At 43.5% G+C, this 144179-nt stretch overlaps 4 protein-coding genes and 1 pseudogene across 11 annotated transcripts; all 5 read right to left on the reverse strand.

Annotated features, from left to right (window-relative positions):
- Nucleotides 1-4479: 4479 nt before the first annotated feature.
- Nucleotides 4480-12442, reverse strand: KGD4 (alpha-ketoglutarate dehydrogenase subunit 4). Of its 4 annotated transcripts, none has more exons than XM_074994257.1 (5): nt 12332-12442; nt 9944-10007; nt 6659-6673; nt 6130-6332; nt 4480-4759 (listed from the first exon to the last, which is right to left on the reverse strand). In XM_074994257.1, exons 1-5 carry the CDS (start codon nt 12368-12370, stop codon nt 4742-4744), a joined length of 339 nt encoding a protein of 112 aa, XP_074850358.1. In that variant the 5' UTR covers nt 12371-12442; the 3' UTR covers nt 4480-4741. The 4 variants fall into 4 exon arrangements, with proteins under 4 accessions (XP_074850358.1, XP_074850355.1, XP_074850359.1 ...); XM_074994254.1 differs by having other exon boundaries at nt 6126-6332; XM_074994258.1 differs by lacking the exon at nt 6659-6673.
- Nucleotides 12443-13238: 796 nt separating this feature from the next.
- On the reverse strand, nt 13239-33261 carry CENPH (centromere protein H). Of its 4 annotated transcripts, none has more exons than XM_074994261.1 (9): nt 32984-33261; nt 32534-32589; nt 31942-31990; nt 29553-29627; nt 26783-26839; nt 26154-26217; nt 24284-24341; nt 22581-22663; nt 13239-14476 (listed from the first exon to the last, which is right to left on the reverse strand). In XM_074994261.1, the coding sequence occupies exons 1-9, from the start codon at nt 33133-33135 to the stop codon at nt 14384-14386; spliced, it is 687 nt and encodes a 228-aa protein (XP_074850362.1). In that variant the 5' UTR covers nt 33136-33261; the 3' UTR covers nt 13239-14383. The 4 variants fall into 4 exon arrangements, with proteins under 4 accessions (XP_074850362.1, XP_074850363.1, XP_074850360.1 ...); XM_074994262.1 differs by having other exon boundaries at nt 24290-24341; nt 32984-33258; XM_074994259.1 differs by having other exon boundaries at nt 22500-22663; nt 32984-33249.
- Nucleotides 33262-33727: 466 nt separating this feature from the next.
- LOC142013934 (small ribosomal subunit protein uS9-like) lies at nt 33728-34257 on the reverse strand (annotated as a pseudogene).
- A 2170-nt stretch (nt 34258-36427) lies between these two features.
- On the reverse strand, nt 36428-43250 carry CCNB1 (cyclin B1). The gene is made up of 9 exons (XM_074994263.1): nt 43150-43250; nt 42672-42830; nt 42477-42590; nt 41101-41283; nt 40340-40498; nt 39664-39900; nt 39138-39278; nt 36992-37102; nt 36428-36663 (listed from the first exon to the last, which is right to left on the reverse strand). Exons 1-9 carry the CDS (start codon nt 43168-43170, stop codon nt 36553-36555), a joined length of 1236 nt encoding a protein of 411 aa, XP_074850364.1. The 5' UTR covers nt 43171-43250; the 3' UTR covers nt 36428-36552.
- A 6686-nt stretch (nt 43251-49936) lies between these two features.
- SLC30A5 (solute carrier family 30 member 5) lies at nt 49937-81971 on the reverse strand. Of its 2 annotated transcripts, XM_074995479.1 has the most exons (16): nt 81728-81971; nt 81412-81534; nt 79675-79741; nt 77946-78031; nt 75267-75354; nt 74386-74473; nt 72067-72143; nt 70683-70853; nt 69875-70163; nt 66097-66305; nt 62598-62755; nt 61677-61806; nt 58121-58352; nt 55215-55441; nt 53486-53614; nt 49937-50682 (listed from the first exon to the last, which is right to left on the reverse strand). In XM_074995479.1, exons 1-16 carry the CDS (start codon nt 81802-81804, stop codon nt 50512-50514), a joined length of 2322 nt encoding a protein of 773 aa, XP_074851580.1. In that variant the 5' UTR covers nt 81805-81971; the 3' UTR covers nt 49937-50511. The 2 variants fall into 2 exon arrangements, with proteins under 2 accessions (XP_074851580.1, XP_074851581.1); XM_074995480.1 differs by lacking the exons at nt 77946-78031; nt 79675-79741.
- Nucleotides 81972-144179: the final 62208 nt, after the last annotated feature.

Raw genomic sequence — 144179 nt, forward strand, 5'->3', positions numbered from 1 at the left:
TGGGGCTGTTCTGGGGTGGGGGATGTCCCCGTACCTGGCAACATTCCACTCATCCCATACATACTGGCTGTGACCTCCTGGGGCTTAGGTGAGGCTCTGCTGGGTGTCCCAGAGGGGAGGGTGACGATGAGGGTCCCTCAGTCTCGGTTGGCCACTCCCTGCACAGGGGGCTCGTGGTGCCAGAGCGGTGCACCTCGTCCTTGCTGTTCACAGGGAGGGGACTGACGGTGCACACCAGCTGCTCTGGGATGGCTGCCTCCCTCAGCCTTCCCCCACCTAGCCCCCCTCTCAACCTGTGGAGCTTCTGGTAGTAGGGACAGTGGACAGGCTGTGCCCCCAACTGGCTGGCAGCATCACAGGCCTTGATGTGGGTCTGGCGGAGTTCTTTCACTTTTATCCCATGCTGCTGCCAGTGCAGTCGGGGTGGCCACAGGTGGCAAGGCCACTGGCCAGCTCATCAACGGCCTCTGTGTTCCTCTGCTGGGTGTCAGTTTGTGGAAGGACCTCCTCCTCCCCACACAGAGCAAGGAGGTCCTTCCGCTCATCCTCAGTCCACAAGGGTCCCCTCCTGGGATGGCCCTTGCTCGGGTGCTGTGAGACCTCAGACTCATCGTCTGGGGCCCCTCGGGGGTCAGGGGGTTCCTGTCATGCTGCCATGGTGGCTGGGGGTGCAGAAGCAGGCTGGTGCCTCAAGCAGGGGCAGTCCAAAGGTGAGCTCATGCTGCCCTGCTTGTGGCACAGTATCAGCTTCCTGCCTGGGGTTGCCGGTGAGCTGGTTCCTTTAAGGTGGCCGACAGGGACCATAGAGCCCTGCCTGGGCTGGCCAGAGCATCTCCATACTCCGGGGGAAAGGGAGGGGAGGGGAGCGGGGCACCTCCTTGGCAGACTCCTTACTTTGAAGTAAGGAGTGCAGAGCATCTAGTTAAACTTCAAAGTAAGCCACTACTCCATTCCTGGGAATGGAGTAGTGACCTCAAAGTTAGCCTCTCTTACTCTGAAGTTAACTTTAAGGTAAGGAAAAGTGCATGTAGATGCTCTGCAGACTACTTCCAAGTAGCAGCTTACTTTGAAGTTATTTTGTAGTGTAAACGCAGCCTAAGAGAACTTGAATATCCATTAAGGCCTGGCTGTAACTGAATGTTTTATTTCCCAAACAGTTTGTGACAGTTAAAGAACATAAGAACCACCACACTGGGTCAGGCCAAAAGCCTGTCTAGCCCAGTATCCCATCTCTTCTGACAATAGCTAATACCAAGTGCTCCAAAGAGAATGAACACAATTTCCTGTCACTTATTACCATCCTCTGCAAAACAGAGACTAGGAACACCAACCGTCCCCATCCTGCCTAACAGCCACTGATGGATCTATCTTCTATAAATGAGTCTAGTTCTTTTTGAACCCTGAATAATCTTTGGCCTTCACAACATCATCTGGCAAGGAGTTCCATGGGTTGACTACAGTGTATGAAGAAGTACTTCCTTTTGTTTGTTTTAAAACTTGTTCCTATTAATTTAATTTAGTGTGTTCTAGGTTCTTGTGCTATGAGAAAGCATGAATAAAACTTTCATATTTACTTTCTCTGCACCCATCATGATTTTATAGACCTCTATCATATGCCCTCTTAGCTGTCTCTTTTACAAGATGAAAAGTCCTAGTTTTATTAATCTCCCCTCATACAGAAGCCATCCCATCCCTCTAATAATTTGTTATCCTTTTCTCAACCTTTTCCAGTTCCAATATATCTTTTCTGAAATGGGGCAACTGAATCTGCATGCAGTATTCATGATGTGGGCATACCATGATTTATGTATCAGCAATATACTTATCTTTTTATCTGTGGTTTTTCTAATGATGCCCAACATTCTGTTCACTTTTTTGACTGTTGCTGTAAATTTAGTGGATGTTTTCAAAGAACTATTCACAGTGACTCCCAGATCTCTTTCTTCAGCAGTAAAAGCTCATTTAAATCCCATCTTTTTACATGCATAGTTGGGATTGTATTTTCAAATGTGCATTACTTTGCATTGGACATTGAATTTCGTCTGCCTTTTTGTTGCTCAGTCACCTAGTTTTGAGAGATCCTTTTGTAGCTCTGTGCAGTGTGCTTGGGACTTAATTATTGTGAGTACTTTTGTATCATCTGCATATTTTACCACCTCTTTACCCCCTTTCCAAGATTATTTATGAATATATTGAATAGGACTGGTCCTAGAACATACCTAATTAAGCAGTAGGACCAACATTGCAGATTTTGTTTTTTGTTTTGCTAGCCAAAAAGAGCTGACACGGCATTACCCATCCTTATGTGCAGATATGGCATATTATTTTAAAGTGGGTGTCACTTGTCAGCAACTATGTGAACAGAATGTTCAAAAAGTGAACAGAATATTGGGCATCATTAGAAAAGCCATAGATAAAAAGACAAGTATATTGCTGATACATAAATCATGGTATGCCCACATCATGAATACTGCATGCAGATATGGCATATTATTTTAAAGTGGGTGTCATGGATTGGAAACTGGTTAAAAGACAGGAAACAAAGGGTTGGAAGAAATGGTAAATTTTCACAATGGAGGGGGGTAACTAGTGGTGTTCCCCAAGGGTCAGTTCTGGGACCAATCTTGTTCATCTTGTTCATCAATGATCTAGAGAAAGGGGTAAGCAGTGAGGTGGCAAAGTTTGCAGATGATACCAAGCTGTTCAGGATAGTCAAAACCAAAGTAGATTGTGAAGAACTTCAAAAAGATCTCAGCAAACTGAGTGATTGGGCAGCAAAATGGCAAATGAAATTTCATGTGGGTAAGTGTAAGGTAATGCACATTGGGAAAAATAACCCCAATTATACATACAATGTGATGGAGGCAAATTTAGATACAACAGATCAGGAAAGGGATCTTGGAATTATAGTGGATAGTTCTCTGAAAACATCCATGCAGTGTGCAGCGGCAGTCAGTAAAGCAAATAGGATGTTAGGAATTATTAAAAAAGGGATAGAAAATAAGACGAAGAATATCATACTTCCCCTATATAAAACTATGCTACGCTCACATCTTGAGTACTGCGTGCAGATGTGGTCTCCTCACATCAAAAAAGATATACTGGCATTAGAAAAAGTTCAGAAAAGGGCAACTAAAATGATTAAGGGTTTGGAAAGGGTCCCATACGAGGAGAGGCTAGAGAGACTGGGACTTTTCAGTCTAGAAAAGAGGAGATTGAGGGGCAATATGATAGAGGTATATAAAATCATGAATGGTGTGGAGAAAGTGAATATTGAAAAGTTATTTACTTGTTCCCATAATATAAGAACTAGAGGACACCAAATGAAAGTAATGGGTAGTAGGTTCAAAACTAATAAAAGAAAATTTTTCTTCACACAGTGCAGTCAACCTGTGGAACTCCTTGCTGATGAAGGCTGTGAAGGCCAGCACTCTAACAGAGTTTAAAATAGAGCTTGATAAATTTTTGGAGGTTAGGTCCATAAATGGCTATTAGCCAAGAGTGAAGTATGGTGCCCCTAGCCTTTAGTCAAAAGCTGGAGACAGATGGCAGGAGACAAATCGCTTGATCATTGTCTTCAGTTTACCTCCTCTGGGGCACCTGGCACTGGCCACTGTCAGCAGACAGGATTCTGGGCTGGATGGACCTTTGGTCTGACCCAGTATGGCCGTTCTGATGTTCTTACTACACTTCAAGACTTTATAATTTAACTTTACTGTGACTCATACTCAGAAACAACCTTGAAAAGATAGTAGGAAAGCTCTTTTCCCTGCATAATGTTGCAACTGTTTTTGTATCTCAGAAAAAATGAAAATCAATATTAATAGGTTAAAAGGTATAAAACAAAAGCTTGATGTCTGTGCTAGTACGCAGTAAAGCACACAAGGGATCATCCTCTACCTTATTAGGCTGGTGATTTTTTTTTTAACTATACTCTATTGTAACCTATTAAAATTGCTCAAGGCACAAGGAGTACTTAACTGATGTAGCACTCGATTTTTAGTTTCCCTTTTGCTTAGATTGCAATTAATTTGTTGAGCAAACATGAAAAGTAAAGGGTATGTGTACGTCTCTTCTTGAGGACAAAACCATCAGCCTCATGATGCCCCTGACCTCAAAAGCTCAGGAAAGCAGGACTCAGCTCTGACGAGTATTTTTTTCTAAAACTGGAGGTTGGTGAGTTTAAGAGCTGTTTCAAATACAATTTAAATTAATAAAGCTGATCCACAAATAAGCTGGTCATCCCTATATTAATGGTGTTCCCCACCCCAGGAAGCATAATGCATTTTCATGGCAAGCAACCGCCATCCAGCCACATGCCAGAATCAAAGCCTGTTTTATTTATCTGGCAGTTGAAAAGTAAGTACCTTATGTTTATTAATCTCATATAATGAAAAGCAGCAATGCTCATCTTAGGGGCCTGAGAGATTTTGCACTAGATCTTGACCTTTGTGGATCAATAATTGCTACTAAAATAGATATTCTTGACAATTTTATTGCTTAAATTACATTTTCATAGTGAAAATTTATAAAGTGGATTTACACAATTATCTTTAACAGAAAAGCTGGCCCAGGAGCATAAAATAGAGGACAAGCGTCTAAAGTATCATCTTGCTCTCTCCTTTATATATGGTCTTTATTAAAGCTATAACAAACTGTTTATAACATTCACAGAGTGAAGAAGTCCTTTAATGTGAACACAATAATTCATTCAATGGTGGTGAATAAGTATCTTCTGTCATTATTCTGGACCTCCACGCTGTAAGTGAAAAGCAGGCAGACAATTACATGTTTTCTACTAAAAGAAAGGGAATCTGACATGCTGGTTTGTACTTTGTTACTGAGCAAGGAAGTACTGTTTTCTAAACATGGTTATTATATACTTAACAATGCTATCTTATATTTATGACTTTTATGAATGGACACAAAATTTCTACTTGTCTTAATTTTGTTTTAAAAACAGTCACAAAATCTGAGAAATGTTTATGTAACTTTTTATGAAGGTCAGTATAAAAATAAACACTACAGCTTTACACTGGTGAAGGAGAACCTGCAGAAAATAAATTATTTTCTTTATCCTAATTCAAAACTATAAAACCCACAGTAAAAAGCAAGTTACCCATTTAAACATTCTTTGTTTTGATAATCTAAAGTGTCCAACAGATGTTTCCCTGCTAAATGTTTATGAATTAATACCTCTCATTGCTGGGAAATATTTAAGCTGAATGTTGGGAAATTTTACACTGTCTTTAGTGCCATTACTTCTACACAGATCTCTCTCTTTCCTCTCTGTAAAAATTCCTCTCTGTCATCAATTTTCATATCCAATGACTACTTTTGGACTCAGTCACCACCTAACCAAGCTACATGGATTCAGTTTTTAGTCTTGCCTCAGACCCATGCCTCTAGTACTCTAATATTTTGATGTTCTTCTCCAGTCTCCCAATTTGTCACCATCTGGTGATGAAATGCTCAAAACTAAACATTATTTCAGATGTTATTTTGTAGTCAATTTTTCTGCCTCTTATGCACTTGTAGAATGCCACAATGTTAGTTTGCAAACACCATGAGGAAGCATTTAAACTCAATTTGTTTTCACTGAAATAAATCACCAGTATTTGTATCCATAACTTTTATTTTTAAACCCCCAACTTATATTTTGGTCATAAACTACCTGTTTAGCCTCTTCAGTATACAAATAAACTAACTGAAAGGATCAGTACTTTGTTCATTATATTTCTAGTAAAATAGTATATTTACTGCAACATGCTACACCTGTAAATACAATAGGCAAGTCTTGAACTTCAAAACAAATTCTAGTCCTGATTTTGTCACTGACTTTCCGTGTGACCTTGGGCTAGTCAGCCCCTCTCTGTGTCAGTATCCCAAACTGCCAAATATTACCAATTTTTGTGTTGAAGAACATTTAGTTTGCATTTACAGCAAACTAAGTTGCAAAGTTCGGTGTAAGTACAAAGTTCACAAGAGTTTAAAAGCAAACACATTTATCATGCTGTCCAGAAACAGTTCTGCAAAGTTTTCAAGATACTGAATAAGTACAGAAAACATATATAGTAACAAATATAACAGACTAACAAATCTCACAATAAATGTAACACACTTACTTACTTGAATGTACTCCATCTCCTCCTCTGACATCAGCTTTCTCCTGTACTTTTGAGGTAGTGTTTTTACTAATTCTATTGTGTCTGGTGTGCCTTGTACTCTACTAATGGACGAAATGTCTTGAAGGGCTGGTGGTCTGTCTCCTACAGACATCTGTGCTGCTGAAGCATGGAGTGGTGGTACTCTTGATTGTAGAGATTCCTGCACTGAAACCCAGATTTCAAAACCATGTAAAGAAGTACAGATAATATTTAAATGCTTTAATGGGACGTGAGTATAGTTATTCAGTGCTGCAGTCAGTAAAATTAGAAGGAACTGGTTGTGCATTTGAATTTTTCACTGTAAAGCTACTTGCATGAATTAAGATCCTTTTCTTCTCATTATATACTTTTATTTTCAATTTTAGGGGCTTAATAATTTGAGAATACTAATACAATCAAATTTTGAGAGTAGGAGGAGGCACAATTGGAAAGGGATAGGTAGTGATGTTGCAATGGTAGCAAAACCAACACATAGTTTTACAAATACTTACACTGGAAAGCTGTACCTGCAGATTAAGAACACACAGTAAGTCTCAGTGTATTTGTATTTATACAATGTCATAAGTGCCTGGGAGTCTTTAAGGGTTTGTCACAGTATATTTCTACTCAAGTAGCTTAAAATACAATTTGTCCACAAAGGGATGGGTCTAAGGGAGGATGAAGGCTACAACTGTGAAATATTACTAAATGGGGTTTGTGTTATACTACTTTTAATGTTTTGTATGTATTTTTAATGAATTAATATACTATCATTTGCAGATAATATCCAATTGAAGGCCACAGGGTAGAAGTCAGTTGCTGTCCATTGACCAAAATGGGTGAGTTTTGAAGGATTTGAGATGCACAGGATCAGGGAAGACATTCCAGGCACAGAAGACAGAGCATGGAATAACTTGTATAAAAGCACAAAAGCAGCCTGAATAAGCACTTGGGTCATGGGCTAGAGAGTAGGAAAGTGGGTGTCAGAAGTGCCTTGAAGCTGCAAGGATGGAAGATTCTGAATGTGATGTAAGTCAGCATAGAATCATAGAGCACTAGGACTGGAAGGGACCTTGAAACCTCATTGAGTCCAGCCTCCTGCCCTCATGGCAGGACCAACTACTGTCTAGACCATCCCTGATAGACATTTATCGAACCTGTTCTTAAATATCTCCAGAGATGAAGATTCCACGACCTCCCTAGGCAATTTATTCCAGTATTTGACCACCCTGACAGTTAGGAACTTTTTCCTAATGTCCAATCCAAACCTCCCTTGCTGTAGTTTAAGCCCATTGCTTCTTGTTCTATCCTCAGAGGCCAAGAAGAACAAGTTTTGTTTTCTCCCTCCTCTTTATGTCACCCTTTTAGATACCTGAAAACCACTTATGTCCTCCCTCAATCTTCTTTTTTCCAAACTAAACAAGCCCAATTCTTTCAGCCTTTCTTCAAAGGACTAGAGAACATGACCTATGATCATTCTTGTTGCTCTTTGCTGGACCCTTTCCAATTTTTCCACATCTTTCTTGAAATGCGGTGCCCAGAACTGGACGCAATACTCCAACTGAGGCCTAACCAGTGCAGAGCAGAGCAGAAGAATAACTTCTTGTGTCCTGCTCACAACACACCTGTTAATGCATCCCAGAATCATGTTTGCTTTTTTTGCAACAGTATCACGCTGTTGACTTGTATTTAGCTTGTGGTCTACTATAACCCCTAGATCCCTTTTGACCATACTCCTTCCTAGGCAGTTGCTTCCCATTCTGTATGTGTGAAACTGATTGTTCCTTCCTCAGTGGTGCACTTGGCATTTGTTTTTATTAAACTTCATCCTGTTTACCTCAGAACATTTCTCCAATTTGTCCAGGTCATTTTGAATTTTGACCCGATCCACCAAAGCAGTTGCAACCCCTCCTAGCTCGGTATCATCCGCAAACTTAATAAGCTTACTTTCTATGCCAATATCTAAATTGTTGATGAAGATATTGAAGAGAACTGGTCCCAGTACAGACCCCTGCGGAACCTCACTCGTTATACCTTTCCAGCAGGATTGAGAACCATTAATAACTACTCTCTGAGTACAGTTATCCAGCCAGTTTTGCACCCACCTTATAGTAGTCCCATCTAAGTTGTATTTGCCTAGTTTACTGATAAAAATATCATGCGAGACCGTACCAAATGCCTTACTAAAACCTAGGTAAATCACATCCACTGCTTCTCCCCTATCCACAAGGCTCGTTATCCCATCCAAGAAAGCTAGGAAGCATACAAGGCGAAGAAGGGATCTGACGATTGGGGTTCTAGAAGCCAATAATGCTTTATCCTAGTGACAATAAATTTATATTTACAAAACATTCATCCCTCTGACCAAATATATGAATTACAGGCATAAATGATTTAGACTTGGCAACACAATACATCCACACTATTATGATATCCCATGGAAATAAAGATTCGTAATTAAATTCCCCAGTTCCATAGGAGCAACATTTCCCATCCTATGATATCCCCCAGTCTCAATTTGTGGACTACAGTGAATGCAATACAGGCGTCAAGGCAGTCAGAGATGAGGAAGCTGCTGATTTTGTTATGGGCACCAAGGCATGCACAGATGTGCACCACCAATAGAACCACATGCTGCCAGCAGTGGGGGGCTGTGGGCACTTTGCTAATCAGCTGGTTGGCACCTCATCTCTCCTGGGCAGCTGCCCAAGTGCTCATCTTATAGAGAACACTGGATATAGGCTCAGAAAGTGGGTGAGAGAGGGGCTGTAGGCCCTGGGAGGAGGCAAGAATTGTGGTGCAGGCTCCTGCAGGGCAGCACTTACTGCGGGGGCCTCCAAGCTGTCAGCCCAGAGAGGCTGAGGCAGGCTCCCCACTTGCTCCAACCCCGCACTAAAGCCCTATGTGGATACAAGTGTCTGCAAGCTGGCAGACATTGACATCTGCTGATCCGCAGAGCTCTGCTCACTGGAGACACTGCTGCCAAAGGAGAGGAGTGTGGTGCCAGCTCTCCCAGGAGCCACAGCCCAGTGCTGGCAGATCCTCTTGGCTGTGCTGCTGTACCTCCCATAATGGCACTGTACAACTGTGGACAGCAGGTGCTGCTGGCAGTGGGATTGGGAGTAGGGAAGATGTGAGGACCTGCCAGCACAGGGCATTGGCTTTTGGGAAGAGTGGCAACATGCTCCTCACCTTTGGCTACAGTGTCTCATGGGAGCAGAGCACTGTGGATCCGGACATTTATCCGGGAATAGACATTTGTATCCATGTGGGGCTCTACACACCCCTGCAGCCTCAGGGGAGCATGTGGGTCCAGGTGCTGCCCCTTTCTGCTGGCACTGTGCCCATGAGAGAGACAGAGAGAGAGAGAGAAAGAGAGACTATACACACAATACATGCTTGCAGGCAGGAGCACCACCTTGAAACTCCTGACCCTCCCCTCCCTTCCCCGCGCATATATGGGGCCACTGGCCACTCTTAGGAATGAGCTTGTAGTGTGCAGCCAGGGAGCTTGCACAGTGCCGACTGTGATCAACTAGGAGACCCCTCAGGATCAATGAGTCAACTGCAATCAACCAGTTGGTGGCCACTGGAATAAAGTAATCTCAGTTTTAAGCATGAAATACGGTCCGTTTTCTAAAATGTAAATCAGGCAGCTGCCTCCAAACTAGGTCAATGCTTAGAAATAACTGAGTTATATAAACCAAAAGGAAACAAATGTGTTATGGTCCTTACAAAAACATTACAGTAAATAAGTCTGATACGGTGTACATTTTATTTCCAAATGAAATACTTACCTTTAGGTTTGAGACTATTTCTTCTGTCTGGGAACTTGATTAAAGGTGCATGCGGCTTAACTACCTAAAACAAGACATAGCAGTAGAAGAAGAAAGGGAAACAAATATAAATTTTGGGAAGTAAAATGTAATAGTTCATGAGATTTTCATGGCAAGAATGCAACACACTAAACAATTATTTCCACATTATTGATTTGTGCTTCCATTATCAGATATTCAAACTTGTCCTAGTCTGTAAAGCAAATGCAATGATTTTTTTTAGTTTTCAGGCAATTATAGCTTATAAAGGAGTAAGTATAACTGAAGTATTCATGAATTGAAAGGTTTTTGTGCTATAATCACGAGACCTTTGGCTCCCTCTCAGGTTAGCTCAAATGGAGAGACACAGTTAACTGGTCCCAGAAGTAAACAGCTGTACATTAGTAGGTGTGGAGTTCAATTTCAATCTACATTAAGATTTTTTTTTAAAGTCTTTCTCTCATTCCCAAGAATTTATGAGTTACAAGTATCAGAGGGGTAGCCATGTTAGTCTGTATTCCCCAAAACAACGAGAAGTCCTGTGGCACCTTACAGACTAACTTATTTTGGAGCATAAGTGGGTTGTTGCTCACAAAAGATTATGCTCCAATATATCTGTTAGGCTATAAAGTGCCACAGGACTTCTCATTATTTTTGCGTTAGAGATAACCATCTCCGGGGAGGGGAAATTTTGAGGCTGGATAATCTCCTTCCCTGAAGGCTACAGCAAAATGCATAATTTATTGGCATCCCTATCACAATAGGAATAATTATATCACAAGAGAAGCAGGAAACTGAGCACTGGAACCAACAGACCAGATGACTGATCAACAAGGGTATGGAAGAAAGGAATGTGATGCCATCAAGACATTGGAGAGCCCTGCATGCTTGGTCCAAGAAGCAAAAAAAAAAAAAAACTAAATGCTGTCAAGGACACAAAGGAAACAAGCCTGGAAACAACAGAAAAAAGATTTTTTTTCAAATCCCTTCCATGTATCTTAATGGTTACTTGTAGTAATAGTAGGTGTGCATATAGTATATGCTAGTCACGCAGCTTGAATGTCACTGGAGCTTGATGCAGAAGCTGAACACAATCAGAGCAGGCAGCTGCCCAGGTGGCTAGACCAGCATGGAAGGACTGAAAGACACTCTTGGTGAAAGAGCAGAGATTTATCCCCTCTCTGGATTCTTCGCCCTCCCACAACCCAGACTCTGTCAAAAGCTATCCTAGGTTGATCAGGTGCTGCCAGCATCTCCATGCACCCCCTCAGCTCAAGCTCCAGGCAGCTCTTGTATGAGCACAACCTGTTCCTGTGCACTTGGGGATGCAAGCAGTACCTGGTGACTGGCACCTTAAGGCAGAGCAGCACTTTCCGTAAGCTGGGCAGGCAGGAGAGATCCAAATGCTACCCAGCTAATTAGCAGAGCACCCAGCTAGGTTTTGTTTCTACTGGTGGTGTACGGTTGCACATGCCTTCCTGCGCAGAGCACAATTTACCCACATGGGGCTGGACAAGTTCAGAGGGAACATTGACAAAGAATGGAGCTGCGGGCTAGGATAGGCCCTGAGGTTCTGGCTTCACTTTACCCCACACCTTCTGATCCTGAAACATCCCATTCGTGGCCCCACAAAGTCACGGGACCTCCTTGTCAGCCTTCTCCTGGCTACAGCCAAGGTGGTCATCTGTCAGACTAGGGAGAAGAGGCTGACTGGGGGGGGGTCTACTTTCATTCTTCCATCTGATCACAACTCCCGGCAGACTTCCTCTGGGCAGCGTCCACTAACTCCCTGGACAACTTGGAGGGGCAGTGGGTGCTGTCCAGGGCTCTCTGTTTGGGCTCTCTGTTTGGTATCCCACCCCCCCCCCCGACTCCCTTATTTTAGCCTTTTGACCCCCACACCCATTCGTGTTTTCTCGTTAGTTGTCCCCCATATTCCCTTGGGGACAGTGTCTTTTTAACCAATCCCCACCCCAAGGGGGACCTTCTAGTTGTGGGTGGGCCCAGGTCTCCAACAGGCTAGGACAGCGCTGCACAGGTCAGGGGTCAGCCAGCTGGGGGGCTGCTACAACCTGCTGGCAGCTCTGGGCATGAGGGAGCCCAGCTGGATGCACCACCTGGCATGTGGGGCTCCCCCTCGGACTCCAAGCGAGCCCCACCGACCATTGCTGGGCAGTCCCGCCCCGCTCGCCTCGTCCCCGCAACCCGGCCGCAGCCGCTCCGACCCGCTGGTCGCTCGGCCCCCCAGGCGCCAGCTGCGGCTGCTCTCGCGTCTCCAGCGTCCGGGTGGAGGCGAGCGGCCCCACTCTCACCCCCACTGCTCCCGCCCCGGAAGTCCTTGCGCGGAGCGCTAGGACACAGCTCCGTTACCTGCACGACCCGGCTGGCGGCCGCCATCTTGCTGCCCATGGTGACCCTGCGAGCAGCTACTGCATCCCGACCGAGCGCGGAGGTCACCGCGGGGGGCGGGGCCACGGCAGGGGGCGGGGCCAGAATCCGTGTCCCTGCCCAGGGCAGAGTCAGGGTCCCTGAGGGAGGCAAGGCCATGGCAAGGGGCGGGGCGAGAACCACCTGGAGGGCGGGGCCGGAGTCACGCTCTGCGGGCGGTTGGACAGAGAGCTTGTTGTGTGGCTCGGCACTGTGACGCTCGGGTAAAGCTCGTCTCCTTTGCCCTCATCGTGCTCCTGGCGCCTGCTGCAGCACCCCTCGGGGCAGGGTTCTGACCCTCCGCAGAGGCAGCAAAGTACGGGGGAATCCCTGACGGTTTTTGTACTATGATTTTTTTTAGGGGAAAAAAAGATACCTAGCAAAATGTTTATTTTGCCTGCAGCAATTTTCCCTTACCTTTTAATTGGCAGAAGTTATGGTTTGATATTTACAGCTCTTCTAATTTATTTGAAATTCCTACAATTCATCACCTATTTCGTACCCAGCTATTTTCTGGAAGAATGACTTCAGCATCTAGAAAATGTACAGCTAGCATTTCAGATTGGGTTTAAGATAAATTATGCAAAAACACTTTCACAATGTGCTAGATTTCTTTAAAAACTAATTTGTGGCAGACAGTACAGGCTTTCCAGCTACCCTGAAATCTTTTTAAAATCTTGTACCTTTCACCAGAAGACATCAGTCCAAGGAAAAAAAAAGACATTTCCTCACTTACCTTCTCTCATATTCAAGGACCAATAGAATAAGCCCTTCAAATGGAATATATTAAATGACTGCTGAAGGAAAATTATCACCAGTTTGGAAAATGGCAAGATTCATGAGATGACAGACAGTGAGCATGACTCATTTTATTGAGGTTCTTAAGAAACAGACTTAAAACTACAGTATATAGTTCAATCTATTTTTGCATTTTGGAGCTTGACGACAACAGAAAGTCACACTTTCATCTTATGAGTTTTGTCCCAAACTTCAGACCATCACTTTGAATTTGTTACCTGCATTATTAAATAAATGCATTTCTCCTATCCAAAATGTTACTTTTTTACTTTAACTTTCAAGGATGGAGTGAAGTCTAGATATGAATCTGTCAAACTGTAAAGAATGAAGTTACAACTAATAGAGTAAGTTTGCTTTTTAGCAACTCAGGTAGTGGCCTATATAAAAATTCTACATGCCTTCTGCACACCCCCATTTTTTCCTGTGTTGGCTGAAGTGATTTAGGACAGAATTTTTATTGAAGCTGGTGTTAAGAGAGCAGCTTTAGCAGATAGCATGGATTAGTTGGCTTTGACAGTCATTTTGAAGTCATACAAAATAAAAATAAGCACTTATTTTTCAAAAAAAAAATGTTTAAATCATACAAAGACTTGTAGACAAACTGCTACATTGGTTATCAATTGTAGCCTTTGAAAATACTGACTGCACAACCTTTGTAGAATTAGTACTTTCACAATATACTGGGACATGTCATTAGAAACATGTATGGGGATAAGAGGAAGGAGGTGCCTCCACATTCTCTTGCACAGACTGACAGCAAGAGTCACACTTCATGGAGGAACAACATAACAGAAACTGCTATTCCAACTCTCAAGCATGAAAATGGGGGAAAAGAACAGAGTTTTGGTTCCAGCCTTCCATGTGCCAGCCAGTAGCAGATCGTGTTCCTTGCTGTGGAGGGCCTGAGATAGGTACAATCCTCTCCCTGACAGCTCCTGGAGTTGAGCAGCTACAAACTACCCCTTAGCCTCAGCCTAGGCCATTAAAATAATTATTTCATTTTGCACCAACAGCTGTGTAATTCCACATCTAAATCACCAGAGCAGAGGAAAAGCACTCGTAGAAAGGTCCAGTTTTCAAAGTCTCTGAAGTTGTCTTGCTATTGTTACCGTTGCGTATGTCAGTCTAGTTGACCTGTGGTTTATTGGTGCATATTATATAAAAACGATAGCTTAAAAAAGTAGTCTTGTGGCTTATTCAGATACAGTTCACATTTTTCTCAAGCTGCAGAACAATTGCTTTTAAAACTGGATCCGCTGCCCAGTTGACTTTACTTCCAATAATGATGCTCTGTAATAAGACAGTTACAATTAAATTTCACAGGAAAACCAGTTTAACCCCTGCCCCCTAAACATGTTAAAGCACTACTTCGTCACTTTAAAAAAAATGGCAACTTCTAAAGTTTAACTCATGACCTGAAAAAAAATCTCAAATTTTAATAACTCAAAATACAGAAAATGGATTATTTTAACACCTGGTGTATGATTTTGGTGCTGAGAACAGAAAGTATTAATTTCAGTGCAAAGGGTTTCTTCTTAAATCCAGAAATATTTCAGTGCTTACAAAAATGGAAGTTAGTTACTTGTAACTTGCATCTAGCTCAGTACAGTGACAGTTGTGATAGTGTCATCTTGTGGTAAAACCTTCTAGCAGCGTGAGCTAGAGCAGAAGGGCATTCAATTTTTTAAGGGAGGGGGTGTAGCATGATCAGCTATTGCAGGGTTTCCCAAACTTTATATAGTTGGGACCTGTTTTTTTCAGTACCTTTTTATGCAGCCCAAAAATATAAATGCATATTTAAAAAAATGCAAAGTGAATACATTGGCACTGTTATTTATTCACAATAATAGTACATAGGGATAATTTGTATATTTTGTAAGGACCAGTATTTTTTTCCAAGGACCGGTACTGGGCCATGGACCACACTTTGGGAAATGCTGAGCTATTGTGTCTCAGGCTTATCCATCTCATTAAAAATTTTGAAATGTTACTGTTTGTGTGTATATTCACATTTATATAATGATAAGTTTTTTACATTCTACATATTTTCTTACATGCAACTGCACTGGAGGATAGGGTCAAAATTCAAAATGGCCTGGACAAATTAGAGAAGTGGTCTGAGGTAAACAGGATGAAGTTTAATAAAGACAAATGCAAAGTTCTTCACTGAGGAAGGAAAAAATCAGTTTCACACATATAGAATGGGAAGCGACTGTCTAGGAAGGAGTATAGCCTAAAGTGATCTAGGGGTTATAGTGGACCACAAGTTAAATATGAGTCAACAGCATGATGCTGTTGGGAAAAAAAAAAAAAAGCAGATGTGATTCTGGGATATATTAACAGGTGTGTTGTGAACAAGACACAAGAAGTCATTCTTCCGCTCTACTCTGCACTGGTTAGGCCTTGGTTGGAGTAGTGTGTCCAGTTCTGGGCACTGCATTTCAAGAAAGATGTGGTGAAATTGGAAAGGGTCCAGCAAAGAGCAACAAGAATGATCAAAGCACTAGAGAACATGACCTATGAAGAAAGGCTGAAAAAACTGGGCTTGTTTAGTTTGGAAAAAAGATGATTGAGTGGGGACATGATAGCGGTTTTTGGGTAACTTGTTCTTCTTGGCCTCTGAGGATAGAACAAGCAGCAATGGGCTTAAACTGCAGCAAGGGAGGTTTGGTTTGGACATTAGGAAAAAGTTCCTAACTGTCACAGTGGCCAAAACACTGGAATAAATTGCCTAGGGAGGGTGTGGAATCTCCATCTCTGGAGATATTTAAGAACAGGTTAGATAAATGTCTATCAGGGATGGTCTAGACAGTACTTGGTCCTGCCATGAGGGCAGGGGGCTGGACTCGATGACCTCTCACAGTTCCTTCCAGTCCTAGCATTTTATGCTTTTATGTGGCGGAAGGGTTTTTCATATGAACATAACCGAAATTTCTAACAGTTTGGATTACATTAGGCAGGTTGGGGAGGCCCTGCTAATTGCAGGGTCAAAAAGTGGGGCCTGACGTAAAACGTCTGCTCACCACTGAGCTAGAGAACATTCATCCCCTACTCCATCCTCCCCTCAATAGCACTGATGTTGTGAGGGCAAGGCTATGTATTGGGCTGAGCTCTCTCCTCACCTCGGGTCCTTTCACCACAAAGCCAGAGAGAGAGAACAAAACAAGGACACTGACAGCAAGGGTAATGTGGGTGGGAACTGTGAACACAAAGAACCCTCCCAAACTGAAGTTAATCATCATTTTTTACTTGTGGCCATTCTCAACTTTTTTTTTTTTTTTTTTTTTTTTTTAAGAAGAGGTGTTCCACTGTACATGTCTATGCACAGCTGGGGAGACCTGAGGTCCCTCTGTTGCGTCATGCATGCTGTGCTTCCCCAACCTCTCTGTTCCCTTCTACCAGATCAGCTGCAGTAGAGAGGGGATAAAAGGTGGGTTGTGGAATGGACATGTGCCACACAGCTCAAAGAGCCAGTCACAGAATCATAACAGTTTCTTCTTCTTGGAGTGACTGCCCACGTCCATTCCACTTTAGGTGACTCTCAGGCACTCACATCTGGAGTTAGTTCAGAGTCTATCTGAACAACAAGGGGAGGACCACTCGTCTATATTTAACAGTTGCTGAACTGCTGAGATTGCATAGTAAGAGGCAAACGTGATGCTAGGTACCTGACCTAAGGTAGATTCCTGAGATGAAGGACATAGTATCAACTCCATCAGCAAACAAAATGGGGCTTAAAGACCTTACAGATGTCACACATGCCACTCACAAACCTCTCCCAAGCGCTTAAGGCAGCTGGGTTGACGGTTATGTAGCAACCCTAAACAGATACATATATTTTAAAAGCAACTTTGCATTACCATGCATTTTTGTATTTCCCTGTATCTTTTGACAGAAACTTTGTACTATTTTGTATCTTTGTATTACTCTTATTTTGTACTACTTTCTACTTTTATATTTGTTATTTTGTATTCATAAGCACTTTGTATCGGACTTCGTATTATAACTAAGACTCCATTTTGAGGGATGCGGTCTGCTGTATTAGCTTGTAAACCTTGTGCTGTTTCTGTGTGAGGATCGGTGTGTGAGAGATGCATCTGGAAATGTGAATATGGATGTTTACTAAGTTAGCCTCTGGAGCCAGCCGGTCTGTACAACGAAGACTTGGTGGCTGAAGAACAAGGGGAACTGGATTCTGCAGAAATAACCCATCTGGAGAGGACGATTAAGTCCTATCTGTAGGCGATGAGTCACACAGAAACCTTGGCCATGGGAAACGATCAAACCCGTCTGCCATTGACTGGTGACTCAGTGCCTGGAGCAGTGGGACAGAACTTGATCTGGATCAATAGAACCTGGCTCCACACCTACATTTAATCCATCTGGCCAGTGGATTAGAGTGAGCAACTTTTGGTAACAACAAGAAGTCCTGTGGGACCTTATAGACTAACAGATATCTTGTAGCATAAGCTTTCGTGAGCAAAGACCCAGGTCTGACGAAGGAGGTCTTTGCTCTTGAAAGCTTATGCTCCAAAATAGATGATAGTCTGTAAGGTGCCACAGGCCTTCTTGTTCTCGAAGATACAGTCTAAACACAGCTACCTCTCTGATACTAACTTTTGGTAAGTATAAGCAACCACAGGACCATCTGCGTGTGTGTGTGTGTGGACTGAGTATATTATATGCATATAATGTGGTTGTGTTATATTCTCAGTAAGTGTAGTATTCTTGCCTAATCCCTCTGAGAAGATCCTGTGTTCTTCTTAAAAGCATAACAGTTGCTATTAAGAATTGCCTTATCACAAGAATGGCAAGGTTTGAAACCCAGAGTACAGCATACCTCCAGTACCCAAACTGAGTGCTGGAACCAAGGGAAAAAAACAAAAACCTAACCAACCTACCCACCCACCCATTACAATTGTACATAGATTCTATTTACAGATTTTGACTAAAGACAGATTTAGAGGCAAGGACAGGGAGCTCCAAGAACTGTCATGAGCAGCAGGAAGGAATTGAGGAGGATCGGTGCAGCCTGGCCCTTTATGATGGTTCAGTGTGAACGAGAAAGTAGTAGGGTAACAATTCTCCAACTGGAGCACAAGAACACCTACAGTAGAATAGACATGTTTAATTGCTTGAGGAACCCTCATTACTTTGAGTGACTGCATGTTTCCATTCATGGGAAAGATTGATAAGCAGGCTAGGCAGAGTCCCAGCTGAATAGAGACTAAGGCACCACTTTGCGAAATCTGGTATCTTCCCTAGAAGCCAAATTCAAGGCATGGTGCTTATTGGAATTGTGAGCTGAAGTTGAAGCTCTAGCTTTGCAAATTTCAGCAATCTGCACCTGCAAAGCACAAGAAAAGGAAAAGGCCATAGCTTTGATGGAACGTTAGCAAATAGCAGTGGGTACAAGAACTCTGGGCAGCATGTAGTGTTCAGCAATAAATTGCTTAATCCATCAAGAAAGTCTGAAGAGAAATTGCATCTCTCTTGTGGTTCTTGGCATAACAGATGAACGAACAATCTAGAAGAATATTTACAAAAACTTTTAGTCCTGTTGAGGTAACACAGCAGGACTTTCCATGTGTATAGGATAGACTCTCCCCTCTTATTAGGTTCCTTCGTTGCATATTTTCATACTTCAGTTCATCAAAATCATTGCAAGTCCTTTGTTTTGTGTGGGATAGTTACCACCAGTACAAAGTGCTCCCATTTGGCAACTGAGAAAGAGCCCAAGGTCCAAAAAGAGATTGGTCATGAAAATAACAGGGCTAAACAGATCCTCAGGCAAAGAGCATCAGTAGCCACTCATTTAAATGGGGTAAATTAAAGTACCCTGAGGCCTCAGATAAGCTGCCACCCCAAAAAGATATTAAAAACTGGGGGTGCTGTAAAAATGCCAAATGGGAGCACTTTGTACTAAGTGCATCATTTAGATAGAGAACTGTAAGCAAATCCAGGTCCAACAATGAAGGGACTAAGGTAGCCAGAGTTAACAATATAAAGCCAAAACTTCCATGTGTACGTGTTCAAGACCCAACAGACTAATAGTCACAATCCACCATCCTTTTTCTGCAAACATTGGCCTCTCAGGTATTTAAGAACACTGCCTGCTTTTATCAGAAGAAATTTTTCCACTTCCACAGTAAGAACCACCTTGAGAGGGATTCCTAAAGTGGGAAAGATGAAAAATTGGGGGAATGTAACTTTTAGATTATTCAGGACAGCCCACTTCAATATTGCCAGTCTCCCTAGCAATTAGGATGTGGAGATTAAGAGGAAGAACCAAAAGGCAGGTCCCAATCACAATGGTCAATCTCCCTCTTGGTAAAAATCAAGTCTGGATTGGAGATGGAGTGAACTAGGGACAGCAGATCCAGCAGGAGATCTGGGAAACTGTCTTTTTGTGAGAATCTGCAATGGTCCTTGGAAGAGAGAGAACTGGAGGATCTGTAAGATGAACACCCACATCTTCTAGTATTGGCTTCCTGATGGGGAACAAGGACCTCATACTTGGGGAAATAAGACTTCTGTCAAACACAAACCCTGTATTCACACTTGGATCAGACATGTGCAGTGGTATTAAGAGTTGAACCTAGACTCCCCATCGTGATAGAACTCCCTGGAACTAATGATTCAGGAACAGACAGTAGACCCAAACAGACAATATGAGGTCCGGTTCTGATTCAAGTCCATCTGTCACGACACTGACAGTCGGGGAGAAACCAATTTGTGTTATAGGGCTATAGCACTCTTGTTTGAATCAGACAGAAGCAGTAGTTCTCATGCACAGCAACCAAAACTGCTAAGAGTCATCACTTTGTCCTTATGCCTCCTTTTGTTTGGTCCCACAATGGTCATCACCAATGACACTGATGACCCCTGATTCTGATGCAGCAAGCAAGTCTGTCTTTTTAATCTGGAACTGAACATCAAAGTTAATTGTTCTGCAGTTGCAGTTCTGCCAGGATTGGAAAGCTATAAGGCATGAGGTATGACAGTGAAAAGGATGGCCAAACCGTCTCTTGACCACTCCTCTGGAACCAGTAGGGTTTGGCCGCTTAACAGAGGGAACCACAGCAAAGTGATCCAGTGCTGACTGTGGACACAGCCTCTTAAAACCCTTCAATTCTTTGCTGCTGAGGTACCACGGGGCCAAAACTGGCCTTTTTCTGGAGGACTACCAATCAATGGACTATTTGGATCTAGGTGGTCTGGTCTCAAGGTATTCCTTCAGAAGGAGCTGAAGGCAAGTCTTCCTATGCTTATGAGGGCTGGGAGTAAAGGTCCAACAGATTAAACCCCCAGAAAATTAATTACCCAGGCATTTCAGACATTGTACATGGCTGGATGCTAGAAAGATGGGTAGGCAGTAAGATTACCTCTAAAATCACAGCTTCTCCTGTTTCTTTATAACCCAGAACTGAAAATGAATCACTAACAGCTCATGCCGGCTATTGAGATGATAAACTCTAGTGCAGGGATCAGCAGTCCCCAGCACGCATGACACTCTTGGCATGCAAGCCGATTTTCATTGGCATGTGAGGGGGGAGCTCAGCCCCACCCCCTCCTACCCATTTAGCAGGAAGGTTGGTCAAAGCCATGCCACCAGTGGACTAACCAAAGACCAGCTAATGCTACCAACCACCACCTAATAAATAAAGATGCAGAGCTCTACCATTTATCAATGAAGCTGTTGTAAGTAGAACTATTAGTGACTTTAAAAAAAAAAGTATCACAGGCACTTGACTTGGACTATATAGAGAAGTGGTGTCCAAAACAAATTCACCCGATCGCCACACTCCTGCCGTGAGATTATTCATCACAGCGGGAGCCGCTACTGTACGATTGCCTCGGAGCAGCTGCCTCCACCATGTGGTGAAGTGTGTGTGCAGAGCAGCCGGATGGGTGCCCCATCTTTGCGGCTCTCCTCATCTGCATTCACCACATCCCACTGCAATGGGGAGCGTATTGGACACCGTTGGTATAGAGGTAAAAAGGTCAAATTTTAGCATGCTGCCTCAGAGAGGTTGATGACCCCAATCTAGAGAGACTGAAGAGGTTCACATCAGTCAGTGGCAATGAAGGAACTGAAGTGAAGAGAATGCTCTACCCCTAAAACATTGCGCCTTCAGTACATAAGTGATGCTGAGCAAATGGACAGATAGCAAAAGAGTGCTCTTGTTCAGTAGTTCTTTACCTTCTTTCATAGGCAGGCTCCCATTTGCAATTTTTTTAGAAGTGCAGATACCTTTAGAAATCTATTGTCTTTATATATAAATTAATTCTCTTCAGTCAGTTTTCAGTCTTTCAGTCCAAGTGGACCCCTCAGACAGTCTTCAGACACCAGGTTAAGAACCATAGCTCCAGCTGATGCTGTTAGTAGGTGTTGCCACAAGGCACCACAGTACTCCAACTGGGCATATGCACAGCTACTCAAAAGAACAAGAAAAAACATGTACTTATCAGGATCACTGTTCCCTATAAGCTGAGTGGCCGCTCAGAAGAGATTCAGGTGCCTCACAGCTGATTAGCAGAGGGCCCACAGCCACCCACAATAGATAGCATACATTTCTATCAGTGGCGCACATCTGCACATGCCTTGGTGAACATAAAATGTACTACACCCATGGATGGAAAAAAATTAGAGGGAAAACTGATCAGGACCTTAAAAACGGAAGTACCTTCTCATACTTAACATTGCTTTAGTAACTCCATGCTTATCAATATACCAACCTATGGTAATCAAAGGACCATTCAAACACACAAACATGGGGGACTCCCTCTGAAATTTTCCCTAAATGCCCCTAATTTTTACAGAAGGAGATGATACAGTCCCCAGTCCCTCTCCTCTTAATATCCAAAACATGCCCCTACTTTTCTTCCACCTTAGGCTTTTAATCTCATGTTCATAGCTAATTAGGATGTAATGGATACTCAACCAGAAGACCCATCATAACATTTAAGTATAAGAAAAGGGATAACAAATGGATAAAAGTCTGGTAAATACCATTTCTACAACTAAATAATAGCTACTAAAAAACAGTTTAAGATAGTTTCAGATTCTCAGTCTTTGAAGTACCAAAATCATGATATTTACATGAAGGCTAGTTTTCAGTCATAAAAACTTATAATTTTTAAAAGAGTAAATTATTCAAAAGACATTTTGAGAGATTCTATAACATATTTTGGTTGAATAAATATCCAACATCAAAATAGTTGGGTGCCTAGGAAAGTTGTGTTTGGTTGAGACACAATAGAAATGAGACTTACAAATTTCTCTGATTTTCAAAGCAACAGATCAAGTTACCTGGAAGATATTTTGAATTAATGTGGTCATCTGTGTTTCTTTCTGCAAGTTTCTACATATTCTCTTTAACATTTCACCTACTTCCATGCCCTCCAGTTCCTCTTTCTGTTTTTTTTTCAGGGTGTGTATCTGTAGCAGTTTGCGTTCTCCAGCTTGCTTTAGTGCTATTCAATTAACAGAAAATAAAAGATTAGAGCTATACCGGAGAAAATTCTAGAAAACATATTGTAGGGAAACAACTCCTTGACTGACAGAATGATGCCCAATCTTAATATATTTTGTTTCGATTCTGTGAAGAGAAAACAACGAGAAGTTGTGTGGCACCTCATAGATTAAAAGATCAATTGACACATAAGCTTTTATGGGTAAAGACCCACAGATGCACTGGAGTGGAAATTCCAGGCTTCTTCTTGTTTTTGCGGACACAGACTAACATAGCTACTCCTCAAATACTTGTCTGTGAAGAGATTGTTCCAAGAAAAGTTTAGGTGCCCTGGATTTCTAAAAAACACACAATATATAGATCTTTACAAATATACATTATGAAGTAATTTGGTTTAATAATGATTTTAAAGAAATCCAAATTCAATCCCTGACCAAATCATGTAGGCATGTTACCACCATGTACTTTCTATCCTCCCCTACTGCTATTCTTTACAAAGAGATCTTTACGGATCAGACTTTTCCTATTCTGCTAAAAGATTAAACAAAAGGTACAGTATGTCAAAATGGTATATGAAGAGGTTTTGTAAGATAGGAGTTAGTTGTTCTAAAGCACATTAAAATGAGGTTTAACAGGAAACAATTATATGATTCTGCACTCTTTTGAATGTCACCAGTCACTTTGTCCTAAACCAGGGGTGGGGAACCTTTTTTCCCCCAGGTTGGGGGCCACTGACCCATAGACAAATCAGTTGAGGACCACACACGAGAAGCAAAAAACAATCCTCCCTGATGTGGTCCCTGATTGTATGGAGGCTAGGGCTATGGAGTCTGGACAGGAGGGAGGGTGAAAGGGCAGGAGAGGGCTGAGGATATGGGGTCTGGGCAGGAGGGAGCAGGGTGAAGATGAGGAGTCTGGGTGGGAGGGAGAGAGTGCAGGAGAGGGGTGTGGGGTCAGGAGCAGGGTGTGGGGTCTGGGAGGGAAGGAGATGGTGCAGGTGGGGAATCAGGATTGGGATGGGGTGCACGAATGTTCAAGGGGTACTGGGTCTGGGCAACAGGGGTGCACCTTACCTTTGCAGTGCCCCCTCCCGCCAGGCACAGTCCTCTGCTGCTCTGATTGGCTGGAATTCCAGCAGAAGTAGGAAGCCTTCAAGCAGGCTACAAAAGCCGCTGCTGCTTCCCCTCCCTTTTCCCGTCTGGGGAACAGCAAGGGAGCTGAGAGACACTTCCTGCCCTCTGGCCAAGCCTGGAGTCTGGATCTGGCCTGCAAGGCTTGGGGTTCTAAACCCTCCACCCCACAGCAGGCCAGATTCTATGGAGGCAAGCCCTCAGCTTTGGGGTCCAGATCAAGGCAAGCCACAGTCCAGAGCCAGATCACGGGCTGGGGGTTCCCCACCCCTATTCTAAACCACAGTACTGTCCTACCTGCATGCAGACATTCAATATATCAGCTCACTTTCCACGTACACATCATACTTAATTTTTAGGATGTTTTACGTCTAAATCAGATTTTTGCAGTTATACAAGCTGTTACATGCAGTTGTCAGCAGACTCTTTGTAAACCTTGTCACAAAAATTTGAATCCGAAAGAAGGTAAGACGATATAAACAGTTACATACACTCACCGAATCTCCTTTTTTTAATCTCATTCAGTTTTTCTTCCAACTCACGTACTTGCTGTATTAAACAAAAAGGATTTAGGACATCTTGATATTAATATGTTGCTTATCTGTAGCACTGTGTTTAATACAGGGGAGGGGAACCAATGAGCAGTGGGGGTGGGGGATCAAAGGGCCACAAGAAGTGAGAAAAAAACCCAACCCTCACTGATGTGACTCCGACTGAGACACCTCATTCCTCTTGCGTTCAAACTCCATGAGGGAAGGGAGGGGAAACGACCAAGGCTTCCCTAGGCCAGATTTTCTCTTGTGGGGGCCCAAAGCTAGTAGATTTTGTGGGGTGGAGGGTCTGGGTAGAAGTGGGCTGCATGAGGGTTGAGGACACTTACCTGCACAGCTCCCCAAGGGCACACCTGACTCAGTGTCCCCAGCTGCTTGATCAATGGGAACAGAAGAAAAGAAGCTTCCAGGCAAGGAGTTCCCTGTGCTCCCATTTCCCCACTTGTGGAGAGGAAGAACAAAAGCATGCAGAGCTGCTTCCTCCTCCTGCCTGGCAGAGCCTACTAGCTGGATCTGATCCCAACTTGCCTGCATCTGGCCTACGAGGCTCAGGGCTACCCACTGTGGCAGGTGAGTGGGAGGGAGGGAACCCCAAAAGCTGAAGTTTTCCCACCCCGATTTAAATCGGTAATAACCCTGTACACAATATAAACTAAACAGAACACAATTAGGTAAAGTGCCGTTCTTCACTGAGCAGATATTCATTGAATATGCAATTGTGTGTCGTAGTGAATTTTTTAAATATAATTTTATTATTGTCAGTGTGAACCAGATTTATGTATTTATTTATTTTGGGGGTTGTGTATCAAGTGCCACATGCATGACCATTTGTTCATTTTCACTGTTTTCAAATTCTGCCTTTCCTTACATCTGTGGACATCACTGAGAACAATACCTTTTCAATACCTTTGTTAAAGGTGATGCACGAACCAGGAAAAAAAAAATCCAGTTTGACTTTAAGATCTCCAGATCACTTCTGCATGTGACTTACTATTACGCAACACACTGATTAAAATAAATAGCACTATACAAAGTCAGCAAGGCACATATTAGATCAACTAATAAGTGGTCAATAGATCTCTATGCAGCGTGTGGTGGCCACACCTGCCACTCCCACTGGCCTCAGTTCCCATTTAATGAGTGCTGGGCATGGGAGTGGCATGCAGAGCTTTCTTGATTGTCCCTCTATCTATGGTCCAGAGGCGCATGCCGGTGAGGAGGTGCTTGTGGCTCCAGCCCCTCAGGGGATTGACGAGGCTCATGGCTTCCAGCCTGAGGCACAAAGACTCTCTGTAGGCTAGATGAAATGAAGCACTAGGCTAAATTCAGCCCACAGGTACCCCACCCCTGCCTTCAAGTCTGAATTTACAACTAGCAATCTGAAAAACATCTTTTTAAATCATAGACTAAATTTAATATAAAACTACAATCAAAATGTAAATATGGATCACACAATGTCTTGAAAAATAAAATATTTCCTAGAGTAGATTTTAATGCATTAGGTTTCAGACTCTTGACAGCAGTTACGTTGCTCTGGCTAATGTCCTTTCCTCTCTTCAGCTATTTATTAAAATTGCTGTAGGTTAATTTCCAGCAGACTGATAGTCTCAAACACAAATGTACAGCATCTATTATCCCCATAATAGGTTCAATACCAACATAAATCTCCAAATTAGGATGTCAGGCTAGACAAAGAGTTTTCTCCTAAAAGAAAAAGATCACCTTTCAGAACTATGTTTTAAAAAAATATTTTGGTAACCCATAAAAGTCTGAAAACAAATTAATAATTAGCAATACCAAAGATACTTGCCTGCTGAGATTCAAGGATTGCAGAACTAAGCATTAGTATGTGTTTTAAAGTTTCCAAAATCAACCTAATGAGAGAATAAATACCAAACCATAAATTAACACTGCGAACATTTTAACCATAACGATTTGGATTAGGGAAGACTGTTGCTGTAGCATAATTAAAAGCATATGTGCTTTTAATACTTGAAAAAGTAGACATTTATGCTAAATGCAGTTCAAGATATCAAATATTTTCTTCGCACCCATATGGGATCAGCAGAATTTAATGATCAACACTTCTAGCTCTGTGTAAAAGGCACCGTAATGGTTAGCAAGTGCCGTAACACTGGCAACAAAATGCAAAACATCATCTGGGTTAAGAAGTGATCTAGAACTTTTGCATTCAGGTTTAGTGGTGAAGGCATCACGGAGGTAGAGCATTTTTATTTCCTCAAATAGAAGATTATCCAAGCCAATTGTTCAGAATGCATCCTGAAGAACCATTTTTAGCTACCGAGCATAACTGTACAATGATGTAGCCATAAACAGAATGGGGAAAGCATATTAAAAGTAAATGAGGTAATTTGGCAGTTTCCCTGCTCTAGAGTGTCAAGTTTACCCCTTAGCTCCCCACCAAAAAAAGCACCTTACTTTGAATCGCCGTCATTATATCGCAGTTTGGTTCTGAGGGCATCCATAAGCTGAATCCTACATGTGATGGGGAAAGAGTAAAACTAAAGATAAATCTGAAAGACAAGCTGAATTCTAAGTATCCGTTTTTTCTCTCATATTTGGTGCATGTATATTTTACATGATGACGACACCTAAAATGTGTAGTATCCGAGAATCCTCCTACAAACAGTCATAAAGAACATAATATTCTCCCTCCACATTCTGAGTGTGTTGAAGTGGGAATGGTCTCCAACCACGCTTTAATTCTTTAATTTATTTGAGTAATTCTCCTTAATCTAAGGCTCTCAAGGGGAGGGGTGGAAAGGTGTGCAAGGATGTGGACCTCCATGGGGGAAATCAAATGCCAATGTAGGAGAGCCACTGCACAAAAGTTGCATTTTAAAAATATATGATAATTTGTCCCAGATCCATCACTCTGTTCCAGTAAAGCAATGCACAGTTGTTAATTATTAATATATATAATTGTTATTATACAAGACAAAGATTTTGGGGGCAGGATCTCACAAACAAGCAGAGTGAACAATTAGATGGTTTGTGTGATGACGAAGTCATGCTAGAGCAGGCGTGTCCAACCTGCGGCACGCGGGCCACATGCAGCCCTGGACAGCTAGTAATGCGGCCCCACAAGATCATAAACTTTTAACATTATTACGTGATTTATATACATTAACTATATTATATATTTTGTACGCGGCCCAAGACTATCTTCACTCATTGCGGCCCAGGCAAGCCAAAAGGTTGGACACCCATGCTCTAGAGCATCCCTTATCAGGCATGACATCATAGGTCACCTCTTCCTCACTTCCCTGCCCCAAGCGATAAATAAGAGTGCCCACACATCCCATTTTTAAGGGTCTCATTTCTTAAAGACAGCCATAATCACAGGTAGAAGCTCACTCAGATACACTTAGAGACATTCATCCTTCATATTAAGCCCAATAGTTTGTCTCATTCTTTCTGGAGACTCTCCTGCTCTGTGTCTGAATATCTGTGGATAAGGAATTCTTTGTGGGTTATCCCCTCCCAGTACTTCCTTAAGCAGGAATTCCCACAATTCCTCTTTGGAATTGGCCTGTATTAATTAGCTTCGCACTTTCTCCTTATCCAGGAGTCTCCCCAGTCTCCTCCTTGGAGCTGGGTTCTGTTAGAAAGATCTTCTATCTAGACAATCTAAGCACAAGCCTTCATCTCTCTCTGGGAGCTGTGCTGTAGACTAGTTAGTTGAGGGGCACTGGGAAACACTACAGTATTTAAGATTTAAAGAAAGCAGTCATTCATTTTGTGCTCAAGGAGTTTCTGAAGCCATTGAGGTCTCACTGGAAATTTGGTACATTAGACAGCGGACGGAGACCTCTCTGGCAAAGGTGAGGCCTGGTTTGCGCTAGAAAATTAGGTTGACTGAACTACACTCATCAGGAGTTTGAAAAATTCACACTCCAAGTGCTGTAGTTAAGTTGACAAATCCTCAGCACTGGGTCAATGGAAGAGTTCTTCCACTGACATAGCTATGACCTCTTAAAGGAGGTGGTTTACCTACAATGATGGAAGAAACCTTCCACTTGATATAGCTAGTATTTACACTGACCTGCTACAACAGCAAACCTATACCACTATCATGCTGTGTGTATAGACAAGCCCTTAAATTAAGGCAATATTTTTGCAAGTGTTACCATTTTCGTAAATCCTCCCAAAAAGTTTTTTACCCTCTAATTTTAGTCAAATCTGTTTTTTCTCACAAATAAATAAAGACGGTCATTTAAACCCATCTTTTCAGGATCAGACCCCAAGTCTGGTGAATTATTTGTTTTCTCCTTTTTATTTCCTCAAACAACAAGCAACTGAATCAGCAGATTGTATACACTAACAAATGTATTATAAAAAGCATAACAAGCTTTTATGAAAGCTAAAAACCCACTGATTAACATGCATTTTACAAAAAATATTAATACTATATGAGGAATTATAGATACTTAATAACAATAATGTACTTTAAAGCTTGTGACTAAACACAGCTTTTCTCCCCGATATGAAGGAAGGGAACTATCTACCTGTCTCCCGTGAAATTAAGCCAGATATGACCAAAAACGTGTGAAATCCTATTTACATACAAATCAGCATGGGAATAGGAAGTCCACAAGAAAGGAAAAATAGCATGAGATCATCTGAGGCTGGAAAGAAAACAGTTTGGGCATATATAAGGAGAGGATACAGCATCTATTTGCCGGACAGACAAGGGGCCTGGTTTCTTGCAGGCAAGGGAACTGAAGTCTCTGGGAAATTACTATAAGTTAAAAATTTGCTTAGGCAAATATCTTTCACCTAGGAAGACAAGAGAAACCAGTGCCTCATACTTCTGTGGAATGCCCTGATAAAGTCTGTCATGGCTAGAAAGATTGGTACAAAAATTTCTCCTGAAGCAAGGTTGGTGGAGACCAGAGTGTGGCAGTTGTTTTCTAGGCAAACTGGTGGGGTCAGAACGCTGAACTAATACTGTATACTTGTTTGCTGGCTGTTGGCATCCAGGCAGTGAACCACAGCAGCTGAGCATTTAAGGCATCCCAGGATTACAGGACAGATAGATTGTGGATTTCACCCCTAAATGTGGTACCACCATACTGACATTTCTAATGTCATTTTCACCTATAATTCATGGGTTCAACATTAGTAAATCTTATGTAGTACGGCTAGTACTTAAACAACATTTCAGAAAAAAAATTAAGAGCTTTACCTTTGTAACACCAGTGTTTTGTTTTGAAAGGAGACTTTCACTTGTTCCATTTCTCTTTCCAGATCTTCTATGGTACTAAAAACAAATGCAATAGCAGAAAACTTAGAATTCTATGGACATCAAGCAAAAACTACACACTTTACATAAAACATAGTTACACTCCCTTCTTTTGGAGTAAGAATTTCTTCCAGTATATTATTGAAGAACCTCTTTAAAAAGCAGAGGATGACTGATTATGGTACCATTGTGCCACTAGTAATCACATTACATATGTTTTTGCTCTGCTTTGATACCAGTTTGATTTCTAGTGCTAGGGTAGAAAGAATATTTGTATAAGGATTTGGAGGAACAAAGTTAAAGGGAATCACTTAGACCCACCTATTCACTGACTTCGGCCTCCCCTTCTCCAACTAACCACAGGAGGCGACTGGTAGCCACCCCTTTTTGACTAAACTCTTTTCTATGAAAACAAGAAGTCCTGTGGCACCCTATAGACTAACATGTTTTGGAGCATAAGCTTTCCTGGGCAAAGACCCACTTCGTCATTTGAAGCTTATGCTCCAAAATATCTGTTAGTCTATAAGGTGTCACAGGACTTCTTGTTGTTTTTTGAAGATACAGACTAACTCAGCTACCTCTCTTCTATGAATTATTCTTTTGATCTTTTCTCTACGAAGCATCATCACCTCTGTTGTCTCCAGGCGATCTTTAATACTCAGAGGGAAACCGGTATTCCTTTTGTCTCATGAAATTCACATAGTTGTCAAATCTCAATGAAAGTGTAAACGGGCTCCTTAGGAAGATGTTGGCAGCCTGCAAATTCAATGAACGTTCTAAAGAACCCACACCTGCTGTCACCATAGCATCAATAGCAGCCTGTCCACCAGGAGTACCCTGGAGAAGCCTATAGCAGGAGAGGGAAAGTAAGCTCTCTTCCCTATTCTGAGCCCAGTATCTGGTCAAAGCTCATCATTCACATTCTATGGGCACCAGATGGAAAGGAAACTCCCTCAACTCCCAAGGTGTCAAACAGAGTGCATCAGATAAAGCTCCTCTCAGTGATTCCAATATCAGAGTTAGTCCTGTAGCCTAAATTACATAAGTCTGTGCTGCTGTATTGAAAGCTAAGGTTTCAAATCCTCCCTGATGAGACATCTGTATCAAACCCAGGAGAACGCACAACCCCTCTCCCCCCAAACCTTAAGTTAAAAGAAGGTTATTTAGCTTCAAAAACACTAGCATATGGAAGTTAGGAAGTGCCGGATCTATAATTGTTCATGCAAGCTTAATTCAGTGTCACTGAACATACGCATTATGATCTTTAATTACATGATCACAATCTATTTTTCCATAGGAATCCTGTCTCATTCAACCCACAACTTGGATGCACAGAAAAGGCTGCATTAAGACTGCATGAGAAATCAAGAATCTGGCAGTTTCTAATATTAAATGGTCAGTTTTGCAAGCTAAAAATAGTATTGACTCTTTCCTATGTAATAATATTGCAGAACTAGCATCACCACATGAATGTTAGATTTTTAATTCTAGGCCACAATACTAGAAGCTCCTACTGTCCCTCAGTAGTGCAAAGCAGCACTCAGAACTAGTGCAAAAAAACTACAGTCATGATTCTTCTCTGATTATGGGTGCTTAAAACATATCTAACAGAACAAAAATTCTATTTTGAACAGATTTGGGGAGGAGAAAAGCAGAAAGGGGAATGCCTTCACTTTTGTAGTCAAAATCAGCATTTTAAAGACTAGGAAAAAAGTGAGAACATATTAGAGAGTTGTTTTTTTTTTCCCCACCCTGTGAATAATTATGAACATTTGTTTGAAACGGCATCTTTTGAGTTTCTGATGCTGAAGTCTTTGAACTCTGAAAGGGAATATCTAAAATTTATCTAAACTCTTTAAAAGAATATTAGAAATAGTCTGATTGTCACAACCTGTTACAAAAGTTCATTCACTTTTTAAAAGTTCTCTTTATTATAAAAAGCATAATTAATAAAGAGGAACCAGTAACCTGAAAGCTCAGTATAGTTTTGGATACTAAATGCAATTTATCATCTGAATGCCTAACATATGCAAAATACTTTAATAGACATACATAAGATTCTGTTCTTTTTTTAAAAATGGAATTTAGTTTCACACTTGAATATTTGCAGCTAAACCCCAGCTAGCACGATGGTGATGAGAGAGAAGACACATCAACTGAAAAAAATATTTGGGGCAAGGGGGTATTGAATAATTTTTCCCCCTTTCCTCCTGTGCATTCCACAAGTGAAATTAAAGCTCCAATAATTAACCAGACACTCTTATTTTAAAAAGAAAGAACTTGACTGCTTTCCCTTCGCCCTTATCTTAAAAGTAGTTATCAGCACACGTACGGCTCAATTAGCTTTTCTTCTATGGCTTGGTCAGGAATGTTTTCTTCACCTACAAATCAACAGTATTTTTAAAATTAATGAGATTGAAAACAAAATCTGTTTGAATATGCGAGATGTCAGTTGAACAGATTTCTGAAAGCCTTTATTATAGTTTTAACTTTGTCATGATATTGAAAAGGATCTGATTTGAAATGCGCCCCCCGCCCCGAAAAAAGAAATCACACCGTTAGTATAGGATTATAATTTTGCAGCCAAAGAGGTTGGATGTTCAGTGCAAGAACAAGGTATTTTACACAAAAATCTGAATAAGAATCTTGTCTGCAAAGAAGAGTCACTTCAAAATGTTTACATTCTCAACTTTTATTACTGTAATATCAGCCAATCTTAAATAAAGTGTGCAGGTATGTTATTGGCTGTTATGACATGTGCACTTACTTGCATTTCACAAACACAGTGAAGAACAGAAAAGAAAAAAAAAAAAGATTTAAACATGAACAAAGCCAGGAAGCTGATGCAAAACAGATGACTTTATCTATCTCCTTCATTCCTACAGAGCTAATGGACAGGAACCAAAGACAGACAAAAGACTAACCTGCATGAAACGCTGTATTATATTCGGTAAGTTGTTGTTTTATTTGATCTCTCAGTCTAGAAGAGGAAATAAAAGTAAAATAAAAGTGGCAGTTTTGTTATTTATTTAGATCTGACATGTTAAAGAGACACATGATCCAAGGCTCTAGACATGAAAACACCACAAAGACAACAAATAACGCCCCCAAAGCCTCCAAAAGGAAGACAGCTAAAAAAAGCCTCCTCTCCGTCCATTTGGTGTCAGGGGAGCGCATCTTCTGCCCTCTCCAAAGCCGAGCTGGCGGCGCACCCACCAAAACGGGTGCAAGTTCTGGGGGGTTGGCTCGATTGCACCCCAAAACCCGCCGCAAGTCACACTAGCGCGGCCAGGGGATAACGATGACTCCGGTGCCATCTCCCCGCAGCGCTGGCGCGGCTGCCTCCCGCCCCGGGGCCGGGCCGCAGCACTGACCGGAGCAGCGTCACCAGGTCCAGCTCCTCGCTAGCCGTACCCGCCAGGCCCGGGGCTGGGCCGGCCTCCACGGGCCCACCGACGGCAGCGCTGCAGGCCGCCAGCTTCCCCAGGGCTTCACACACCCCCTTCACTCGCTGCAGCGGCTCCATCCAGGCGGCAGCAACAACGCTCAACCGCCGGGCTGCGCCTTCAAATAGCCCGCGCACGTTACTAGCGCCATCGATGAAGCCGCCAGCGGCTACTCCTGGCTGGCGACCCGAAATATTTCCGGGCTCGGCATTCTGCTCTCAGGTCTGATGGGAGGATAGTCCGCGCGCGCAGGGGCGGGACGGCAGGGTGGATTGGGGAGGGCGAGGCTCCAGCGGTACCATCAGGGAGGGGGAAGGAGAGAGACGTGGCTCCAACAGGGAGGGGGAGAGCAGGAGGAAAAGGGCGTGGCTCCTGCAAGGAAAGCGCGGGGCGGGGCTCCAGCGGCCCTAGAATGGAGAGGGATGGGTTAAGTGTACCCAGCTGGAGGCACGGAGTTGGCGCGGAAGGCCGTGTCTAGGAGAAGTCCCCGGAGGAGAGCGAGGCAGTCATTTACGAGCTCTGGGGTCTCCTGTCCAGCCCTGCACCCGCCATGGCTCAGCGGAACGATGAATTTTATTTGCGAGTGGTTTGTTTGTTTTAACATTTAGAAACTTTAAATATTTATTTACCGTTCCTTATATTTATTGCAAGACACAAGGGTAAAGAACAATTTTAGCAGTAAAACTTATGGTGGAGTGCATGGGCACCAGGTCCACCAAACTTCTTGGACTCTCAGTGATGTGGATCTGCAACTAGCCATGTTCTAGCATACTGGATTGTGAAAGCCTTGATTTTCCTTCTTGGAGGCTTCATCAACATGCTTCTGATACTAAGCCACCAGTCCTTTGGAAATAGACTGAGCAATTGTGTATGCTTGTGCTACATGGCTACTAGACTTGACAGACTCTGATGTCAACATCAGCAAGGGGGTCCTTGCCTAGCACAGGTTCATGCAGTTTGTACTGCAGGGTTCTATGCTCAATCATTTCCAGGGGCCTTCCATTCACTTTAAAGAGACCATTTCCTCTTTTGCAGTGAGCAACAGCAGTAGCTGTTTTCTTCCACCTAACAGGCTGGACTTTCTGGAGGGGCCCAGTGGGCAGCACAGCTCCTTCTACCAGTGTTTTGCTCTCAGACCCATCTTTGGTGTGACCTGATCCATACGAGTCCTTCCCTTTTGTCAGGTTCCATACCCTGATCATCCCACAGTTCAGCCCCAGCCTGACATTTCATTGAGCTTGTCCTGTGAATTCTATCATAAATACAGCTGCTTCTTTGCTTTCGAACTGCCCAGGTGTAGCACTGTATAATGCTTGTGCCAGATGTTTAAGTGCACTTGTACCATTAGAGTAAGCATAGTGGCTCTGCAGATGCCATGCATACAATTCTTGGAAGCTTGAACAAAACTAGCTTGAGGCTAAAGCGTGATTTGCTAGCTCTTTTAAGGAAGCAATACCTGTAATTCTCTACATGCCAACTGTTTAAGGCCTCTGACATTTTTATTAAATGTATTTAAAATATTTGATTTTATCATTACCCCACTTTGGCCCTCCCTCTTTCTAGGATTTGCAGGGACATGCTAGCCCAAGCCTGCTAGCAGAGCTATGTTGCCATTGGATGGTTTGGTGCAGTTACTCTGGGTCCTGCATTTTGTGGGATGTGGGGCCTGGGTGGAACAAGAGACAGCAAAAACTTAACTGGCCCTTGCTGGCTCCCACCATAGCCTGGAAAAGGGATCAGGGCCTGTGGAAGGACTACAGGCACACCAGAGACAGGGTGTGAGAAGCTACCTTGATACTTGAACCCTCTCCCCTAACTGGAGCCAAGAGGGGTGCTACCCAGCTGAGTACTGTGTTTCTACAGAGAGTGCACATAATGTTCTGCCATGGAGGGAAAAAGTTAGAGGGAACCCTAGACAGCCAGGGCCCTGGTCTCCTTACAAGCAACACTGGTCCACTAAGCCACCACTCAACCCAAGTCTAAGTTAAAGGATTTAAGTCTAGACAGCTCACTATAGCTGAATTTGTATTACTTGTGACTTAGACTTTGTAGAAATACCCCTGACTGATACCTACCTTTATGCATAATACAGAATTTTTGTCCCATCACTTTGAAGTTATGTATTCTCAAAGAATCCTCTTTAATCTCAGGCTGTGCTCACTGTATGCAACAGTCCACTTCAGGTTATAAACATGACAGCTGGAGCTTACCTTGCATCTTATTTTACCTGGTTAGGCAAACAAGTAACTATTTGGAATAGTGTGGAAAATACAGTACTCAAGTTATGCCAGAGTTACATGAAATTCAAGTTACACAAGGGCACATGTGAATGCAAGTGGTGATAGGAGCCATGCACCCAGTCTGCCTGCTTTGCAGCCAGAGAAGGAGCAGGGGGACCTAGAGCTCCTTTTTAAAGGCAACTCCTGGGGCTGTGGCAGGTGAGGGTGCCAGATTTTGAGTTGCACTTAACTTGTGTTTAATGTGAGTTAAGTGCAACCTCAAAAGTCAGGTACAGTAGAGCCTGCGTGCATAAGTCAGAATCCTTTCATGCAGTCTTGGAGTTCTGAGCAATTTATTGTAGCACTGTTGAGCCTGAAGTAAAAAAAACTGAGGATCACTTTTTTTTTTAAATAAAAAAAACAAACCACAACCACACAAGACACCCACCCACCTCTATTTGCCCCAGATCCCTAAAATGGCCCCTCAAGGGCTGAATTCACAACCCTAGGTTTAGCAGGCCAATCCCTCTCCCTGTGGGTTTTACAGTACTGACCAGTTACCCCATATCATGTACAAGTGTTATTACAGGTCTTCCAACTAGCCACTTACCTACTTTGGCAGAACTCAGAATTGTACTTAAGACTACTTTTACTATTTCAGTATCGGAACAAACTCCTTGAGACATGATTTAGATCAAGATCAGTACCTGTTGAATACTGTTCTGGGGAGAGTTAAACATTCCAGATGCTACATAAAAGTTTAGTGAGCTGGTTAGATGAACTTCACCTGGTCCACATACTGCCTTTCAGTTATTTCCAGAGGGACTGGACAGTTGTACACCTAGTAAGCTACCTTCTGAGTTCTTAAAAGCTATAGGCTGAAGCAAACATCTTTGCTTTCTACAGTGAACTAACATTTCAGCAGTTCTGATGGGAGAGCTGCCCTTGCACTCATGAGTATAGTTGACATGTGGGGAGGGTTTGTTTTGCTATTAGTCCTCTGCTTTTTAATGCAGGAGTGAATCAGTTATTGAAAGAAATCCTTCCCTGTGCCTCATGCACTTGGGAGGTAAGACATGAGAGCCATAAAAGGTGAGTATGAGATTTGTCACCAAAAGCGGTTCTACTGAGATTAATGGGAAACAAGTTACTGTAAACAGCATAAAATGCTTTATTAAAAGCTTAAAGGACAAATCCATTATATATATTTACACACAAACCATATATGACACATAGTGCCAACTTGTCTAATTCTGCTAGAGTTATATTAAAAAAAAGTTATAATGCTTTTGACAGAGGCTTAGCCAGACCCTGTATGACTGCAGAGTTTAGCTGTGGAAGAGTGCTAATCTTAGCATGTTTGCTGCTGGCATATTTGTTCTTGACAGTCTGAAACAAGAAGAAAGTAAAGTCAGGCATATTCCAACTCTATGGATTTGCTGGAAGGATCTCAGTCCCCACTAGATTGGAGAGCTGAACACTGGTCAGCTTGTCCATGGCAGGTCTACCAACCAAGATTCTAAACCCACAGTTAAGGATGCTTTTCCATGAGCTAAAGCTATGCTAGGTAGACCAAAATATCACTTGGATGCTAAAGATTCAAGATATGAGGTAAATACAGTGAACTGCTTACTGTTGAGTTAAAAGTTGTGCTGCACCATGTACTTTGTTTCAACTGCTGCCCCACCCATCCTGTAGAGGAAGAGACGTTCCTTACCGTGTGCTTGGTAAGACCCCGGTTCACTTGGATCACATTCTTTGCCATATGTTGCATGACAGGGTGAAGAGCAGTCTCTGTGTAAGTCATGTAGTGTTGTAAAGTTGGTGTCTAGAACAAGGTAACCAGATCTATATTAGTGTAAGCTGCTGGAAAAAACCCAGAGAAAGGCATAGGTGCTGACTTTTGCTTTTGGGTACCCTGCCCTCATCCTGCTGTGTTGCTTCAGATTCTAAGCCCCAGGACTCCATCACCCCGCCCCAAAGTTCACTTGCACCAAAATTATAGAGTGCAGTAGTCAGCATGGAGGACACCAGCAGGGGACCTTGGCCAAGGGTGCAGTGGAAGTGAGCAAGGAAGAGTGCTACCTCCCCCAGGCTGCTACAGCCCAGCTTCCTAGTGCAAGAGGACCACAGAAGGCCCAATGCAGAGCAAGGAAGGCAGCTTCTTCTGGCTCTGGGCAGATAAGGGGAAGGAGTGGGTGCAGTGGATGGAATTTCTCTAGAGTTGGTGCAGATCTAGGGGAAGGAGTATCATTACTTATACATGAAGTAATGGGGCTGACAGGAAATCCTTCTCCAGCAAGCTTCATGGGGAAGAGTAGAAGGGACAACCATGGCCTTCCTGTAGGCTATTTGGTGGAAATAGCCTGGGGCTGTCAATGTAGCAGATGCTGTTTTGCGCTAGTGTGATCTCCCGAGATAGCTGCCTGTGTCTAACAGTTTGGGATAATGGGCATGCTATTCCAGCATCCCTGTATGCTTCACTGCATGAGGAACACACGGATGCCTCAAAATATGCTGTTTAGATAGGGCCATGTGCCAAAAGCCTCACATGCTGAAATAAAGCCCTATTTTAAAATAGGTTATGGAATTTGCCTATCACAAATTGCTTAGTTTGAGAATAAGGCACTATCTAGAGACAGTCCATGTGTGTAGTACCTTTCTGGTCCTCCACACATGGATCAGTTAAAAAGTTACAGTGGCGATCCCAGTTCGGCTTGGACTGGGAGCATGGGGAATGGTATCAGGCAGGGCTTAGGAACTCTCAAAGCCATGGTGGAATAGGTGTGGCTATGGTGAGGGAGTTTAAAGAAGTTGCTTGCCCTTGGCCGGTGAGGCTATGGTAGAAGTTACAAGGTCAGACTCAAGAGTAAGAAAAGTTTGAAGGAGCCACATCCTTTCCATCAGCCCCCACTAAGGTCCTGGTTGGGAATGGGGGGAAGGAAGACACCTGGGTGGGCTGAGAAGACTAGCTTGACCCTTGAGAAACCCCCAGCAGGATCAGAGAAGCTACCCACCCTGTCTCCTTCTCCTCTCTCCAGCAGCTCCTGGGCCTGTGGGTGGCTGGTGGCAGCCTACCCCCATTTTCTCCCCCAGCAGCTTACTTTGTAAAACTGCCCTGGCATGGCTGATTATCCCCCTAGCCCAGCTCCTCCTGCCTTGAAGGGAAAAAGCACTCACCTGCCTGCAGTATGAGGAAGGAGCAGGGAACTTGCCCGTGTGCAGCTGTTATGTTGCTACAAACAGCCTGCTTGGCACATGCAGCAGTCCCAGATAGCCATCTGGCAAGATCAGCTATTGGCAACTACCTGTGGCTGCTAAGCACCCAGAGTTGGCGCCTCTATTTCTCAAGTTGTAGGACAGTCTACACCCATGTTCCTTTTTCTAGGGTGGGAAGATAGTTGCTCTCCACAACCCCTATCCTATTTAGTAGGAGCTTGTTGGTCCTATGCCCAGAGGGCCACCCCCCCACATTTGGTAATTAGAACCATGTACCCTAATCCAGGGGTGCACAAATCGGGGGTGGGCCTCCCTCACAGATGCAGCACAATTGGCTGCTGTGTCAGACTCATCCATCTCATTAAGATGGATACTTTGTGAATCCACATTTCTATACTGATCAGAGTTTGTTCTACAGACCTGTTTTAATAGATGCAGAAAGGGATTTCTCTTGAGACTAAGATTTCCTTTTTTCTGGATTTAGGCATCTGGGGGCTCTGCTAATTGTAGGGACAGAACACACCACATTAAATTTGCTCATCCTAGCAGGCTGGATTTTAGTGGCTTTACATTGAGCATTCTTTTATGTTAACCAGAGCCATTTGATCACTTTATTCTCAAGTTATCAGGCACTAGAGACTTACCCACTCTCCACCACCAAGAACCTTTAGAGACAAGCAAAAAGCAGCTGCAGCAATCTGGGATGGAGGGTAGTGTACCATTTCATAATCCACCAGGGATAATTCCATCAGATATTTAGCTAGAGTGTGCTGTTCTAAATCCACCTACAATGACAGTCAAGTATTAGTAGTTGATGGGAGAAGCCACCCCATTCTGCTTCATTTTCAATTGTGTAGAAGAAGACAGTCCAATCCCATATCTATCTTGTTGCACAGCTTATGAAACTCTTGTCCCATTGTTAGTGCACGTATTTCTGCCATTTGCAGGTTCTTTAGCCTGCACTAGCAGCAACTTAGTAATGTCCACTAGCACCTCTATTAGGAGGACGTGCAACTATTGTGAATGGCTGGTAGCTAGGGGCTACCTAAAACAAAGACTTCAATTTTGGAGAAGCAGGACAATTTTATCTGTGCTATTTATCAATGCCTTCCTATGTACTTACATGTCAGTTTAGCACTCCTGTATCTGTTAACAACTCATGAATTTTACCTCTCCAATTTTTGATGCCCTCCTTAGAAAGTGCAGCGGCAGAGGACGGCCCAAGGCAAAGTCTAGTGCTTTTAGAATCTTCATTTCCATCTGTTTGATCTGATACTTGGTGTAAGTGTGGTCTGTTACAAAGGCAAAGTCCCCAATTTCAGGGGGATACATTTCCTCATACTTGCTGGCAATAAACATGGCGGTGACACCAACCAGCTGCAACATATTCTTGGATACACTGTTGTCCTGCAATAGGAAACCTTATTTAAGATTGATTGACTTGTCATTTTTCACCACAGGCCAGCCAGCTTCCATGCAGATGAAAACCCCAAACTGTTAAGTGGCCAGGAAGTATTTAGATGTAGAGCATTAAAACTTAAATCAGCAATTATAGGAAAATAAGCTTCTAGATTAAGTGTTGACACAAGTCATGTTTTAGTGTGCTAGTGACAAGTTAGGGCCACAAATGTAGCATTCAGATCTTAGTTCTACTTAGCCCACCCTGTTACATTTGAAATTCAGCCTCCTGGATCATTAGTTTTGATGTTATGAAAGTCAAATCAGTCTTTGCTCTAGTGACAACATTAAGATTCAGCTTGTGCTGGTTCAGATTTCTCTGTTGTCTGCTGTGTGCCAGAGAGCAAGGTCCTTTGCCAGGATTCCAAGTGGTCCTGGCATACCTTACCTGCAGGTAGCGATCAATGATGGCAGCAGTCATGTACATAGTCTCTGGAAGTAGTCTGAATTTCATTTGCACTTGTATTAGCCAGTCAATTAGTATAGCCCGCATGTTTCCAGTAACTTCCTGGCCTGCCAGGTATTTTTGTCTGACAAACTGTTGCTTCTGCATGGAAGAAGAGTATTTGTTACTGACTTAGTTCTGATATGTTGGAGCATTAGCACTACTGTAGACCTTTCAGCGATTTTCTGTTTCTTAGTTTTGACCAACAGACCTGCAGAATCTAGCTTCTTTGGCAGAGAGCTATCTGAACACAGCAGTAGGATACATTGCTTAAATGTAACAATGCCAGTACCAATGGCAATTAGCGGAACAAGCTGTTTAGAATCTGTTAGATCTTGTGACCAATAGGTTACAAATATACTGCTTAAACAAGATGATTCCCTCACCCACCATGTTACTCTTATTGAGCCAAGTTCTGTTGGGGGCGGGGGAACAAAAAACCACACCTGAGGTATACTAGAGCATTGTGTGTCTCAATAACATCTCACAGACAGAAGAGGGTACAATGAAAGATACCTCCTCATGCTCCGTTTCTCTGGTCTAGGCTGTTCGCTTAAGAGAAATGCTTGCCTACAGGAGTTAGGCTCCTGTACCTGAGTACCAACAAGCAGGTGTCTAGTTTCCCAGAGTAGTAATTGCACCAGAGATATGGAAACAGGGCCAAGTAGAAAGACCAGATATGGTTCTTTGATGTTCATACCAACCTCAAGGTCTCTGAGATAGCTGTAGATGTCCTTTACATATTCACTACAGAGATTTGGGTCAGCACCATCATCTGCATCTACATCTTTCACTTCAAGCAAGACATCAGAAAAAGCCTGGCACAAGACATCTTCTGCTGGCACACATCCAGAGGTCTCCATTGGGCTTGAAGATGGAGACTCCAACTGGGGACAAATTTTAAGCTTTAGTACCCATCAGGTCTACTGGAGAAGCCTTCACAAGAGTAGAGTCTCTGAAAGTTGGTCATGAGGGCTTGCAGATTAGGTCTATAGCAATATTAACTGAGACTACTACAATCTGAGTGAAGCCAACAAACCACTTCTGATATATGCATGCAACAGAACATACTAAGCTTCTGTACTGTTAATCATTACATCAGTAAGCTAGTTATATTAGCATGGTAGATTTGTATCTAAATACATACTCCTATTTTTGGGGATAAGTGATTATCAAGGGATCTGCTTCTACATAGCATCCTCAATGTCATGTTCACATAAAGCATGTTTTATAGGTCAGCATTAGTGTCTTGTCTGAAGAGGTCTTAAGCCATAAGAAGGAGTACCTTTAAGTATGAGCCATTTCTGAGAGTGATATCTATTAAAGGTCTACAGCATTGCAGCCTTAGGTAGCATGGGTTGAGCACAACCTAACAGCCATAGTTGTTATATTGGTGGTCCATGCAGACTAGCTTCCAAGTCTGACAGTAGTGCATGACAGGTGTTTCAGAGTAAACAGCATAGGGCAGTTATCTTCTGTCACCTCCAGCAGGTTCTGACACTGTCTTCTGTGCCTCCATTTCCTTTCTTTCTGTAACAGGCGGCTGTTACTACTGCCCCACCTCAAGCATTAGAAGGTAAGTGTACACAGAAGATACAAGACACTGAGGAGTGACCTGCACAAGAGTTATGCAAACACAGCTACATTAGATCAGCTGAAGAGTCTCCCCCATTGACCTAGGTACTCCATGGTGGGCAAGGGAAGACATTGCCTGCGCTGACAGAAGACACATCCAAAGTGACCTAGGTAGCAGCTGTAGCCTTTCCAGTGCAGGCAAACCCTCAGATACTAATGGAGCCATACCAATACCTAGATGGATCCTACTGATGAGTTACTAAACAACGCACTCACAAACTGCTACTGAAGTCACTCCTGTTTGTATCCTTTCCCCAGGAAAGGAGGCAAAGCCTGCAGGTGGTGGCAGAAGCAGGAGCCATAGGGAGAGGCTGCAAGCCAGGCAGGAGTCAGGTCGGGCTTGGTGGGAGAAGCAGCAAAGTCCCTCCTCCAGGCTGGCCACGAGACCCGCTGGCTGCGGCTAGCTCAGAGCAGGGGCTGGTGGCGGCCGGCAGCGCACTCATACCTTAGTAGGCTCAGGCACGAGCTTCTGCTCCGTAACCGGCTCGATCATCTTCTCCGGGGCTCTCGGGGCTTTCTTGGTCGGGGGCTTCGCGGCCGCAGCGGGGGGCTTCGCCTCCTAGGGAAAGAGGAAGGGGCTGTGAGCAGGCCAGGCAGCGGGAAAGAGGAGGGGGCTGCGCGGGGCCTGGCGCGGCCTTACCTTTTTGGGCAGCGCTTTGGGCGGCTGCTTGCCCACTTTGTTGCCGATGTCCCCCAGGGCGGTTCTCGGCCTGAGACCGGGCTTGGCAGCAGCCGCGTCCCGCTTGGCGACAGCGGCCACATTGTTCCTCACTTGGTTTTCAGTGCTGACTCGCGTGTTCTGCGACAAAGAGCGGCAGGTCAGCGCGGCGGCTCTGCCGAGGAGGGGAGGGGGCGGCACGGCCACACCCGCGAACTCTGCAGCGACGCTAGACCTGCTCGGGCTCGGCACATGCAGGGGCCGCGGTAAGCCCATGAAGCGGCTTTACCCAAGCCTGCGCGAGGCCCCGCAGCCAGGCAGCGTCACCCCCTGCTGCTGGAGCAGGGCTTGCACCCCCAGTGATAGCAGGTCCCGGCTAATAGGGCCACTACCGCGCACACCCCGCCCGCTGGAGAAGAAAGGGCTACAGCTACCCACCCCTCCCGGGGGGAATACTTACTCTGCTGACCCGCAGCGCCATAGCCTCTCCTGCGCCACAAAGCCCTGAACCCCAGCTCCCCCGCTGCGGCTTCAGCTGCTCAGCCTAGTGCGCTGTGCTCTGACCCCCACCACTACTGAACTGCAAAGCACAACTCCCTAAGCAGCCCCTTCCGCCGCAGGTTTAAACCACGCACCAGACGCCGCTCATTGGCTGCCCCCTCGTCTTCCCTCGAGACTCATTGGTCGATCCTCGTTCCACCCTGAATGCGTTTCTGTGGCTACCGGGCGCTGATTCCTGCAGACGTTCCAAATCGAATTAGGGGCGGGCTGACAGGGCCCTGGAGTCAGGGGCTCTGTGTGCGTGTGTGTTGGTACCAAGTGACGGCGTGTTGCATGTATGATTTCATCTCCGGAGATTGGCTGCGGTTGCTTGGGTCTGGGCGGGGGTGGGCTGCAGAGTGCAGCTGGTGTTTTGAATTAACAGTTTTTCAGTCACTATGTACTGTGGCAATTCTTTTCATTCCCTAACCCAGGCATTCTCCGTGGTTTGAGCGTTGGCGTGCTAAACCCAGGCTTGTGAGTTTAATCCTTGAGGGGGACACTTATGGATCTGAGACAAACAGATTTTTTTTTTTTTTTAAAAAGGGGGGGATGTTCCTTGGGCCTACCAAAAGGGCAGGGGACTGGACTTGACCTCCTAAGGTGCCTTCCAGCTCTGTGATGTGTAACTCCATTCTTAAAAGCAAGCTCCGCCTTGGAAAAGTGATCAATTGAATAGTCTCAGGTCTCATCAAAACAAAAAGCAGTCAAGTAGCACTTTAAAGACTAGCAAAATAGTCTATTAGGTGAGCTTTCGTGGGACAGCTCACCTAATAAACTATTTTGCTAGTCTTTAAAGTGCTACTTGACTGCTTTTTGTTTTGATAGTGTATAGACTAGCACAGCTTACTCTTTGTTACTTCTCAGGTCTCATGTTCCTCTGCAGCTTCACAAATAACAAGCAGTCATGGAGCAGCTTAGAGCAGTGGCATCCAAGAATAATTCACCAGATTGCCATAGCTCCCCAGCCCAGCATCACCCCTGCTGCCAGGCACCTCTTCCCCCTCCCTCCAATGCTCACTGGAACCACATTGCCTATGCTGCAGGCCTGGAGCCGCACCACAGCTGGCAAACCATGCTGCCGTGCCTGAGGTACCATGCACCAGGTCTGGAAGAGCTGCCTAACCTGCTGCTGCCACGCACTTGTCCTACTGTGTGGTGGGGTGCATGCATGGAGCAGCCAGAGGAGTGCCCCATCTGTGGGGCTCTCAGTTGCATTTGCCACAATCTACTTCCCCATTTACCACATTTGGCAAATGTGAGTGTATTGGACACCACAGCCTTAGAGACTAACAAATGTATTAGGTCATGAGCTTTCCTGTGTAAGATCTACTTCTTCCACTGATTGGAGTAAGAAGGAAAAATAAATGAAACCGCCTCCAGAGTTTATATAGCAGGGAGGGAAAGGAGAGGGGAAAAAAAGGGAAGTTATCTGTCTCTAGCAGGACCAGTTGATGAAGCAAATTTTAGGTGGCATGGCTTTGAGCAAGTTCCTGGCTGCATGGGTGAGACTGAGTTCCTGCCTTGTGTACCAATGAAAATCGGCTCACATGCCAGAGGTTGCTGACTCTTGCCTTAGAGAAAACACATGTGGAATGGCTATTGCCTAAGCAACAAGGACTGCGCAATCCCCACATCACACCATGGATCTTTCCAGAATGCTAGAGGAAATTATAAAACAGGGCAATTGGCATCATCACTCTCCCCCTCCACTCACAAAACTTGACACCTGGAAGAAGATGCAGAGGACAAAGACTTTCGCCTTAGAGAGTCTGATTCCAAGCTGAAAAGATGTTAAATCTGTGAACTGAGGAACTAAGGGTTGTAACATCTGTCAGGGTGAGAAAAGCTGTTCAGTTCCACTTCTGCTTAGGCTAAAAGTTTAGAGTGTAGAAAACTAACTTACTTTTTGTTCTCTTAAGGCAACAATCTTTGACCTTTATGTTTACACTTACCCCTAAAAATGCTCTTCAAGTAGTTGATAAATCTGCTTTACATTTTGCCTAAAACAGTGTGTTTTCATTAAAGTGCTTGGGAAATTTCAGCTCAAGTTAACCAGGACTATGGCACATCCACTATACTTTGATCAGAAGGGTGAACTAAGTAATGAACTTGCACTGGCCAAACCTCTGACCTGCGCAAAAATGTATAGTTGTGTGGTGCAAGGCTGGAGATGAGGGAGAAATAGCTGGAAACCGCCCTACTGTTGGCTCGTGAGTGACAGGAAGAACATTCCTGCCTGTGGCTGTCAACATAAGTTCAGTGGCTGTCAGATTTGCAACTTGACATTAGCATCACAGCATGAGGTCCAGCTCAAGTTGGTGAGATGGGACTTAGCCGTCCCACAGTTCCAGGTTGTACCCCAGGAACCCAGCACACACTGCCAGCCCAGGCAGTCTGGGTGGCCCACAGCAATGAATCTAGGGGTGTAGGTGGCACAATCTCCCCAAACCCCACTGTGTGAACATGATCCATCAAGGGGCTGGGACAAGGTGCCTGGTGTCATCAGCCTGAGCAGCCCCACCACAGCTGTGTCCTGGACAGATGCTTCTCTGCTTGCCTCCATGTGATTACAGCCTTGTCCTGGGGTGATTTTGAACAGCTGCAGCTCCCTGGGCTTTTGCCAGTACCTAATGCTGAACCATCAATGAATTTTCACAGCCACCATGTCTATAGTTTTTTTCATGCCACATACACAACTGATCTTTTAAAACTGGGGTAGGAACTCACTGTTCTTTTCCTGGAATAGGATTTAACTAAGCTTGGAAGGAGGCAGAAGCTAGCTGGCACAGCAAGGCAGCAAAAGGAGGAGCAGTTAAAATGAAAGTTACAATTTTTTCATTCCTAGCTGCATAGAAAGGTGTAAAGCCATATGTGGACTCAAGGGCCGTGGCTACACTAGCCCCATCTTTCGAAAGGGGTATGCTAATGAGCCATTTTGGCAGATGCTAATGAGGGGCTTCATGAATATGCAGTGCCTCATCAGCATAATGGTAGCCACGTGGGTTTCAAAAGTGCCACTTTCGAAATGCATGCTGCTCATGTAGACAGGGCCTTTCAAAATATCACCCCACTGGGCTTCAAAAGCCCTTTCTTCCCAAAACCAAATGGGAAGAAGGGGCTTTCAAAGTCCAGAGGTCCTTTCAAAAGACCATCTACACAAGCAGCGTGCGTTTCAAAAGCAGCACTTTCAAAACGTGTGAGACTCCCATTATGCTAATGAGGTGCTATATATTCATACCAAAGTGGTTCCCTAGCATACCCTTTCGAAAGACGGCAGCTAGTGTAGCCATGGCCTATGAAAGAGAAAAAATTCTAGGTGAAAACTTTGCCTGGTCCATGGTTGGCCAGGACTCCTGACGAAGAGCTCCCCTTGGGGTGTAAGTGAAAGTTAGAGATTCACTGTCTTCTCCTTACCTCTCAGGTAACTTCTGTAAGGTTTTGTATTTACAGTGCTCTAGCTTGCCATTGAGGAATCGCAGGTTAATTATTGAAGCTGATCAGAAAATAGGATATTTCTTCCATAGAAAATGATAAATAATTTGTCGATTTTTCCTAGACATTTTTATTTAGAAAAATTCAACTATTTTCACTACAAACAGCCAAAAAAGAGATATGAAATGCTTCCGCTGTGCCCCTGAATAATAGTAGTTGGGGTGCATCATCCTTCCACTCTTCTCTACAGCATAGACTCTAGTCAGACTACATCTCCACTGATGCATCGTGGTTTCCCATCCTGTAGAGGGCGGGGCGATGTTATGGGAATCCCTGGTTCTGGTATGTCATAGCAGATACAGTTGGTCCAGGGAGCTGAGGCTGTGAAGGAGACAATGCAACAGTATTTCTGGATCAAAATATTTCCAGCTGGGGGCCCATTAAGTACTTCACAAGCTGGGAGGAGCAGGGAAAATGGAAGGAAGACACTGATGGTTTGAAAACTGCCTACAGCATCCACTACAGCAAAGGCTGTGAAAGATACCTTATTCCACTGGGTCCTTGAGCTGTGGGGCAAATACATGGGGGCTAATCACCTCTTGCTGCAAGGGTATGATATGAGCTAGCTTTGGATGAAATAAATATGGTGAACATGTCATTTTTTTTATTTATCCGTTTTACCTCCAACCACACTTTCCCAAGCTTTAGTGAAGGTAAACATTGTCCCCACACCAGCTGCCATTACAAAGGTGAAAGGTGGGCAAAACTGAGCCAAAGCAGCAACAGATGCAAATACAGAATAATCAAAAATGGTTCACACATGAAAGAGCAAAACAAAAAAGCAGTCAAGTAGCAGTTTAAAGACTAACAAAATAATTTATTAGGTGAGCTTTCGTGGGACATACCCACTTCTTCAGACTAGTCTGTTCTGGTCTGGCTATGGTCTGAAGAAGTGGGTCTGTCCCACAAAAGCTCACCTAATAAATGATCTGGTTGGTCTTTAAAGTGCTATGTGACTGCTTTTTTTTTTTTTTTTTTTAGTATATATACTAGCACGGTTCCCTCTCTGTTACTATCAAACAGCAAAAGAAACTGAAAATAATGCTGCCCAGTGTTACATGTAAAGGGAGACTGGCTTATGGTTCTGAAGTCTCAAATGTATTCCTCTGAACTTCCATAACTCACTTCCTCATCTCCAACTCATGGCAAAGCTAATCTTCCAGGTTATGACCATCCTTGGCTGTGTCTACACTAGCATGCCTTTTTTGAAAGAGGCATGCAAATTAGGGAAATAAAAATGCAAATGAGGAGCCAATTTACATATCTGGCACACCATTTGCATATTCTTTCAAAAGAGAAGCAGTGTAGACATGGCTCTTTCAAAAGGAAGCTCTTTTGAGAGAATATGCAAACGAGGTGCCAAATATGTTAATCTGCACGCAATTTGCATTTTCGATTTCCCTCATTTGCATGCCTCTTTCAAAAGAGGAATGCTAGTGTAGACATAGCCATATTTCTTTCCTTCCTTGTCTTAATTTCTGCATACCACAATCAGTTTTACCTAAAAAGAAGACCAATAGGCATTGTGCATTACAATAGATTTCCATGAAAAGTTGAAAGTATTTTCAGAAGAAAGCCTCCATGTCAAGGTCAATCAGACGGTAACCAACACCTACTAAAAACTGCAAATTTTACAGATTTACAAGTCAATATGTTTCCTTGACGCCAGAAAGACCGAAGCGTACATTACAAAGAGCTGTGATGCTTAATATCTAACATACTATAGTATTGATTCATTTGAGCAGTAGCAGCCTGTGTTCATCTTCTGCACCACCAGTAGGTTGCTCATGGTAGAGCAATCTACCATGAAATTTTAAATTGACCCATTTATATTAAACCTAGAAGTCAAGATGAAGTACATGAGAAACATTAAAAAGTATCTTTTGTGCTGCACTATGCATTACTTGCTGCCATATATACAAATAAGATAGCTGCAGTTTCAGAGATGAAACTTTTAGAACATACAGGCTACATCTACACTTACCAAAAACTGTGAAATGGCCATGCTAATGGCCAGGTTGAAGAATACCAATGAGGCTGAATATTCAGTGCCTCATTAGCATGCCGCCAGCCACAGCACTTCAAAATTGCCGCATTTCGCTCCTGTGCGGCTCGTCTACACTGGGGGGGGGTCCTTTTTGAAAAGACTCCACCAACATCAAAATCCCCTTATTCCTATGAGCTCAATTTTGAGGAGTAAATTTCCTATGAAGCAAAATTTTGAGAAAAAGGACTTGGAAGTCGTCCAGGCACTCCAAAGTACAGGTGGGTTAGCCACTGCTACACGTGATCCGGCACTTCGAAGTTGAACACTTCGAAATTGCCACAGGGGAGAATTAACTTAATGAAGTGCTGCATATGCTGCGCAGCACTTCATTAATAACCTCCCGACACCTTACTTACCATGCTCCCACTTCGAAGTAGGGAGCTAGTGTAGACACAGCCCTTATGAATTAACTTCAGTTGACAATGAAATAGCTCTTGGCAACATACTGAAATGTACAATTTTCAGTTCATTGCTACAACTTATATGTCTCAATTGCATGAAATTCTACAATTAGGCTACATCTACACTTATCGTAGAAGATGGAACACTCCGGGTCAATCTTCTGGGGTGCCATTTTGTGCATGCATGAAATGGCATACTCTGGGGTCAACATCAACCCCGAACGCCTCATGAGCTGATGATTAAGGAAGGTCGATGGGAGCAGCACTCCTGTTAACCTTCTGTTGTGAAGATAAGCATGGAAGTCAACGACTGCAAAGTTTATTTTTGGCACGCAACTGGAATACCAAAATTGCATAGCAGCCATCAGCCTTCAAGGTAAGTGAAGATGTAACCTTTGTTACCCTGTTGAGGAAGAAATCTAGTCATCTAACATAACTTGATTACATTATTTCAAGAGGAAAAGCATGGCTAGAGAAGACAGGAGGAGGATTAGGATGTTCAGTGATGAAGTACTTTACACTCAAAACAATAATATTTCACTAGCAATTATCATAAAAAAATATAAAAAATGTTTATTTTACATAGTGGTTCAATTTGATTTTCAGCCTCCCCAGTAAACACCACCACACAATAGTGCAAGGACAAAACTTGCAATTTTCTTCCCTACATCCATAAGCTAGCAAGAGTACTGCTTGATGTGTTTCTTCCACAAATTAGTTATTTTGATAAAAATTTGAAATGACAGTATCTATTTGCCTTGGAGTAGTAAAATTGTGGTTAGAAATCAGTTTTATATACAAAAATGAATAAATATAAAACTATATATTCCTTTTTGTACCTAAAACTGCAAAAAAAACCATTGACTTCATATGCTGTTTAAGTTTTACTCTTCATAATAAACGTATAAACACACCCACATTCTTCAAAATCATTTTGAAGGAAACAAGGATTTTGGAGGCAATTCTGTTTAACTTGCAAAGCATTTTCTTTTCTCCTCAGTTTTGACATGAAGATGATTCTTGTTCTGATGTTCCATACTTTAGGGAAGGTATGGAATATATTTGTGCTCATCCACACACATGTAGAAAGATTTCTGTTTAATAAACAAATACAGTCTCCAGATTTACATTATTTCCACATATACAGCAAATATTGTAGTCCATCCTTTTTCTTTATAAAAAGCACCCTGATCCAGTCTTAAGATAGTAAGCTTTTTTTTTTTAAATCAAATATATACTGTATTTGTTTCTGTACATTTATGTGCAAGTTCTCCTGACAAAATAATACAAATATTGAATACTACACATTTTATATCCCAGTGGTGAATATAACTTCACATCACATGATGTAAGTGCCATCTTTGTAGTATTTCATGGATTCCATTTGTTGTGTCATAGCAATGACTTCGTGGAACCCTGTACTGAGGCCAGACATATGTTGAAAATAGGCTTCCTTCTCCACTTGGACAGTTAAATTGTTCACTCCAGCATCTTTCAGAATTGCTGTTACCTGAGCACAACAGAAAGTCAAGATTAAATCTCTTGTAATGTGCAATTCTACTCCGATACTGGAACTGCAGCTACAGACAAGAGGAAGAAGTCACATCAGTTTCTAGGTACAGTAAAAGCTTGATTATCTGGCATCTCTGGGGAACAGGGCTTGCCAAATAGTCAAATTTGCTGGTTAGTTGCCCTGCTCGATTGACCCTCGGGAAGCGCACCACTCCCGAGGATGGGTGGGGTGGTATGCCAGCCCTGAGTGCTGGTTAACAGAATGTGCTGGTTATCTGAGTTCCAGAGAACACAGCTTGTCCTGTGCTACATTTATTATGGTCCTGAGAAAAGCCAGCCAGAAAAGTAAACTGACTCAATTTTGAGTTAGAATTTCTCAAGGGAGGAGAGAGGGGTAAACAAGCACTCAAAAGTTAGGAAACACACAGGCAACCTTAATGCTTAGTTGAGAGGGCTGAATTACGGTACGTCTACATATTTATTCCCTCAGGAATTCTGCCTCATTCAGTGCAGTGATGCACAGTGTTCACAGAATAAATAGCTATTCAATTACGTTTTATCCTCACTGTTCACTGTGTGGCTCCAAACCTTATTTTACACTGTTCAAACCCTGCTCTGAATATAGAAATAATCTCCAACAGGCTTTTCTGTGGTACTCATTGCTATGCTACTTGAGTGTTTCACAAACACTACCTTTATAACACCCCTAATTTACAGATGGAAACCTGAGGCACAGAGATGAAAACAAAAAGTATCCAGTGCCCAATTTTAGGTGCCTAGAGTCTGATCCGCACCCCCCACCCACCTTTCCAAGAGTACTAACCACTGAATAGGACGTTATATGTTCAAAGCACAGCTCCCACTGACTTCATCTGTGAGTGCTCACCACTTCTGCAAATCAGACCCCAAGGTCTCAAGGCAAAGGGCATCCAGAAAATGAGGCACATACAAATAATACTTACTGGTTTATATCAGTGTTTTTCAACCTTTTTTCATCTGAGGACCCCTACAAAATTTCACATGGAGGTTTGGACCCTTTTGGAAATCTTAGGCATAGGCTTTGGGTCCTCAGCCCAGGTCCAGCCTCTACTTTTCTGCTCCTGCTCAGTTTCAGCTTTGCTCCCAATCTCACTACTCCCATTTTTGTCTGACCCCCTGCTTCCTTGAACAACTTTTGCCAGTCAAGAGCTCTGCACCTAAGCTTTGTCCCAGTCTTCTTCCCTGCCCCCCAACTCTGCTCCTAGTCCTAATCCACTTCTATTACCCATTCCAGGCCCAGCTCTTGTCACCCCTGAATTAGGCTGCTCAGTCTTTCCTGCTGCCTGGGTTCCAGAAAAAGTTGTTCTGACAGCACCCCTGCTCCCAACTCCTAAACCTAGTGCAACAGAAACCCCTGGCAGCTAGACACAGTAGTTGTAAGTAAAAGGACAGGAAAGGGGTTGGAGTATGCACAGAACAGACAGACAATCTTTGGAGAATGTACTTGCCAAATTAAGTCTCCATTTAGTACATGCGAATTAGATTCTATTTTCCCTTAGACTTATGAATTAGTTATTTTTTCATAACAATGAAAAGCACATTCCTGACAAAAGGCCAGCTCCGAGCCAAATCTAAGTCCTTGCTTTAAATCTGGAGGAGCTAGAATTTCTCAATAAAACAAATGTAAAATTTAAAAACAAAGTCAAAACAAATAAAAAAGCCCCCAAACAAATTTAAAGGCAAACTATTTTGAACCATTTTTGTAGAAACTTAATTTTTTAAGGTCTGAGGAAAACATCCCGTACCAAAAGCCTCAGCCCAAATCTTTAATATCTGGTAAAGTTAAAAGTGACTAAAAGCAGGGCCTTTAAAACAAGAAGAATCTGACTACCTCAGTTACATGCAGGGTTAATAGCAATGCCTATAACATAAAAATGATTGCTTGAAAAAAGTTCTCATTTAAAACAAAAACAGAAAACTCAATTCAAGTCCCATCTAGCTTAGAACAGTTTATAGTAAGAAGTGAAACACTGACACTGTATTTACAAGAATAAAAATAAGCTGTTGAAGAGGTATTCAGACTACTTACAACCATTGTTTCTCTTAGTTAGCACATATTTAACTGCACTGATGAATGAACATTTTGGAGAGACTGTTGTAAAAACCTCATCAGTCTTGCCCCTTCACTTAAAATGCAAACACCTAAACCACATATCTAACCCCCAGAAAGTCCTCCAGTACAACAAAAGAAAAAAATAGAAGTATCAGAAGTGTTAGGCCTAAGATTAAAAAGAAGCAGAAAAAAAATCCGCATTCCGCCACCCATTTTAGAGCACTAACCCTATAAACCCAGGGTTGTGAGTTCAATCTTTGAAGGGGCCTTTAAAGGGATTTGAAAAAAAAAAATCTGTCAGGGATGGTGATAGGTACTACTGAGTGTGCAGGGGCTGGACTTGACCTCTCCAGGTCCCTTCCAGTTCTGTGAGACATATATTTCCATGTTTCTGTTATCCTATGAAAAAATGGCACAAAGACCAATAATGCACTCCTTCCCCATAATTCTTTTGCAAGTCACCTTTAACGCAATACAAAAACAAACTTGGCTGATCTGTTTTCAAATGTCAAAAGACTGCCAAACAAACAAACTTTTTAATAGGACACCACCAGAAATAGGAGGAGAGCCTTGTCTGTAACATCAGTTACTAGCTATAGTATTCATTACAACAGAAGCTTAAACTTAAGCCTATGACTGAAATAGTCAAGATTAATCAACTGATGGTAAAATATAAAGAACCAATAGCTTTTTGAAACTGTATGATTACCTGCTGAATAATTCTCTGTTCCATCACATCTGACATCACCTGTACATGTATAGTACCTGCCACAACACTAGCAGAGTGACACCAGAAATGAGGATCTCTGTAGGATATTAAACCATCTGTTTTCTGGATCTGTAAAAAAAATTGCATTAACAGTAAGAATTACTTTTGCAACATTCTACTTTATGCCTTCCTGCACACTTAGATAACTACTGGTGCCAATTATTTCATGCTGTAGATATAATAGTATTATACAGTAAAATAACCTGCCATCATTTTACATAATAAACGGAAATTTTGTTACAGTAAAAGCCAATTCAACCGGCATTTAGATAACCAACATGCTCAGTTAACTGGCATCTGCTCTGCTGGTGGCCACCTGGCCAGGAATGGAAGAGTGGGGCCAGGTCCCATTGAGCCAGGGTAGCCAGCTACCCGGACATGACCTGCTGTTATGGGGCCAGAGGCTGCAAGGTCAGCTGTCTGGATGTCAGCTGCAGTGGGATCGTGAACCAGCTTCACAGCTGGGACTTGGGCATATGGCTGATGGCTACAGTGGGGCAGGGAGCCGGCTGCCTGGCCACTAGTGGCAACAGAGAAGCCAACAGCCCCACTGCAATATCCAGAACATTTGATTACCTGGTGCCCCCAAGTTCCCCAGAGGGTGCCAGATAATAGAGCTTTTACCGCATATAGAGAAATTTGTGGAATTATGGCCAAAAACAGAATGCAAAATGAAAATTAATGAGTACTGGTTAAGAATGAGGGACAAAAACACGTAAGAGGAGTCTCCAGCTGATGGTCAGATTACAGTTACATCAAAGGAGAAAGCTAGCAGGGAAACTGGCTTTGGGCACCTAAAAATTTCTAAAGGACCTATCCCAATGTTAATCAGGTACCTCAATATGTGAGTAATTTCCTCTACCTCCTCATCCATGAGTTCGCTTTTAAAGTGAACCTTACTAGATTATTTATTGTGATATTTATACACTACATTTCATGGTTAATTTTTTTTCTCCTCACTCTAGCATTTAGGTTTTCTGATTGTTTCTTTTTATTTATCCCACAAAGATCACTCACACCTTAATTCACACATACTATTATGAATGTGTTATAAATATCAATATACCTACAATCTAAATACTATTCAACAACCTTGGTGTTTTTAATGCACACATACATTTCTTACTTAATATTTGGGAAGGAAAAATATCACTAGCATCAACATTTTTTCACGAAACACCTATACACATCACATGGAACACAGTTTGGGAAACCCTGGTCTATAGATGCATCTTGCATCTGATGAAGTGGGTCTTTGCCCATGCAAGCTTATATACCAACAAACCTGCTAGCGTATAAGGTGCCACAGAACTTCTTGTTGTTTTTGCAGATACTGACTAAGTCAGCTATCCCTCTGATACTGGTCTAGAGTTACAAGAGGTCCATGAGAGCACAAGCAACACGCTGCTGCTATTGTTATTTAAACAGTTTATTCTGCAAAAATAATGGATTTTTAAAATTACAAGTGTTGAATAAAAATAAAAAAAAAACGTATGCACCTCTCTGAAACTGATGAATTTCGCTAAGCAATGTGGGATACCCAAGAGTCGTAGACAAAGATAACTGGTGCAGTGAGGAATGATTTCATGTAAAAGTTAATAGTTCTCAGAAATTCATTATAAATCTACATTTTATATTAACAAAAGTAAAACAAAATACAAGTTCCAACCTTTTCCAGAGCAATGTGCAAATCCTTCTCACATTCTGGTGGTACCCTCAGCAAAAGTACTTGACAGGCATCTTTTATCAGTGGGATAACACTGAGAAAAATTAATGTAGCAATAAAGAGAGAGCACAGGGGATCAGCTATCAGCCATCCAAACTGCTGAATAAATATCGTAGATATGATCACACCAACACTACCAAGGGTGTCTGCCAACACATGTAAAAACACACCTGAAACAAAATAAGACTTTGAATGATCGAGTACCTGCATTTAATTGCCATCAGCACATGGAGTACATAGCATGAATATTAAAATAAAATCTCTCAGTGGAGGGATCAAAATTCTCTTTTGGATCATTGATCTTGTACTTGTAGTAGAAAAGTTTATGATATGCTAAGTTGTTTCTACAGCTGGCAGATATTAAGATAAATCATTATTTTGTGCTTTTACTCCAACTCTGGTGTGATTTACATCTCAAACTGATGCTATTAGGATTAATATTTTATCTTATTGGAACTCTAGTACTCTGCATTTCAAAGGCACAAAACATTAATTCTGTTACTTCATCTTCCACTGACTAAGGAACATTTAAGCAGTGAGCAGCTGAACAGATGTCACTAAAAATCAGATGCATGCCACAGTCATCTAAAGATATTTGGCTGCATTCTTAATTAAAAGGGGAGGAGACTTGTAGGTGATCTATGCTCCATGTGGAGTACAAGGATTAAGTAGTAGTAGTCAAAATAATACATCATGATACTTAAATGCTTGTAACAACACATTTTACATATTATACATATTACAAGAAGTTTATGTGACAAATATTTATTAGATGTGCTATATGTTGTATTTTTTCCATGTTATTAGGATGGCTCCATTAAGTAAACAATGATATATCTATATCTATATCTAAAATAATGCTGCCATCTTTGTGTTTCAGATTACTCTGGTCTTTAGCAGAGCTGATGAGAAATATTATTTTTATCACCTTAATAAAAAGTTTAAGTTTATATTATGAATCAGTGACAAACTTTTTTTGTAGAAACTGTGCTCTACGCTGGTTCATAAAACGAAACTATGAACCATTATGTCAGCTTCATGTCCCACTTGTTTACTTCTCACACAAATATCTCTGGCTTTGTTCAAGCTACCACCAATGCTACCGACACAAAATGACCTCCCAGTCCTTGTGCACGAATCACTACTTTCTTCCCTCAAATCTGCTCAAAGTTCACTCCTTCCTCATGAACCATAAGTAGCAAGGTAATTATTTCAAAAATCTAACAATATGACTGAAGCAGAAATTCAGGCCTACAGGTGCCACCCCACTGAGACAATCTACAAACTCTATGCTACTATGGTCACCAATTTTCACAAAATTATGATAATTCTGGCACAAAGTGTACCTTGTAAGGTATCATTTGAAAACTTAATATTCTGAACAATATTATCCTGTCAATGTGCATGTAGCACCACAGTGTATGACATTAATCTACTGTACATCTGTAACATACTGTACTTCTTGGTAACGTCCACAAACCAGTTTTTCAAAGTAAAAGGCAATCTGGCTCCAGCCAGGAGTGAAAGAACAATCACGGGAGTAAGCAGTGGTTCTTCAGAGATGAAAATCATAAACAAGAAATTTATAAAGGACACCTAGCAGAGCGCATATGTAATAGAACTGCTGACTCCAGAGCCCAGCAAGGACTTTTCCAGTAAAAAGTGCCAGGACATAAGAAAGGGGAAAATAGGCTCCTGACCACCTCTATTCCCCTGCCTCTACTTACAGCAGCAAGCTTATGTGAAAAACAAAGAACTATCGTGGGCAGGGGAAAGGATCTTCTCGGTGAGAAACCATTGCTTTCAAATATTATTTACCTTGGTAAAAGTTTAGGGCACAGCCTGTGTATTTATCTTTTATTTCTCTTGTAAACAATACTGACTTTTATTCCTTTACTACTTATAATTCTTTAAAATAATAAAACAAGTTTAACAACTGTCTAAACCAGTGTGTTTTGATTGAGATGCTTGCAGAATCTCTGCTCAGGTTGAAAAAGACTTGTACACAATGATTCCCTTTGATGGAATGACAGACTTCTGGGGTGCACTTCCAGGTCGGGGGATTTGTGGGTGTCACACTATATATAGTTCATATGTACCTGGAAAAGAATTCATATATTCAGCTTGGTTTGATTTTGCATGCTGAAGGCTGTGTGAACAGGCCAAGAGTGCCTGTTTTGACAGCAAAACAGTGTAAAAGGCACAGTAGGCTGGAGAGTTAAAGGGTCACAGTGACCATGGTGTCCAGACTGTATCCTGGATCCCGTATCCTGGTGGATATCACATCATAAGCAGCAAGTTAATTATTTAAAAAAAAAAAAAAGCCCACCAACACTTTAACTGAACCAAAAGTTCAAGACTCTAGATGCCATCTCCGGGCAAATATTTAAACAGATCAATGTTTCTAATTAGTATAAGTGTTTAAGTGTTTTGCTGTTAACCTTGGCTCTTCCATTTCTGATCCTTTCCCCAGTTGTTGTAACAGACCATCTGCCATATGTCATCTAAAATTAGATGCAGGGACCTTGGAATTCTACTTGGTCTTTAAGATACATAGCACATTTTGGTTACTATAAGAGTTATGGCTCAAACAATAATAAAAAGAAATCAACATTAACTGCCTCTGGGACCAATACCACCATAAATCTGAGAACACTAAGTATGAATTACAAAGGTAGTGCAATATCCCAAATTCTGTTTATTCTTTAAAACATTTTAGCGAGGCAAAAGTGTTTCCAAAAAGCTCTATCTGTGCTATATAAAAAGACTGCCAGAAAGGCAAGACATAACAGGATTTAAAGGTTTTTTTCAAAGGCTAGGTTACTTTTAAAACAACAATTTGTACTCACCTCTCATGTTCGCATTCATGCCTCCTCCTGAAAACCCATGAGAGTGTCCATGACTGGGATTATGTCCATGGTCACTGTGTGAATGGCCATGACTGTGTCCATGTCCATGACCATGGTGTGAATGGCTGTGATCATGGGAATGACAGCCTCCACGAGAACCCCCATGGGAGTGGGCATGGCTAAAGGCACAAATACCAACAAGGTTCACAATCAGTCCTCCAACTGAGACTGGCTATGAGAGGGAGAAAAGACAAAAACAAATCCTAAAATTCAATATTTCTCCCTAGTGAGATTAATTTGCTAGAAAACAAATACATAGTTTTTCTGTTATCAGTCTCTAACGTACGTCCATGGCATGTCTGATTATCAGTAACTGCTGCTAACAGCAACAGGATTCCCCTCCTGCTGAATGCTCACAAGGGAAAATTATCTTTAGAGGAAGGATTTATTTTTTCCCTCTTAAAAAAAATCTAGTGGCAGCAAGTACAGACATGGAAACAGCTTTGCTTTCAACAAAGTGAGACCAATCGCCTACTATTTCCTCCACAAGAAACAAAGCAAAAGTGTATTTACTCTCAGGAATCATTTGTCAAGTAAAAAAAATACAGGAACAGTTAAAGACCTGCACACTTCATCTTAATGTTTTGTGCCTCCTTATGGGCTTGAGCAGTATATTGTGGATGTTACCAGAATGCCAATAGTTCACCATCACTCTTGCATGAAGAAACTAGGAAAGTGACAGTAAAATGCCAATTAGAAAGAAAGCCAAACTCCTAGCAGAGGGGATAGGAAGAGGAGGTTCTCCTTTGAAGAAAGTGGCCACAGAGTTTACCTCGAAAGTAGTATAAGAGATAACATCACTATCTTTTTAAAATAGACCTTAACTCCAGCTGAGTGTATCTTTTAAATATTAAATTGTAACAGTATAATTTACATATCCATATGAAGCACAGGTACTCACTGACATATGGGAGGAAAGAGGTAAATTCACACTTGTTTGAAATACAGAAAAGAAAATTTTCTTTTTGTTTGAGAAGGGAAAAGTTAGACTTAGGAAAAAAAAAGAGCTAAAACTATGAAAAAAAGAGAAAACCTACAGTTTTGATTTTATAATTCAGCTCTACCCATATATACATGGAGCACTGTTTTAAGACTACCAGTGGTGACCAGCACCAGTTTGAACAGTTAGCTAATATAAAATCTGATCTATGCTTCTTCACATCTCTATGGAAGCCTTGAGATTTGTTCCATCATTTCCCTTCAAACTGAGATTTCCTTACAAGAAAAGCACAAGGTTAAAAGATTGCTGTTGAAGTAATCAATACTTCTCTTTCTACCCAAAGGACTGTTATACTGAAAATACAGCACTTCTCTCTCCAGAACCTGAACTACGATTTCCATAATTACCAGAGATCCTACTGGACTCTGCAACAAGGGGCTGGAGTCTGAAATTATGAGTTAATTCTAGGCTGATTCTAAAACAGATATTACAGAAACAGCCAACTACACTAACACAATTATTTGGTCTGACATTTTGCAATTGAATATGAAGGGTACTAATTACCATTTCTCCAACAATCAAAATACTTATCTGTTTTTGAAAAAAATTGGTACTCAACAGTAAAATATACACTGCATACAACAAGAAGTGCTGTGGCACCTTATAGACTAACGGATACAGTAGTGCCTTGATTTACGCAAGGGTTATGTACCCACACACCATTGCATAACTTGAATTTTGCATGAGTCAGGGGTGAGGGCAGCTTTTTTCCCCCCAGCAGAACACATGTTCTGCAGCCAGAGAAGCTGCAGGAGCACCTGGAGCTCCTTTTGAAAGGTAAGTCCTGGTGTGTGGGTGGGGTGGGGCAGGGGGGTTAAGCCTGGGGTGGGCGGAGGGTGGAGTTGAGCTGGATCCACGCATGCGTAGCAGGGGTTGAACTGGGGCGGGGGGAACGCGTGTGGTTGAACTAGAGCTACATGTGGGAGTGGTGAGCCGGAGCTGTGCTTGTGTGGCAAGCCAGGCTGCAGGGGGTTTGAAGTGGGGCTGCAGAGGGCGGGTTTGAACAAGGGCAGGTGGGTTGAACTGGAGCTGCATGTGGGCGTGGGGTGAGCCAGAGCCGCGCATGGGGGGTTTACAACCAGGGCAGAGTGGGGGAGAGGAGGGGTTGAGCTGGAGTCGGGGGTTTGAACCAGGGCTGGTGGGAGGTTCGAACTGGAGCCACGTGCACGGGTGGTGAGCTGGGGAGAGAGAGAGAGAGAGAGGGAGGGAGGGAGGGGTGGGGGGGGGGAGTTTGCTAGCTGGAGTTACATGAGGGGTGGGGGGCCAGAGCTGTGCACAGGTGGTGAGTGGGGCTGAGGAGGGGTGGGTTTGAAGCAGGGGTGGGCAGAATGTGATTTCTGAGTTGTTCATGTGAGTTAAGCGCAACTTGAAATTGCACATGTCAAGGGTTTATTGTATATTGGAGCATAAGCTTTTGTGGGAGCTTAAGCATTTCACATAAGCTGCAGCTGATGAAGAGGGTCTTTGCCCACAAAAAGTTTATGCTCCAATATATCTGTCAGTCTGTAAGGTGCCACAGGACTTCCTGTTGTTTTTGTGGATACAGACTAACACAGCTACCCCTTTGATACACAACATACACAGATAGAGCAAAGATAAGAAAAAGCATTACAGCTATACAATAACACTACAGTTGCCAAATAGGATAAACTCAGACACTGTGATTGACAAACTAATGACCTGCTTTGACTGATTTAGAGCCAGTTCACTGCATTTTATCATGGTTTTATCTAGAGGCACACCTATCATCACTCTAAAAAGTCAGCTAAGATAATAATTTAAGATAAATTACACTTCTTTCCATGTGCGTAATAGGAAGATCAAATAACAAAAGCCTCTTTTACAAAACTAGCCACTCTATTTCCCTTTCCAATCTTCAAACATTGTTTATTATAAAACTGAGTGTAATAAAGAATAACCTTTGTGATTTACCCTCTTTTATACATTTTGAAAGTTTTTTTTTTTTTTTTTTAAACAGGAGGAGGTGAAATATACAGAAGCAGGCAATATAATGAAGTTTTTATGTTTAAACACATGGACTTAATTCTGTCAGTCATTGTGGCTGGTTCTACACTTGCCCCCATCTTCGAAAGCGCATAGTAATCAGGGCGACAAGAGATTACTAATGAAGTGCTGCAGTGAATACACAGCACTTCATTAGGCTGATTTTCCCCCATGACAACTTCGAAGCATCAGACTTCAAAGTTGCTGTGGAGGAAAATTAGCCTAATGAAGTGCTGCTTATTCACTGCAGCACTTCATTAGTAATCTCCCGTCACTCTGATTACCCATGCCCCCGTTGAAGTTGGGGGCAAGTGTAGACAAGCCCTATACAATAGAAAGCAAAGGAACATTTTGAAGTCATATAATGCTTGGCATTATATAATTAGAGTTTCCACTGTTCGGATGAAGGGATCTTAATTTTAGTTAAGGAATAAATGTTCAATGGGAATAATTAAAATTGGTTGTAACAGAAGAAAATGATGAAAAACTTACAGTTAACATATTTGTATCTATGTCTGGAGGATCTACCAGTCTGGCAACAGATTCCATGAAGACGAAGAAAGCTATTACCATTAGGAAAAGGCCATTAATGAATCCAGAGAGAATTTCTACACGGCCATATCTGAAAGTGAACAAGTGGAATGTATGTTTAAGAAAGACTGAGAATACCTAAATTCAGTGCATCTGAAAATGTTATTTTGCATGTTCACGTGTTTAATATATTACCTTATTTTCAGGTCAGTTTGATTCTTCCACACATTATCTTAAACAGATTTGCTACACAATTATTTTTTGCTCTGTTTTGTGGCAGCACTCACAACGTAGTATGTGCTTTCTGCGCATAGCACAATACACCCCAAAAATCTTTTAATCAAAACCAAAATAAAGAGTTGGTAGGTAGACAGAAAGGGATAACAGCTGGCCATGTGGTAACTGGCCTTGTCTTCATAATAGAAAGTTTCAGTGATAACTTTCAATTGTAACTATAGTGCACACATTATAGTTGACAAGCTGGCTAGTGAATTTAGCCACACAATTGTGCTAATTTCATTGGGAGTTGCATGCCTAAATACCCCAGTCAATTCTGAGCGAGTATCTCATTGTGTGCATGTAGAAATTCCAAATCCAAATCCCTGCCTGCAATCATGCTGATACAACTTATTTTTCACATGTAAGATCTCATCTTGTTTTTGAAAAACTGACTGATCTAGATTGGCAAAATGGATTCATAACACTGACAGACATTTTTGGAGGATGGAGAAAGAGGGGGCAAAATAAAGTGTGAAACACTAAGTGCAATGAAAGCATTTCATATTAGGATCATACCCCTAAGTCCCTTGCATATAAAAGAGAAAGTGACTACCTACAACAGCATCTCTTTTCAAATAGTTATCTAAAAGTCATTGTACATACCCATATGAAAATATGCGGGTTGCTTTCCATCTAGTCATTAGAGCTGCAAAAAGTCCCATAACTAAAGCAGAACAATCGAAAAGCATATGAAATCCATCTGAGATTAGACCAAGGCTATTGGTCCACACTCCATAGAAGAGTTCCACAAAAGTGAAGGCCTAAAAATGAAAGCAAAATCTTGACTTTTTCTTGTACCATGTTCTGAGATGAAGCCGTGCTTTTATTCTGTATATACAGTTGCATGAAGCTCTGCCATAAAAGCACTACTAATTTTGGAAGGTTTAAATATCTCTGAGCAGTTTCTCTCTAGTCTTCTACAAAACAAAACAATGGATTGTTGTAGTGAGGCAATTGCCTCACAATGGTATGGAAGGGGCTTAAGCAACCTTGGAGAGATTGCACAGAGCCAAGCCAATGGGGAAAGAGCTCATTAACAGCCAAGAGGGAAAGGGCTTGTTGGAGTAGTCCAGATATAAAGGGATGTTCAGCAAAGCAGAGGGCAGTCTCTCTCTGGAAGGAGCAGCGGTGGCTGCTTACAACAACATTGGGCAGGTTCAGAGGAGCATGTGGAAGCTGAGCTGCTCCCTGACTGGGGACCCTGACACAAAGCCGGGAAGGTGCAGAGGCTACAGGGAAGTAGCCCAGGGAAACAGAGGAGGTTGACAGAAATATAGCACATGGCTACTATCTAGAAGGTCCAAGTCAGCACCCAATGTAGTGAGTGGGGTAGGATTTCTCCCCTCCACAACTGTCACAGGGAAGCATAGCCAATCCAGACTATTTTGCCCCTGAGGTTAGGGGCAAGACTTTGGCCACTGAGGCAGGTGCAAGGATTGAGGACTGCTGATTCCCCTGGAAATGGGGAGAACAGAACTGGGATGTAGTCAGAGGTCTGTGCCCTGAAAAGGATGCTGTGGTCCAGCTGAGATGTGGGGCCAAGATCCTGAAGAAGATGGGGACAGTGGAACATACAACACGTGTGATGGGAGGGTGTGCAGGAGCTGAACTGAGCTAATTCTCAGAACAACCAGCAGGGGGCCCACCATCGTGAGACTGGACCCTGTCACAATTGTAATACAATTTAATGCAAAAGTCAATGTAAATACAGACATTCTCTGTTGTACAAACTTAAATTTCTATAAAAGGCTTAACTATGTATGGAATATGTATGTATAGAATTCTTTATTTACAAACAAACCAATATAGACAGTGAGCAGGGAATTTCATGCCCATTGCCATGTCAACATAACTCTGAGCTGAGTTCCTGCACTGAAAGGACAATTTAATCTCTAAGCCCACTTAGTTCAGAGTGTGTCCACCAAAGCAGTCTACACGGAGACAATTACCATAGCAATTGATGCAAAATACGCATACAGCTGGAAGCCTGGCAATTTATCAATTAATTGTGCGAAGGCAATGTGAACAGTCAGATGAACAGTCTTGGTCAGTTCCATGGAGATGAAAGTTTCTAAACAAAATTTGTTTACATGTGTACATGTGTGTTTTAAGATCATGACTTTTTTCCATCCTGGAAAATTATGAATATCTGAAAATTGGACAGCTGTAGTTTATAAATGATTTTATCAAAGCTAGAGCACTCTAAGTGGTTAGCATCCACCTCGATAGCTGGTCTGGCCACCCAGCATGTATTGGCTACATAACACTCCTGCAGAGGAAAACACTCCTGTTAATTCTTTACAAAAGCATGCTTACTCAGTAATACAATTGTCCCCAACACTGAATATGAATTTCTTGAAATTAAGCATTACTTGGAAAAAAATCAAAAGGCTGTCTACCTAAGACCATCAGCTAATGTATGGCTTTAGCTCTAAACAGGTTTCAAAAAGCTGTTGCATGACGATTTAGTTTAACACAAGGTGGTTTTTCATTCACCACAAAATTTATTTATTGAAATAGCATTACAGAAATTGTTTCTATTTTCTTTGCTAAACAGATTTTAAGTAGTTTAGTATCAGAGCGGTAGCAGAGTTAGTCTGTACCTTCAAAAGCAACAAGAAGTCCTGTAGCACCTTATAGACTAACATATTTTGGAGCATAAGCTTTCATGGACAAAGACCTGCTTCATTAGATGAATGAGCGGGGAGTAACCCTCCTCTGAAACCCCCAACTCATGCATCTGATGAAGCAGGTCTTTGCCCACAAAAGCTTAAGCTCCAAAATACCTGTTCATCTATAAGGTGCCACAGGACTTCTTGTTGCTTTTTAAATAGTTTAGGAATTCTTCTTGAGAAGAAAGTGTAGGCTGATACCTGTCTCAGGTATCTCCCACTGCATGACCCATTACCATCTATAAATCTGTGTCTCTAATACCAAAGCTCTTTCCTAATCCTTCTCCAGTTCCTTCTTTCTCCATTAACATGCCCATTCTCTACATTCATATATTTGAAGTTGTCATTGGGCATGTCTACACTGCAATTAACCACCTGCAGTTAGCCTGTGTCAGCTGTCACAAGGCTCTGGCTGAGGTGCTGTTTAACTTTAGTTTCCAGTTCCAGGCTTCTGCCTGAGCTCTGGGACTATCCCATCCCTTGAGCCCAGAAGTCTATACTTTAATTATAACAGCCTCTTAGCCAGAGCCCTGTGAGGCTGAGTCAGCTGGAATGGGCCAGCCATGGCTGTCTCATTACAGTGTCTACATACCCTTTGATACTTAGTCCCCTCAGATCCAAACTTTTACACTCTTGGAAAATTATTTGAATTTTATTTGCTAACATTAGATTTGCATTGATTTATTTTGCATTTCAGTTAATGTAACCCAAGCCCATGCAGGTTCCCCATTTCACGCCTCTACTTCTGTCTACTCCAAAATGACACACTAAACCGATCTCCCTGTATTGATGTTGTCATCCTCTTTGAATGCTTCAAATAAGCTTCCCATCTTCTACCTAACTTGTAGGAACCAAAGCTCACTGCTGATATGTGCTAGGTCTTATGTGATCTCCCCTACTCTCCCACTATACCTTTAATCGTTGTCTCCTACCACCCATTGATTATTTTGTTTCGCTGTCATCTTTCATCTGTCATCCTGTCACATGCATTTGGAATTGTTTTTCAATTCTTATCCACCAATCGTTATCTCCACTTCAAGTCAATTTATTCCAAAATCCTTCATACCTTGATCTCTGTCTTGAAGTCAGTAAAGAGTGAGTGTCTTGTGCATATTAGATTGTTAGGTCTTCAGGGCAGGAAACAGGTGCCAGTCTTTGTATTCAGTGCTTTGTCATGGTATGTTTATATTGCAATAGTGCCCCAAAGAGTCGGACCCCTTGTGCTAGTCACTATACATATAAGACGCCATCACTATTCATATTAACATTATAACTCAAACTATCCTCTTGTCCAGCAGACCCAACAAAAAGATTCTACTAAATTAACTATGCCAAAAACAATTAACGCTCGTATTAAAGGTTCAGTAAATTTTAAAGAATGACTCCTTTTTCTACTATGATTTGTCATTAGGGTTAAAAAGCACACTTACCAGATTTAGGCACAAGAAGTAGAAAATCTGTCTAGAGTCAGACTCCTCAAGGATTTGTTTCAGTGACTCTTTAATAAACCGGGGTAATGACTGAGAACTATGCTGCAACGCATCACCCATAAAATTATATAGAGGAATGCCTTCAGGAGAATAGCCAATAAGAGTGCCTTTCTGCCCTTTCCTCGAGGGGGAGGACAGAACATTGGCAGCTGCAAAGAGAGGGAGAGAGAGGATTTTGTTGTTTTTAACCTTTTATAGCAAATTCATAATGCAAAGTGTTTTATTAATTATTAAAACTTCCACAAGCATATCAAGGTGGTGAAAGCTACCAACTTCGTTTTCAAGGCTACCATTACATTTTACTGTTTTGAACATTTCCATAAGCAAAGTGGATAAAAATAAAGGAAAAGAAAAAACTAACAAGATTTAAATTATATTTTAAATCAATAAAATACAAGATTTATTTTTAAATAAGTTACAAATTAAATCTCATCACAAACATGTAATATCTACACTCACAGTCGCATAAAAATTAAGGGCTCTTGTCCGTCCAGCCTAACTGCCAGCTTTTGCTTTGAAAGTTGAACTTTCAATTTCTGTTTCTCAGTAAAGTAACAGCGTGTAAAGACAGACACCAGCTGGATGGGACTGATTTTGTTCTGTGCTTATGTGGTGGTCCTGGGCTACACACTGCAGAGGAGTTAGTTAAGACATTGTTTAAAGGACAGAGACAATTTATAGGACGGACGAAAGCAGCATAGAAGGAACAGTGGAGTCGACCATAAAGAAAGAGAGAAGACATTATTCAGCACACGCACACGCTGCTTCCTATATTCCTCCACACTTTTGCCTCAGGGAAAAAAAAACTGTCATGCCTTCTGGGCATAAGAGAGACCCTTTCTGGGACCATGTTGAATAAATGTATTCCTTGGGTAAGAGCGGAAAAATGTACCAAGTGTAAACACTGCAAGATGATGATGCAGGGCCTAATTGCAAGAAACAATCATAGGGAAAACTGCTTATTAGGAGAAAATGATGCGGATATGTTTGAAGAACAAATGTTGACCAACTGGTTAGTAACTTTAATAATTCACTTTGCAATGCATCATTTTTCCATGCCTTTTAGTATAATACTGTGATTGAAAATGTACATTTCCATGCTGTTTGCTATGTTGGATGTTACTAGCAAAAAATAAAGTTTATCTTAAATAATCCATATGTCTTAGTTAAGTAGGTTTAGAATCTATAACCTAAGTATAGGGTTCACAAAAATGCAGCATGATATCTAGAGTTTCCAGTTGCCATTGTCATTTTCTTATTTAATATTGTATAATACAGACCCCTTATTTTGGAACAGCATAATCACAGACCATAACGGTGATGCTATAAATCTATTCCCTGTTTCACTTCAGCATAACTCAGCTTTCCCAATGAAACCCCATTCTTCACTAGCTTTTTCAAAAAAAGTGCCAGTGAGTTCATTAGGGCTTACTCCAAAACGAAATGCACTCCAAGTATAGTCAGTCTTGGCTTGTTTGGTAATTTGGAACCATATCTGCATCCTTGCTTAAAAAAAATGTATATGATAACTGAACAATAGAGTGAGAAGCACTAAGAACAACTATTCAAAAATCATTTTTGAATTTTGTTTCAGAATGCCATTTAAGCACAAGAAAGTCTTTGTACAACACCTTCAGAGTCATCCGTTGGTACTTTTAACAGCAATGGTGCAACTAAACTTATTGCATACAAAAAGTATCAATAGCAAGCAAAGTATTTCTATTATTCCGTAAAACAATCACCATGGATGGATTTGTAGTAAGGACCTGCAAATACGAACAAGACACCATCGATGAAAAGATTGCATGGTTCATTTATGCCACAAATTCTCCTGTTTGTATTGCTAACAATAAACACCTTAACATGGTTCAGTCCTTACAACCAAACTACATTCCACGTGGTAGAGCACATATGGGTGTAAGGTTGCTAGATAAAGTGCATGAGAAGGAACTTGAACACTGCAAAAATACTGAGGAGATATTTGGCAGCTGAAGCCTTAATGGGTGGAGCAATGTGTACATTGATCCAGTAACAACAAAATATGGGGTTCCATACCTTTCCTGACATATGTTGTTTCTGAAATGCCCACAACAACAGAATATTTAAAAGAAGTTGCAGTGAAAGTTGTAACAAAGTGTGAACAAAAAGTTCAACTATCACGTGCAGTTTTGTCACAGTCAATGCTGCAAACATGGTAAAGATGAGAAGATACTCTGAAGAAACAAAACAACATTTGGCTGCAGTGCCAATTTAATGCATCTTTTAGCCAAAGACTCAAGTACATCCTCTCCAGGAATAAAAAGAAAATGTTGTTGAAATCACAAAATACTTCTGTAACAACCATTTTATTTCCACTTCAGTGAAGAGAGCAGGAGCAGAAGGATCCAAACTAATTCTCTCTCAGCACGTTTGAAGTATTCTGCGGATGACTGTTTTGAACAATTTAATAAGAACTGGCCTAGTCTCATAAAATTTTGTAAAGCCACAATTAAATAGATCTCATCCAATGTATCTAATGTTGGATTAAAGAGGAATGTAGAGGATGTGCTCAGTACACTAAAACTTATTACTGATAGCCTTGAACAAACCTCAGCGAAATTGCTGGTGCACTGCTCATGCTGTTGAAATCTGGAAAGCACTTCAAAAAATGTTGATGAAAGAAATCTCACCAAAAACCTGCAAACACTAACTCTACTTCATCTTCCTGCAAACATTCTTAACCCCAGATGTAAAGGTACAGTCTTAACTGCTGAAGCGGCTGCTGCTGCCGCTGACATGACATAAGCAGCTCAACATCACTCCTCAGTTATCCCAGTCATAACAAATTTCTGGGCTGGAGTGAAACCATTTGATCAATACATGTTTCCAGATGATTTGAACAAAGGCACTCCCCCGAATTGGCCTGAATTCCCTTAAAATAGAGTTCCTTCAGTTGCTAACTCAACTTTTCACAGCAGTAGTTTCTTTTGCAAACAGAGAGAATATTTTCATCGTTTGGTATTATTCAATTAAAGCTAAGAAAACTGACCCAGCTGAAAAGGCAAGAAATTTCATATTTCTATTTCAATTTTTGAATTAAAATGACAATGTGAGAGAGGAAAATGAGAGCTAGTTGTACAAGTTTTTAGGACATGACATGTTTAGTGTTCTAAGGGCTTGTCTGTTAGAATAAATAAAAATTTGAAAACAAAAAGAGAGCTTAAGGACTACCATCAACCAGCATCTTTAGAGACTGCTGCAAATGCAAATGTAAAACATTTATCTAACATTTAGCTTAATAAAATACAAGGGCTATTGTGTGTTGTGCAATCTAGTTCTTACTACTTCTAATGTACTGCTGCTGCACCTGCAGCTTAACACAGGTAATGAGTATTTATTTCTGAAATTAATAAAAATCAACCTAAAAATTTACACAACTTATACCCTCTTTAGATATTGTAAAACGCTGTACCAATGTGTAAATGAACATGTTTTAGGGATAAGATTTGCACCATTGCATAAGAAATGTGAGGTATCACTGGGAAACCTGATTTAAACCACCCAGTACACTGGGATGTGCATCGTTTTTGTAGACAGTGAATAATGAACATAGCTGTGGAATGAAATCCATAGAAGCAACTGTGGTGGAATTCTACAGGGAAATATTTTTGGCATCCTTCCAGTAATATATAACTATTTTCACTGGTTTATCATTGAAAGGAAGAAATGGAATACATACATAAAATGAAGAAAATGGCACTCACTACCACTCCTCCAGAAAGCACATGCTCTGTGATTTCATGGTGGGCTGGTTTGTTCACAGTACGAAGATGATCGGTTATTGGATGTGTCCAGAAGCTGCCAAAGAGCAATGCACTAATCAAAATGAACAGCGATCCATAACGGGCACACTTTGAGGCTTCCATCTTGACCGAACATATGGAGTCCACATAAAAATCCAAGATCACGACGAAAAAGATAACTGTTACGAAAGGCATGATGAGAGAGGACCAGGATTCTACTTTACTCTGTGATAAAAAGAACAAATTCTTAGTAGCACTCATCACAAGTTGGCAGCACCTACATATAGTACCAGATGTATCTAGTATTTACTCTACTGCACTTTCACTATTCATTAGACACTTTTAGGAAATTAATGAAGTTGATTTGCTATATAAGTGTTTTCTATTGATTTACTTGTACAGCAAAAGATAGTGGTGAAAAACCTCAAAGTGAGAACATGTATTTCCCGTAGGGAAACAATCTCTCTCTCTCAATATATTCTTCATCAGCGGTGCTGTCATGTTACTAGAGAAAAACTACTGCAAGCAGTCCAAAATAGCCTCTTATGACTATTGAGAGATCATACCCCAAAAAAATTTACACAGAAGTAGGTATAAGAAATACCGCGCATATGAAAACTACACATTTTTCAAACAAAAGTCTCAATGTAAGGTTTTTGTAAAAGAAAGGCATATGATGCAGTTTATAAATTCAGTTTTAGAATATCATTCACTTTTGCCAACAAACACTTGCCATGATGTTACCTCAATTGTTAGAGATAGGACGATGACCCATGGGCACAACAGAAGAACGGAAACAAGATGAGACAAAGCTTGAAGACGCTTGGCTCCACCTACATCTACAGAAAGCTTTCGGGAAGCCACATGAAAACCAACCTTGCAACACAATGCCAGTACCAGCAACAGCACGCCACCCTGGAACACAAAGAGATCTTAGTAGTAGTACTAGAGTCAATTACCTCGTTCCAGTAGAAGTAGTATCTATGATAGAATATTAATATTTTTTCCTTATGTCCTCCATTTATGTATTTGAGGCAAGGCAGACAGGGAATTCCCCCTCCTTCATTCCTCCCGTCTCCCTAGCCAAAAATAAAGCTTTATGTGTAACCGTAATGTTTTATGACTTTTAGTCTACAGACCATCGTAATTTCTAACTGGAACCAAAACTTTAATTTCCCTGGCCAGTCTCACTTCTTCCATTCACAAAAAGTAACACATTGGAAACATTTAGAAATAAACTGGAATCATCAAAATATAAAGTTACTCTGCTCTCCATCTATGTTTTCCATACCCTTTGTATTTATCAACCTTCACTTCAGCCCTGTGTCATTTCTTTACAAATTGTTCCCTAATCTTTATAAAATATATTTGCATATACAGAATTAGTTTCTCATATTTGTTAGGTCTAATCTACCCTGTGCTAGGTTAATCAATTTAACTTACAAATAATAAACAAGTCTCTAAGAAGGTACATGACTGCTTGCTATTGGTGAAGCTACAGACTAACAGCTACTCCTGACACCAACTTCACTTAACTCATCTGTTTGATTTATTTTCAAATAATGTTGGTGTTTTCTATCTTTGTCAGAAATTCACTATTTTCTTTTGGTTTCTCAGTGCAGCAGTTCCAGCAACAGAACCAACTGATGAGTGACAGGTAGTCTCCCCCCGCCACGCAGCAGTAAGCCGCAGACATCATGATTCTGACACTTTACTCACTAAAAAGTCCATTAATTAAAATAGTGCTACAGGGAAAATTAGAGAACAAGTCATCTTGTGGCACCTTGAAGACTAACAGACACTTTGGAGCATAAACTTTCATAGGCAAAGGCCTGCTTTGTCAGATACATGAGTATTATAAGGGAGAATTAGGTATCACACAACTCAGATGAGGAGATCAGGATCTGATGCTTAGGCTCCAGGTAGAGTGGGAAAGAGACAGCTATATAAGATGATATCTAAGGGACCACTGAAAAAATTATTTCAAGTGAAAAAGGAACAAATTTATGTATTGTGTACTATAGCAAAGTGCTACTCAGTAAATAGTGGATAGGACATTTTGAATACCCTTTCTTCAAACACACAATTCAATAATTCAGGTTGTAGGTTGGAGAAGAAAGCAATTTACCTTGTGATCTGCAACTCCTAGGAAAGCAATGATTGTATAAAGAACATGGGTAAGAGCACTATCATGATGTCCTTCAGCTAAACAAATTAAGTTAAGGAAAATTCTCCCAGTGAACACTCTTCCTACTGCTCAACCACATCTCAACAGAATTAATAGCACCTCATCCGATATTATCTAAAAATACAGAAAACCCAGCTATGGGTATGCCAGAGGTCCAGAAACTGTAAACACCACAGGAGATCAGCAGTGGACTCAATGTACATTTAAAGTAAGTACAATTTGAATCAAACAAAGCTTTGAAGTTTAGATAATTTTAAACTGTAGAAGTCCATGTATCTGTTGCTTCCATAGGGAAAATATACAAAATATCCAGTGACAGAACTTCAGCTTATGCAAAATATTTAGTCTTGATATTGGTGTTGAATCTGACAATTATGTGGATGAACTAGATACCAGAAATAAACTTATGATTTTTCACCTGAAGCATTACAATATTTATCACTGAAATGTCAAAAGTATGAACAATTCTATTAATAGACAGCCTTTAAGAGTATCCAAACAAAAAATTAAATTTGACAAAATTTAATGAATTTGACAAAAAGAGGGGCAATCAAGAAGAGTTTTAAAAAATTATTCCTGTGAACTGGTAAAATTTGTGTTTTAGACCAATTTCACTTGCTTCTTACAGAAAGTGAAGGAAAACAACTAGTAAGACTGTGTGAGGATGAGAGACCATGCAAAATAAATATGAAATTCAAGAGTTATCTTGAGTTTGGTTAAGAAACTTAAGTGTTGTAAAGGAAGACCCTTACCAGCAATAAGAAGGAAAACTTGAAAATAACTTAAGAAGGCCAAAACGAATGGATTAGAGAGAATGTTTGGCTCAAAAAAAACATGAGAAACAGGAAAGTTTCTAAAAAGGCAGCCTTCTTAACCTTTCAAATTTTTGAGATGCTAAGAAACCAAAGACAGAGGCCAACTGGGAGTTGAGATTACTGAGACAGTCAAACAAACTTTTGTCTTTCAGATGTGAAAGGCCCTCAAGATGGCTGATCACCTAACCACGCTTTAAGACCCAACTAGATACTTGAGTCAAAATTTTTAACAGAGCGTGTCTAAAATTAGGAACTCCTACATACAGACACCAAAGCTGAGTTGTTTTCTGATGGCGTGTTTATACTGCCTAATTAACCAGAGCTGTTACTGTGGTTTTAATCTCCTTATGTCTACAGACAAAAACCTTTCCTTCAGGTTTGGAAATGCTTTAAGCATGGTTAATCTTACCTAGTACAGTGTGTAGACCCCAAGACCCTCTAACTTAGTCTGAGCCCATAAAATTTGCAATGAGGAACCACTTGAGTGCTGATAGGCTTCTAATGCCCTTCCCACAATTCTTCCCAAAGGGCAGACAAGCTCTTCTGCACCTAACAAACTGAATGAAAAAAAATATTTGCACATCTCAGCACTAAGAACCATGGCACATATCCCAGACACACAAGGGAGTCCAGAAACAGAGAGGACACAAACACATGGGTTCAGCTTTGCAGTGGGGAGATTCACCCCAGGCTAGGCTAATCCAGGTGCCAATCCATGCAGGTTACCTGTGCAATATAGACATACTGGACAAGTCTACGCTAGCAAGTTCTTTCAAAACATTTTTGGAAACTTTTTGGCCCTTTCTAAAGATCCCACAGAGCATCCACACACAAAAAAAGTGTTCTTTCAAAAGTAAATCGAAAGAATGAAACACTCCTTTTGAAAGTGCTCTTCCACTTCCATTTCAGGAAGAACATCTTTTGAAAGAAAATGTGTGTAGATACTCTTCAGAGCCCTTCATTCGAAAGAGCAGTCCTGCTGGCACCTGATTTTGAAAGAGCGGGGTGTTCTGGATGCTCTCTTTTGAAAGAGCAGATGACTCTTCTGATCCACTTTTTTTTGTGTGTGGACACACTCTTTTGAAAGAAGTTCTTTTGGAAGAGACCTTACGGAAGGCTTCTTTCGAAAGATCTCTGTAGTGTAGACATAGCCACTATGAGGTGCTGAGCATCCACAATTTCTGGGAAATAGGCTTCAAGCTTTCGCTGATGAGGAAACTCGGAGAAGCTTCTAGTTAGCTGAAAGGGCTTGGTAATCAACTAATTTGGGATTTTTTCCCATCATGTTAATTTAAACTAATTATTTATAGCTGATGCTTTATCACTAAAGTTAAAATGATTATTTCCTCCTATCTCCAGTCATGAGTACAAAGCTCCAGATGGGAAAATGCAGCTGAAACAAGGCTAACTTACATGTTTACGCCAAACACATAAGAAAGGATACGATGTTCTGCAATTTTAGCCATGAGATCATCATTATCAAAAAGCAACAAGCAGATCACAGCAATGATGAAAAAAGCAGCACCTCTTGTCTGGAAAGACAACAAAAGATCATGAATTTAAAATGGCTAATTTGGATGACAAACACTGAAAGATGTTTTTGTTTTGTATTTTTAAAGAAGGGGGGTGTTCCCTTCCCCACAGATGTACCATGTAAGTGTGAACATGAGGAAAAACAAAGCTAAAACAAAATACTTTTGGGGAAACTCATCTTGGTTAAAAAAATACAGCTTCTAAGCAGACTTGTTAGAGGACTTTGGGCAAGTCACAGCAGTTCTGTTCCCCTCTTCCCCCACCATTGTAAAATTTGCTTCCTTTGCAAAGCACACTGAAATCTACAGATGAAAAGTATAAATTAATTTGTCTTGAGAAGGTACCATGGTTGCTGTATGGCCTTGGGAATATCACCTAATCATGTTGTATTTCAGATAAAACATCCATAAGATGAGAATATTTCCTTGTTTCTCTGATCACAGAGATTTGAAACTTTATTTACTAGCATCTGCATTTAGAAGTTCTTGGAAAGAAAGTGATATTGAAATGCAAAATAACATTTAGTTTCTGCTGAATACAAATGAACTCCTTGCATGTCTTCTTCATCGTGTATGTACAACACCTATCTATGTTGCTACTCTTGGTGTGCCACCTGTTCCTGTTTTAACTGAATAAATACACTTAAAATATACATAATTTACCTAAACCACTTATCAATTTGAGTCAGAAGCAATTAGGTTTACCTCTACTGAATTCCTGAATATTTGTTATCTATTATAGAATTATAGTTCTAAATGTAACTTTATTTTCAACACAAATATATTTAAATACCTTTGATGGTCCTCCTCCTGAACTTGTGAACAATACACTAAGCAGCGAGACAACAACAACATCACTGTGCTCAAACAGCAACAATGTCCTACAAAACGAGAAAGACACCAATTTTTATCATGTCAGTTTCAATGTACTGCACCAGCTTGGCATCCCTGGTTTCAACTAAAAATTAAATGGGAAGTCAAGGACTTATTCTATGGTTTCATAGTAACACTGTGCAGTTCAAAAATGTGTAGTCTAGTCCAATGATCCAGCTGTTGAAAGGACTCTAGCATGATGACAAGTCACATAAAAACACCTATTTTCTAGCTCAAACCATAGATCATATAATTGAGTAATAACTACCTAAACGTTTGTAAACAGTAGCATGTGTTAGAGCACCAAGAATTACTGTTCCTATTACAAAAACATCTGATAAAATTGAGGTTCACTGTTCTCTGGCTGGGAATAGGACCCTTTCTTTTACCTTAACTTCTGATTACCGAGGATTTGATTTTCACTACTCTGCCATCTCATACAACCTTCTCAATGCTGAAAACTTATAGCTCTCAGTTTTGGGTCCTCATCCCCCATTCATAACTCCAGTGACTTCCTTTATGTCTGGTAACTTTCCCAAGCTGCAGAAGTTTGCAAGTGACTGCCCATAGTTTTCTTACTAGCGGCAGTAAAACTTACTACAAGACACACAATTTTTACTTCTGCTTTGGAAAACTTCTAGCATTCAAAGACTCTGGAACTTTCAGCTGATCTGAGAAACAGCAGTAAAGCTACCTTTGCTGTCATAAGAGCTGAACACTTATTTTTAAAGACAAACAAAAGCTTAACTTTTGCAGAATTTGATAGCTTTAGGCCCCGTCTTCACACATTCACTCAGGGAGAAAAAGCAGTTCTGTAGCACCTTAAAGACTAACAACTTTATTTATAAGGTAAATATTTTTCATGAGTAATACGCACTTCAAATCAAGTACTGGAGTAGAGGAATAGGTCAGTGCTTAAAGCACTGGCCTTGTAAACCCAAGGTTGAGAGTTCAGCCTCTGAAAGGCCTGAGGTAGGTTAGATTTTTAAAAAAAGGAGGGAGGGGGCATGGCAGGGGCAGGGATGGCAACAGGTCCTGCTGTGAGTGCAGAGGACTGGACTCAATCTCTCAAGCTCCCTTCCAGTTTGATGATATGGGTATTACCCATGTAAGCTCATTTCCTAATTAATAAAATCCTTAGTGTTAAGGTGCTACAGGACTGCTTGTGTTTTGTGAAGCTACAGACTAACACAGCTACCAACCCACTCAGAGAGAGGGTCTCTTAGAACTTTCCACTGCCAGGAATTCCAGTGTCATCCTTTTATCAGATCCTTTCTGAATCTGCCAAGATTACCACTTAATGAACTAAAGGGACAATCACCACGGTCCCACCATATTCCATGGGCATGAAAAATGCATCATGTAAAATCTGGTCTCCCCCCCTCATGAAATCTGCTCTTTTGTGTGCTTTTATCCTATACTTTAGGTTGAACCTTTCTAGTTTGGCACTCTGGTATGGCAACATCCATGGTCCTGCATGATTGTAGTTAGCTGGATGTCTACTTATAAGGGTTTGGCCAAATTTATCCTGATACCGTAAAGTTCGTTGACAGCCACCAGTCATGGCTCTTAATGTTCTAAACTATTGTTTAGCTCTAATTTACACACCCAATACTTTCTAAGAGCCCAGTAAGCAATGGAAGTGTTGGTAATGCAGCTAGACAACACTGACCTCATCTGGTTTGTCAAATTCTCTAGTTCACCACCAGTCAGGTTCCAAGAATACCAAACTAGGGAGGTTCAACCTATATATAAATTTCACAGTGGAGACCAACATTTCTGAAATTGGGGGTCCTGACACAAAAGGAAGTGTGTGTGTGGGGGGGGGGAGGATTACAGGGTAAGTTTTGGGGGAGAGGGTCATAGTATTGTCATCCTTACTTTTGCACTGCCTTCAGAGCTGGATGACCATGGAACAGCAGGTGTTGGCCTTGCACCCAGCTCTGCAGCCAGCAATGCAGAAGGATGGCAATACCATACTCTTGACATTCCTTTTTCCGTGCTGCTGGTGGCAGTGGGTCTGACTTCAGAGCCGAGCGCCTGGCCAGCAACTGTTGCTTTCCAGCTTCTCAGATCTAAAAGGCAGTGCCTCTGTCAACAGCAGTACAGAAGTAATGGTAGCAGTACTGCAACTCTCTCTGTACAATAATTTTGTGGCCCTGCACCCACAACTCTTTTTTTGGTCAGGACCCCTATAATTTAACACTGAAATTTCAGATTTAAACATCTGTAACAATGAGATTTATAGTTTTTAAAGACACATGACTCTGAAATTGATCAAAATGGACTGTGAATTTGATACGGCCCTAACCATTGGTGAATGATGCAAGTCTCTCCACAGACCCAAGACTATTATCACCACCACTGTGCAGTTGGCCCCTTCACACTATAACAGTAAACTAGGATGTCCTGCAGTAAACCAGACTGAATAATGGCTGCTCATCTGAGCATTTATTTTTTTATAAACAAAAACATTTCTTTCAAACACTCTTCATGGAAAAAAAAGAAATTGTGTGTGCAGAATTGCCATTTCAAATAACTGTAAAACTAATTGTATTAGCTTATACTAACAAAGTATGCTTTCAGGCATATGCATTACCTGAGGGGTCCAGAGAGAGTGAGGCCAAAAAACCACAAAAGGGAAATGATACAGCCAACAATGGCATGTTTAACTATTTTGATCCACTATAAAAGAAAAACATTTTATTAACATTTTCTGCAATTAAAAAAAAATGTTAAATTCAATTCACATACCAACCACTACATTAAAATATATTCTGTAGAGCATCTTCAGAAATTAAGAACACTCTAACTGGTCTTGACTACTTCACAATGCCCCATTATATTTAAGTTTGGAAGGAAATTTTATGGTAAATTCTTTATACCTATCATTTTCTATCACAGCAGCAAGTTCTTTTAATGTAGTTTTAGTCCCCTTTAAAAAAACCAACATGGGTTACAGTAGTTAGTCTGAAGTCAAATTTACTTAATAGTCCATAAATGCCAATACTCCATGTATTAAATAATAAAATAAATCTGACAAGCATGCACAGTGCTCGGTAAAGCTGTTCAAAGTTACAAGACCAAGGCCTTGACCCTACAAATAAATACTTACATATGTGCTTGATTTTCATCCCAAGGAGCAGTTCTACTGAAGTCAACTGGGACTACTTATATGGTTATAATTAAGCATGCACCTGAGATCTGAAGAATTATGATTTTAGAACTCAATCAAGAGATGAAGCTCAAGTTTTAATAAAACTACTTAGGATGTGTTTTAGTGAGACAAAGTGGGTAAGAAGTTCTTTTGGTCCAATAAAAAATATTAACTCATCCACCAAGGTCTCTCTAATATAAATAAATGGAGATACACATCTCATAGAACTGAAAGGGACCGCAGGAGGTCATCCAGTCCAGCCCCCTGTCCTCTTAGCAGAACTAAGCACTATCCCATCCCCCCTACTTTTTTTTTTAAATCTATTTGCGCCCCAGACTCCTAAATGGCTCTCTCAAGGATTGAGCTCAAAACCCTGGGTTGGCAGGCCAATGCTCAAACCACTGAGCTATCCCAATATGGCTACATTAATACTGCAAACAATAGATGTATTTTCTTGTTTTAAACCAAACAACTACAGAAAATTAGATGTAATTTGTATTTTTAGATAATCTACTCAAATTATTCTTACTCCAAAATCTTAAAAATCCAAAATGTGAGTTAAAATCAAATTAAAACCCTTAACAGATGTTTTCTCCTGATGTATGACCAAACCAATAAATTTAATCCCCCTCTAACTTTTGTTTAAAATTCTGTCATGAGCTTTCTGAACTCAGATTTATTTTTAGGACATTTCTTTAAATGAGTTCAGATCCTCCTTACTAAATACATTCCAAACTACTATGCAGTGGCAAAATAATTAATTTTATATAAATGAATATGAATGTGGGGGAATGGGAAGGGAAGAGAAGGGGTCATGACAGAATTTCTCTCTTTTCATATTTAAGACTCCATTCTGAAAACTGCTCTGACTCCTCAGCACTGTGGGAGAAGCACACAGGGGCTGAAGAGATGATGGCTCAGACTCTCCCTCACACAATAGAGTCCCTTTGCCATCTCTTTCCCCTCACCAGCATAGGGAATGGGTGGAGGAGGACTTGCACTCTTAAGTCACTCAGGTGATTTTGAAAATCCTAGCCACATTTTTCAGATGAAACCAGAAACATCCCTTTCATTTCCATGGAGCCACTAGACATTCTAATAGAGCCATTATTCATATTGTCCCAGGGTATCTAAAAGTAAGTGTTCAAGCATTAAGTATAAATTAACTCACCTGGCGCTTGGTTACAGGTTTTCCAGAAGAAAATGGCTTTTGAAACAAAACCATAAAAAAAGCAGACCTATTGCGGGGAGAGATAATCTCCATTAGTGTACTATTTTAAGCACACTGGCACTGAAGTTCAAATGTAGCTATTTGATTATTCAAACCAGTTCTAGGCAATCATTTCTCTCCCTGTACAAGTAATTATGTTACAGCTCTATTTGTATTTTAAATTATTGGTACCTGGCTTTTTCTAGAGGGAAAAACAATTGGGATTCAATCTGTTTCTGTTCCCCCTACCTCATTTCGGCTTTTCAAGTAGCCATAAACTTTGGTATGCTATTCATAACAAGTGAATTTTAGCTCTGGCTTTGTTTGCCATAAAGGCCTGGGAAAGGATAGCCAAATGGTTGTTAATTCACACTTAACCGGGACTGAAGCAAGAAAACGTGTAGAAAAGATTAGAGTTTTGAAAAGGAGCTTGGTTAAATAATTCTGTTGTCAGATTTTCATTTCTAAGGTGCCTCATCTGAAGGTTTCTGAGTATATAAGATCTAAATATAGCCACTCACACACACCTCTACTATACCTGGTCTGACACAGTAAACCCAATATCCTACCTTCCCAACAACCAGAAAAGAAAAGGAAAAAAAAGATGATGTTCTTAGGGAAAAGACAAGCAAAAACCCCAAAAGTGGGGGCGGCAGAGGGACAAGCACCTCAGAACATAAGGTAACTGGTATTAACAAATGTTGTCAAGTTATAGCACAACTTTCATAACTCATTATGAGCTAAACTTAAATTAGCACAGGTTGAACCTCTCTAATCTCGTACCCTCAGGACCTGAGCAGTTTGTTGAACCAGAGAATTTGCTGAACCACAGGAGACCGATATTATCTAGCACCATTACCAACATTTCCACACTTACCGGGCTCGTATAAGACACTTAGAGCTAAACATCATCAGAAAACACTAAAACCCAGGTCTGGTGGTTGTAAACAAATGTTACTCGACCATAGAAAACTTTGCCACACGCATGACAAGTGGACATCGCCGAATCACAATCATGCCAGACCATGGATGTTGCCTAAACATTGCGTGCTGGGTTACAGAGGTTCAACCTGTATGGTCTTGCTACCAGCAAAGCTATTAATGACAACTGATTCAAGAACAGAGAACAGTTAGGCTTCCATCCAAATATAAGGATAATGCAAGGATAACCACATTGATCTCAGTTTTATTTAACGAAATGTTCTTGTTACAGACTTACTCCCTTTACTCAGTATTTACCCTATGTTTAAAAACAGCAGCTATAAGTACTTTAATGAATGTATTTTTAAAAAAAATCCTCCTTCCCTACAGTTTCTCAAATTACAGTAAATATACTTCAAAGATTAGGATTCAGGATATTACTGATTCCATTGAGATATTTTTCCTCTCAAATTCAGCGACTATTACCAGAACTGGGGATCAATCACTTTAAATGCATTCACCGTTGTATATCTATTATCAGTTAAATAAACGATAGCTTCATACAGCTGTGCATCACACCACAAATCCTTTTACCATCCAAAGCCAGAGTATACAAACTTGCTTGTCGTCTTATGAATGAAACTTTTCTTCCCCTTTCAGAATGAATCTTCTATAAATACTAAAGGGCAGAAACCCACGTATTCACTGCCATTAAACTAGCCCCAGAGAAAGAAGCTGCGGCAGTGCTATAAAAGGCGTAAGCAACGGCTCCCTTACCCCAGCTGCACTAGGAAGAGAAACTGGACAAGGTGGACCACTTTCAGGAGATCGTAGGATTCAAAGAGCCCCAGCGCCTTTAAGAACTTGGTCAGACACAGCAGCACAATGTATCTAGTCAGCCTGCAAAAGAGCAAAAGGTCACGGGCATTTCCTCAGCAGGGGCACAGGGGGGAACGAGATCCAGCCGGGCTAAATGCGGCCATGGGCGGCCAGCGCAGACCCTCCCCTCGCCCCCGGCCGGCGGACCGAGCCGAGGCCCAGCGACCCGCGCTCTGGGTCTGAGCCACTTCCTCGCGCGCGGAGTGGCAGTTACCGGGCGCTGGGCACATCCACAGGCCCCAGCCCGCCGCCACCGCCGGCCAGGGCCTCGCTGCTGTAACTCTCCTCCATGCCGGGCCTCAGGAGCCGCAGCGCCCGCCTCCCCGGCCGCGGCGCCTCCTCATCCTCCGCCCGCGGCGCGCTGGGGCCGGCCGGGCGCGCTCACGCGCCGCGCTCGAAAGGCAGGCAAGGCCAGCAGGCCGCGGCCCGCAGCGGAACTTGCAACAGCGGAGCCGGGCAGCCACGTCCTCAGCGGCCGGAACTCCCCACTACAGCACGGCAGGCGGGGGAGCGGCCTCCCCCTCCCCGGCCAATGGATGCGGCCGGCCAGCCACAGGGCCGGGCACGCTGCAGCGCCACCTGTCGGCCTGGGGTGGTAGCGGAGCGCTGTTGCTGCTCTGTGAGGCTCATATGGCCAGGCCCCTCCGACCTATGTCCCATATGAGTCTCCCCCTCCCCCACTGACCCTCTTGTCCTGCCGGCCCCTTCTCCCTCAGGGTCCGCATGCAGCGCGGCATGCCCGGCGCGGGCCTCTCCCTTCCCCACCCGCTCATGGAGTCTGGCAGCTCCCCCGTGCTCTGGGTCCCCTACTGCCGCAACCAGCGCCACCGCCTCCGCGTCCCCCCCGTCTGCTCCTAGCTCTGGGGAAGAGTTAGCGGGTCCTCAGCACCTCCCGCAGCCACGCCCCCTCGTCCCCAGCGCCTCCCAGCTGCAGGTGACTCCAGTGCTCAGCTCCCGCTCACCCGGCTGGTTGCAGGGCTTTCCTGGGTGCCCTTGGAAAGAAGGGGAGGAGTAGGGCTCGAGGAGGCAGGGAAGACGCTTGGGGGTCAGAGAGATGCACACACATCTCATAGAGCTGGAAGGGACCTCATCAAGTCCAGTCCCCTGCCCTCTTGGCAGGAGTAAGCACCATCCCTCCCCACCCCATTTGCTTCAAATTCCTAAATGGCCCCTTCAGTGATTGAACTCACAGGCCTGGGTTTAGCAGGCCAATGCTCAAACCACTGAGCTATAACTCCCTGCTATGGGGTGGGGTGGGGTGGGCAGATTTTTTTCTGTCCACATGTGGAATGCATTTTTATGTGCACTGAGGGATGTGGGAATGTGCATCACCAGCAGACACATAACCCAGGTGTGGGTGCTTGGCTAACCAGCTGGACAGTATTTGAATTTTTTGTCAGTGGCAGCAGAGTCACAGTTTACAGCTAACACTGCCTGGTTCCCTTCTTAGACCAAACTTCCTGTACAGAGCCAGACCCACATCCCTCCATCAGCTGAACTGAACCAGACCCATGTTCCAAACCTTCTGCACAGAACCAGACCCACATCCCTCCATCAGCTGAACTGAACCAGGCCCATCTTCCAACCTAGGCTGGGGTGGCGGAGGGTGGATGGGATGACTGAATTGTGGGAGGTCCAGATTTCCCCATGTGTGCTGGTGGTGCGAGGGCAGAGTGAATTTGGGGATTTCCAGTCTCTCACAAAGGTGCTGGGGGGGCGGGGGGGATAAGAGGAAGGGTGAACTGTGTCTCCCGTTGTTCTGTGGGACAGGGCTGAGGAGTCTTACTAAAACAAAGAGCACCCAGAAGTCAGGGTGTTCATCCACTGGGTGCTAGTGCCTCCTCCTGTCCAGGATGATATGGGACTCCCAGGGTCCCCAGACTTTACATTCAAATATTGGTAGGTCCAGGGCACATGGGGCAGTGGGAGCTGGTCGCACAGCATCCTCCCAGCAGCACTGCCCCAGGCCTGGCAGAGGCTCAAAAGCACAGGTGGGGGCTGCACTAGGTGGGAGCCCAGCTGTCCACAGTCCACAGCTGTTAGAATCTCTCGGGTCTGCTGCTGAGCTTCCTTCCTAACCCCCTACACACCACTAAATAATATGAAACTCTGGGAGGAGGAGGTGGGTCTGGAGTAAAGCTACGGTGGCTGATGGTTCCTCTTCATACCTGTCACTGGCTGGAGGTCTCAGCCGGCAAAGAGGAGTAAGCGGGTGGAAGCAGGGAGGGCAAAAACAGCCCTGGGTTTGCTGGGCAAGAGCAGCTTGGGGTGGAGGCTGGGACAGAGAGGAACCAGCTCCAGCCACGGAGCACTGGGCCAGGCCAGAACAAAACACTCTTTTTGGTGGGCCCCTGGATGCCCACCCCAGCCACACGTTCCAATGCTGTCCCTGAACATGGTTCTGCAAATTTTCTGGTGGGCTATGCAGTTGCACATGGTATGTATGTCTAAGGATAGTCCTGTGGGGCTCTCTTGCCCTGGACCCCTTTTACCCATGCATCTGGAGCCTTCCTCTGCTCCTGTTCCCCTCCACATGCAGCTCTGGCTTTCCCTATGCAGCCTGGGTCCCCTGTTGCCCCTGTACCTCCTCACCTCTGTGAGACTGGCCCTCCCTCTGCCATCTCCCCTTCTCCTATGTGACTTGTGCCTCCCTCAGTGCATGCTAAAAGCTGGGCTTCCCACTTTTCCAGCAGCAGCCCGACTTGCTGATGTCCTATGCCCTCCCAATATCACCCTGTACTCCACAATGATAACCCCTCATCTGCCCGCTGGGGTAACCAAAGTTGCCCATTGCCCTACCAGTCAATGCTCTTTCAACTTTTTCTGGTAGCCTCTACCACCCCTGCATTTCCCTGTGGAGCAGGGCTCCCTGGCATGGCAGTCATAGAGGGCCCATGTATATTTCATACTGCTATGATCATGTTGAGCACCAAGAGCTCTCACCTGGGACAGGTGTGCTTTCACCTGGGCCAGGTGTGCTCACACAGATCATTTACACTGTGCAACATTACCACTGTCAGACGAAGATGTGGAGGTTTGAATGAGTTAACACAATGCTGATCCTATCTAACCTGTTAGTACAGGCCAGGGCAAAGGGTGTGCAGCAAGGTATCAAGTACAATAGGGTCTCAACATTCATGAGGTATCAAGTACGGTAGGGTCTAAACATTCTCATGGGTCTCACGTGTTGACAACCCTCACGAATGTTGAAGTTCGTGAATAGCTCCCACCTAGAGCTCGGCTGCCAAGGCTCCTGACCAGGGCCCCAGGGGAAGCTGCGTCTGCTGGTGCTTTGTGCCCCAGAACCCCAGGGAAGTGGCCACTCTCAAATAATTGAATTCGTGAACTTTAGGTTCGTGAACGTTGAGACCCTACTGTACTCTAAACCCTGGTTCTGGGGAACTCAGAATGTGGGGAGAGAGAAAAGCTGCTCTGAGCAGCTGGTGGGGTGATGTATGATTATGCCTTGGCCTTACACATGCTATGGAACTCTTGCCTGAGCAAGGGTTGATTACTCTTCTGATTGTGTTTTGATTTAGGACCTGATTCAGTGAGGTGATTAATTCTAATGCCAGTTCAAATGTCTTTGTAGTTTGACATTACATTTCATCACAAATCCGCATACAGTTTTCGCACTCAGGGTGATACTTTAACATCAGAGCATACAAATTCATAGTCCACAAGCATGATTTTTCTCTGTCTGTAGAGATAAGTTTACAATTTTCAAAAATTAGCAAGGAAAAGCTGTGGGATCAAAACCATCATTCTTCTTTTCTTTTAAATTAAGATACAGAAAGATTATATCTAATTCAGTGTGACATATCTGGTTAACCTGGTAGCACAGAAAACACTCCTATTATGCAGAAGGCCCTTTTACCTTTGCAGATGGGTGTTTGTTCTTTACTTCCATTAGCTGTTTATTACATAGATCTGTTTCCATTGATTTTTGTCTGTGTAGGTGCTTTTGTCTCAAGTCTGCTCATTGATGCTCTCTATCATTGTGCTTGCTGACATTTCAGACGTTGTGAGACCCACAATCCACAGATTTGAAATTAATTACCAGGAATATGGCAACCTCCACCTGTCTGTGGGAAAAGGAGGTATACAAATACATTTTACCAGACTTAATTGGGTACCCATTGTCAAATTCTGCAAAGATCATTTTCATTTACAAAGTTTACTTTCTGCATTCTGATGTACAGCACTCCTGCATCCTGCTGTCTCATACTGGTAGGAGATCTGTGGCTGCACTGACTGATTCTCTGTTTCAACCACTAAGCACAGGAATATGCAGAATAGTGATTTCCCCTTCACACAAACCGTGTCTACACCTGCAAATAAATTCTAAATTTTCATCCCTTTTTCAAAAGAACACGCGGAGCGTCTTCATGTATAATACACTCTTTCAAAAGAAAATCAGAGGAACATGGTGCAGTTTTCAAAAACCTTATCCCAATCCCATGTTAGGAAGAGCGGCCCCTTCCGAAATTCTCTTTAGAAAGAAGACACATGTAGATGCTCCATGGCCTGCTCTTTCAAAAGAGGAGTCCACCCTGGAGCTGGCCAGCTAGAGTTTGAAGATGCCCTGGCTTGCGGCAGCTGGGCTCTATGGTCCCTGTGTCCAGCCGACCCTTGAAGCTGTATAGACCCAGCAACCCCGTGGCAGGAAGTTGAGAGTGTACTAGCACCACAGCCACGAGCTCATTGTAGCTGCCCTCTCACCCGCCCCCAAAATGAAAAAGAAATTATGGACAGCAGCTACCTGCCACAAGAGTGCCAGGGCCCCCCCTCAGAGCCCTCACAGAGCTCCCAGAAGCTGGCAGCAGAGAAAAAAAAGGTCTCCCTCCCGGGTCTTTGAAAGGAGGAGGAGGCTTTGAGGGTGAAGTGCTGCAATGCTGCAGCCTTTGCCTGCCTCTCTCATGGCCTCAGCAGCAGGGAATGCCCTGAGTGCGCTCTGGACCAAGTCTGGAGTAAAGTGAAGTAGCTCCAGCAAGGCTGCACCCAAGCCACCGATGAGGCAGGACACTCAGGGGAAGGTCCCTCCACCTGCTCCTAATACTGGAGCTCCAGTCTATCCCGGAACAGCTCCCTGCCCCCTGCCATCCTGGACACTGCTGCAGTCCAGCTGGAGGCAGAAGCCCAGGAGGAGCTGGGACCAGGGAGCCAGAGCCGGGGTTGGACATGACCTTGGAGTGGCTGAGTGATAAGAAGGAGGAGCTTGTCATCGACATGCCCTTCCAGTTGTCGAGTCGGGCAGTCAGGAGCCGGTCGTCACCAGACTTCATTGAGGGACGCTCTGGCAAGTCCCCGGCGGGGCGTGCACCCCGGCTAGTGGGTCAGGGGTGACACAGATGCCAGTGGTCCATGATTACGCTAAGTGGTCCCGGCCCAGACACATCCCAGCTGGCTGTGGCCCCCGGCATGGCACGACGTCCACTGGTGATGGCCAGAACCCAACCCATGGACAGTGCCATGAGCTGCACATGCAGTGAGAGGTAGGCAGGGCTGGACCGCACCCAGGGACCGTCCTACATGGGCAGGAAACCTCTATGCGCCCATGATACCCTACGGCTGCCATGTTTGTGGCTGGAGGATTTGCCATTGGGGGGTTGCCCCAAGGAGATGGGGGTTGCCCCCAGGGGGGTGGATGTTGCCTCCAGGGGCATGGCCCCAATGGCCATGATGAGGGACTGGAATGTCATCCTTCTGTCCTTTCAGGTGTGCCATCTGAGGGTTGGGAGAGTCCCGTGCCCTCCATGGTTCTGGAGAGCCCCCCAGAGGTGTCAGAAAAGACTGGGCACTGACCCAGCACTACCACATCAGGCCTGCAGCCGGAGACCTCAGCAGCGGTTGGGGGAAGATGCCGCTAGCCTCTGCCAGGCCAAGGCGGCAGAGTGATGCCTCTGGCTGGAAGAGACCTAATGGCCTGGCGGAGGGTATTCTGGAACAGGCTAATGTCCAACATGAAGGACATTAGTGGGATGCTGCGGAAGCACGTGGCCAACATGGCCTGCCCCCTGGTTCCCTGTGCTGCCCCACTGTTGCTCTTCTGCTGAGCCCCTGTTTGCCCTCTGCTGCCCCGGCCTCATTGGCTCCCGCACTGAGCCCTCCACTGAGCCCAACCCTGCAGGAGCCCTCCCATGGCCCTTCCTGCCTGTGGTTCCCACCCCATCCCAGCCCTGCTGCAGACTCTGAACCCGGGGACAGAGCGAATCCTGGGCTCATGGGGGCTCTCACCCGTTGACCTCTGTGCCTGAGTGAGACCACAACCCCTGTCCAGGTTCGGGTTCCTCCCAGGCCCCAATGTACATGGTTCCCCCCATTGTACAGAGTTAGTTGTGTAATAGATCAAAAATAGTAGTGTAAAGTAAAAGTTTTATTTTCCAAAGATCCCCATGTCCCGTGTTCTTGGTGAGGGGATGTTGGGGAAGGGTGCATGGGTGAGGTGGTGGAGGTGCATATGGTGAGGGATGGATGTGTGGGGGGATGATGAAGGGTGGCTGTGGGTGGGGGTCAGTGGGACCTGTGAGTGAAGCTGTCATGGAGGGCCTCTCTGAAGTGGATCCGGTCATGGTTGGCCTGGTGAAAGGGACAGCAGCCAGCTGCTCATAGCCAGGGCTGGACTCAGCTGCCCACCCCTGGACGAAGGCATCCCCCTGGTCCTCTGCAGTGTTGTGGAGGGCACAGCAGGCGCCCGCCACCTGCAGCACATTCCACACCACAACCTCCAGTTGCGAGAGCAGGCACCACCACTGCCTCGTTAGGTGCCCAAAGCCCCTCTCAACCACATTATATGCCTGGTTGAAGCAGGTGTTGAAGGCCCCCTGGAGGGTGGTTCAGGTGGCCCATATAGGGCAGCATGAGCCATGGCTGCAGGGGTTAGGCAGCGTCCACCACCATACAGAGTGGTATGGTGATATTGCCAACCAGGAGCCCCTGCTGGGGGATGTAGGTCCTGGCCTCCATGCGCTGGCACAGGCCGGGATTCTGGAACACACAGGCATCTTGTGTCTGGCCTGCCGAGCCCATGTACATGTCCATGAAGCGGCTTTTGGGATCCACTAGGGTCTGGAGGACTCTGAGTGGTAGCCCATTTTGTTGATGTATTGACTGGAGCTGTGTGGGGGGGTGCAGATGGGGGTGTGCATCCCATCCAGGGCACTGAAGCAGTTCGGGAAGCCATGAGTTGCAAATCCACCAATGGCTGTGTCCACATCCCTGATGCGTATGACTCTGTGGATTGCAGGGACTACCTGCGTGGGAATGAGGATGTGCACTCTCATGAGGGTGTGGCAGGCAGTTCCCAGCCCCCACACCTGGCCCCTGCCCCTTCCCAGCCACCAGCCCCTGACCCCGCCGCCACCTCATGACCACCAGTCCCTGCCCCCCACCCCCTCCCTGCCACCAGCCCCTGTCCCACTTTCCCATCACAGCCACCAGTCCCAGCCCACCACCTCCCTGCCACCACCCCCATCCCCCGTTGCCTCCCTGCCCCCTGCCATCAACGATCCCCTTGCCCAGGAGCTTCCTCCTGCCTCCCCATGGTGGGGGTGTGACCCAGAGCCCGGCTTACCTCTGTGAGGACAGCCCCAACGGTGGCCTTGCCCATCCCATATTGGTGCCTCACAGAGTGGTAGCTGTCCGGAGTGGCCAACTTCCATATAGCGAAGGTGACCCACTTCTTAAGGGGAAAGCGGGCTGCATGGTGGTGTCCTGTGTCTCAGTGTGGGGGTGAGCCACTGGCAGGGCTCCTGGAAGGTCTGTCTGCTCATGCAGAAGTTCCATAGCCATCTGGCATTGTCCTACTGCCCCAGCACCAGACGCTCCCACTAGTCTGAGTTGCTGGGGTGGCTCCAGAGGCACGGGGCACCTGTGGGGGGGGTGTCACTGGTGTGATCAAGGCTGGGGGGACTCCATGGCCCAGGGGTGGCAGCTTGGCCACCTGAGGAAGTGGGGAGCACTCTGACGACTGTGCATAGCATCTGTAGCTCAGTGTTTGGGATGTCGGTGTCTAAAGCCAGGAGCAGGTGCTCAGAGTCTATTATGCTGCATGCTGGTCTCTGCATTGCTTGGGGCAGCTTGGCTGGCCTCAGCTCATGCAGGACGGGGGTATTTGGGAGGGCTCCTTTAGGGAAGCATCTGGCTGCAAGCCCCAGAGGGGTTTGGTAGCCATGCAACCCTGTCCACGGTGCCTCTGGCTCTGTTCCAGTGAAAGAGCACCCAGAGCTGTGTGGACGTTCCCTTTTGAAAGAATGGAGCAATCTTTCGAAAGGGCGGATTGAACTTTTGATCTGCTTTTTGTGTGCAGCTGCGCCCTTTCAAAAGGCTGGAATTTGATTGCTGTCATTGGAACTTTAGCCTTTCAAAAGTGAGCTCTCCTGTAGACACAGCTACAGTGTCCTCATTGATGTCAACCTCTTTTCGTGAGCTTGGAAACTGCTGTGAATGAGCAGACTTTCCAACAGCTTTCATACCATTTTTCATGTTTGTTTGTACGATGCTACCATTAACCATGCCCACTGCAACCTGTGCACCTGGGGTAGGACTGTAATTTGGATAATGGGACAGTACAGCAAGAGCAACCCTCCTGTAGTGCAGTTTTGTGCATAACTTTTTCCCTACACTTTTGGTGAATAATATTGTTTTATTTAAAAGGATTGATCTGGCTTTGAGTTTATTTCTGTCCTCTTGTCTCCTGCACGGACTAGAAATTGATGGTCACATAAACAAGACAGTAGGAGATAGCACTTCAAATAAATTTATTGTATTCATTTTCCACTGCTTAAGCCACTTCAACACCCCTAATGCTATTGATGAACAACCAACCTGCACGAGGAACAGGAAAGAAGACAAAAAGTTACTTGAGATATTGGGACTAGTATGTTGTGTTTGTATTTTCTGATAGGATGTTACAAAGGTGAAAGAGTAAAGCTTCCAAAAAGCACTTGTGAATCATCACTGCATATTTAATCAGAAGGCAGCTGACCTGAAAAGTATATAGATGGGTGAAACTAGCGTATTTATTCTGCATCAGGATATACATTCTCCTTTCCTTTGTCTACAAGAGAAATACAAGTAAATGTACTGTTAAATTAGGCTAACCTCATAATTGCGCTTTGCAAAATTTGTTTAAGTACTTTTGACCTATAATACTGATGTTTATAAGCAGTTTAAAATATTTGTATCTTTAAATCTTTATAATTTCAAAAAATTATGGTATTTAATACATTTGATTTTTATAAATTTTTCCACAATTTCAGGAACATTGTGTGTGTGGGGAAGTCAGTCAATTATTTAATGACAACAAATACAGATTCACAAAGTTAAAGTTTTATAACTGTTAAATACAAGCTGTCAACATTGCATGTGAAAATATACAAAGGAAATATTCTTACGTCTACAAATACCTGTTTTTACTGTTCTTTTGCTAGTTCATTTGTAACAAGCCTAGCTCTAGTAAGTTCTCAGGCAGCATTTTTCTGCCTTTGCCTATCTAAATTTTGATAATTGATGGAAATATCTTTTCATTGGTTCGTGTGTCTACAGCGACAGCAACATTTAGCAATAAAAATAGAAATCTTCCAAGCCTGCTCACAATATTGCATAGATATCTAATTTTTGTGAAGGTCATAAAAGGGGTGGTAGAAATACAGTCTGTTGCCAGCATTATGTTATAAATGCTATCAGGATTACACTTAGTATAAAATAGTAGACAATATGGAATTGTCACATTTACAATCATAATGGAGAACACTGACACATATCTTAGATAAGTGTATTAGACTGCAAGGTCTTTGAGGCAAGGGACTTTCTTATAATTGTTTTTTATTTTTATTTTTTTGTACAATGTCTAGCTCCTGACTGCAGTAGAATTTTGGAAGTCCCAATGATAATTAAGAATAATAGTGCACTCTTGCAGCACCAGGTTATCTTGTTTGGCTCATGAGAAGTTGTACCACACTGCCAGCTATGGGACGCTTACAGAAATTACAACTTTACAGCTGCGTCTACACATGCACGCTACTTCGAAGTAGCGGCACCAACTTCGAAATAGCGCCCGTCGCGTCTACATGCATCGGGCGCTATTTCGAAGTTAACTTCGACGTTAGGCGGCGAGACGTCGAAGTCTCTAACCTCATGAGGAGATAGGAATAGCGCCCTACTTCGACGTTCAACGTCGAAGTAGGGACCGTGTAGACGATCCGCGTCCCGCAACGTCGAAATTGCCGGGTCCTCCATGGCGGCCATCAGCTGGGGGGTTGAGAGATGCTCTCTCTCCAGCCCCTGCGGGGCTCTATGGTCACCGTGGGCAGCAGCCCTTAGCCCAGGGCTTCTGGCTGCTTCTGCGGCAGCTGGGGATCTATGCTGCAGGCACAGGGTCTGCAACCAGTTGTCAGCTCTGTGTATCTTGTGTTGTTTAGTGCAACTGTGTCTGGGAGGGGCCCTTTAAGGGAGCGGCTGGCTGTTGAGTCCACCCTGTGACCCTGTCTGCATCTGTGCCTGGCATCCCTATTTCGATGTGTGCTACTTTGATGTGTAGACGTTCCCTCGCTGCGCCTATTTCGATGTTGGGCTGAGCAACGTCGAAGTTGAACATCGACGTTGCCGGCCCTGGAGGACGTGTAGACGTTATTCATCGAAATAGCCTATTTCGATGTCGCAACATCGAAATAAGCTATTTCGATGTTGGCTGCACGTGTAGACGTAGCCTACAAGTCAAAAACACCAGCCATTGTCTCTTGACACTGACAGCTTTAGAACTGTGGTGTCCAATACAGTTGGCACTCACCACATGCTGCAGATAGGACTGTTGTGAATGTGGCTCAAGAGCCTTATTTGCCACAACATGGTAATGCAGCTGCTCCTGAGAACTGCACATGGGGAGTGCTGTCCGCCTGCTCCATGCACATGCCCCATCGCTTGCTGCCACTGGGAGAAGCGTGTGGTGGCCCTGGCAGTGGCTCTGGTAAGTTGCCAGCATTTAGAATGAAGAGGTTGGGGATTCCTGGTTCTGGGGGTGGGGGAGGGCATTTATTCAGGGAAAGGGCTGGGAGTGCCTGGCTCTGGGGGAGGGCTTTGGCGAATATGGAAAGATGACAACCAGAAGAGTGGCAATCTTTGAATTCCTATCGGATACTGCTGCTTTAGAAAATTGGTTTGAGATTTTCAACACTGCAACATGTGTGATGTTAACAAGCAAACATCAAGGTTTCCACTTGTACAATATTTTTTAATAGTTCACTTTTCTGTTCAGTGAATAGTGTTTTAAATTTTTTTTGTTCCTGACATTTTATACATGAATCCTCTGCTACATGGTGCTAAGTCACAAGCTGTTATTCTTGCAAGAGTTAAATTATGATTCACTATATCTAAAAAAAGATTAAAGTGTGCAGCCTTTATGAATTGTTTTACAGAATATTTTTATGCTTTCTCTGCTCCTGATTTAGATTTTTTTTGCTTTTAAGATGAAATTATTTTTCTTTAAACTTTAATATAATACATACAGCTTTCCTTATCAAGTTCTAATGCATTATATAATATGGTCTAAGTTAGAATTCCCCAGTGCTCATCTGGCTTTAGAATCTGATGTACTAAACAAGATTAGACTTTTCTGTTCCCTATGGCTGTGTCTAGATTGCCAAAAACTGTCAGCAAAAGAAATGCAAATTACGCAACTCATCTGTGTATCTCCTGCCAACAGTTCTGTTGGGAGAGGCTTTCCTGACATTTGGCCCGTCCCTGCTCTGCCGAGACATTCTTTCTTCCTTGCGGAATGAGGAAGACTGTGATGTCTGTGGAATGCTCCTGACGTGGCAGACTTCTGCCAAGAGACCTCCAGTCTCCCGACAGATGCCTGCAGTTTGGATATAGCCTAAGAGACTGGAGACATCTTCTGTGGTGTATCTGTTGTTTCTCTCTCTCACACATCTCCAGCAATAGCTGGGCCTCAGGATTACATTCAGCTGCCAGTTAACCCTCTACCCACACAGCTCACATTCCTTGCATATGGCTTGCAATATGAGTGGTGGTATGTATGGTTTCAATTATCTTATTACTTAAAGGAGTTTAATTGTTATTTACATTTATCCTGACTGACAGCTGTTCTTTCCATCAGCTTCAACAAGGTTTTACTCCCAGCATAATAAAATCTATACACAGGGAGTACTTCAGCCACTGAGGAAAAATAGCTGTATATTGGACGAGAAACAAAGTATTTTAGTTTACATCAAGACTACGGTGGAGTTTAGGACAAGAAGTGAAGATCACCATAACCAAATGAAACATTAGGGGGAATTTAGTCAGTCACATCTAATTACCCAAACTAGATTTCAGCTAACAACAATGCTAGCTCTTGAAAAAAAGTGATGTGGAATTAATGATCACAAGAGGTCAGGATTTTGATTTTAGCTCATTCATCTGTTATCTCCGGCAGCCTTCTAACACTATTTTGAAGCACTGGGTCAGTACTGTCAAAAACGACAAGAAGTCCTGTGGCACCATATAGACTCACAGATATTTTGGAGCCTAAGCTAAGCGGGTCTTTGCCCACAAAAGCTTATGCTCCAAAATATCTGTTAGTCTATAAGGTGCGACAGGACTTCTTGTTGTTTTTGAAGATACAGACCAATATGGCTACCTCTCTGATATAGGTCAGCACTGATTCCAGAAACAGCATCCAGCTATATATTTAAGATCAATTGATGTATAAGTGGGAGGAAGGGCCATAGTAGGGACATTGATTCAGTGTCACTAGGGTCCTTGAACAGGTGAAAAGCATGGAAAAATCAGAAATAGAATCCAGTCTGCTTTTGTTTATTTTACCCATTCTTAAATCTAGTCCTGTGAGTACCACCTACTGAATCACGCAGCAGTGACTCAATTGTTTCTTGGAGGCCTTCTGCTCAAGCAGCAACCAAGCATAACAACTTGTGAGGTATGGTGAAGGTATCAAGAGCACATAGCAGTATGGCTTCTGGGAAGTGAAAGCATCAGGGTTTTACTTTACAGAAACAGTAGTAGTAGAACCTGAACACCTGGTTGCTTTCATAAACAAGGACATGAAAATATTTACTCATGCAAGGTTCAATTAATGTGCTACGAGCCCTATGTCCAGAAGGGGGAGATATTGCCAAACAGCACAAAATTTAGAGATTTGTAAACCAGGCAGTTGGGAGACTGCAACATAAGTGTTGAAAAAGTTTGTGAATGAGCAGGAAGTTGAGGGAAAGAGGGTGGTTGTGGAAAGATGGAGGGGAATGGGAGAAGTGAAGAACAAACTTGCTCTTTCCAGGAAGTGAAAGTGAGGAAAGGAAGTAGAGAGGTACAGGGAATATTTTTAAAGGATTGAAAATAGGAGGAAATCCACATCGGCAACAAAAAAAATCAGAAATATTGAAAATAAGTTTTAAAATAGTGAAACATAGCTATAAAGACAACACATACAGGAGTTCATTCACAACATGCTATCAGCATTGTAGTAGATGTGTATCTATTCCAAGTGAAAGTCTTTCAATGAATGTAATTATTAACTGTGGTGTTCAGAAAATACCTATATAGTTTTTTGTCTGAATAATGACAACATGGACATCCATTCCAAGAAAACTTTCCACTGAATAACCAGATTGGCAGAAGGGTCGTCTCTCTTCCCTGTGACTCACTATGAAGGATATAGCGTTTGCTATGACTTCACTTCTTATTTTTCTTCCCATTCTAATGCAACTGCCCACACTTGTTTTTTTCAGATATGAAAGCACAATTTAGCAGAATAAACCACTGCAGAGAAGGATGCAGAGGACAACATTCCAGGACTTAGATTCTTAGTGTCGGCATTCAGTAATGAGATCTACAGCAAGTGGTGGAGAATTCCAGGACTGGCATCTGTTGGGGGACAGGGAGAAGAGAGGGGTCTGTCTCCAAAAAAGGATTATAATGGCTGGGTTAACAGTGCATCTGATTCTCTTCTCACTTACACTGTTGTAAATCAGGAATAACTCTGTTGAAGCGGTGGAATTATACTGCTATTTAGGGCCTGATCTCTCTCACACATATATTTAATTTGTTTAAGTAAAGGACATCATTTAATAAGAAATCTGTACTGTTACCTTAGGATCTGACATTTTTTGTGTATAAAACTCCAGTATCGACTAAGAAGCAATAGCAGACTGAGAAAGGAAAATATGCAACCCAAAAAGTCAGGAAAGCACCTGAAAAATCAGTCACTTGAGAAGCTTTTGTAATTTCCTGCAACATGACATAACCCATTTATTGTTGTTTTACTGGGAAATTACCAGTTGCAGTAAAAGTAGCAGAAAACAAAACAGTAGAAAAACACACACAGACTTGCTGAGATGTTGTGCGAGCTCTGTTTCTTATCAAATCAGTACCAGACTGTAGTGTCAGTTCAAATTTAAATAGGCAAATCCTGCAGCATCAATCATACCACAATTTAACATGTCTGTCATTTCCTGCCAGTGAAATGTAATATTATCAGAAAACTTGTTTAACAATAAACCACTGTTGGTACTTGTTTGTATAAATGCAGGAGTATATTACTGATTATCCTTCTGAATCCCGACTGCTCATATACAGCAGAGTGGTTAGAGGTAGCGAGGGTACAGCTATACTAGGAAATTAGGTCGAATTTGTTAAGATTGATTTTTTTAGCATCTGATTTTGTAAAGTCCAGGGTGTATGTCCCCACTGGCACACGAAGTCGATGGGTGCATCCCCTGTAGGGTGGACAGGGTTGACTTTGTCAACAACGCACCGTGGGTACCCGTCTCACAGTTCCTGCTGCTGCCTTGCATTTTGAGTTAAGCTCTCAGTGTCTGACAGGGCCAGAAACGCTAACAGGACTAAAACAGTGGTTCTAGGTATGTATCATCAGCCTCCCAAGTGCACGTCTCTCCTCCCACTCCCCGTGGAAAGCAATGGCAAAAGGTGTTTTTGCACCCTTTTTTTGTATCCGTGCACATGCCATGGCAAGGCTAGCATGGCACCTGTCCAGCTTCAAACTGTTATGGCAAGTACTACGAGCACTTCTCTTGTAGTTCTGCAGTATGTGCAGAGGCTAAGCAGCATTCAGAGTGACGAAGACTGAGGAGGGCACAGACATACGTGAATGTGAAACACCGGAGAGGAGAAATGAGGAGATGCTGGCTGCACTTCATGCTTTGTACACACTGGGGTGCTGGTTCTGATGCCATGAAAGAAGCTCAGACTGGCGGGACCATGTTGTTCTGAAGATATGGGATGCTCAGCAGTGGGTACAAAACTTCCACGTGCGTAAGGCCACTTCCATGGAACTTTGCAAATTGCTTTGCCCCACCCTGATGTGCATCAATATCAAAATGAGACCTGCTCTGACAGCTCAGAAGAGTGTGTCAATTGCTATGTGGAAGCTTGCAATGCCAGACATCTATCAGTGAGTGCACAATCAAGTCTCAGTGGCCAAATCTACAGTGCAAGCTGCTGTCATTTAGGTAGTGAAAGCAATCAACACCCCTCTGCTGTGAAAGACAGTGCTCCTGGGAAATGTGCAGGACATAGTGGATGGTTTTGCCACAATGGGGTTCCCCAGCTGTGGCAGGGAAAGCTATGAAGCAAGATCAGTGTCATGGAAAGATGAATGACACTAACTCTGAGTTTTATGGCTGTTGCTTGATTTGGTTGTATCTTCTTATCTCTCCATTCTGATATTTACAATTCTGAAATAATGAGGAGCACATGTTGTCTAGGAATTGAGCATCATGAGCCTGTCTGTGTTGCACTAGCCTTTTACTTCAAATCATTCTGGGGCATGAGTTTTGTTCCAACTCAAGAGGGAAAGTGATCCGTAAGAACACACCAGCACCACTTCTTCTAGCACCTAAGTGTTCCTTGGAGCTCTCCCACCTCCTGGCTCAGGCCAGCCATACTTAGTTTGTGAGATTTAATGGGATCAAGGTAGGATGAAATGGAAATCTTGCTTAAGAAAGCAGTGGAAATTGCTTAGGGAAAAATGGGAATAAGGATGCATAGGGGTTGATAGGAGAACGAACTATAGGAAACAGGTTGTGGTTGGAGAAGTAAGTAATGGCAATGAAATCTGAGGGATGAAACAAGAAGGATTGTTAAGAAAGACATGGATGTATTGCGCTAAAATCCTTTTCTGCTACTTCTCCCACTTCAAAGGCCTGTCCAAATCTCAGCTCATTTTCTCCTACTCTGGACTAGCTCTATATGCTTCCATTTTCTCAATGGAACTGTGTTAGGCTACAGCTACATTGTAGCTGTAACTCAAAATAACTTACACAATTTGTGCAACGCAAATTACATAATTTATTTCACATTAACTTATTTCAAACTTAATGCCATCCACACGGCACCAAAGTTCAAAATAAGCAGCTATTTCGAAGTTTCTGCTACCCCTCATACGACAAAGCGTACCGGATCTGGAATACCCTGCTTGAAATAGCACTGCTATTTCTTGCACAGTGTTTGGTCATGCAGTTGCTATTTCAGGATACAAATGTATCCTGAAATTGCAACTATAGTGCTGCCATAGCCTTGGGGGGTTAGTAATTTTTATGTGTGGGCCTTCAGAATCTATGCCATAGATATTGGCTGGAATTGAGGTTTTTATAATAACTTTGCTTGACAAGCTTTATTTTTCATTCAAAGCACTTTCCCTTTTTCCACCAAGATTCCATCTTGACATGGGTGACAGCTTCCCTTTATTAGACCAACGCTGCAGGAGTATCCTACACCCAATGAGACAGACCTTTATAAAGCATAGCTTCTTCCACTCAAATTTGCTAATTTGTGGGACTGGCCAAAAGCAATTCATATTTTGGCATGGGAGAAAAAAGAACTCTAACAAAACTTCCTTGAATATATGTGTGTGTGTGTGTGTGTGTGTGTGTGTAAAGTGACAGTGTCCATTTTGCACACCTATCTAATGTTTTGTATATGCTATGTACTATAAAAACAAGACAGGACATAGCCAGAAAGATGATGTCCCAGATTTTTTCAAAAATGTATTAAATGCTATGTTCATGTGAAACAGTTTTTTGTTTCTTTATGCTAGCAGCCAGGACATTTATCTTAACTACGCAAAATTATCTCAGCGTCTCATGAGACAAAACATGGTGAGCATTTCACCTTGAAGTGGCATTTCTTACAGGAGGGTTTAGTTAAGGTTATTATGGCAGTCCAAAATCTCTGAGGTCAGAAAACCAGATACACTGCTAGGTATATAGTTTTTACAGAAATCATGTGCAATGAGACAGAGTCAAGGTACCGAAGGTATTTGTTTCTAACAGCACTAACAATGAAAGGCAAAATTTACCACTGGCATAAGCACGTACAACTTCACTGAAGTGTGATGGATTTTACCTCCTTATGGCTATGTCTATACCAGCATAGCAGTCAACCACGGATACACAATTTTAGCTATGCCAATTGCAAAGTTAAAATTGACCTATAAATGGTCATCTGCTATATCTGTGTGTTCAGAAGAAGGTTGATGGCAAAGTCTGCAGATGCTACAAAATTATTCCGCGTAGTTAAGTGAAAGCTGACTGTGAAGAGGTACACAGGGAGCTCACTAAAGCTGTGTCTACACTACAGTGTTCTATCAACAGAAGTCACTATCAACTGGTATTTTGCGACAGAACCTCTGTCTGCAGAACACGTCCATACTTAACAAAGGCTCCCCCTGTCAATGCCCTCTGTTGACAGAGAGCGGCCGACTGCCCAGCCCTCTGTCGACAGAACAGCCCACTGGAAGCGCTGCAGACTGGGCTGCCTGATGAACTGGAAGCCCTCTCTGTTGACAGAGGGTCCCCTGGAGCATCTACACTATTTTTTGTCGACCAAATCTGTCAATGGAGGCGCTGTGCCTCATAAGGTCAAGACAGAATTCCGCTGGGAAAACTGCTGCGTTCTGTCGACAGATTCTCAATGGAACACATTTGAGCTGGGTCTACACGTTCAGCACCCTTTTGAAAGGGCGAAAATCGATGTTCGGCGGTTGAAATAGCAGCCGCTGAAAGGGAGCACCGGCTGCCATTATTGGATCGGCATTTCGATCTGCTCTTTGGAAGTGCTGCCACAGGTCTTTCGAAAGAGAGCGTCCACGCTGCTCCAAGCCCTCTTTCGAAAAAAGGGAGGCAGGAAACGCCGCGGACGGGGTCCTATGGCCGACAAGCCTTTCTGGGTCCACAGCCAGCCTCCCACTTTAAAGGGCCCCTCCTTCCACCCTCCAGTCCGCATGGGCCGAGTGCTGCCCAGCCCTTCCCAGCCCAGCAGAGCCCACTTGTGCCCATGATGTATGTTGTGTTGCAGGGAGCAGCATGGAGAGCTTAAAATACAGGGGAGTACTCTGGACCTCGATCTGCCATTCTTACATTCAGTTGCTCCTTACTAGGTGAATAGCACCCTTGTTCTTCTCATACCCATCCGAAAAGCTTTGATGGTATATTGCTACCCCACGTCCCACTTCCAGAGAACATGCTATTGCATCTTCCATTCATGGATAAGCCTGTTAGCTGGGTATTTCTGCTAAAAGGACCAGAAGTGTAATAACATTTAAATGGCCATAGCTGGGCTTCAGGCTTAACACCCCATGACTACATTTGAGGCAGGTCAGATCTATCTTACAAATATTACTATAAGCTATTTGCTCAATCAGGAAGACAGCACTGCAAAGGTTTGCAGATAATTCCTGCTGGGAAGGCTAGTTCTGTCATAACATTATCTAGAAATCGTATTTTCAAATGAATACATAGATTGTGGTGCTTAATTCTGTGATAAGTGGCAGATTCTGCAGCCATGGAACCCCTGAGCAGCTGGGATCCTGGATCCTGGTGTTTGGCAACCACTGTTCTAAACCATAGGGACAGAGCCTCTGTTCTCAGATGACCTTTGTAGCATAGATGGCATGAAGGGGATTGTTCCTGGGTGTAAAGGGAAATTCCCTACTCACACAAAGCTAACAGAACCACCTCCTATGCCCGCTGTCCCATCGTCCTCTAGACATAGGGACATGGGTGGGTTTTGGGGATGGAGAGAGGGTGTCATAGTTGAGTTCAGCTCTGCTAATCCCCACGGATATCACTCAGAGCAGACCCATGACTGGTGTACATCATGCTGGCACTAGGCCAATGCAGATCAGAGAACTATATAACCAGCTCTATGAAAGTCATCCTCTCCTCTGTGTGCTGAGCATAGATCAGATGTTCTAAAGGTGAAGTAGGTTTTGCTTTCTAAAAAAACATCACCCCAGACACAGAATCATCCCTCTGTTGTCAGGCTTTATCCTTCAGGGACTGTCCTATAAAACACAGTTCACTGAAGGGCACTGTCACTTTTATGTGTGTTGACACTGTTATAGAGTATCATTTTTATTTACGCTATTCAGAGTTTTATTGTGTTACAGAGACTAAGGTTTCAGGGCATAGGGAAGGGGTATGAGCAAGAAAAGCAAACACTATCACAGTGCAAGTCATGTTTCTTTACTGTAAACACAGAAATTCTTTGCTAGTAACAAAATATGGTAGAAGAAAACTTTGATAGAACCAGGATTCAGGGATGGCTGTTTAATTTCAGGTAAAATAAAAGCTATGCTAAATCTTCAAACCATACTTAAGCCAAACAAGGTCCAAAGCCTTCTTGGCTGTACCTCAGGGATCAGGCACATTGCAATCATTTTTGTATCCCTCTGTACTTCCTGTTTTCCGAGTTTACCATAGAGGAATAAAATTTCTTCTTTAAGTATCCCATCGGTGCTCCACCTCAGGTGTCAGGCTTGCCCTAGTGCCACAGCTCGGAGATCTTGACAGCTGTTTTCAGCTGGACTGTGCATGCGCAGGAGCCAACATGCCGTTTCGTGCCCTTTCTATCATATGCATGTTCTCGACTCAGCCAGTTCCTCTCAACTGCCAGCAGCCCAGACGGAGCTTCTACTTTCCCCTCAACATTGACCGTTCATTTTTTTCTTCTCCTTTCCCTCCTGGTTCGTTACCTGAGACAGTGACTCTTAAAGTGTTAAAGTTGAAGTTCTCAAGTTTTAAGTAGGTAAAGTCATCAAAGTTAACAGCTATTAACAATTAAGCCTCCTTGACAACTCCTGTGGAGCAAACTGACTCCTTACTCTTATTTAAGTGACCTTATTTGCAATTTAAAAGAACTGTGCTAACCATGCCCAGCACAGCTGGTTTTAAGAAATGCAATACTTGCTGCGAGGCAATGCCTGCCTCGGATAGCCATTCCAAATGTATTTGCTGTTTGGGTGAAGGGCACGTTCCACAGAAGTGCCCGCACTGTTCAAAGCTTACTGCATGGGCCCAGAGAGCAGGGAAATGTGGCTGCGCATGATCCCATTTGACAAGGCCCTCCAGCCTTCTTCTCTTGAAAGTGCTGAGCCTTCCCAAAATAGCCAGCACAAGCGCAGAGCACTCTCTTGTGAAGCTGCTGCGCACAAGCCTCTAAGAGCTTCCCCAACTCGATTGCTGTCTAGTTTACCCAGAGTAATGATGAGTGAGGTTGAAATCACTGCTGACATGGTCTCTGGCACGTCTAAAAGAGCCAAGACCAAGAAAATGGTTCCACCAATGGCACTGGCGCATGAAACAGAACCGAGTGGTAGATTGGTTCCAGACCGTCCGAAGGTGGCACTGATGGTTTCCATACTGCAAAGTTCGGTACTGACAGCCCCAAGTCCAGCGGCTTCAGGGGCCTCAGCATTGATGAAGACACCAGCCAAGGCACTGACCCATGTGGCACTGGCTTCTGCGGAACTGACTCCCATGGCACCGACCCCATTGGCACTGACTGCACCGGAATCCGAATCGAAGCACAGGTACACTTCCAAGCCTTCACCACACCGCTTGTTGTCACCACCTGCTTCTGTTACCTCACAGATATCTCCAAGATGGTACTCGATTCCATTGCTGTTCCCGTGTTCTTTGCCGCCTTATCACAGATCGAGGTTGCCTTAACCATTTTTAAAACCACAATCTCCTTCCTTGTACAAGGTTCAATCACAGAGGCACGGGGTAGCTGCCCTTCCATATTGCCACCTCCTTCGTCTGGGTGCTCAGTCTTATTCCTCACCCGGGCATAGTTATAGGTACCATTCTCCATACAGAAGCTACTTGCCTGTGAGGCATCATCACCACCCTTGCTGGGCTAGATCCTGGGACTATGAGACACGTTATCATGGAGAATGAAATGGGCATGAGCAACGGGAGTCACCAGAAAGGTACACTGTGGCATCCTGGTCTCCCAGCCCGTCTCCGGTTCCTCTACCACCATTGGAGCCTCAGCCTCCATCTCCGCCACCTAAGTCTGGGGAAGAGGAGGCCCATTTTTCTGACACTGACACCCCTCCTAGACCATCATCGCTAACTGATCTCTCTTTATTTTCACCTGACGAGGCCGTTATTCCTGGCGAGACATCTCCCTCGACGATCTCAGGCAGTCTCAGGACTTGTTCTGCAGAGTGGCCAGGGCACAAGGTGTTAAACTGGCAGAAATCCAAGAGACGAAACCAGGGCTGTTAAAGAACTTGAGGCCCCTGGTTTCCTCAAAGACTGCCATCCCCTTGGGTGGGGCCATCATGGAAGCAGCTGACAACATATGGGAGACCCCAGCTTCCACTCCTGCTGCCAACAGAAGCGTGGATAAGAAATACTTTGCCCCTTGTACGGGTATGGAGTACTTATTAACGCTCCCCCCAGCCAAACTTGCTAGTGGTGGAGTCCTCTCAGCAGAGAGCTGAAGCACCACAGTACAAGTCCACCAATAAGGACTCTAAGCATCTGGACCTTTTTGGCTGGAAGATTGATTCCTCTTCCACACTACTGTTATGAATGGCCAATCATGCGACGCATTCGTTGAACCACAATTTTGACAATTACTCCAAACTAACATCATTAATGAAATACATATCTGACTGTAAGAAACTATTGCTGAAAGCTATCATCCAGGAAAGCTATGCTACTTCCAGGACCAGCCTCCAGGTTGCGCTTGATGCAGCTGATATCACTGCTCAATGTACATCCACAGCCATAGTTATGAGGAGAGCATCTTGGCTTCAAACTGCAGGTGTCCCCAAGGAGCTCCAGAGCAAAGTGGAGGATTTGCCCTTTGACAAACAAAAACTTTTCATTGAATCTACATACACAGTGCTACACTCCAGCAAGGACTCCCATACTACCCTCAGGACTTTGGGTATGTACATGCCACCATTTAGACACAGATGGTTCAGCCCGTACCAAAGAAAGTACTCCCACCCTTTCCAAAGACAATACCAACCAAGGCAATATGATCAGTCCAGGCAGGCATCCTTAGAGACCGCCAAGGCATAGGGACAGCATCAGCCAAGTTCATACTGATAGCACCTGCATGGGCATGTCAGTATTGGTTCCCTGGCCTGCGCAGAATGTCATTGCACATGCCGCATCTCCTGCCTTGTCCCATAGATCTGTTGACTCAGAATCAAGGGGCAGTCATGCACCCACAACCTCGCACTCTTCACCTCACGGCCTGGCTCATTGCTGGTTTGACAGTGCCGAGGACCTCTGCTCAGATCAAGTAAAAGAGGTCCTCATGCAGAGCAGATGGCAAAATACAAGTAAGACTTACCTTTCTAAGTGGAAGTGATTCACGATCTGGTGCTCCTCCAGGCAACTGTCTCTGAGTGAAGCACAGATCCACTCTATTCTGGTTTACTTGCTGGGCCTAAAACAACAAGGTTCAGCACTGACATCTTTGAAAGTGCACCTGGCTGCCATATCAGCATTCAGGCACACAATAGATGGCATATCAGTCTTTGCTCACCCAATTACAGAACGTTTCCATAAAGGGCTGGCTAACCTGTACCCACTGAGGCAGCCTGTTGTACCCCTGTGGAGTTTGGACTTGGCCCTAGAGGCACTGATGAGAGGCCTGTTTGAGCCTATGGCCACGGTCAGATTGCTATCTTTAAAGACTGTTCCTTCTGGTGATTATGTCCACCCGAAGGGTGAGCGAGCTGTCTGCTCTCACGGCGACCCCACCACATATGATTTTTAACAAAGATGGGGTGGTACTCAGATTATATGCCCGATTCACCCCCAGGGTTGCCTCAGAGTTCCATATTACGAGCTAATGATGCTGCCTGCATTTTATCCTAAACCGCATGCCTCGGCACGTGAGGTACAATTGCTCTCATTGGGTGTGAGAAGGGCTCTCGCCTTCTGCATCGACATAACCAAACCCTTTCAGGAGACCAAGAGCCTGATGGTGTCTATAGCCTGTCGATCTAAAGGTGAAGTGATATCTTCACAAAGACTATCTAATCTTATCATGTCCTGGATCACAACTTGCTACTCCCTGCAGGGCATGTCCTTGCTGTGCCAACGGAGGGCACACTGGACCAGAGTGATGGCAGTGTCAATGGCATTCTTCAGAGGAGCTCCCCTTTGCAACATCTGCAGGGCGGTGACCTGGGCATCCTACAACACGTTTGTCAGGCACTAAGCTGTCTACTGACAGATGACTGAGGATACCTCCTTGTCCACAGCAGTCTTGTCTGTCCTGGACAAGACTTGAATCCAGTACCCGCCCCCTTGTTTGTCCTGGGGGGAGTACGGCTACTCAGTCACCTAAGGTGGAGCACCCATGGAGACACTTGAAGAAGAAAAAGAAGTTATTCACCTTCATGCAGTAATGATGGTTCTTCAAGATGTGTCCTTGTGGGTGCTCCATCACCCACCCTTCCTCCCCACTTCGGATTCTTCTCTGTGTTTTTCTGTTTCAGATTCAAAGTGGTTTTGAGGAATTGGCTGAGTCCAGACCGTGCACATGATAGAAAGGGCGCAAAAATAGTGCGTCAGAGCCCACACGTGCACAGTCTGGCTGAAAATAGCTATCAAGGTCTCTGAGCTGCGGCTCCAGGGAAAGCCTGACACCTAAGGTGGAGCACTCATGGGAACACATCTCGAAGAATCATAATTACTGCACAAAGGTGAGTGACTTCTTTTTCTCTGACAAAGACTGTTTGTGTGTTATTTACAGCATGGCTGAAGCATGGAACTGGTGGAAAACTGAGAAAATTGGATCATGTGGGACTCTCAATATTATTTCTAGACTAAAGCGTTTTGGCTAAGTTCAACTAATTTTTCCCCAAGGTTAATGGCAGCTGCAAGAGAACAAACATTGAATCTTCTGTGCTAGACTATTGTGTTAACAAGTCTATTGAATGTATCCACATTACCTGGCTATTTAAACAGCAGTCACTAAAATCCTGTGACCAGCTTCTCATTTACACTAAGGCTCCCTTTACATCATTCTGAAAGCATAAACAGGTTCCCAAAGAGGGCGTAAATTACATTTAGATAAGGGTTAACCATTATTACATATAGACTAGTATGATAAATGCAGTATTTCTGTTTTAAAAATGATAATCAATATGTACATTAAAAATTTCCTAGGGAAGTCAGTGGAAATTTTGGATGTGCAAAGAATGCAGGATCAGGATCTTCTCTTGTGATGTGTATCTTGTAAATTCAGGTTCAGCTGGTACCCTAGGACCAAATTCTGATTATTTGGAAGTCAAAGGTAGTTTTGTCATTTAGTTCAGGGCAACAATGGTTTGGCTCTCAATGTCATTATGTACTGTGTCTGTAATAGTTTTGCTTCTTGCATACGTTTAAATTGCCAGAGATCATAAGATAAGCAGGAGAGGGGGAATAAAAAAGCATAATAAAAATGGTTTAATTTATTTCTGGGTCTACCAAACATTTGTGTTGATAGTATTTTTATGTTCTTAGTTTTCATTATGAAATAAACAATAACACTGTGATGGGAGATCTCCTAATTTCCTGTTAATAGAGTTTAAATTGAAATGCATTTTTCAATGGGAATGCTGCCCATTTAAATTATAGATGGCAATTTTGTTGCATTTTTTAAAAGCTCTTCTCTTCTGCCTGGAGATCTTTGAGTCATAAGGCATTTATAGCTCTTGTAACAATATAGAGGTGCCATATTTGCATCATATGGTATGATGGTGTTAACAGCACATAGTGGTTATAACAAAATAACTCTGCAGCAGCGCAGAGTAGGCAGTGCAACACATTTTATGGAGAGCTGTGTCTACAAGGCACAGTACAACTCTATCAGGGAGATACTATCCCATCTGAAGTCAATGGCAATATTCAACAAGGCCAGGAACTCCTCCAATACAAAAACACAGTAAGAAGTAGCTGATTAGGAAGAAGACAGCCCGATGACCAATGTCCATGGGAAAGAAAACAGGAAAAATATTCAACAGCTTAATGAGGCTTTAGTTTAGCAGCACATTTTAGTTTGTTCAGATTTGAGGTACTATGGCAGCCAATTTTTTTCAACTGTGAATTTATTTGCATATCTTGGTTTTGGGTCACTGTCATAGTTTTATAATTTTTAACAGTTATGCCGTTTAAGGCCTCCCAAGCCAAAACCAGAGAAAGTTAATGTTCATATATCCCTTTTACACTGCGAATCAGGCACTTACATTTCAGTCCATGCTGTGATGCTTCAAGCAGTGCTATGAAGGTTGCTGCAACTTAAACGTTCAGCATCCTATGGGTAACTGAAAAATGGGATAATTTCTATATTCCTATATAGATTCACTTTAGGCACAAAAGATCTCTCAGATTTCAGAAAATGATGCATTATAATTAGTGATAATGTGTCCTTATTGCTAATATGACAGTGGATATACAGTAAAGCACAAAACTTGTTCGGGTAAAATTAATGAACAGATTGTTGACAAGGTAAATGCTAATGTATATGAAGGAAAGAGGATGAATGTTACAGAAATGTAATAGAATAAACAAGCATTGCTGATTCCTATGGACAGTTTGTATATTTTATTTGTAATGTTGCCACATTTTCTTTAATATCTTTGCCCATGAAGTTTACTAGGCATGTATCAGAGATTGTTTTGCTGGCCACCTACTAATTGCCAAAGCAATTCACAAGATGCAAATTCAAGGTTTTATGGAAAGGAAAAAAAATCGTTTGGGGCTGTCTGGGGGCATCCTGGATTTGGAGTGCAAATGGAATCCCAAGCTTGTTTGACAGTAGACTTAAAGCAGGCATGTCAAACTCAAAGCCAACTGAGGGCCACAGAAATGAAAACTGAGAGCTTTCAGGGCCACCAAAGAAAGTGAACTTCTATTGGAAAGTTGTAATTAATTATTATTATAGATTATGTTTTAGGTATATTTTATAATTTTTCCAGGTTTTGTTTGACTATAAAACAATAATTTTAATCGAGAATTTAGAATTTAATATGAAATTTATTGGTTTATAATTTTATGAACAGTTCATAAAATGTGATGTGTAAAATTGTTGTTTGCTCATATGTATATATTTTATGGAAATATAAATTTAAGGTGCTGGAGGAAAAAGGGAAGGAAGAGGTGGTAGGGAAACAGTATCAATAGGAGAATGAAACTAGCAGAATATGTTGGTGGACAGATAAAATAGAATAGAGTCAGTAGGAATATGGGGAAAATACACTGATGGTCTGGAGACACGGTAGTTGAGATGGAGGGGATGAAGAGGATGACGGGGAGAAAAGATAGAGAATTATGTAGAATCAGGGGCAAGGGGATGGAGTTGGATAAGGTGGTGGTGGAAGGCAGAGGATGAAGTGTGGATGCAGGTTTGAGCTAGAAAGTGAAATGAGAGGAAAGGTGATTGTACAGTAAGTGGGTAGCGGGGCTGGGGGAGGATGGGGCTGGGGAAAGAAAGTGAGAAGGGCTCATGGGAACTGGAGTGAGTTTATGGTGAGGTGGGTGATGAAGGGGGCAGTGGTGGATTAGCCACTGACCCAACCTGCTATGAACAGGGGTCCCAGCCCATTTGGAGCCCCCATAAAAATATAGCCCTCTGCCCAAGCTGCTCTGCCTGCCTGGCATGTCTGCTGGAGAATGGGGCATGCCTCCATGCCCTGACCCCATCTCCTTGGCTGGACTAAAAGAGGGGAGGAATGGTCCAGGGACCCTGTGACCTGCTAAAGCAGCCCAATGGGGGGTGGGTGGCAATGGGGGGGGGAAGGTGGAGAATGGGGGGAGGAGGGAACTAGTTGGGGACATGGTAGGGAAGAGGCAGAGGGGCTCCCAGCCTTGCTGAAGAGGCTGTTGCTGTAGCTGTTCCAGAGGCAGCTGGCAGCACCCCAGGCCCAGTGGTGGTGGAGGCTGATGTTGAGCAGGGAGAGGTGGGTGGGGGTGTGCAGGCGCTGGAAGTGGGTGTACAGCACCAGCACTGGCAGGTTGTGGCACAAGCCCAGGATGCCGATGGTGGCGATGAGAAGCGTCAGGAGCTTGTAGGCGCTGGGGCTGAAGATCAGGACATCCCTGTGCTGCTTCTGCTGCCCCTGGCTGGGCACTGGGCTGGGCTGCTGCTACTGCCATTCCTGGAGTACCTGGCTCCAGAGCTGGTTGCCCGCAGCTCCTTGTGCCCAGCAGTGGCTCTTGGCCAGCTCCTTAGCCTGCCACTGCCCTCACCAATGGATACAAGGGGAGGAGGAGCTGCTGCCGCTTCCAGCCAGTCACTCGTGGCTTCCCATGCAGGCAGGCACGGGGCAGGGCAGCCGGCTCCCTGGCTGCACACCTAGGGCAGGCGTGCGGGCCACACTTACAGACTTTATCAACATGTTGTCACAATCCACAAAAAGATTTGGTCGGGCTGTTTGACATGCTTGACTTACAAGGTATGTCTTCTCTATGCAGCTTTTAACAAGGCTGTGCTGACACAGGCCTGATGCTAAAAGCCATCTTGTCTGAACACTGGCTTCCACACCCTACAGCTATGTCTACACGGGCAGCCTCTGTCGGCAAAACTGGGCTTTAGTCAGCAAAACTCACCAAGCATCTACACGGTTAAAGCGCTCTGTCAAGAGTTTGTCGACAAAACTCAACTGTTCAGCCAGCAGCGTTATACCTCTCCTTGATCAGCTATAACACCTCTGTTGACAATGTTTTGTCTCCTTAGTTTTCTCTCCTAGGACAGGAGTAGCAACTATGCTGCACTTTTGCCGGTTCAGGCTATTGGAGTTAACATATCTCCCACTCTCAACACAGCAAGTAGGGTAAGAGAAGCCTGTTTTATCCTTTGACATGGGAATACGGTTATTATTTGTAATCTAACGTGCAGCAGGGTCTCAACATTTGTGAAGGTTCTGGGTTCAGAACCCTCGTGAATGTTGATTTTTGCGAATGTGGTGGTGGTGGCGGTGGGGGCTCGGAGCCCCGGGAAGTGGCAGCATGGGTGCAGGTAATGGGTTCAGGGGTCACCAAGCATTACACCCCGTCCGCAGGCAGGAGTGACTCTCACTCAGCAGGTAGAATGGGAAGTTTATTAGTTGACAGAGGCACAGCTCAGTACGGAGGTGTCAGTACAGCCAGCAGAGACAGTCATTCCAACCCATCCTGGGGAGAGGAGCCGAGGGGTGCCCCATCTGGGGTCTAACTTCCCCTCAGCCCAGGCTATCTGCCTTCCCACTCTCTCCCCAGCTTCTAACTGCTGCCTCCCATTCAAAACCCAGCTCAGCTCCTCCCTGCTCTTTGTTCAGGACAGAGGTGTTACCTGCTTGCTTAGGCTACAGCTCTCGGGGGTCATCCTTAGCGGCTGTGAGCTGCTCTGCCTGTCACACACACATCCAGCCTGACTCGCACCCCCCGTCCCGCCGCCTCACTCCACCACAGTGCTCTCAGCCCTGGAGTCTTGGGGAAGCCATGGCAGCTGCCCACGCTCCTGGCCCTGGAGCCCTGGGGAAGAGAGGCCACTCGTGAATAACTGAATTCGCGAATGTGGCACTGACGAATGGCGAGACCCTACTGTACTTGCAGTTTGGTATTCTAACAGAGAATGCACTGAAGCAGTGACCATTGGAGTGATTTTTCTTAGTTACATTTTCAAGTGCCGTTCAATTTTCCTTTCCTATAGTTATATTTAGTGTTTTGCTAGAGTCAGACCTTTACATACTGTAGATGTTTTCTCTTTCCATACTTTTTCTGCCACCTTATGAGAATGCTTTGTTTGAGCTAATAGAAGCTATAGACCCACAAGGGGTAAGGGCAGGAAAGAGAAATGAAGCTAGTGATCACATTTAAAGCATGCTACTCATTATTAGGGAGTAATGCAGTGAAATGTGCTTAGACCTGATCAATTTAAACACCGAGGGTCAAAGTCTGAGCTGAAATAGATTGGTTCAGCTCCACGTAGTTCAAACTACACAACTAGATAATTTTACTTCCAAAAATCTGCTTGTCCCTGGCGAACTTCAAACACTCACCTGATCAGCACATCCCACATCCTTTTGTCTGTTACCCTGGCAGGGCCACTCATATTCTGTGCCTGCTTGCTCACACCTGCATACCAAGCATGACTGTAGAATCACCAAGGCATGTAAGGAACTATGGTTATATCTGCACTAGCCTGGAAGATAGACTATCTTCCAGGATTCAGTTTTGTCCCTCTGGTAGGGATGCACAAAATCGACCTCTCAGGGGTTGCAGTCGACCCCCGGGCTCCTCACCAGATCTGTGGCGTAAGGGAGATTGATGGGAGAAACTCTCCCATCAACCTTCATCAGTAAGGACGGCCAGGTAAGCCAAGCACAGATACGTTGATTCTTGCTACCAAATTACCGTAGCTAGAATTGCATATCTGAAGTCAACTTACTTTGCCTAATGTAGACATAGCCTAAAGCAGGCGTCTCCAACCCGCGGCCCGCGGGCCGCATGCGGCCCTGGACAGCTAGTAATGCGGCCCCACAAGATCGTAAACTTTTAACATTATTATGTGATTTATAGACATTAACTATATTATATATTTTATATGCGGCCCAAGACAATTCCTCTTCACTCAACGCGGCCCGGGCAAGCCAAAAGGTTGGACACCCATGGCCTAAAGCACAAAACTTAGAGGCACTAAAGCCTTGACTCTCCTGCCACTCATATGTGTGCTCTAAATTTATAGGTTTTGACTAGTTCAATTGATATTTGTAGTTACACTGGGACTTAAAGGTAAGCAAAAGTGTAAGTTTTTGGAAGACTGGGACCTAAAAGCCTCGCAGTATTGGATTTTAAATGAAGAAGAAAAATGCATCACAAGTTGTATTTTATTCTTTTGACAAAAGTATTTTAGTGTTAATCATTTATACCATTTCAGAGGCTATTAGTGTAGGTGCTAGGTACTACACAAAGGCATAGTAAAAACACCCCCAGACCAAAAGCCCGCAGTCTAATGAGGCAGGTAGTAGAAAATGATGTATTATCATCCATTTTACAGATGGGGAACCATAACACAATGACAACTTACTGTGGGCACACTCTCATGGACATGTGATGGTACAGCTCTCTTGTTGGCCTAGTGCCCCCCAGTAATGGTTATTCCTGCAAAAGTCAGCAACGATTGCAGTTTAACAATGACATTTTAAAAGGGGTCTTATTAATGAGTTAGGGTTCCCCATCACCTAGAAATATTTCACTGCTACCCCATTAGGTACATATCTGGGGGTCAACACCAGGATGATGCAGGTGCCAGAAGTGGTGTGTTTTTCCTGTATCATGAAAACATGAATAGAAATCCAAAAAAGAAAAAAAAGGCCATAACTTGAAGAAATATAGTCTAACTGTGACTAAAATTAGCAGACATGTTCTAAATACAATTGACAATGTAACTATGTACTCAACATAGTACTGTTTTGGGAATATTTAACTCCATGTGCTATATTTTATGCATTTTCCTGTATTTTTTTTCCTTTCGGTTAAAGCAACAGCCTTTAATCACATGACAGCATGAACTTGTTTATTCCATGTAAAACATGAAAATATTTGTCATTATTTATAGAGTGGATGGATCTGAGAAAAGGTTTTCTGCCTACAATTTTTACAAAATTATTCAGCTACGAAGACCTCTCCCCTTAATTATAACATTATAAAAAGTCACACCACTAGCTCATACTCATTTAAGTTTCCACAGGAAAAAGTTCTTTAGATACCTAATTTTCCCAGCAGAGAAATGTAACGGATTTCTCCCAACTACTGATTGCTCACAGAGTAGCAGAGAGAGACAGTAACTAGTCCATGGAGCTCAAGACATTTGCAATGATGATTTCAGTAGGCTACCAGGCTGGTGATCATGGGAATTGTGCTAGATGGGGCTGTGTAAATGTGACAGAAGCCAGACTGCTGGACACTGGGCCATCCCTAGGCATATGCAGAGTACGTAGCTGTGTAGGGCACCACTAAATTTGGGGCACCTCTTTGCCTGGATATGCCCAGTGCAGCTGGAAGCCAGTGCTTCATCAAGCAGCCCCATTCCCCTGGCCTCTGCTCTGCCTCCTGGATGTGACCACCCAGTCTCCTGGCTCCTGGACTTCTGCTGTGCCTTCCAGCCACAGTCCAGTCTCCTGGCCCCTCAGCCCTCACTGCTCCATCTCCTGGCCCTGTGGCCCAATCCTCCAGCCCTTCAGCCCTCCACTCTGCCTCCTGGCCCCAGTGGCAGAATCCCTCAGCCACCCACCTCTCGGTCTGATGGGCCCTATCCCCTGGCCCTTGCTTTGCCTCCTGACCTACAGTGCCAGTTGGCTGCACTGCTCCCCCTGCCACCTGTTCTCCTACCAGCCTCCTTGTCCTGTTCCTGTCCCCACAGCCCTGAACACAGCTGTTGTTCAGCTCCCCAGCAGGGAGGGAGGGTGCAAGTGCTCAGGCTGCACAGGGCACCCAAAATTATAAGGGTGGCCCTGGGCAAAAGAGGAGAAGCTCTATCTTTTTCAGGTCCTAGATGATAGTCAGGCATCAGTGCCCAGGCCTTTCTGTGGTGTATGGCATGATATGGTCACCGAGCAATCTCTCCTCAAGGTCTGTGGGAAGCAACAGCGCCTTTGCACAAAAGAGAAGGCTCTGCACATATTAAGGCAACTGTAGCAGCTATGACACAAGAGGTGGGATGCTGCCTTCAGCAACAACTCTCCCCAAAGACACTACAGCCAAGTGTATAGCTGCAGGTGGTATGGTAACGGATGTGACTCGAAGGATAACAAATCCTTTTAGCGCTGAACCTGGAGCAAGCCCAGGCAACATACAGCCACATGTACATATTGCAATGTCGACAATGGCCCTGCCTGAATGGCAGAAACTGGCTGTGCCTGGTAAGAAAGAACGACACACAGCAGTTTGCAGGCTACGAAGGGATGGAATGCAGTTCCCCCCGGGGGATTTGTCTGTGGGAAATTTAGAGTTTTTGTTATTCCATCCCATTCCAGAATGGAAGAAATTTAGAAATTGTGAAACTTCTCCAGAATGAAAAAAGTAGGTTGTGCACAGCTCAAGACTTAGATCTGAGATTGTGCTTGTGTAATAAATGTTATCTCCATTTTACAGATAGAGAGACTGAAGCATGGAGAGGTTAAGACCTACTTTTTCCCATCTCCACCCTAACTTTGAGTGCCTAATTGCAGTCCTGAATTTCAGAGGGGCTCCACACCTGCATTTTCTATTGAAATCAGAAGGATCTGGGGGTTTTCATTGCCTCTTCACATCAGGCTGTATGATTCTCAGACTGTCCCCTAGCTGCAGAAACCCCTGCAGGTTCCATGTCGCTGATGTTTTGTTATGATTCAGGCAGGTTCTGTGGCTGTAGGGCAGGCTAAATAGGTGAGAACTTCCCCAGAGCCAGGGGTAGCTTGGTGGTTTGAGCATTAGCCTGCTAAACCCAGGTTGTGAGCTCAGTCCCAGAGGCAGCCATTTAGGCATTCTGGGGCTAGTAGATTTAAAAAGGAGGGAAAAAAAAACCCATTTCTGAGGTGATAGGTCCTGCTGTGAGAGCAAGGGATGGGGCTTGATGACCTCTCAAGGTTCCTTCCAGCTCTATGAGGTAGGTATACAAGCTCACATTTCAAATTCAGGGCAGTCCAGCTTGCAGAGGCTGTTTTGTCTAGGCAGCCTGCTGGCTAGGTCCAAGTGTCTGTAGGTTCCCCCTTCTGTGTTTTGGGGGCGAGAGCCGTCCTGTTGTCTGTGCCTGCAGTGGAACTGGGTGAGTGTGGGGGAAAAGAGGGATGGAGAAGAAAAGTGGATAGGAGGATCATGGGGGGAAGCAGGAGTCTGGCATGCAGTGTTCCCTAAGCAGCAGCTGGGGCTCTGGGGTTAAGCAGGCCCATCTACCCCTCACCCTGACAAGCACTGCTTCCCTACACTTGGACCCAGCCAGCAGTCCTGTCCCTACTCCTAGACCCCACTAAGCCCCAGCAAGCTGAACCTGTATTGCTCATCCCTTGAAGCCCCTGACAGAGCCTCATTGTCAATCTTGATTACTATGTTTGGTTCTCTGTCCCTTTAATATTGATTCTGTTTTGGTCTGGCTATGATCTGAAGAAGTGGGTCTGTCCCACAAAAGCTCATCACCTAATAAATTATTTTGTTAGTCTTCAAAGTGCTACTGGGCTTCCCTTTTTTTGGATAGCATATAGACTAGCATGGGTATCTCTCTGTGTTTCTCACGGGATCAATGAGAGGGAATCGGGGTGTTTGCATGCTGCTTGCATGTCAGCTATCAGAGTATATCAAAAAACTGTGACAGACATTTCTTATTTCCAAATTTAGTGCTTTTAATTAGGTACCTTCTGCATCTCTGGCACATGCTCCATTTTGCAAGAAAGAAATTGCAGAAAAGGGGAAGGTTTTTTCAAAATTAATTTGCTTGGGTTCAGGGATTTGGCTGGAAGGGGACAAGCGCCCAGGGAGCAGGGACAAGGGATGCTCAGGGAAGAGGAGGGAAGCAGGGGAGGGAGACAGCGGGATGGGGTGGGGCCTGTGCAAGGCAGCTATTACCTTCACCCCCCACACATGTGCATCCCCCTTTTGTGGTTGGGTCACAGAGGATAACAGCCTACTGCTTCTAACAGTAAATTTAGCTCCAGGGTAGAGGACACAAAGGAGCTTGGTTCATAACCCGGTGCTGACCCTCGCAGGTTTAGCAATACCATCCATATGATGGAATTTCTGTCTTCCTCACAAAATGAAGAAATTACGTAAAACAGGAAAAGACTATGTCAAGACTCTTAAAGTTGCGAAGTGCTGTATCCAAGAGCTGAGAAATGCCAGGATTTACAGCAGGAGTGGGGAATGTCATACCCCGAGTCAGGGGCCCCAGCATGTCCCTCTGGCCCCTACATGCAGGGCAGATCAGATCAGAGAAGCTATGCTTGATGCCATTTCCCCCGCACTGGCTTCATAGCTCCCATTGGCTGGGAACTATGGCCCACTGGAGCTTCAGAGTTGGTGCCTGTGGGCGCTGGCAGGGGATATGGTGACTACTTCTGGGATTTGTAAGACCCCAGGGCAGGCAAGGCCTTTGTCCTGCTGTGCTGCTGATTGGGAGCCACCTCACATAAACACTTCTCGGCTACAGCCTGCAGCCCTCCCCCAGATCAGAACCCCCGCCGACATGCCAATTCCTTCCCAGGCCACCCCCCCCATTCTAACCCTCCCTTCCCTGAGCTGGAACCACCTTCCACAGTCAATATCTCTCACAGACCCCACACCCACACCCCAGCACCCTGCTTCAGCCCTGAGCCCAATTCTGAATGCTCAATGTGTTGGACCCAGCCTGGAGCCCCTTCCTGTACCCCAAACACCTCACCCCCAACCCCACCCTGAAACCCACATTCCTCATCCTCACCTGCATCTCAACCCCCTGCCCCGGCCTGGAGACTCCTCCCACACCTTGAAACCCTCATTTCTGGCCCCACGCTGAGCCTCTGAACCCACCTGCAGGGCGGAAGCCACACATGCTAGCTTGCCCCACAGCGAGGGGAAGCCCTGATGTTCCCTGCTCCGCCAAAGCTGTGTCTGGCCTGCATTGATTTCTTCTGTGGGTCAGTGGCCCCTTGTAGAAAAATGGTTCCCCACCCCTGATTTACAACGGCTGAGTAGAGGGCAGCAGGAAGAGAGAGCATGTTCACTCAGAGCTACAGGACTACTGAGACTCAGGAGAGTTGGGTTGTATTCATAGCTCTCACACACCTTTCTTATCCAATTGATAAAACAGTAGCAAAAGGCATTTTACAAGAGTGGCAAATGAAGGTTGCAAGCACCGTCTTAATTCTGGAGTTCCCTATCTTTTTGCAGCTTGATATCACAAGCTTAATATTCTCTTAAGCACTTGTTTTAAATATACTTTTTTCACAATATCTAGTATTATAGGGGGCAGGTTATGTTCCCCTGCCTGGTCCATTTGCATTGTGGTCCTGTTTTAACCCATTTAACTCAGTGCTAATTAACTCAAGTTAACTACCAGTGATTATAAATGTTAGTCTGGACCGTCACTAAAGCTCACCAGAGAACGCAGACCTTTGTTGTTACTCTCTGCAGAGTGCTGGCTTCCAGAGTTTATGAAATTAAACTGGATATGGTCCGTGTGGTGAAAGCTGTGATAGAAAGGATTTAACATCATCAAAGTAACAAAAGGGGTTTTTAATAAAACATGACTACCCCAATAGCATTTTTTTCCAGCTGGTCATCTCATTACCAGCGTGATGGAAGCAGGTAGTGTGGCTGAGTATCTCCTAACCCTAACCGTCTCTTATACTTTTATATGTACAACCTGGAACTGCTGCAACAATTGGGTCACCTGGCACCTCCCGGTCTTGCCTTTCCGTAACAGCATTTCCACCTCTTGTTTAATATTCTGATAGAGAAATCACCAACACGTACAAATTATTAACAGATCAATATACCTTAAAAGATGATCATTGAGAAGATAAGACCTCCCTGGCTTGTTGGCAATTATTTTATGATATTTCTGATTAATGATTTCATTTTAGCCATTACAGTGTTCAGCAGTCTCCATTTGTTAGTGTTGATTATGGGACTTCGTGCCTTGGCTGAATCTGAGTAATTTTAACCAACAAATGTGAATTAAAATCAATAGGAATGTCATTAGCATCCCAGTACCATGAAAGATAATACAACCATTTCTCATGCATTCAGCTTATTAAAATTTGCCAAAGTGTGAACTATGTACGACAAGTAATTACATTTTAATCTTTCACCAAGGTAACAATTTAAAGCTGATTGATTCCATTCAGTAATTATAAAATCAAAGTGATGGAAGATTGTAATCAAGAAGGATTCTGTCTCACACTTTGTGATGTCTCCATGCAAGACAAAACCCTCATTTGCATCATTTCTTTTATCTGAAAAGAAATCAAACTCCTATTTGCTCGTTTAAATCCCATGAATGGCTAGTTAATAGCTTTTTTGGGACTCCAGTGAGAAAAGAAAAGCAGCCTATACCCATCGACTGAAAAACTGTGCCCCCCTGTGTGCTAGAGTTTCTTAAAAACAGCTCATCTCTATTTTCACTAAGTACAGGCTTCCACATCCCCTTCTACAGGACAGGTTGGAAGGGCCCTTACTTCATTTTCCTTAAGTGCCAGACCAGGGGTCAGCAACCTTTCCGAGGCAGAGTGCTGATATTTGACCTTTTGACCTCTATGTATATGATCCGAGTGCCGGTGGTACTTTTTAAAGTCACTAATAATCTTAAGGCAAATGTAGCCTGCCATCAAATAAGGCTACTGCCCCCTCATTCTGCATGAGATGAGAGTCTGGGACACTTGTGTCCCTAGATTATTTTGGATAATCCAAATGGTGTATGAACCATGATTTGGTCACTGACATCCAAGGGAGTGTGACTCCTTACGTCACCCCAGGGAAGACAACCCTGTCAGAAAGTTCCTCACTGCCTTGTCGGTAGGTTCAAGAGATTCAAAGGCTATGGGAGTAAACCCAGACAGAAAGTTAGGAGTGGAGACCCTAAGGCGGTTAGCAGGGAGGATTTGCCAAACCTGCTTTCCGGCATGTCCGTACAGTCACCTCAGTTCCAAACATACTGACTTTTGTTTGTCCTTTGGATTCAACTGGGGTGACTGAGAGAGGGATAGTGGCACTTGGGCAACGCACTTGCTCCAAACACTAGCCCAGGCAAGGCAGAGTGTAAGAGGGTGCCAAATGAAGGGGACACTCCACCCTTGCTGATAGCATGGAAACAACACGGAAAGTGGCAGTTATGGGTTATGAGCCCTCCTCAGCTGGCCAAGAGGAGGTGACGCCACAGGTCACTTTCATTGGTGGGAGAAGTCATTGTGCTCCACTGGTCAGCTACCAGTGTGACTCCATTGGTCAGCTACCATCTGCCTCAAGCTGGACAGCCCCCGGACAGTAAAGTGCTGATCTGCCACATCTGCCTTCCTCATTGGGTGCATGGGGACAGACCAAAAATTGATGAAAAGTAGGTGTAAATGATGTACCTGCCAAAAACCAAAATAATAAATCAACTTGCCCCCGGCTTGGTAGCTGGAATGTGCAGACCATGTGTCCGGGACTTGAATCTGCCTCAGACCTTATGAACACGGACTCAATATGCAAAACAGTCATAGATCAACAGCTACACAAACTGAATGTCGACATCGCTGCTGTCCACGAAACCAGGCTGGCAGATGCTGGTTCAGTGAAAGAAGCCAAATACACTTTCTTCTGAAAGGGCTTGAGTTCAGAGGAACACCACCTCTAAGGAGTTGGATTTGTTGTTCAGACCAATCTGCTGAAATCTATCAATATACCCACAGCTGAATTGAAACCTATTATATCCCTGAAGCTCTGCACCAAAACAGGATATGTCAACATCATCAGTGCTTATGCATCCACATTGGCATTGTGCACTGAAGAGAGGACCGCTTTTATTATAATCTCCATAAAGTTATCAACTCCTTTCCAACTGGCAAACAACTGTACACCCTTGGTGACTTCAATGCAAGAGTTGGACACAACTATCAGTCCTGGCCCATTTGTCTCGGTCATCACGGTATTGGGAAAATTAGCAAAAATGGTCAAAGGCTTCTCGAATTCAGCTCTCAGAATCAACTCTGCATCACTAATACTTTCTTTAACTTGAAAGAGTGTCACGAGGTTTCATAGTGCCACCCCAGATCTGGTCACTAGCATTAACTTGACCTTGTATTGGTACGCAAGAAATATCTCCACACTGTCAAATTTACACGCACATATCACAGCCCAGATTGCGACACTGATCACTCCTTGATCATCAGCAGAGTGAAAAGCATCCCAAAGAAACTCGATACAGTAAGGTCTCAAAGTATGCGAGGGTTCTGTTCCACACACCCTTGCGTAAACCTGGATTTCACGCAAGTTGGGGTCTGGCTTTTTCCCCAGCAGAGCACATGTTCTGCAGCCAGGGAAGCAGCAGAAAGGTAAGGTAGCAGGGGGCAAGTGGGGAAGGTTAAGCCTGGCAGTGGATTGGGGCTGTGTGAGGCGGGTGGGGAGGTGGGCTAAGCCTGGTGTGGGTTAGGGCTGCAGGGGGGCGACGTGTGGAGTTGAGCGTGGGTGGTGAGTTGGGCTACAGGCGGGGTGGCGAGTTGAGTGAGAATGAGAGCCGTGCCTGGTTGGTGAGCCGGCAGCAGAGGTTACACCACAGCTGCATGGGGCGAGGGGAGGGCAGGCGGGCAGGTGGGTAGGCGAGCAGCTTGTGAGCCAGTGGGGGAGGTTGCACCGGAGCCACGCAGAGCAGGGGAGGCAGGCAGGCAGGCGGGTGGGCAGCTTGTGAGCCGGGAGGGGGGTTGCAGCACAGCCACATGGGGTGGCGGGGGCGGCTTGAACCACAGCCACTTGCAGGTGGCTTAAACTGGGCCAGGGGGTGGGGTCAGGGTCAAACATGTAAGAGCGGGGTCGTGCACTCTGAGTTCGTGTACTTTGAGACCATACTGTATGACAAAAGAATGCAGAAAGCCAAAGATCAATGCCCTCAATACCAGAGATGCACAGAAATGCTCTGTCTTCACAGATGATCTCACTTGCAAAATGGAACACAAACCTGACCAGCAAATGGTTGATGAAACATGGTCCACGCTGGGAGACGCAATGTATGAAAGTGCCAAATCTGCCTTTGGAACATGTAAATTCTCCAGCGAAGAGTGGACCGATAAAAATGCTGACATTCTTTGGCCTCTTCTTGAAGAAAAACACAAGGCACATCTGAATAACTTAAAGAGTCCATCTCAAAGCACAGGAGATCAACTTAAACACTCAAGATCTGCTCTTCCGAGAGAATTCAGGTGGCGTGCGAACAAGTATTAGGCTGATCTATGTTCTAACATTCAAAAGGCAACCTGAAAACTATGTATGATGGATTGAAGAAAGCACTTGGACCAAAAACACCCCACTGAATCATTTAAAAGGACAGATGATCACAGATAAAAAGCTGCAGATGTCCAGATGGGTTGAACACTACTTGTCTTTATTCCCATGAGCCTATAATACAACCTGCACTTGACAACCTCATCCCAACTCTTCCAGAAATGTCTGAGCTAGATGAAGAACCACAGAGGAGGAACTTTCTCAAACTCTTGATGCTCTCTCCAATGGAAAAGCGCCAGGAAATGACAGAATCCCAGTTGAAGTCATGAAGGAAAACAAGGCTGGGCTCTTCCCCTTCCTCTGTGATTTACTCCTAAAGTGCTGGAGAGTAGGACACGTCCCACATGACATGAAAGATGCAAACATCATCACTCTCTATTAAAACAAAGGCAACAAAGGTGACTGCAACAACTACAGAGGCATCACTTTACTGAGCACCACAGCAAAAGCATTTGCTTGTGTCATTCTCAAATGCCTGCAAAAACTCATGGATAGGAAATATAATGTGGCTTCAGGGCTGGCAGGTCAACAATGGACATGATTTTCTCTCTTTGACAACTACCGGAAAAATGCAGAGAACAAGGAAAGCCATTATTCATAGCATTTGTGGACTTAACAAATGCATTTGACACAGTTAGTGGATCAGAACTATACAGTGTATTAACCAAGATTGGCTGCCCACCAACCCTACTCAAGCTTATAACATCCTTTCACAAAAACATGAAAGCAACAGTGCAATATGATGGATCTACATTGGAACCGTTTGCAATGAACAGCAGAGTCAAACAAGGGTGTGTACTTGCCCCTACCCTCTTCAGGATATTCTTCTTAGTTCTACTAAAAGGTGCATTTCAAAACTCATGCAGCGACATATTTCTCCACACAAGATTAGATGTCTGTCTCTACAACCTGGCAAGACTCAAAACCAAAACTAAGGTCGAGAAAGTCCTCATTAGGGATCTCCTCTTCACAGCTGATGCAGCTCTTGTCGCTCATAATGAAGACATGCTACAGTCACTGATGGATTCTCTATCCAGAGCCTGCAAGTTGTTTTCTCTTGACATAAGCATGAAGAAAACTGTTGTATTCACTCACAGTATACCTCATCGACCCAATGTCATTCTGGATAACAGCCCATTAGAAGGGGTTCAACAATTCTGTTACCTTGAATTGACTGTCACCACAAACCTACCCATGGACAAAGAACTGAACATGAGAACTGGGAAGGCAGCTACTATTTTTGACAAATTTATGAAACAAGCATGGATCCATCCTAAACTGACAGTGAAAACAAAGATACTAATTTACCAGGCATGTGTGTTGAGTATTGTGCTTTATGGTTCTGAGGTATGGACCACCTACTCGAACCAGAAGAAAAAGTTGAACAGCTTCCATCTTCGCTGCCTCTGAAGAATTATGAATATCAGCTGGCAAGATAAAGTTTCAAATGCAGATGTCCTGTAAAAATCTGGCATACCTAGCCTCATAGCGATCCTCAACAGCAGAAGACTACGATGGCTTGGTCATGTGAGAAGAACGGGTGTTGAACATCTTCCCAAAGAAATCCTCTTTGATGAACTGTCATGTGGGTTGAGAACAAGAGGAAGACCAAAGCTAAGATTCAAGGACATTGCAAAAACACCATGAAAACATTCAACATAGATCCAAGACCCTTGGAATCTACATCATCAGATCGAAATACCTGTCAATGACTGCTAAGACAGGGCACTTCATCCTTCAACAGTATGGCTACGTCTACACGTGAAGCCAACATCGAAATAGCTTATTTCGATGTAGCAACATCGAAATAGGCTATTTCAATGAGTAACGTCTACACGTCCTCCAGGGCTGGCAACGTCGATGTTCAACTTCGACGTTGCGCGGCACCACATCGAAATAGGCACTGCGAGGGAACGTCTACATGCCAAAGTAGCACACATTGAAATAAGGGTGCCAGGCACAGCTGCAGACAGGGTCACAGGGCGGACTCAACAGCAAGCTGCTCCCTTAAAGGGCCCCTCCCAGACACAGTTGCACTAAACAACACAAGATACACAGAGCCGACAACTGGTTGCAGACCCTGTGCCTGCAGCATGGATCCCCAGCTGCCGCAGCAGCAGCCAGAAGCCCTGGGCTAAGGGCTGCTGCCCACGGTGACCATAGAGCCCCGGAGGGGCTGGAGAGAGAGCATCTCTCAACCCCTCAGCTGATGGTCGCCATGGCGGACCCCACTATTTCGAAGTTGCGGGACGCGCAACGACTACATGGTCCCTACTTCGACGTTGAACGTCGAAGTAGGGCGCTATTCCTATCCCCTCATGGGGTTAGCGACTTTGACGTCTCGCCGCCTAACGTCGAAGTTAACTTCGAAATAGCGCCCGGCGCGTGTAGCCATGACGGGCGCTATTTCGAAGTTAGTGCCGCTACTTCGAAGTAGCGTGCACGTGTAGACATGGCTTATGTGTGCAAGCCACACTAAAGAACTTTGTCCGAGAAGGAAAAACTCTCAGACTCAAGAATTTGAAAATAGACTGACATGCGGCTATTGCAATTGACCTGTGCAAATCCAATATTGGACAGATAAGCCATGAGAGAAGCTGCAGACTCAAACACTGCCCACTGATTCTCACCAGCACTGCTAATCACCATGTCTTGAGATGAAAAGGGGCCTTAGAACAGTCTTACCTATAACAGCTTAATTAATAAATAAATTAAGATGCAGAACTTTACTGTTCAGGTGGTGGTTGGTGGTAGTAGCTGGTTTTTGTTAATCCACAGGCAGCCTGGCTTTGAGCATGCTCCTGGCTGCATGTGGGAGAAGGGACGGAGCCGGGGGCTGCTGTGCTAGGCTGTACCCCTGTGCTAGAATGAACCTAGCTTTAATGCAAACTTGCCTTGGAGTAAGGGCTACTTTAGGGCTACCTACATTGCAGCTCAGGGTGCAGGGGTAAGCTCAAGGGCTGTGCTGATCCGCTAGTACTTCCCCACACCTACACAAGTGATGGCAAATGGGTGGAGCCATGACTCTGCTCCACCCCTTCCATGTGCCAGCCAATGGGGCTAGCTAGGAAAAAGCAAGGGAGTGAGTTGCTCACCGAGAAGGGATAAAGTAATGTACTCCTGGTGATGGACTGTAACCTGATGGGCTAATCATACCACTGAGCCCACCTATGTGAACTCTGGGGTAGCCCCGTCCTACTGAGTTGGAAGCTTTGGTAATAGCACCCCCAGCAGAGAAATACAGACACTGAGAATCATACTAGAACTGGAAGGGACTTCAAGAGGTCATCAAGTCCAGTCCCCTGCCCTCGCAGGAGGACCAAGCACCATCTACATCCCTGTTAGATATTTATCCAACCTGTTCCTAAATATCTCCAATGATGGAGATTCCACAGCCAGCCTAGACAAAATATTCCAGTACTTAACCACCCTGACATGACATTTTTCTAGTGTCCAACCTAAACCTTCCTTCCTGCAATTTTTCTCCCTTCTCCTTGTAATGTCCTTTTACGTTCTTGAAAGCTGCTAATATGTTCCCTCTCAGCCTTTCCTTTTCCAAAAGAAAGAAGCACACTTCTTTTTATCTTCTTCCATAGGTCATACTTTCTCAACCTTTAAAAACAGGCAGATCAAAGCGAGTTACCAAATCAAACAAAAGAGAGAATGCATAGATAATTCTATTCCTATGAGATCTTATTCTGAACAGTTGCCCTCAAGTTTCAAGTCAAGAAACTGCAAAGCACTTCTGTTTCTCCTTAGGTGTGTCAGGCAATTTCCAAGGCAGTTTGAAGACAAAAGATGGAAGAGCCCCAGGGCCCTCTTTGTACTTTTCCCCTGTGCAGGGAATTTCATTGTTCTTTTTGTGTAAAAGTATACTGTGAGACGGAGACTGTCACATGAGTGACATCACCTGTTCCTGTTCTTTTTAGGCAGTCAGCCATTGCCTACTTAAGCTGCGTCTACACGTGCACGTTACTTCGAAGTAGCGGCACTAACTTCGAAATAGCGCCCGTCACGTCTACACGTGTCGGGCGCTATTTCGAAGTTGAAATCGACGTTAGGCGGCGAGACGTCGAAGTCGCTAACCCCATGAGGGGATGGGAATAGCGCCCTACTTCGACGTTCAACATCGAAGTAGGGACGTGTAGACGATCCGCGTCCCGCAACATCGAAATAGCGGGGTCCTCCATGGCGGCCATCAGCTGGGGGGTTGAGAGATACTCTCTCTCCAGCCCTTGCGGGGCTCTGTGGTCACCGTGGGCAGCAGCCCTTAGCCCAGGGCTTCTGGCTGCTGCTGCTGCAGCTGGGGGTCCGTGCTGCATATACAGGGTCTGCAACTAGTTGTTGGCTCTGTGTATCTTGCACTGTTTAATGAAAGTGTGTCTGGGAGGGGCCCTTTAAGGGAGCGACTTGCTGTTGAGTCCGCCCCGTGACCCTGTCTGCAGCTGTGCCTGGCTCCCTTATTTCGATGTGTGCTACTTTGCCGTGTAGACGTTCCCTCGCTGTGCCTATTTCGATGTTGGGCTGAGCAACGTCGAAGTTGAACATCGACGTTGCCAGCCCTGGAGGACGTGTAGACGTTATTCATCGAAATAGCCTATTTCGATGTCGCAACATCGAAATAAGCTATTTCGAAGTTGGGTGCACGTGTAGACGTAGCCCCTATGTCCAGAACACAGACAACAAAGTTCTTCAGATGTGGATTTAGTAGCTACATTTAGCTTGTATTTCTCTAGTTCATTTATGAGATGGTCATGCAAAACAGTATCAAATGCCTTACCAATGTCCAGTTATATGTTCTGTTATTTCAAAAGGGACAACAATCCTTTTATGCCATTGGTTAATTCATTTTGGGTGTGTCTACACTAGCCAGCTACTTCGAAGTAGCTGACACAGCGTTGATATAGCACGCATTACATCTACACGTGCCATATGCTATTTCGACGTTGAAATCGACGTTAGGCGGTGAGACGTTGAAATCGCTATTCCTATCCGAAGATGGGAATAGTGCCCTACTTCGACGTTGAACGTTGAAGGAGGGCATGTGTAGACGATCCGCATCCCACTACATCGAAATAGTGGGGTCCTCCATGGTGGGGTCCTCCATGGTGGCCATCAGCTGCGGGGTTAAGAGATGCTCTGTCCAGCCCCTGCAGGGCTCTATGGTTGCCATGTGCAGCAGCCCTTAGCCTAGGGCTTCTGGCTGCTGCTGCTGCAGCTGGGGGTCCATGCTGCGTGCAAAGGGTCTGCAACCGGTTGTTGGCTCTGTGGACCTCGTGCTGTGCATGCTGAGTGTGTCTGGGAGGGGTCCTTTAAAGGAGCGGCTTGCTCTTGCCCCAGAAGGGCTAGTCCAGCCTGTGACCCCATCTTCAGGCTTTGCTGGCTCCTTATTTCGAAGGAGAGAGCTTGTGTGTGTGGATGTCCCACATGTCCTTCCAGGGCAGCTCCTTTCGATGTTCCCTGTCACTACTTTGACGTTGAATATCGACAGCACCAGCCCCGGAGGACATGTAGATGATATGCGTCAAAGTAGCCTATTTAGATGTTTTTACTTCAAAATAGGCTACTTCGACATAGTGTGCTAGTATAGATGTAGCCTTTAATTTTACTGAGTGTCCATGTGAAGACAGGCTCTTAGATCTACTCATGGACATCTATGAGGGAAAAACAAAGTTTCATTTTTTGAAAAAGAATTTGCTCAGCTCTGTTAGCCAGATTTGTGATGTTTATTGAGATTAACACCTGACAGAAGCTATTCCTATGTATATTAATATTAGATCTATTTTGGGGAAGGATGAAAACTCTAAGGGTCCCAAACAAAACTTGTTGGAGATGATGGAAGGATACCTATTGAGTGGGATGGGTTTTAGAATAGGACCTGCGTGTATTGTAAAGATCTAGTACTTAGCTTCTCAAAGCATTTTAACCATGTGTTTAACTTTAGGCTCATTCTTAAATTCCATTTAAGTTACTGTGACTTGAACACATGCTTTACAGCTTTCCAGAATCAGCACCTCAAATATGATGGGCCAAATTCTCCCCTCAGTTACAGCTGTGTAAGAGTGGAGTGAATCCACTTAATACAATGGAGTTACTCTGGATTTACCATACCAAAATCACAGCAGGATTTAGCCCTATATTTATTGGAAAAGGGACATTTTATCTTACCATTAATTTAGTGCAACATCTTTTATAAATAAAGGTTCATGCCTCTTTGTAGGCAAAGAATTTTTTTCTACTTCAGTTCATTTAACATGAAGTGGACATTTATTTCATTGGCATGCCTGAATGAATGCATTTATCAATCCACCACAGGTTTATTTGTTTATGACTTTCCTTTCTTCTCATTTGATAATTTATGGATTTCTTTCTCCATGTCTGTTCAATGATGTCTCAGATATGTTTACCTTAAACTTTCATGGAAGATTTTTATTTTAAACAAACACACTCTGTACTTCAATCTATATTTTTGGTCAAAAGAAATATCAGATATTGATCTCATTGCATGTGCCAGTGACATCTATTTGACCAAGCAGCTGGCCTATCTGATTTAGTCAACAGTACAGAAAGCACATTAAAAATCCCAAAGAGAATGCAAAAGTAAATTGAGAGGAGTCAATAATTTCATTCTCCTGCTGCTATTTGAAGGCAAAATAAGCTCTGAGTGAATACAACCCAGCTTTATCATTGGGACTGTGGTCTTCTCCTGCCACAATCTGATAATTCAGAGCCAAATTTGCTTTTTCGTAGTTCAGCTAGAGACACCCCCCTCAATGGTATCCTTATTTATTAGTAAAGTTATTTGTAACACTGCCTGATGTTATGATGTTATCTCTATGTGCTCCTGTGAAAATGTAAAGAATGTCAGGAAGAAAAAATGATGTAAAAATGGTGTGGGCACATAAAATGGGATTGAGAAAATATAATAAATCACTCCTGGGCTGAAGAGCAAAGCTGCATGTGTAATCAAATGCTTTAGGCATTACCTCACCATTTCTGGCACTGCCTTGTACTTGAGAACTTCTTTGAATCAAGATACATCCTTCTGCGTGACAAAGAGAAAAACAAACCCTTGCATTTTGCATGCAAGGCATGCAAAAAAAAAAAAGATTAATCTCGTGAGATGCCTGTGACGTTGCAAAAAGAGTTCTCCCCAGCCCATCTTTCTGTAAACAATAGGAGATCAGAGGGGCCCACAAAAGAATGTTAATCCAAACATTAGCTGTGTTGTGATACACAGAAAGTCTTACTGTGCCAAAACAACACACCTGCAGTATCAACGTGATGCAGGTAGTTTTACACAGGCAGTGTTGTAAGAGAAGAGCTTTTGGACACTTATTTTCTGCATTATATGACATGTTTGCAACTGGCAAAGCAAGATGCGAGTCCTGGTGTTCCTGAATTTTTTTTTTCCTTTTTCTTGTGAGGGGAGAACAACCTCTCTCACACTTCAAAGGCTACCCTATGCCACCCAACTACGTTTCACATCCTCCACAATCCGCCAAACGTCAAGTCAATTTGTTGACCTAGGCATTTTTCCTCGTCTGGGGGAGGCAGAAAGTTGTCAGCAGAAGTTCCAAGTTTTGTTGACAGACTGTTGACAAACTCATTTTGTGTGTGGATGTGTGGTAAGTTTTGTCAACAAAACTCCATTTTTGTTGAAAAAACTCACTAGTGTAGCTCTAGCCATGGAGATTAATTCAAATTTAGGTGGCTTAGGTTGTATTTGTATGTAATCAGTCCACACTATAGGGCTCATTCTGTCAACTTTCATGGCTCCTAAGATTGACTTTTGGACTCCTTTTGATGAGGTGTAATGCCAACTTTTCCTTTTGCTCACACATAAATTATGAAGCACTCAGCAAGCTGTCATCCTGAGGGGAACTTTGCTTTCATTGAGGTCTAACCAAGTCAGGCAGCTCCTGAACCTGGCTTTAAAATGGCTAAAGGCACATTCTACTACCATTCTGCACTTGCTCAGCCTGTAGTTGAAGTGCTCCTTACTGTTGTCTAGGCTGCCTGTGTATGGTTTGATGAGCCCAAGGAGTAAGGGGTAAACTGGATTACCCAATATAACCATTGGAATATCCACACCTCCAATGGTGATTTTCTGGTCTGGGAAGGAAGTCCCATTCTGCAGGTTTCTGAACAGACCAGAGTACCTAAAGATGTGTGAACCATGGACATTTTCCAACCATCCTATGCTGATGTTGGTGAAACAGCCCTTGTGATCCACCAATGACTGCAACAGCTTGGAGAAGTACCCCTTGTGGTTTATGTACTCTGTGGTAAGGGGTCTGGTGCCTTGTTAGGGATGTGTGTTCCATATATTGCCCTGCCACAGTAAGGGAGCCCCACTGTGACAAAACTGTCCCCTATGTTGTGCATGTTTCTCAGAGTCACTATCTTTTGCAGCAGAAGGGTGTTGATTGCCTTAGCTACCTGTATGACAGCAGCTCCCATTGTAGATCTGCCGACTCTGTCCACTGACCACTAGCTATCTGGCATTGCAAACTTCCACAGAACTATTGCCACACACTTTTTAACTGTCAGAGCAGGTCTCATTCTGGAACTGCTGTGCTTCAGGGCAGGGGAAAGCAATTTGCAAATTTCCATGAAAGTGGCCTTATGCATGCAGGAGGTTTGCAGCCACTGCTGATTGTCCCATACCAGCAAAACAATGCAGGCCCACCAGTCTGAGCTTGTTTCATCACACCAGAATTGGTGCTCCACTGTGTACAAAGCATCGAGTGCAGCCAGAATCTCCACATTCCTCCTCTCCTGTTTCCCATGTTTGTCTGTGTCCTCCTCAGTGTCTTCATTGCTCTGACATTTTCTTAAGCTCTGCACATACTGCAGCACAATGCACGAGGTGTTCATAATACTTGCCACAACAGCTTGAAGCTGCAAGGGTTCCATGCTAGCCTTGCAATGGTGTCTGCACGGCTATGAAAAAGGGGTACAAAAACACTTTCTGCTGTTTGCTTTCCAGAGAGGGGGCAGAGACAAGCATGCTATGGGATGCTGACACCCAGCACCAGACATACCCATCACCGCCCATGGCACCTTTTTGTCTTGTCAGACATTGGGACAAAACCCCAGAATTCCAGGGGACTGCAGAAACTGGGATTAGGTACCCACAGTGAATTGCTTACAGAACCGAAGCTGCCAACACTAATGGGGATGCACCCCATCAACTTCAGTCAGGTGTCAGTGTGGATGTGCACCCTCAACTTTACAAAATCAGATGCTACAAAATTGACCTTAACAAATTTAAGCTAATTTCCTATTGTAGACATACCCTTACGAACCTACAGGATAAATTTCTGATATACACATTTTTTTCCTTGAAAAAGGTCTCCTCATGCAAAAACCAAAAGTTCTATCCGAGTGTATAATTTTTATTTGCATTAGCTTGGAGGGGTTTAGAACACAGAGACAAGATTTACGTCAAACATTTCCTCTCCTTCTTATCTAATTTAGTTGTTTTAAGCTAATACAATCATTTTCTAAATCAAAATGATGGAGTGGTTCCTAAGGGCATTACACAAACTGTATATCTGGAATCATATTCGCCTTTTTTATTGCATTAGCACCATATTTGAACTTTTCAAGGTTTGCATGGTGTGTTGCAGAAGTTCTCAGGCTATTTGAAATTGTTTACATCTGGACTCTGGTAAGCTGGATGAATGATATGGCAAAGCTTGAATGGAGACGAGTGCCTAGTGACACAGATGTCAAGTATCGGAGGGGTAGCCGTGTTAGTCTGGATCTGTAACAGCAATGAAGGGTCCTGTGGCACCTTATAGACTAACAGAAAAGTTTTGAGCATGAGCATGAGCATAAGAGATGCATCTGATGAAGTGAGTCTGTGCTCACGAAAGCTCATGCTCAAAACTTTTCTGTTAGTCTATAAGGTGCCACAGGACCCTAGTGACATAGAGTAAGTAGAAAGCAAAATACTGAAGAAGAGATAATATGATCTGTTCACTGTTCAAGTGCTTATGGAGAGATCCAATTGCATGCCTTTGATATAGGACAGTTTGATGCCTTTATGTAATAACTTTTTCTCCAAACCCTTTAACTGACTTCAGTGGGACTTCTCTTGGAAGAAGGTACTCCAGTGTAATTAAGGGTATTGGAATCCAGTGTATAGTAATTGCTGCTTATAGAAAGGCAGAAGGGGCTGCATGAAAGCAAGCCCTATGATAGGACGTGGCAAGAAATTCTGCAAAGGCTTTTTGGGAACAATTCAGGTTACTTGAACATTATATTTCTTGTTTCCATACAAAACCAGTTGGGCTCTAACGATCATGCATTCTTGATAGGCAGGAGGATATAGATAGGTGAAATACTAATGGGGGAAAATTGTCAAATGCACTATTCTCGTCTGTGCCTGCAGAAATCTTCCCTTTTGTTCTTAGAAGGCTTATGATATTTTAGTGACAAAAATAAAAATGTAACAGACGGCCAGCAGCTGGATGGCTCCTGAAACTGTCCATAGAAGGTGGAGCCTTTCATTTCTAGATAGGTGCCCATCTACTAGTTTGGTAATTATTACCACCCAGCTACAGCATAGGGTGACTATCACACTTGGACCAAATCCTTTACCCCAAACCCAAGCCTGGCTCTACCCCATGGCTTGTCTTACCAGCTGGAGTTCTTATTCCCTTGCACTCCAGCCCCCTGTCACAGCCTCACCCCAAAGCCTTCACCCCACAGCCAAAGTGTGGTTCCCCATGACAAACCGTGGACTTTTGGTGTCCGGTAGGAATATCTGACTGGCCACCGTACAAATTCCGTTTCAATCAGACTTTCCAGTAAAAAATCTGGACACCTGGTAACCCTCTCCCATTACCAAGAGTAATGCCAGATTTGCTTTGGCTTGCCAATCATTCACCTTCTCCATGCATTCTAAATGACTTCTTCTTCTCCCATATGGCTGGTTACAGCAGCACTTACAGTTACTGGAGGAGGAGTGGCAACAAGGAGGCTCTGGTCAGACCCTGGTCAGCCAGTGCCACCTCCTATTTGCAGCTCATGGGCAGGCGATGCATCAGCGGCTGTATCTGCCCTCCCAACCCCAGAGTGCCAGGAGCCCAGCTAGTTGGGGGAAGGTGGAGAGGAATGAATAATGAAGGGATGAGTGGAAAGCAGTGAGCAACAGCGGGAGAGGAACAACCAGGAGATTGGGCCTTGGGGGGGGGGAAGAATCAGAGAAGGAGAAGAGTCTTGGGAGAAGAGGCTAGGTAAGGGGAGGTTTTGGTGCTCCTGCTGTGGTGTCTTGCTTTCAGCAATTAGAAAGCTGGGGACCCTACGATGGGATCATCACAAGTCATAGAAGACTCACCAGGGCTTGCCTGGGTCCCACTGCAAGGGAGGTTGAGCTCTGTAGTCATGCCCTGTTCAACCCGAGCAGCTAGTCAATGATTAAGGCCCTGTGGGTGTTCCAGCCAAAGACAACTGGTGCCTGCCCATAGTGGGGAAGAAGGGCAGATTGAGGGCAGCTATCTCAGTAGAAGCCAAGCTGCAAATATTGAGGGGACATGTCACCCTGTAAGTCCCTCCCCCACACTCCATCCCCTACATAGAGCTTCTGGTTTCAGCTGGGAGAAGAACTTGGTAAACAAACAAAACATAAATACATCAAAGAAATATAACCAAGGAAGTATGAAGGCCGGTGCCTCTCGAACCATCAAGGAGCAGGGCACAGCTCCTTTTACTCACACCTCCAAGCACACTCTTTTCAGTTTATACCCCAGCTCAAAAATGAGCCCAGGTTTCTCCTGCAGTTAGCCACCAGGCTTTCAGCTGCTCCCTCACTGTGTCTGTCACACCTAAAAATCTCAGTTGGCTTTTAACTCAATCCAAAACAGGTTTTACCCAGCTAGGAACAGTACCATTTCTCTATGCCTTTTAGCCCATGACAGCTAGGTAATGATGATATTTAACCTACTTGACAAATGAGCCACGGTGCATATTTGCATATGATGGCCCCTGAAATAAACAAATTTACGTGTTTGTATCATTTCTCTTAACAATTATTACAAATACATTATCAAAACAAAAAGCAGTCAAGTAGCACTTTAAAGACTAGCAAAATAGACTAGTATTTTGCTAGTCTTTAAAGTGCTACTTGACTGCTTTTTGTTTTGATAGTGTATAGACTAGCACAGCTTCCTCTCTGTTACTATTACAAATACATGTTTAGCACTGACTTCTCTAAGCACCAAGTGTAAGAAAATGAAAAATGGTACTGGCTGTGGAAGCCAGGATAAAAACTCATTTGTTTGTGGCAGTTTAGGGACTTCTAGATATTGTCATCAATAAGGCCCAATGAAATTCACAACCATGAAAAACAAATCAGACTGTAAAATCTGGTCTCCTGCACATTCTTTATCATATACTACAAAAATTTCATGGGGAGGAGCCCAGGATTTCTCAGAGTGAGGGGCCTGACCCAAAAGTGAGTTGCAAGAGTGGTATAAAGTCATTTTCGGGGTTGGGGGGGTGGGTGTGAGATATTGCCACCCTTCCTGCAGTACTGCCTTCAGAGATAGGCAGCAGGAGAGTGGCAGCTGTTGTCTGGGTACCCAACTCTGGAGGCAGTTCCCTGCCAGTAGCAATGCAGAAGTAAGGATGGCAATACCGTGCCATGCCACGCTTTCTTCTGCCTCGCTGCCATTGCTGCTGGGTAGCTGGAGAATGATGGCTGATGACTAAGTGTCTAACTTTTCTGGTAGGAACACGGAAGGGTGGCAACACCATTCCTTGCCATCCTTACTTCTGCACTGCTGGTGGCAGTGGCTCTCCCTTCAGAGCTGGGCTCCCAGTCAGCAGCCAGTACTCTCCAAATGCCCAGCTAGGGTAGTAGTATTGCAGACCCCCTACAATAACACTGCAACCCTCCAACTCCTCTTTGGGTCAGGAGCCCATGAAGTTAGATTTAAAAAAGCTGAAATCAGGAAATTCATGACTTTAAAATTCTATGTCTGAGAAATAGGCCAAAACAGACCATGTATTTGGTAGGGCCCTAGTCATTAAGAGAGCTGTTACAAGCCATATTCTACCACCTTTATTTATGTGGAATTGTAGTTTTCTCTGTGGACTTCTACCTGTGGAGCAATAAACTAGTCATGGGGAGGCTAAGAAAGGTGGCAGGATTTGGCCCTAAAACTGAAGCTCCTCCATGCACTACTGTGGTGTGATATGTGATGTCTTGAGGCAAAGACACTTATATGCCACTGGTTTGATTTCTATGAGCTGTAATTATACACCTCACTAGTCTAATCTTAAATTTCAGGCTCTTGGTGTCTTTCCTGGACACCATACCACATATTTCACCCAGGGCCTAACTCTGCAAGGCGTCGACAGCAGCTTGTTAGGTGCTAATTGTTTTCAAGACCCAGTGCTTTCAGCCGCAGTTCAGAGGTGCTCAGCACTCATGCAGGATCTGTTCAGCACTTTGCAGGGCTAGGCCAGTGACAAGGGGATTTACATGCTTGGGCAAATATGCAGATGAAACTTCCTGCATTGTATGCACACAAAAAGTTAATGGAGAGATAGGGACTCATACCCAATGCTATTAAAGTATGCTGCGTAAGAAGGAGAAGATGGGTGCATTTTAAAGGTGCATGATATGAAAGAGCAGATTCCAGCTGACAGTGCACTAAATCTGGCTAAACTGAAAGCTGAAACATGGCAATCAAATATGCTAATTGTTACTATGAGTCTTTAGAACAGCGTTTCAGTAGGTGCCGTTGACTGCTCATGTGAACAATTTTACTTCCAGTCCAATCTTCCTTTTACTATCGATTATAATAGGAAAGAGATGAAAAATATGAAAGCAGTGTTGCAGAGAATAGATCAGTTTATTAATGCTCCCTCTTTAAATTGGCTACTGTAAAATGCAATGGAAGAATATAAAAAGCTGGTCTAAGGGAAAAGCAAGTTGCAAAGATAGCTTCCCTCTGCTTTTTATTACCTCGCTTTCCAGGGAGCCCATGAAGCTAGACTATGCTCAACCACTTGCCAGATGATTATTAGTAACATTTTACCTTACAGAATTACATTGTTTGCTGATAAGTTGCAATTGCTTTCAAAATACATTACACTTGCCATGTATCTTCTTATGATACCATTTATCCATACGCGAACAAGCAGCTTTTAGATCAATACCTTAATGTACTTTGCTCTGTGTTAAAGCAACTGATGAGCGTTAAGAACTGTAAGAGCTGGCCTATGCCTGGACTTGAGGAATCCCTTCCTGTTCTGCGAGAGCCTAAAATGCACACTGCATTGCTCACTCTTGGGTTGCAAATATAGCAAGGAACATGAGACTCCAAAACCATTACTGCCAATCATTCTGTCAACAATGGCTTTCCATGTATTATAGCGTCATAGCAGGCAGGGGAAAAGGCTTATTAGGTCAACTGAGCCACCTCTCTGCCAGTACAAGATTATTGTCTGCTGTGTGGATTTGCTTCTCTTGTTCAGTCTATTTGTAAACATCCCAAATGAATGAGCTTTCACCACTTCTCTTGGGAAAGGACTTAATTTTGAACTAGATCGGAGTACAGGAATGTCAAAGTGGGGGCACTTATTTCAAAGCTTCCCCCATCTTCACTGCCAATCTGCAATTTGCAGTCTGTTCTTGCAGCCACCATTATGCTAATGAGGCACTGAATATGCATGTTGGCGCCTCATTAGCCTGATTTGAATTGCCTCATTACCATGGCACCTCCAATGGGAGAATGCTAGTGGAGCAGCAGCCATAGACTATTGTCCCTGTCCATGAGAGCTTTGCCCATGACAGACAGGTGGGCAAAACAGATCAAGGGGCTGTGGGTAGTTGGACTGATGAGCTAACAATACATTTTTCCCTAGGAATTTTTTCCCTGTAGAAAGTCAGTCCCTCCAACTCCCCAGTAATATTCTCTGAGCACCACTGATTTGTTAGCATGTTTTTGGTAGTAACTTAAGGTACTAGAACTGAATGCAGTATGCTATGTGTAATGCCAACACAGCTGTAAAGTGACTGTTGTCTTACTGTTCTGACCTGATTCCTCTCCATATACAGCCCACAACTGCACCGGACATTTTAAATGCCACATAGTACTGCGAACATATCTATTTTGCTGTCTGCTATTCCTTGGTTTTTTTCCCCTAGGTGTTAGATTACCCCCAATGTGCTGATTTTCCCCTTAGAGGTTTTTCTATGATAATACTGTACTAAAGCAACCCACATATCACTAGCTCCCTCCTGATGTTGCAAGAGATTTGAAATACAGAGACTAGTAGCAGAGAATTCATATACCACGATTGTAAATGAGTCATTATAGCACAAATACTGGGCCAGATTCATTCCTTGCATGCTCCACTCCTCTGTTTAGAGTATATACTTGATGGCACTAATTAAAGACGGAATGGTCCAGGACTTGACCTTTTACTATTCCTTTTCTTTGTATTCTTCAAGTTGTAGGGTATATAAAGATTTTTTTCTCCAACTTCCTCCATTTCAGGTGCTATATTCTGTGCTGATTTATGCCACTTCCACTCCCAGAGTCAGTGCAATTACCTCAGGTGTCAATCTGCTCAGAATCGGGCCCAATCTATGAGCAGTTGTGCTCTCTTCTCTTGATTTCCCTAACTTGGGCTACTTATGACCATCTTCCTAGCACAGTAGCACTTAACTTTTTGAGAATCCACCTTCCAGATTTGCTGACAGTGTAGACAAAAAACCCAAACCCAAACTGAACTTTGTCATTTCTGTCCTAATTAGAAATGGATTCACCAGCAGGGGATGCTCATTTTTAATCACAAGGTTATTAAAAGAATTAAATAAATTATCCTTTTGAATGAAATCCCCCATTTTCTCGTTTTTAGTGTACTGGGATTTGGAGGCTGTCAAGGCTTTTCCCCACTATGGCACTTTGGCTGTTTCTTCACAGACGCTAATACAGGGAGCGAAAGATGCTAATGAGGCATGGATGCAAATTCCCTGCACCTCATTAGCATAACGTCACATGATTTGGAGTCCGGAAGACACGTCTTCCGGACTCCAAAATGCCATGTAGAAGCACAGCTTGGGGCGGGGGGGGTGCTCCAGAAGATTTTTGGAAAGAAGGGGCCTCCAGAAGAAGGACTTCCTTCCGGAAGCCCTCCCCCGCGCCCGCAGCCATGCTTCTACACGGCATTTTGGATTCTGGAATAAGGGTCTTCTGGACTCCAAATCATGTGATGTTATGCTAATGAGGTGTGGGGAATTTGCATACTTGCCTCATTAGCATCTTTCGCTCCCTGTATTAGCATGTCACTTCTGAAGGAAGTGGCCTGTGTAGAAATGGCCTTTGAGTGCAGAAGGTGGGCACCCACAAGAGACTTTAAATTACCCTGCCACTACAGGCTTATGTTTAAAAACACAGATTTGTTGGCTTTGGTTGGGTATGACTGCCACCACCCAAATGCAAAATCCCCTTTGCTGGATCTGTCATTGCTGCTCCCTGGCTCAGTTCATGTTTCGTGCCAACTCACTTTCTGCATCTCTAGAATTCCTGGAGATGCGATAAGACCCACTGCCTATGGTTTTAACATTTATGGGGAATTTTGTTAACTGAATGGCTGGAATGTCTGTAAAAGGGTGGTACTCCTCCATTCATCACAGGGCCAAATATACAGGGCTCTGCTCTGACATCATGTAGATGGCACAGGGTTGGGGAATGAAACCATGCAGGCACTCCAATTTATCAGCCATCCCCAGTTCTGAGAAGCACAATATGTGGTGAATGACAATCAATAATGACTGTTTTCTTTCTAAGTTAGTGTAGGAATAACCATTCATTGTGTCAAGGCAGTAATGCTTGCAGATTAGATAGCTCATATAGTTAAATTGAGTTGTAGCATGGGATTTCCAAAAGCCCCTAAGATCTCTCTGAAGACCTGGATTCAAATGAGTGGTCCAAGTTCTGTGGGTAGGTTTTCTGGATTGCTTACCGGAGTTGGAAGCCCAAGTGCCATTGAAAGTCAGCTGACTATGACTGAAACCTGCTACCATCTGACAGCTACTCAGCTGCTTAAGTGACATGTAAGAGAGACTTGAAATCTGGTGCCCCTCACCAACAGAAGTTGGTTCAACAAAAGAAATTGCCTAGTCCACGTAGTCTCCTGGGACAACACAGATACAACACCACTGTGTAAGGGGTGAAATGAGTCTGTAATGACTGAGCAGACCCTGTCTTGTTTTTAGTAGACAAATGTCTATGTCATAAAAAGTACCATCACAATTAAGAGTAATGAGGAGCTTTGTGGACAACAGCAGCACAGAGACCAAAGACAGAATGGGTATTGAGTACACTAGCCTTGCTGGCAGTCTTTCACCTTCTTGGGATGGACCACCCAGGCCAAACAGGGAGTGTGTGAACATCAAAGTAAGGAAATTTGTGCTGCTGAGCCTACTGTGGGGATAATCAGAGAGGCGTTGGAACTCCTCACCTGCTGTAAATTAGTGTGGTTCCATATTGGTTGCTACATACCTATATGTACATTGTGGAGCTAGACCAATTTAGACCAATTGTCCAATATCTCGGATTATCTTTGGAATGAATGAATGAACTCAGTGGGGGATCTGCTGATTTACATCAGCTGAGCTCTGGACCTGATCCTTAGCTTCCTTCAGCTTTCAACACTATAATTCATGTTTGGGTAACTCATTTCAACACAAATTTACTCTTGCCATGTCAGACAAGTAGGAGAATTCCATCATCCCATGGACTCTTTGATCTCATGAATAACAGCAACTTGCATGCTGGGTAGCCCACTGGACCTTACAATTGGCCATTGTCCTTAGCGGCCTGCTATAATAAGTGTTCACTGTGGCTGAGATTCACCTTTGTGCAGTGGGCCAGCACAATGACTAAGCACTATTTCAGTCCACACAATCTCTACTCTGAGAGGTTAAATGCATTTTAGGTGCTGCATAGACCTGGTGCTGGCCCTATGCATTTCATCTAGGGTGTCTATGGTTTTATACTTTACTCCTTTGTATGGAATTCTATGAACAATGCCACTGTACTCTCTTAATCACTATCAACAAATGGTAATAAACAGGGGTTAAGCTATACTCTTTTATCTTTGACTGACTACTCATGTATTTAGCTCTATAGGCTGGATGGGCATACTTTTTTCTTGTTTTTTCCCATTCTGATCATTAATCATTTCCTGAGTTACATTTTTACCACATTATAGGGTAAATTATTATGTTGTAAAGCAACTTCCAGTAAAATTCCAGTGATGTATTGGCCACTGGGAGTCATATTGTGACCAATAGTTGCTTTAAGGATTTTGATTTTTTAATTAATTTGAAGATGATAATAAATAAATGGACATGACTGAGAGTCACTAGTGGGATGTGTTTGAAAATAATCTGTAAATGTTTCTTATATTAACAGGAATCCTCTGTTTCATGTCTGAAATATAGTAATTTTTTGCAGTGGCATAAGCTTGGTTGCTCCTGTAAACTATTTATTTAAAAAACCTAGAAATGAGAGAAAGAGAGAGAGAGAGAGAGAGAGAGAGAGATACATTTTCAGAAGCTTTGTGTGTGTTACAGTTATTTCATTATTTTCACACTTACATTATGGAGAATTGTACCCTTTCATTTCTTTTGTAATTTCCTTTGTATATGTAGAAACACATTTTGAGTTGAACAGAATAATAGGAATTTAGAGTGCCACTTAAACTACAGGAAAGAGTAACAGAGCGGTAGCTGTGTTAGTCTGCACTCCAACAAAACAAAGCAGCAGAAATGTAGCACTTTAAAGACTACCAAAATGATTTATTAGTGATCTTTCGTGGGACTGACCCACTTCATCAGATCAGAAAGAGTGTTCTTTATGTTCGTTTAAGAAATGAGAAAAGTAATAAAACCTGGTCCATTAGTTTTAAAGTTAACTTGCTAAATCTATGGTAGATTTCTGTTTTACAACCTTAACTCTGCAGTTATGTCAAAAAAGCTCCTCTAGGTTAGTCTAGGCCCAGTGTTCTAGACTTTCAGATGCAGGTGTCAGTCAGAGGCATAATGATAAGCAAACACCACAGACTCCCTGTAATATCTGAACACTGTAATATCATCATCATTTGTGCATTTTACCCTTTCAATAGACTTGAGTATAATGGTTAGTTCTGCTTTTAAACATGGGGAATTGAGTTAGAAGCTAGAAAAAGTGACTTGCCTAAGCTCACACGAATAGCTTTCTGTCTGAGCTAGGAAAATTGACCTTAGAACTTCTGGATCCTTCAACAGTGCTTTTTCTAGTAGGCCACTCTTCCTGCTACCATATAGCTCTTATTAAAAATATTAAACCCAAATAACCTATATCATAACTATTACTGTACTTCGCTGTTTGTGGCACTGTGTTGCAATGAACATTATGACCTAACTAGAGTCCCATCACTTTAAAGTTTTTCCATACCAAAGCGGCACTTCCTGTCCTCAAGAGTGAATGCTGTAGAATAAACATTGAGTTCTTCTGGTAAGGGCACTTCCTTCCTACAAGACATCACGAAGTTTAAGGTGATAGTACTGTGAATCATTCCTGCCACCTTAGACTGGACACAACTGATGCTCATTTGTCATGGAGAAAATGTCTGACTGTGGATCAAGTTTGTTTTCTTTGATGCCCTCCTCTCTTACCTGGAAAAGGTGAATGAGAGTTGCACTGATCCTCCGCAGAGGGGTGAATTACACCCCTTGTGAATGAGTTACCCAGTGCAAACATTATATCAGTGAGCAACTGATACATCCAGGCAGCCAATCTTGCCCTGTTGCTGTGTGGAAATCCACTAACCATGAGATCATAAGGGTTACTGAGAAGTAAGAAAGCACTTGGCCCTATTCAACATGATTGAAGTGCCACTGAAACCAACACAGTTCCACGAGGGTTGCATTTAGCACTTTCCATTGAATGGCCCCTGAGTTTTTTAAAAACACACTATAATTCATGTTATTAAAATCAATGGTGATCCATTAGGCATATTTTGCATATGTCCCTGAATGCTTTCATTACATGAAAAAAATACCTCATCATATCAGATTCTCAGTTACACTTAGGCTACGTCTACACGTGCCCCATACTTCGAAATGGCCACGCAAATGGCCATTTTGAAGTTTACTAATGAAGCGCTGAAATGCGTATTCAGCGCTTCATTAGCATGCGGGCGGCCGCGGCGCTTCGAAATTGACGCGCCTCGCCACCGCTCGTCTCATCCAGACAGGGCTCCTTTTCGAAAGGACCCTGCCTACTTCGAAGTCCCCTTATTCCCATCAGCTCATGAATCTTGTCAAAGCAGCATTTTTTGGGGAGTTGGGAGCTGAGCCTGGAATGAGAGTTAAGGGGAAAGGCAAAATGAGAGGTAGGGCAAAAATGAGAAATGAACCCAAGGTTCAACCCAACTCTTCCCGTTCTCTTTGCCAGAGGCAAAGAGAGTTCTAACGCTGACTCTGTGACAGAACAAAGCCTGGTTCTACTGATGTTTAACTCTTGAAGGAGCAGATATTAAAAGCCAGTGTCTAAAACTGAGACAAAACACTGGATCTCAGGAGTGAAGGCTAAATGCCATCAAGCTGTGGGTAAAGGGTCTATATGTGATGAACTATGGACCTTTGTGATAATAATGGCGGGGCTGACAGCCACTGTGGAACCTGGGGCAAAGTGGAACGGGGGCTCAGCTCTGTGTCGAGGAAGGGATGGGACCAAGGTTGGAAGGAGTGGAGCCAAGGACATTCAGCCCTCAGTATTGCCTTCTCCAACTCAGCTGGTGTAGCAGCAGACCAGGGCACTTCAAAGGCTCCTGAAGTGGTGTCCAGAGCTCTGGGCCTCTTTGAAATGCTGGGTCCCAAGGCAACTGCCCCGTTTGTCCCCACCTGTCCGCAGCTTTTTTTTTGGTTTTAGACATGTACTGCTTTGCAGCCTCGCTGGAAAATTGTATCTGTTCTCACTGGTTCCTATCTTCACTGGTTCCTGATCATTTGTATGAAACTCTGGGGAGCCTGAAAAATATGAACATGAAAAACACAGCTGTATTTAAACACTTATTCTTTTCCTAATGACCTTTCCTTCAGAAATTGTATGCAGACTACACCTAGTCCCATGCCATTTCAAATCTCAGTTGTGCCATCAGCTTATATACTTATGTAGAGTAAACCAGAGTGAGAAAAAGCTCTTTTTTTTTGGAGTGATGAACTGTGGGTAGAGACACAGGAATAGGAGTAGACCATATTTGCATAGAAACACCTACTCTGCATTGCTCAGCAGAGCTGTTTTTCCAAAGTAAACAATTTTGTCTGTTTTGGATAAAAATTTACTTTGCACGCAGAGGTAAAAAGGCATCAAAATATGCCCTGAGTGAGAGGGTCACCCTGACTGTAGCCTCACTTGGTCAGCAGTGGCTAGAGATGCCAAATTCAAGAGAAGGTGGTGGACAAGAGTTTCTCTTTGATAGTGTGGTCCTGTTGAAAGGCTCCTAGAAGACATTGAGCCCTTTCACTCCAGTATTTAAGAACAGAGCTGCCTAGGCACTCTCTCAGTAGTCAGTGGAGCAAAATTCACAGATACAGGGATCTAAGGGGTGCATCTTAGAGCTGGTGTGGGGGCACTGTTCTGCTTGTCTTTTGGGCATATGCACAATGTGACTTAGGTGGCATGGGACCAGGATTCATCATTGGCCCAACCAGAGGAACAAATCCATTAGCTTCCCTAGGCTGGGAAGTGTGGGGTGACCACTGATCCATACCCCCTGTGTACTGAGCAGTGAGGAGTCTCACTACCCCACAAAAGCTTTAAGAGTTGAAAGCACTAAAAACTGGGTGTAGGGGTGGAGCCTCCCAGTGTGACAATGTAGAGGCAGCAACAGCAGAGTGATGGCTGCAACAGCAGCGTTGTTGAGCAGCCCAAGCCCCCTTGACTACTCCCTCCTCCCAGTACTGGAATTTTACTGATTGTGGACAACCAGCTGTGAGTGGGGTACAGTAGAGGGCAAGGAAAGTGGTCTGCTAAAAGGAGGTTTGTCCATTGGACTTTCACACCACAAGTTGGGAAATAATGGCCAAGGATGTACTGTGAGGCAGGCATTGTTGTTCGGGTGCTTTTGAATCATGGGTGTGGCGTTTTACCAAATCATGGGTGAGTTGCCGCTCCCTTTTAATAAACAGAAAGCTCTTTTGTTATATAGCCAGTCAGTGCTTGAGAGTGGGGAAGTGTTGCCTCTTAAAGGTGTCCTGGTGGTGGTGTTTAGTTTTCCCAGATTACTAGGTCAGGGCTTGAACTAGTTCTCACTGGAATGCTAAAAGGATCCCTGGCTATTGTGACTGCCCTTATTGCTGTCAATATCATAATGACAAGTATCAGAGGGGTAGCCCTGTTAGTCTGTGTCTTCAAAAACAACCAGAAGTCCTGTGGCACCTTATAAACCAACAGATATTTTGGAGCATGAGCTTTCGCAGGCAAAGACCTGCTTCATCAGATGCATGGCGAAGCGGGTCTTTGCCCACCAAAGCTTATGCTCCAAAATATCTGTTAGTCTATAAGGTGCCACAGGACTTCTGGTTGTTTTTGAATATCATAATGCACTTTCATTCACACTCAGTATCACGTTTCTGTTTATAACAAGCACTATTGGTTAGCCCTGCTAGGATAAATAATAGAGGCATAAAATCAGGTGAATATAGCTCTTTAGTCACTAGGCATATTACTAACGAGCCAGAGCACACACAGCAACGAAAGCTGCAATAGCGGGAGATAACCGAATAGCATAAGACATTTAGAATTATGTGGGAATCATGTCTTTAGTAACATCAGACCTACATTTAATATTTATTATATAATATTATCTATATTCTCAGTTTCATGATTCAATCTGCAGGATCCTCAGCTGCCGTCAGTCAGGGTGGGTATCTTTAGGTCTTTTTCCCTTTGGAATGGTAGACATGACAATGTGCAGTGGTTTATAAATCCATGATATGTTATGTAGTAGATGGTTTAAATTAAACCAGCCAAGCATTTGGTGCAATGTCTCTGTTCTAAAGAAAAAGGAGGCTGGCTTTGTGTGGAACTGACTCACTCAGTTCTAAGACGGAGGACCAGTTGCCAGGTTGGGATATATTGCAGCTTTGCCCTTCTCAACTTTGGTCTTGGAGATGTCAATACTGATAACTGATCTCTTAAACAAAATTTAGGATCATTACATGTTAAGCGTGTCGATGTGAATGTGGTTTAGATGTCAGTTTTACCTCTCTGGGCCACACCTAATATGTAACATATCATGGATTTATAAACCATTGCACTGTCATGTATACCATTCCAAAGGGAAAAAGAACAAGTCTACCCGAGCAATCAATATTAACCAAATTGTAACAAATGGACAGAAAGTTGAAAT

This window comes from Carettochelys insculpta, chromosome 5 (genome assembly GCF_033958435.1).
Source record: "Carettochelys insculpta isolate YL-2023 chromosome 5, ASM3395843v1, whole genome shotgun sequence".
NCBI lineage: Eukaryota > Metazoa > Chordata > Testudines > Carettochelyidae > Carettochelys > Carettochelys insculpta.

Bases quoted from the DNA above. Each gene is read 5' to 3' on its own strand.
- KGD4 (XM_074994254.1), bottom strand. From the start codon at position 12,370: ATGGGCAGCAAGATGGCGGCCGCCAGCCGGGTCGTGCAG. The intron at 10,008-12,331 runs GTAACGGAGCTG...GTCTTGTTTTAG, and splicing joins CCGCCAGCCGGGTCGTGCAG to GTAGTTAAGCCGCATGCACC. The intron at 4,760-6,125 runs GTAAGTGTGTTA...TTTCACTTACAG, and splicing joins GATGGAGTACATTCAAGTAA to CGTGGAGGTCCAGAATAATG.
- CENPH (XM_074994259.1), bottom strand. From the start codon at position 33,135: ATGGAGCCGCTGCAGCGAGTGAAGGGGGTGTGTGAAGCCCTGGGGAAG. The intron at 22,664-24,283 runs GTATGTAACTGT...TTAATTGAATAG, and splicing joins AAAAAGGAGATTCGGTGAGT to CACTAAAGCAAGCTGGAGAA. The intron at 14,477-22,499 runs GTAACTTGATCT...GTCTTATTACAG, and splicing joins TAATTCAAAATATCTTCCAG to AGCATCATTATTGGAAGTAA.
- CCNB1 (XM_074994263.1), bottom strand. From the start codon at position 43,170: ATGGCGCTGCGGGTCAGCAGA. The intron at 42,831-43,149 runs GTAAGTATTCCC...TCTTTGTCGCAG, and splicing joins TGGCGCTGCGGGTCAGCAGA to AACACGCGAGTCAGCACTGA. The intron at 41,284-42,476 runs GTATGAGTGCGC...ATTTGTCCCCAG, and splicing joins TCGTGCCTGAGCCTACTAAG to TTGGAGTCTCCATCTTCAAG.
- SLC30A5 (XM_074995479.1), bottom strand. From the start codon at position 81,804: ATGGAGGAGAGTTACAGCAGCGAGGCCCTGGCCGGCGGTGGCGGCGGG. The intron at 75,355-77,945 runs GTAATGCATATG...CTCGTTTTGTAG, and splicing joins ACTCTCTCTGGACCCCTCAG to GACATTGTTGCTGTTTGAGC. The intron at 50,683-53,485 runs GTAATCATACAG...TGTTGTGCTCAG, and splicing joins AACAGAGAATTATTCAGCAG to GTAACAGCAATTCTGAAAGA.